General features: G+C 45.4%; 1 long non-coding RNA gene, 1 other non-coding gene and 1 pseudogene across 4 annotated transcripts; 2 read left to right on the top strand and 1 right to left on the bottom strand.

Moving 5' to 3' along the window:
* The first annotated feature begins 39,062 nt into the window (after positions 1–39,062).
* Positions 39,063–39,122, top strand: LOC112209086 (U7 small nuclear RNA). Its single transcript, XR_002943756.1, has one exon. It is a non-coding gene; the product is annotated as a U7 small nuclear RNA (small nuclear RNA).
* Positions 39,123–68,101: 28,979 nt separating this feature from the next.
* LOC104006009 (uncharacterized) lies at positions 68,102–120,378 on the top strand. 3 transcript variants are annotated; one of them, XR_010156497.1, is made up of 6 exons: positions 68,102–68,579; positions 82,717–82,810; positions 95,930–95,987; positions 102,268–102,361; positions 118,619–118,682; positions 119,143–120,378. It is a non-coding gene; the product is annotated as an uncharacterized LOC104006009 (long non-coding RNA). The 3 variants fall into 3 exon arrangements; XR_002943515.3 differs by lacking the exon at positions 95,930–95,987 and having other exon boundaries at positions 68,104–68,579; XR_008547466.2 differs by lacking the exons at positions 68,102–68,579; positions 82,717–82,810; positions 95,930–95,987 and having other exon boundaries at positions 101,660–102,361; positions 119,143–120,376.
* An 8,449-nt stretch (positions 120,379–128,827) lies between these two features.
* On the bottom strand, positions 128,828–133,841 carry LOC471161 (inositol-3-phosphate synthase 1-like; annotated as a pseudogene).
* Positions 133,842–144,179: the final 10,338 nt, after the last annotated feature.

The raw sequence follows: 144,179 nt of genomic DNA, 5'->3' as shown, positions 1-144,179 counted from the left end.
AAAGGTACTTGTCCTAAAGGAATTTAAGAGCCTTTTTTCCTGTAGCAGAAGCAAGTTGCCTCTTTCTCTCTCCAGCTCCACAGGACACAGTGGCTGCTGAGAACACCACCTGGGAAGCCACCAGTACCCTACGTGTAATGGTCTGCAAAACCGTTTCACTAGTGTGACCCTCTCAAGCAAGTACTTCACACAGAGATCACTCTCTACCCAGCAACCCAAATTTTGTCAGCTTTCACCCTCTCCTTTGCCAAAAATATCTGGCCAATTACTTAATTCTGTTTCTCTTCCTATCGAATTCCCTACTTCTATTGATTTCTGAAATTACCTGATTCTATTGATCAATTCTACTGGAAATCAACAGAATTTGGTAATTGATTGGAGATTTCCTTCCTCTTTGCCACAAGGATCTAAACTGCCATGAGGCCCTAGTAATGCTTCTCTCTCTCTTTTTAATTTTTTTTGTTTGAGACAGTGTCTTGGCCTGTGGCCCAGGCTGGAGTGCAGCGGCGCAATCTCGGCTCACTGCAACCTCCGCCTCCCGGGTTCAAGCAATTCTCATGCTTCAGCCTCCTGAGTAGCTGGGATTACAGGCACACACCAGCATACTCAGCTAAGTTTTGTATTTTTAGTACAGATGGGGTTTCACCATGTTGGCCAGTCTGGTCTTGAACTCCTGACTTCAAGTGATTCACCTGCCTCAGCCTCCCAAGTGCTGGGATTACAAGCGTGAGCCACTGCACCTGGCCTGCTTCCCCCTTAATGTTCCCTATTTTGTTTCCTTTCTCCCAGTCCTGCCTTCTCCCCTCTGCCCCTCACACTAGTATCAGCACAGCCCTGGACCAATAGCTCTCCATGCCACTCTGCTGTCTTCTGCAAACTGAATGACTTTCCCCAAAATACTATTTGGTGCCTGGACAACATAGCAAGACCCTGGCTCTACTAAAATATTTCTAAAAATTAGCCAGGTGTGGTGGCACATGCCTGTAGTCTCAGCTATTTGGGATGATCACTTGAGCCCAGGAAGTTGAGGCTTCAGTGAGCTATGATTGCAATGGAGTGAGCCTGGGCAAAGGTGTGAAACCTCATCTCTTAAAAAAAAAAAAAAAAAAAAGATGTGTTGTGGCAAAGCATTCTGTGGCTCCCTGCTCCTTCCATGGCAGATTTCGTCACATTGATGTCTTCATATAGACTCCACAAGCCACACCAAGGGGCAGACCTGTGTGCGCATTGCTCATTCCTGCCTTTATCCATTTACATATGGGGAATGCCCTTGAAGTGCCCTTCGCTTTGCCTCTGGAAATCCATCTTCTTTCAGGACTCACATCCTCCACAAAGATTTAGGGATCTTTTTCTCCTTACAGGCACACACCACCACACCCGGTTAATTTTTGTATGTTTAGTGGAGACGGGGTTTCGTCATGTTGGCCAGGCTGGTCTCCAACTCCTGACCTCAAGTGATCCACCTGCTTCAGCCTCCAAAAGTGCTGGGATTACAGGCATGAACCACCGTGCCCAGCACAAAGTTGTTTTAGCAGTGACAAATACATCAGGAGATTACAACAGAGTTATGAGATAAAGAGGCCAATGATTAGAAACTGATCAACTTTAGCCTTCACTAAGTCAGGAAACGGAAGGCTAATTCAGATCTGGGTGGTCCTTTCTGAGATAGTGACCTGTGTGCTGAGACCTGAATGACGAGAAGCAAGCCCCTTGTGGAGATTCAGGGACAGCATGTCAGGGAGGAGGGACAACAAGGGCAGACATGGAAGAAGGGCCTGGGCACACTGAAGCATGTGGCTCTAGAATGCAAATGAGGAAGCGCTGTGGCAGAGAGGCCCAAGCAAAGCCAGAGCTGATCGTACAGGGCTGTAAGGGGGCTCTCGCGGGTTCAAGTGCATTGAAGGATCTCAAGCAGACAGAGAAATCCTATCCTCTGGTTCATTCAGTTACCAGCTGACTCTGCTGCTGTGTGGAGAATGTTTGTAGGTCCAGGAGGAAGCAGGGATGCTGGCTAGGAAGGGACAGAATAGTGCCAATTGGATTCACATGGCTGTGAAAGATGAGGGTGACCAACGACCCCAGTTTGCTGGGTCTGAGGGGTTTCCTGGGACATAGGAACTTCAGTGCTAAAATGAGAAAGTCCTTGGCAAACCTGGATGGGTGGTCATACTAGGCCACCATGGGTAGAGATCAAGTCCACCTTACTCGCTGATGGATAGAAGGAAGGAAAAGAAAAAATTGACAGTGACTGATAGGAATTTAGCTTGAGCAACTGAGTGGCTGGTGGTGCCATTTACTGGGATGCAGAAAATGAGACTGGAACAGATTCAGAGAGAAAATCAAGAGTTCAACTTTCTGAGATACCCAAGGCGAGCTCCATAAATCTCTGCCAAATGGCAAAGCCACTGTTATAACCCTTGAGAGAGACCTTCTGCTCTCCCAGATCTATGGAGATCCAAAGTGAATACAAAAATAGGCAATCTAATCAACAGCAAAATTGCTCTGGGATCTCATAATTGCTGGCTAGCAGTCACAAAGGAGCCATCCTTCCCAGAAAGAGGGGGATGCATCCGTTTCCAACAGATACGATGTTAGCAAAATCCAGAAGCGAGCTGGGGGCCATGCTGACCCTGGCCTCTGCTGTCTCCTTAAAGACCCCACCCCCAGCAATTTGTGATGGATGCACATTTAATTCAAGATGGGGAGGGGAGGGCAGCAGGAGGTGTCACATCAAGTTAATGTAGGAGCATCATTCTCTGTCTCTAGCTCCACCGAGATACTCCACCCCGTGTCCAATTATTTCTCTTTCCTCTGTTGTAGAACACCTTTCTCCTTCCTCTGACCTCAGCTGCCAATGATGCCTTTGCAGCAAATGGGCTTCTAGAAGCCTTTCCCAACAGAGTTAGTCCTCTGTCCTACTAAAAGGACCACTTTCCTATCCCATGTGCGGGCCTTTCCCCCAAGACCTGCTCTTGGTAGCCATATGCTTCCCTTGGAGGGAATATCACCTCCTGCATTTCCTCCCACAAGCTCCTCCTTCTCCATTGCAGCAGCTATTCCTGCTGTCTGCAGAGAACCCTGCCCACCAGTCTAAAGTGAAGAAAAACCAGTAGGTTCCCTAGGGTGAACTGGGAGGGAAGGGAGGAGAAGCTGGACCGTCCTGTCTCTGCTTAACTGCCCGAGGCTGTTAGCATTCCTGCTTTTTCTTCCTTATGTCTGGTCCCACGTCTCCCACCCAAAAATATGTGTTCTCAGAGCAGGAGGAGGGGAGTAGTGATGCACTTGGCACCAATTATTTATTTAAATTTTATGGCCAGGCGCAGTGGCTCACGCCTATAATCCCAACACTTTGGGAGGCTGAGGCAGATGGATCACTTGAGGTCAGGAGTTTGAGACCAGCCTGGCCAACATGGGGAAACCCCGCCTCTACTAAAAATACAAAAATTAGCCAGGCGTGGTGGTGCACACCTGTAATCCCAGCTACTTGGGAGGCTGAGGCAGGAGAATTGCTTAAACCTGGGAGGCAGAGGTTGCAGTGAGCTGAGATCACACCACTGCACGCCAGCATGGGCAAAAGAGCAATACTACATCTTATTGTTATTTTGTTCATTATGAATTGTTTGCATTAACTTAGATTACTTTTTAAACATTGCATTAAGATATTATTTTTCTTGGGTGCTGAGTTTTTTGGTATCCTTTAGATTTTGTGCTCCAGGTGAGTGACTCACTCACTTCACTGTAACCTGAGTCCTTCTGGTTTGCCGGAAGTGACACATGCATAAAGAGACTGAAACCTGCAAGGTGAGACTCTTTTTCGTTTGTTTTGGAGAGACAAGGTTTTTCTGTGTTACCCAGGCTGGTCTCAAACTCCTGGCCTCAAGCCATCCTACCACCTTGACTTCCCAAAGTGCTGAAATTACAGGCATGAGCCACTGTGCCTGGCCTGGACTTCCAGTTTTATTTATTTATTTATTTGTTTATTTATTATTATTATTATTATTATTATTATTTTGAGACAGAGTTTTGCTCTCGTTGCCCAGGCTGGAGTGCAATGGTGAGATCTCGGCTCACCACAACTTCCGCCTCCCAGGTTCAAGTGATTCTTCTGCCTCAGCCTCCCGAGTAGCTGGGATTACAGGCATGCACCACCATGCCCAGCTAATTTTGTTTTTGGTTTTTTTTGTTTTTTATTTTTTGAGACAGAGTTTTGCTCCTGTTGCCCAGGCTGGAGTGCAATGGTGCAATCTCGGCTCACTGCAACCTCTGCCTCCCAGGTTCAAGCAATTCTCCTGCCTCAGCCTCCCAAGTAGCTGGGATTACGGGCACGCGCTACTGCACCCGGCTAATTTTGTATTTTTAGTAGAGACGGGGTTTCTCCATGTTGGCCAGGCTGGTCTCAAACTCCTGGCTTCATGTAATCCACCCACCTCAGCCTCCCAAAGTGCTGGGATTACAGGCGTGAGCCACCACGCCCAGCCTATTTATTTTTAGACGGAGTCTCGTTCTGTTGCCCAGGCTGGAGTACAGTGGCATGATCTCGACTGGGGTTCATATCCTATGAGAGGTCCCCAACTCCGTCCTGCAAAGTGCTCCCCTCTCCCAGTCCATGCTGGTAGAGTGTTCAGCTTGTCTCCATCCCCCCGGCCTCAACTGATTGGCCCACAAGTAGACATCTGACCTGAGTGGAACCAATGGGTTCCTGGCCTCAAACTTTGAAATCATGCTAAGAGATTTCAGTCCCATGGTGGCTGGACCAGTCAAGAAATCCTAAGGCCTTGGCCAGGTGCAATGGCTCACGCCTGTAATCCCAGCACTTTGGGAGGCCGAGGTGGGCAGATCACCTAAGGTCAGGAGTTCAAGACCAGGCTGGCCAACGTGGTAAAAACCCATCTCTACAAAAATACAAAAATTAGCCGGGCATGGTGGTGGGTGCCTATAATCCTAGCTACTCAGGAAGCTGAGGCAGGAGAATCGTTTGAACGGGTGGGCAGAGATTGCAGTGAGCCGAGTTTGCACCATTGCTCTCTACCCTGTGTGACAGAGCCAGACTCTATCTCAAAAAAAAAAAAAAAAAAAAAAAAAGAAAGAAAGAAAAGAAGAAGAAAAAGAAATTCTAAGGCCTTTTCTACTCCGGGAATGATAATAGGTTGCAGAGAGAGTTTTCAGGAAAAGAAAGAGAGAAGAGTGAAGCAGAAATATAATAAGGGCTGAAATGGGACTTGGAGACAGTCCTGTGGGCATTCCTGTCCCTGGCAAGTCCCCGGTCAGGGCCTCATGAGGTGCAGGTTTGTGTGTTTTTGGCTGCCCAGTACCCATTAGCTTCCAAAACAGGCCCCCATTTCCACTGTGAGCACTATGTCTGAATGTTTATGTTTCCCCCAAATTCATGTGTTGAAATCCTTTTAAGGTAATGGTATCAGGAGGTGAGGGCTTTGGGATTAGTGGCCTTATAAAAGAGGCTCACAGGAGCTCATTCACCCCTTCCACCATGTGAGGATACAGGGAGAAGGTACTTTCTACAAACCAGGAACTTGGTCCTAACCAGACATCAAATGTGCTGGCACCTTGATCTTGGACTTCCCAGACTCCAGAACCGTGAGAAATACATTTCTGCTGTTTGTGAGCCACCCAGCCTGTGGCATTTTTAACAGCTGCCCAAATAAACTAAAACAGTGGGTCGCCTTTCAAAGAAGGGTCATTCCAGGCCACCTTCACCATACTGAGGGGAGCCAAATTCTTTTGCCCACAGCCAGGGACTGCCACACACAGGCACGTGTCTTCAGCTGGCCTCTCCCAGGTCACAAATCCCATGCAAGTGACTGCAGTGGTGGCTGCCTGCCCATGCGATCCTGGTAAGTCTCCTGCCCACCCCTCCAGGCTGCCTTGGCTCTGCCTCAGCTGTCCTCAGCCTTCAGCCTTGTGTGCCCCCTTCTTTCTGTCTCTAAGTTCCCTATTGTTTTAGCAAAACCAGAGTTAGTTTCTCTGATTTGCCACTGAGAGGTACTGACTGATATATGCAGTTATATCAGGTGCCTCAGTTCCATGAGACAGCCCTGTATACATCCCCCAAAGTAAGCTCCAGGTGTATTTCCATCTCCTGTGGTCAAGAGTCCTGCCAGGCGTGGTGGCTCATACCTGTAATCCCAGCACTTTGGGAGGCCAAGGGGGGTGGATCACTTGACATCAGGAGTTCGAGACCAGCCTAGCCAACATGGCAAAACCCTGTTTCTACTAAAAATACAAAATTAGCCAGGCAGTAGTGGCATGTGCCTGTAATCCCAGGTACTCAGGAGGCTAAGGCGGAAGAATCGCTTGAACCCGGAGGCAAGGCCGGGCGCGGTGGCTTACACCTGTAATCCCAGCACTTTGGGAGGCAGAGGGGGGTGGATCATGAGGTCAGGAGATCAAGACCACAGTGAAACCCTGTCTCTACTAAAAATACAAAAAATTAGCTAGGCGCAGTGGTGGGCGCCTGTAGTCCCAGCTACTCGGGAGGCTGAGGCAGGAGAATGGCATGAACCCGAAAGGCGGAGCTTGCAGTGAGCTGAGATCGCGCCACTGCACTCCAGCCTGGGCGACAGAGTGAGACTCCATCTCGAAAAAAAAAAAAAAGAAAGAACCCGGAGGCAGAGGTTGCAGTGAGCCAAGGTCATGCCACCGCACTCCAGTCTGGGCAACAGAGTGAGATCCTGTCTCAAAAAAACAAAACAACCACCACCAAAAAAAAAAGAGAAAACAAAAAAAGACACAAAACTCCTTATAGGTTAGTGGTGGACTCGGACAAGTTATTTTACCTCTCTGAGCCTCTCTTTTCTTATCTGGAAAATGATGCTACTAATTCCTGCTGTGCAGAGTAATTGGACAAAACAGCAACAGCAATAATAAAGGTGATGAACAGCAAATGCCAGATTGTGCTTACTACGTTCTAGGAGCTATTCCAGGAGTCTACATCTAGTAAGAAATTCATTCCACCCTCACAACAACAACCCTTTGAAGTAAGTAATTTTTGCCTCATTTTGAAAGTTAGAAAATTAAGGAACAAAGAGGCTAAGTAATCTCCCCAAAGCCACAGAGCTAATACGTGCCAGGGTGTCTCATACATATTTTGTTGTTCAGTAAATGGTGGTTATTGTTTGTGCTCGTCAAAAGATTTGACAAACTCAAAAAGTCAATTTATGATGTAGGTTGCACCCCTTGTGTAAAGAAACAGTTGAGCTGGGTGCGGTGACTCATGCCTGTAATCCCAGCCCTTTGGGAGGTCGAGGCTGGTGGATCATTTGAGGTCAGGAGTTTGAGATCAGCCTGGCCAACATGGAGAAACCCCGTCTCTACTAAAAATACAAAAATTAGCTGGGTGTGGTGGCGGGTGCCTATAGTCCCAGCTACTCGGGAGGCTGAGGCAGGAGGATCCTTTGAGTTCAGGATTTCAAGGCTGCAGTGAGTTATGATCACACTACTGCACTCCAGCCTGGGTGACAGAGCAAGGCCCTGTCTCTAAAATAAAATAAAATAAAAACAACAAAAAATTAAATAAATAAATAAATTAAAAAGACAAACAGTGCATGTTTGCCCCACACCTGTCTGGTCTCCAGTGCTTTCTGCTCTAGTGGATGGTGTCACCATTCCTCAAGCTTCCTGAACCAGCTGTCCAAGGGTTGCCTCTGCTTCTTCCCTCACCCCAAATCCAATCAATCAATCACCAAACCCAGTCTATTCTGCCTGGATAATCCTCATCTCTCCAGTCCCTAGAGCAGACCACTGTCACCCAACTGCTGATCTCATTTCCCACATCCCCCTCCAATCCAATCCCACATCCCCCTCCAATCCAATCCCACATCACCGCCAAAATGATGCTTCTAAAGCACAAATCTGGCCACTCTTCCTAATCTTTAGTGGCTCCCCCTTGACTCCAATACAAAGCCAAACTTCTTTTGACAGTTTATGAAACTCCCTGATCTAGCCCCTGCCTACACCTCCAGCCATCAACCTTGACATTTTCCCTCTGCCGTTTAACAAAAATCTGTTGAGCTCCTAATGTGAGCCAAGCACTGGAAGAATAAGAAGGCAACATGATTTCTGCTCTTATGAGGGCTACACTGGGCTGGGTGGCTCCTTTTTACCTTCCAGATATCAACTTAAATATCAGTTCCTCAAGGCCATGCTCCTTCTTTCTTTGAGTCCCTTGGTGTGTGTCTCCAGAATGCTTTGCCCTTCTCTACCATAACTTATCCCACACTTGATTGCTGCTCAACCTCTCTCTTTGCTGCCAGAGCCATGGGGATGGGCACTGGCTCTCTTGCTCATCTCTGTGTCCCCAGCACCCAGTGTGGTGCATAGTAGACATTCAAAAAGTAGTTGAGGCCGAGTGCAGTGGCTCACACCTATAATCTCAGCAATTTGGGAGGCCGAGGCAGGCGGATCACATAAGCTCATGAGTTCGAGACCAGCCTGGGCAAAGGAGTGAAACCCCAGCTCTAAAATATATATATGCTGGATCTGGTGAGGCATACCTGTAGTCCTAGCTACTCAAGAGGTGGGAGGATGGCTTGAGCCCAGGAAGCAGAGGCTTCAAGGAGCTGAGATTGTGCCACAGCACTCCAGCCTAGAGGATAGAGCCAGCCTTTGTCTCAAAAAAAAAAAAAAAAAAAAAAAGTAATTGATGATGCCAGGTGCAGTGGCTCACTCCTGTAATCCCAGCACTTTGGGAGACCAAGGTGAGAGGATCACTTGAGGCCAGGAGTTCAATACCAGCCTTGGCAACAAAGCAAGATTCCATCTCTATTAATAAAAAATTTAAAAAATTAACCAGATGTGATGACACACACTTGTAGTCCTAGCTGCTCAGGAGGCTGGGGTGGGAGGATCGCTTGAGCCTAGGAGGTCAAGACTGCAATGAGCCCTGATTGCACCACTGCAGTCAAGCCTGGGTAACAGAACAAGACTCTGCCTCTAAAAATGAATAAATAAATATTTAAAAATACAAACACAAAGTAGTCAATGAAAGCCAGGCATGGTGGCACATGCCTGTAGTTCAGCTATTCAGGAGGTTGAGGCAGGAGTTCAAATCCTGCCTAGGCAACATAGCAAGATATAGCAAGATCCCATCTTTAATTTATATGGATATAAATATGTATATATGGCCAGGCACGGTGCCTCACGCCTGTAATCCCAGCACTTTGGGAGGCCGAGGTGGGAGAATCACCTGAGGTTGGGAGCTCAAGACCAGCCTGAGCAATTTGAAGAAACCCTGTCTCTACTAAAAATACAAAATTAGCTGGGCATGGTGGTGCATGCCTGCAATCCCAGCTACTCAGGAGACTGAGGCAGGAGAATCTCTTGAACCTGGGAGACGGAGATTGCAGTGAGCTGAGATTGCGCCATTGCACTCCAGCCTGGACAACAAGAGCAAAACTCCGTCTCAAAAAAAAAAAAAGTATATATCATATACATAATAAATAAATAATAGTTGATGAATGTATAAATATATGAATGAATAGCACAATACTTATTAAATAATCATACTTCTGGTTTTCCTCCAAGACTATATGCTTTATTTTTTAAACAGGAAAGGTCATGTCGTATTTATATTTTTCTCCCAGTAGCTGCTACATTGATGCTCAATGAGCCTTGGTTGAATGGATGGATAAGTGTGTCCCTGTGTGGAAAAATGAGAGTTAGGAAGGATGGTCAAAGCAGAAAGGCAGTGCCTTTGGAGACCAAGGTAAGTGTGGGCACCCCTGGAACTTACAATCTCATGATCTGCCTATTCTCCAGAGAGGTGTGGAGTTCCTTGGTTCTCAGTATTTGCTGAACATGGAGTCATGTGGGGCAGTTGATAAAATACCAGTTCTAAGGCCTCTCACCCAGAGATTCCAATTCAATGGGCAATGATGAGAGTTGGACACTGGATTTTTTACTTTTCTAGAGATGGAGTCTTACTCCATTGCCCAAGCTAGTCTCAAACTCCTGGACTCAAGTGATCCTCCCACCTCAGTCTCCAGAGTCACTGAGATTACAGGTACAAGCCACTGCACCTGGCTAGAAAATAGATTTTTTTTTTTTTTTTTTTTTTTTTTTTTTTTTTTTAGACAGGGCCTCACTCTGTTGCTTAGGCTAATCTTGAATTCCTGGCCTCAAGCCATCCTCCTTCCTCGGCCTCCCAAAGTTCTGGGATTACAGGCATGAGCCACTGCACCCAGCTGAGCTGAAAATGAAAAAAAAATTTTTTTTTGAGAGAGGGTCTCACTCTGTTGCCCAGGCTGGGGTATAGTGACACAACCTCAGCTCACTGCAACCTCAACCCCCTGGGCTCAGGTGATCCTCCCACCTCAGTCTCCTGAGTAGCTAGGACTACAGGTGTTCACCACCACGCCTGGCTAATTTTGTATTTTTAGTAGAGACAGCGTTTCGCCATGTTGCCCAGGCTGGTCTTGAACTCCTGGGCTCAAGCAATCCACCCTCGGCCTTCCAAAGTGCTACGATTACAGGCGTGAGCCACCGCACCTGGCCCAAAAATGGAATTAAAAAAAAATGCTTCCTGGTTAGCCTAGTCAACATAAAAAGACCCCACCTCTACTAAAAGTTAAAAAAAAAAATAGCCAGCTGTGGCGGTGCACCCCTGTAGTTCCAGTGACTTGGGAGGTGGGAGGATTGCTTGAACCCAGGAATTTGAGGCTGCAGTGAGCTATAATTGTGCCACTTCTCTCCAGCCTGGGTGACAGAAGGAGATTCCATCTAAAAAAAAAAGCTTCCTGATGATTTTAATGTGCAGCCAGAACTGGGCAGTTTTGGGGCCTCCTGGAATTTATAAGGCTTTGGTCAGATCTAGGCATGCAGATATGCAGACGGTCTGCCAGGAACTGCTGGGTATCTGCTGCAGATTGAGACTATGACATAATCAGAGGTGAAACCAAGGAAACAAACTCAAAGAAGCCAGGACCAATTCACCATCCCTTCTAGATACACACGTATTGAATGAATGAATTAATGCGTAGTCTATAATGGTACTCCAACTTTCTTCTGATTAGAAAAAAAGAGAAAGAAGGCCGAGCATGGTAGCTCTGGCCCGTAATCCTAGCACTTTGGGAGGCTGAGGCGGGCAGATCGCTTGAGGTCAGGAGTTTGAGGTCAGCCTGGCCAATATGATGAAACCCCATCTCTACTAAAAATACAAAAATTAGCCAGGTGGGGTGGCGGGCACCTGTAATCCCAGCTACTTGGGAAGCTGAGGCAAGAGAATCGCTTGAACCCGGGGACACAGAGGTTGCAGTGAGCCGAGATCACGCCACTGCACTCCAGCCTGGGTGACAGAGCGAGACTCAGTCTCAGATAAATAAATACATGAAAATTAGCTGGGTGTAGTGGCATACAGTTGTAATCCCAGCTACTCAGGACACTGAGGCAGGAGAATCACTTGAACCCAGGAGGCGGAGGTTGCAGTGAGCCGAGATCTCACCATTATACTCCAGCCTGGGCGACAGAACGAGATTCTGTATCAAAAAGTAGAAATTTGGACACAAACACAGAGGACCCTGTGAAGTCACAGGATAGTCACCTAGAAGCCAAGGAGAGAGGCTTCAGAAGAAACCGTCCCTGCCAACACCTTGATTTCAGACTTCTAGCCTGGAAATGAAAGAAAATACATTTCTGTTATTTAAGCCACATAGTATGTGGTACTATGTTTGGCAGCCCTAGCAAACTAATACACAGCTATAAATAAGACCAAGTCCCTGTCCTCCAGCACCTCTATTCATCATGCATTCATTTTGTGAGGTTGAGTGAATAATTTTTACATATCTATTGCTATCTTTCAAAGCTGTGTAATCACGTGAATTTCATCCAAAAAGCCTTCATCGAAAGAGTCTCTTGGAGGAGGTGGGGGGAGGGAGAGCATCAGGATAAAAAGCAAATGTGTGTGGGGTTTAATACCTAGGTGAGGGGTTGATAGGTACAGCAAACCATCTTGGTACACGTTCACCAATGTAACAAACCTGTACATCCTGAACATGTATATGTATCCTGGAACTTCAAATAAAATAAAATAAAATAAAATAAGAAAGAGTCTCTTAATTCTTTTTGGTTTTGTTTTGTTTTGTTTTTGAGACAGGGCCTCACTCTGTCACCCAGGCTGGAGTGCAGTGTCATGATCACAGTTCACTGCAGCCTCAACCTCCTAGGCTCAAGCGATCCTCCTGCCTTAGCCTCCCTAATAGCTGGGACTACAGGCTCACACATTATGCCAGTCTAATTTTTTAAAAATTATTTCTTTCCTTTTTTTTTTTTGAACAGAGTCTCACTCTGTCACCCAGGCTGGAGTGCAGTGGCACAATCTTGGCTCACTACAACCTCTGCCTCCCAGGTTCAAGTGATTTCCTTGCCTCAGCCTCCTGAGTAGCTGGGACTACAGGCGCGTGCTTGGCTAATTTTGTATTTTTTTAGTAGAGATGGGGTTTCACCATGTTGGTCAGGCTGGTCTTGAACTCCTGACCTCAAGTGATCCACCCACCTCAGCCTCCCAAAGCACGGGCATTGCAGGCGTGAGACACCGTGCCCGGACTGAAATATTTCTTGTAGAGATGGGGGTCTCCAGCTGGATGCAGTGGCGGACGCCTGTAATCCCAGCTACTTGAGAGGCTGAGGCAGGACAATCGCTTGAATCCGGGAGGCGGAGGTTGCAGTGAGTCGAGGTCGCACTGTTGCACTCTGCTTGGGCAACAAGGGCAAAACTCCGTCTCAAAAACAAACAAAAACACAAAAAAAAGAGAGATAGGAGTCTCACTATGTTACCCAGGCTGATCTTGAACTCCTGGACTCAAGCAATCCTTCCCCCTTGGTGACCCAAAATGCTGGGATTATAGGCATGAGCCGCCACACCCAGCCAAGTCTCTTAATTGTAAGTGGCATTTTATCATTGTGTATATTTGTACTAAAAAAAGTCTCAGTTGGATACTAGCTTGCCTTTAACACTTTTCTAATACTTGCTAAGTTCCCTTTTTAAGCAGTAGAAAGGAAGCCATAGGCTTAGAACCTTCCTTAAGAAGCAATACCTGCATAGAATGGAATAACATTGCTGTTTTATTTTTTCCATCATATGCACTTTCAGGGTTACTTCTATCTAAATACAAAGTGATAATAATATTCCATTTGTCACAGTAATAGCATGTTTTCATTTCAAATAATTTTTTAGGCAAAAAGCAAGTGATTAGGCTTTAAAAATGAATATTCAATAAATAATAGTAATGTGATTTGTGTATATGGCAAAATCATGATGATGGTATGAAAATGACAGAAAATTGGAAAATACTGAATGAGGTGATTTCTGTGCTCCCCTACTAAACAATCAGAGAAATTGCTAGCTTTGTCATTTTTATTCATGTATTCACTTATTCATTCCACTGACACTGATTAAGCCCACCCTAGCTTCCAGACATTACATTAAGCATTTTCCCACAAAATATCTATTTCAGTGCAAAAATAGATGAGAAATATACACAGAACCACCTTTGTCTTATCCATTGCTGTATCGCCAGCACCTAGCACACTGTGAAGGCACTCAAAACTTTGCCTTTGCATTATAGGGACATTTTTGAGTCAAGATTCAACCTTTATTTTTTTTTTTTAAGATAGGGTCTTGCTTTGTTGCCCTGGCTGGAGTACAATGGCACAATCATAGCTCACTGCAGCCTCGACCTCCTGGCCTCATGAAATTCTCCCTCCTTAGCTCCCCACACCAACCCCCACCCTCCACCAAATACATGGGATTACAGGGGCATACCACCATGCCTGGCTAATTTTCTTTTTCTTTTCTTTTCTTTTTTTTTTTTTGAGACAGGGTCTCACTCTGTCATCCAGCCTGGATTGCAGTTGTGTGATCACTGCTCACTGCAGCAGGCTTGAACTCCTGACCTCAAGCAATCTTCCCACGTTGGCCTCCCAAAGTGCTGGGATTATAGACATGAGACACCACACCCTGGCCAGGCCAGGGGTTTTACCATGTCGGCCAGGCTGGTCTCAAACTCCCGACCTCAAGTGATCCTCCTGCCTCGGCCTCCCAAAGTGCTGATTACAGGCATGAGACACTGTGCTTGGCCCACTTAAGCAAATTATAAACCCCCTTAGGCTCCCAATCCCATCTCGCCTCTACTTTAAAGTCTAATGTGACCTTCTCAGTGGAGAGAGACCCATTCTTCCTCAGAACTCCTGCTCATTTAGAGTTTGTATACATAACATGGAGACTCAACAGAAAGAATGATACAATTGCCTCTTCTGTTATTGCCTCCAAATGGTTTTAGCTAATTTCCTTGTGTAGACTATGAGCTCCTTGGTGACATAGAATAGCTTCCATTTTATGCGCTCTTTCACAGGGCTCCAAAAAAGTCCCCCCTTTTCTGGAGATAACCAAAATCAGTTTCTGTTGCTTGCAACGAAACTACTCCCTGACTTATCCAGCATGAACAACGGGTGGGAAAAAAAATTTTGAATTAAGTTAAATAAATGCTATTAAAGACAATTTAACAGTCACATAGGGTGCTTAAGAGATTCCCTTACATCTCAGGCAGGGCCTATTTACTTATATTTTAAATTCATTCCTCACAAGCTCAATTATGCAGTTTTTATCAAAGTTAAAAATGAATATTAGGAAAACAGCTGTGGCAGGTGCTTCTATGAGAGAAAGAGCTGATAGCCCAGCCAAAATGAAGAGAGAAAAGCCACACATGGCAGAGACAGCCAAAAATTCAACAATCACAGTGATTTGGGTAGAGGTTAAAAAAAAAATTCATGAGCTCAATAGAACTGGATGATAGCCCAGTATAATAGGCAGTGTTCATGATGGTGCCCTGAGTCATTTGGAGTAGGTTTAATTTTCTGGTATCTTCTATCTGCAGATAACATGGAACTGAATAATTCATTTTAGAAAATTTCTAACCCAAATATCTACTTAAGAAAAAAAAAGTGTGGGGCTCTGTAGAAGGTTCACACTTGAAGAAATTCATACAATCATGAATTTCTTCATTCAACAAATATTTATTGAGCACCTACCCTGGACCAGGCACTGTCTTAGGTCAAGGATAGATGGATGATCAAGACAGATGAAGTAGATGCAGTGGGACACACCTGTAGTCCCAGCTACTTGGGAGACTGAGGCAGGAGGATTGTTTGAGCTTGAGAGTTTGAGACTAGCCTGGGCAACATAATAAGACCTTGTCTCTAAAAAAAAAAGACAAATGAGATTCCTGGAGTTTATTTTATTTTATTATTTATTTATTTATTTATTTGAGACAGAGTCTTGCTCTATCACCCAGGCTGGAGTATAATGGCGTGATCTCAGCTCACTGCAAACTCCGCCTCCTGGGTTCAAGCAATTCTCCCGCCTCAGCCTCCCGAGTAGCTGGGATTACAGGCACCCGCCATCATGCTCAGCTAATTTTTGTATTTTTGTAGAGATAGGGTTTCACCATGTTAGCCAGGCTGGTCTTGAACTCCTGACCTCGGGCAATCCACTTGCCTCAGTCCCAAAGTGCTGGGATTACAGGTGTGAGCCACCTTGCCCGACCTGGAGTTTATTTTACATGGGGAAAAGACCATAATCAAAGAAACCCTTAAATAAACAGGATTATTTTATTTTCTTTATTTTTTGCAAGTTGTTTTATTTATAATACCACCTTTTAAAAGGTCACTAAAGTTAACTGGACAATAAACTAGGCAGACATTGCTTTACAAAAAAAAAAAGAAGGAAAGCTCAAAATGTCACTTATAGAGAACCCACAGTTCAGTTTTATTCACAGCAAAGAGAAAAGAAACTTTTGATCATACTAGAGGAAACTCAGCCACAGGTTTGGAATATGTACTCAAACTACACATGCAGTGAGGATGATATTCTGCTGATACAATTGATATGCTGCTGCGCTTGTCTACTGTTTGTCTGATATTGACAATTATAAACAGGGCAGTGCAACCAGTATTTGAAACTATCCTTACAGTGTGACAGTGTCAGGCACAATATTTCACGTCTCTTCACACCACTGGTTCTCTTTGGGTATCTGGGCTTCCTCCAGTAAAGTCAGTTTTGGTATCAACGGAAGCCTGTTTGTGCAAATCTCCTCAGGAGCCTTCCCCTTGATCAAATAGGCAACAGTCTTGCATGGAACATCAAGCAAACCTTTGATGTCTAAGTAGTTTGCAGCCAAAATGACTTCAAAAAGTGTTCCTGGGTCAATTTTCAGGAATTTTTGGTCCCAAGCAGGGATAGCATCTGTTCGCTTTTCTTCATTCTCATCAGCCTCTGGAGGAGGAGGAGGGTTATCCTTTTGGTTGGTGAACCACCGAATTATCTTTTAAAAAAAAATTATTATTTATTTATTTATTTATTTATTTTTGAGATGGAGTCTTGCTCTGTGACCCAGGCTGGAATGCAATGGTGCGATCTCAGCTCACTGCAACCTCCGGCTCCTGGGTTCAAGCAATCCTCCTGCCTCAGCCTCCCGAGTAGCTGGGACTACAGGCATGCTGCCACCATGCCTGGCTAATTTTTGTATTTTTAGTAGAGATGGGGTTTCACCAGCTTGGCCACACTGGTCTCGAACTCCTGATCTCATGTGATCCGTCGGCCTCAGCCTCCCAAAGTGCTGGGATTACAGGCATGAGCCACCGTGCCTAGCCTGAATGACCTTTTTAATATTGCTGCATTAACATTTGGCAGAGGAACTGGGTCATTATCTCCATCATCCATTCCCAAATTTTCCAACATGATTTTGAGAGTCACAGATTGTTTGGCAATTTCCACATCAACTTCAAATAGCTCTCCATCAGAACTCAGCAACTTAATTGAAGGTATTATGGGTGTTGGGTCTTAAGGAGACAGCCAGCTAGAGGCTAAGGAGAGCTTGAGGGCCCCAGTGGAGAAAGAGGAAAGGCAGAGGACAGGGCCTCTGCAGCGATGCAGCATCTGCTCAAACAGGATCATTTTAAATAGCAATGTGTTATACTATGTATGGAAATATATCAGCGTGATATAGTAAACAGTGCCTGGGTGGGGGGTAGATAAATTATATTGGGTGATCTGAGGAAGGACATTTAAAGTCATTCCTTTCTCCACTTTTTTCTTTTTTGAAAAAAAATTTAGGACTGGACGCTGTGGGAGGGGTGACCTGGGAGGAATGACCTTCCCAGCACTTTGGAATGCCTCCCAGCACTTTGGGAGGCCAAGATGGGCAGATTGCTTGAGCTCAGGCATTTGAGACCAGCCTGGGCAAAGCAGTGAGACACCATCTCTACCAAAAATACAAGAAATTAGCCGGGCGTGGTGGCGCATGCCTGTAATTCCAGCTACTCGGGAGGTTGAGGTGGGAGAATCACTGGAACCAGGAAGGCAGAGGTTGCAGTGAGCGAAGACTGTGCCATTGCACTCCAGCACTCCAGCTGTGTCTTTTGAGACACAGCAAGACTCTGTCTCAAAAGACAAACAAACAAACAAAAAACCTATTTTTAATTATTATGCATACATGAAGTTGTACATAGTTATGGGAACTTCCTGCATTTTTACCCTCCTAATCCCAGAGGTACCTGTTTTCAGCTGGAAGACTCTTTGCCTCAGAGAGCTATTGACAGCTTCCCTGAGCTGGAGAGAAGGAAACAAAATAACCACATCCTTTGGTCAAAGAGATATTTGAGTAAAGTTAAAAGTCCTGGCTTCTAGAAGGAAGTTTTTTTGCAGTACCTAGATCAACACATCCTGTAGCCAATCTGAAAGGCTGTCCAAACAGGACCCAGAACATAAGTCAGCAATGGGTTAAGGGCTGTCAGTGGAGAAGGCGGTTTTATTCCCCTGGTTTAGCCGTCAGGGGCTCGGCCCCCCACACGCAAGAGTTAATAACCAAACAATGACTGTCACTAATTCACGGAAGGTTTGAAGCTGTTTTAGCCCCGATGTGCTCTGTGCTCAGTCATCCAGAAGTCACCTAGGGTGGAGGCGTTTCATGGTCTGACACTTTGACACAAAGCCATGTGACAAGCAATCTCTCAGTGATTCCTCCAAGGCCAGCAACTGTCCCACCCTGGCTGCCAAGTACAATCTATGACCCCCATGCATGCCCTCCAGCTGCCGACTCTCTCAGCAAAGTTACTTCTTTGTCCATCAGAATATCTGGCATTTTCCCCTAAAGGCTGGTTATAAAACTTCCACCTGCTTCCAGCAAAAATACTCAAGCAGATTCCAATTTTGCTTCACATGCCGCAGGAATGTGAATAATCCCATTTAGGAAGATGCTTGATTAAGTTTTGAGAACCCGAATCAACTTGGTCATTCTTCAACCCCTAGAGCAGGGCTGTCAAGAGAAGAAACACTTCTACATCAACTATTGCCCAGAGAGGAGTCTTGTTAGGCTGGTTCCAAACAAAAGGAGTTCCTGTAAGAGGCAGTAATGCGATTTCCACGTACGAAGTCCCTTAGACCAGTGCAGACTCTTTGGCCCCAGTGAACGTGTGCTCCAGGAGACAGCTGGCCTCTGACAAAAACCAATGTCCCCAGTGCAGAGAGAAGAGAGAGCCTGTATCATCAGGACTATTATGTCATTCATCCTCCCAGCTGCCCAGCCTTATAGGTGGGAAGACTCAAAAACCAAATTTACTGAGCCATTACCTATATGAAAAGTGTGTTATCGACTGAGTGCAGTAGCTCATGCCTGTAATCCCAACACTTTGGGAGGCCGAGGCAGGAGGATCATTTGAGGCCAGGACTTCAAGACCAGTCTGGGCAACATAAGGAGACCCTGTTTCAATTTTTTAAAATTCTAAAGAAAAAGAAAAATATGTGATCACATCATTTAACAGGTTGGTAGCAAAGTCTCTCTCTGATCTCCCCCTATGCCAACTGCTGTGGTAGCTCCCTCCTGCAGGAAGCTATAAAAGAAGAAGGCTGGGCCAGGCACGGTGGCTCAAGCCTGTAATCCTAGCACTTTGAGAGGCCGAGGTGGGTGGATCGCCTGAGGCCAGGAGTTTGAGACCAGTCTGGCCAACATGGTGAAATCTTGTCTCTACTAAAAATACAAAATTAGCCGGGAGTGGTGGTGCACACCTAGAATCCCAGCTACTCGGGAGGTTGAGGCAGGAGAATCGCCTGAACCTGGGAGGCAGAGGTTGCGGTGAGCTGAGATCGCGCCATTGCACTCCAGCCTGGGAGACAGAGAGAGACTCCATCTCAAAAAAAAAAAAAAAAAGAAAGAAAGAAAGAAAGAAAGAAGAAGCCTGGCAGCTCTGAGAACAGGTACCTCAGTCCTTGCAGTTCCCCGTGCCTGTCTCCCAAACCTGAGCTAAGACAAGCACATGGCTTCAAGGTGGCAGAGTCCTCATCACAGCCAGGAAGAGAAGAAAAGCCCTTGCTTTAAGACCTGTGCTGGGTACCTTGAAAACTGGTATGTTTCAACAGACAAGAATTCCCTTGCTAAATTCTTTTTTGTTGTTTTTGAGACAGAGTCTTGCTCTGTCGCCCTGGCTGGTGTGCAGTGGCGCGATCTCGGCTCACTGCAACCTCCGCCTCCCGGGTTCCAGCAATTCTCCTGCCTCAGCCTCCTGAGTAGCTGGGATTGCGGGCGTGAGCCACTGCACTCGCGCCCCCCGCCCCCCTGCCCCGGCTTGCTAAATTCTATCAAAGGAGTATTTCCCCCACAAGGGTACCCGGTATGATCTCGCATATATGAATACCTAAATAGTTTCCCTCCATTACTGCAGAGGTGGAACTAAGGGGCCTATAAAGTGTGAAATGAGAAATGGTTGCTGTGTCGTTTAATGCTAATTACCACTCAGGTGATGTGGCTAAGGCTTCCACATTCTTGCAGCTCCTGAAATCAGAATCTGGTTAGCGGCTATTTTAAGACTGCATTATAAAACCTGCCCCCAAATGCTTTCTAAATAAGGAGACTGTTATGGGCTGCCACCCATCTTTCCCTTCTGTTAATCATTTCAAGGATTTATGTTGTATACACAGGGTGACTGCTAACCAATTAAATCATTAAGGACATTTTTCAATTTGAATGATTTAGTTGAACTTCAGAAGAATTCTCCTTCCCCACCATCCCCCTACATCTTTTCATTTAAGTAGCTGAATTCTTCTGTCACAGTCTATTAAAGGTATAAATAAATAAGTTACGAGTCTACTGATAAAAGCTAGGGAAACGGTTTTTATTTTTAAATAACATATTTGTGTTAGAATGATTGGCTTCATTACAGAACTAAAAACAATTGTGAACCCTAAATTTTCTCTTCCCAAGTTGTGCTGTTTTGATTGCTTCAGCGGTAGGATAACCAATCCATTCATTTTGTTCTATTTTCCAGGTTTCCAACTCTGCCATATTTATACTAAAAATCACTGGTGATTCTGCAAGACAAAAAAAAATTTAGTGACATGTAGTTCTCCCAATATCTTTGTTGAGTTACAAAATTACTAATAACATTCATAGTCTTTCCCTCCAAGCTACCTTTCTTCTTGTGTGCATATATTTGCCCAAAGTCAGAAGCTAATTATTCTTAGAATATTGTTTCGACTTTGCAAAAATAAAAATTATTGTTTCAACTCTAATACCCACTCAGCCTCCACCCAATCCAATCAATCAACAGCCCAAGTTGATCCTATCTCTGAATTAACTCTTTTTTTGTTTGTTTGTTTGTTTAACAGAGATGAGGTCTCGATATGTTGCCCAGGCTGTTCACAAACTCCTAAGCCCAAGCAATCCTCTTGCCTCAGCCTCCCTAAGTGCTGGGATTATAGCACTTAGTGAGCCGCTGTACCCAACCTGAATTAACTCTTTAACTCTTTTTTTTGCAGGGGGGGGACAGAGTCTCACTCTGTTGCCCAAGCTGAAGTGCAGTGACATATTCTCCACTCACTGCAACCTCAGCCTCCAGGGTTCAAGCGATTCTCCTTCCTCAGCCTCCTGAGTAGTTGGGACCACAGGCCTGTGCCACCAATGCCTGGCTATTTTTTGTATCTTTAATAGAGACAGGGTTTCACCGTGTTGGCCAGGCTGGTCTCGAACTCCTGACCTCAAGTGATCTGCCCTCGGCCTCCCAACGTGCTGCTGGGACTACAGGCGTGAGCCACTGCACCCAGCCCTGAATTAACTATTGAATCCACAGCCCCTCCCCAGGCCTGGTACCACTGTTGTAGCTCAGGACCTGGCTGTGTCTCACTGGAATAGTGAGTGTAATAGCCCAGTGGGTTCACCTTGACCACTGCCTAGACAGAGCCAATTTATCAGGACAGGAAGAATTGCAATAGAGAAAACAGTAAAGAGTAATTCACGCAGAGTTAGCTGTGCAGGAGACCGGAGTCTTATTATTACTCAAATCAGTCTCCCTGAGCATATGGGAATCAGAGTGTTTTTTTTTTTTTTTTTGAGATAGAGTCTCGCTCTGTCACCCAGGCTAGAGTCTCGCTCTGTCACCCAGGCTAGAGTGCAGTGGCGCGATCTCTCCGCCTCCCGGGTTCATGCCATTCTCCTGCCTCAGCCTCCCGAGTAGCTAGGACTACAGGCGCCCGCCACTGCACCCGGCTAATTTTTTGTATTTTTAGTAGAGATGGGGTTTCACCGTGGTCTTGATCTCCTGACCTCGTAATCCGTCTGCCTCGGGAATCAGAGTTTTTAAGGATAATTTGGTGAGTAGGGGGACAGCCAGTGAGTCAGGAGTGTTGATTGGTTGGGTCAGACATGAACTCACCTGGGTGAATTCCACAAGAACACAGATGGATGGGGGCCACAAGATCAGATGAGCCAATTTATGGATCTGGGTGGCCAGCTGATCCATCAAGTCCAGGGTCTGCAAAATATCTCAAGCACTGACCTCAGGCTTTATAAAGTGATGCTATCTCCAGGAGCAATTTGGGGAGGGTCAGAATCTTGTAGCCTCCAGCTGCATGACTCCTAAACCATAATTTCTAATCTTTTGACTAATTCGTTAGTCTACAAAGACACTCTAGTCCCCAGGCAAGAAAGGGGTTTGTTTTGGGAAAGGACTGTTATCGTCTTTGTTCTAAACTATAAACTGTAAGCTAAGTCTCCCAAAATTGTACCTAGGAATGAACAAGGACAGCTTGGAGGTTTAGAAGCAAGATGGAAATGGTTAGGTCAGATCTCTTTCACTATCCCAGTCATAATTTTGCAACGGCGATTTCATAAGCAGTCCCATAATTGTGCTCCCTAGTACCAGTCTGGCTGCCTCCACCCTGCTAGTGTGATGTTCTGGTCTTTTTTTTTTTTTTTTTTTTTCTTCTCTGTTTTGAGACAGGTTCTCGCTCTGTTGCCCAGGCTGGAGTGCAGTGGTTGGATCTCGGCTCACTGCAACCTCCGCCTCCCAGGTTCAAGCGATTCTCCTCAGTCTCCCCATAGCTGGGATTACAGGTGCGCACCACCACGCCCAGCTAATTTTTGTATTTTTAGTAGAGATGGGCTTTTACCATGTTGGTCAGGCTGGTCTCGAACTCCTGATCTCAGGTGATCCACCTGCCTCGGCCTCCCAAAGTGCCAGAATTATAGGCATAAGCCACTGTCCCCAGCCTGTTTTTTTGGGCTTTGACACAGGGTCTCACTCTGTCGCTTAGGCTAGAGTGCAGTGGCACGATCACAGCTCACTGCAGCCTTGACCTCTTGGGCTCAAGCAATCATCCTACCCCTCAGCCTCCTAAGTAGCTGAGACTACAGGCATGCACCACCACACCCAGCTAATTTTTGTATATTTTGTAGAGGCAGGGTTTCGCCATGTTGCCCAGGCTGGTCTTCAGCTCCTGGCTCAAGTGGTCCACCCACCCTGGCCTCTCAAAATTCTAGGATTACAGGTGTGAGCCACCACTGCACCCAGCCACGTGATGTTCTAAACACAAATCAGAACCCTGGCTCCGCGTCCACCATATATGAAGTCCATGGTCTTTAGAATGGCCCATTGAGGCCATTTCTTGCCTCCCCCAGGCCAACTTGGGGCCCCTCTCTCAGACCTTCACATATGTCCCCTGCACTGGGGATTGCACAGCATTTTAATTCTTTGCTTGCAAAATTATCTCCCTCAAGGCCGAGCACAGTGGCTCATGCCTGTAATCCCAGCACTTTGGGAGGCCGAGGCAGGCAGATCACTTGAGGCCGGGAGTTCGAGACAAGCCTGGGCAACATGGTGAAACCCTGTGACTACTAAAAAAACATACAAAAATTAGCTGGGCATGGTGGCACATGTTTGTAATCCCAGCTACTTGGGAGGTTGAGGTGGGAGGATTGCTTGAACCCGGGAGGTTGCAGTGAGCTGAGATCACACCACTGCACTCCAGCCTGGGTGACAGAGGTAGACCTCATCTCAAAAAACAAACAAAAAAACAATCTGCCTCACTAGACTATGAGCATCCTAAAGGGGGGAACTATGTTTTTCCCGGCGCCCCACACTGAGAAAATGGTTTAAAAACAAACAAACAAACAAAAAATTGCTTGTAGATAAAAAGAAAAGGCCAGGTTTGGTGGCTCACTCCTGTAATCCCAGCACTTTGGGAGGCTGAGGCAGGCGGATCACCTGAGGTCAGGAGTTCGAGACCAGCCTGGCCAACATAAGGAGGCCCTGTCTCTAAAAAAGAAAGAAAAAAAAAGAAAGAAAGAATAGAAGATGGGCAATAGGAAGCCCATTGAGCTTCACATATTGTGATAGTCCACAAAAGTGACTTGTCAGCCTGCCCACCTAACTTCTCGGCATGAAAAAGGGGATTCCAGTAGAGTGGTCATTGCTGCATCCAATCTATTTGGGGAGAGTCCCCTAGCAGCAGGCCAGCTTCGAGTATGTGTGACCTGTACCAACACACAGCATCCCACACTTAAAAAGCCCTTACATTTAATTTAACGTTCTTCTGTTACTATCTCAAAATTATTTTTTCTTTTTCTTTTTTTTTTGAGATGGAGTCTCACTCCGTTGCCCAGGCTGGAGTGTGGTGCGATCTCGGCTCACTGCAACCTCCGCCTCCTGGGTTCAAGCGATTCTTCTGCCTCAGCCTCCTGAGTAGCTGGGACTACAGGTGCATGCCCCCACAACCGGCTAATTTTTTATTTTTAGTAGAGACGGGTTGTCCAGGCTAGTCTCAAACTCCTGACCTGGGGTGATCCGCCTGCCTCGGCCTCCCAAAGTACTGGGATTACAGGCATGAGCCACCTTGCCCGGCCTCAACCACCATGCCCGGCTGAAATTCTTTGTTTTTTTTTGGTTTTTTTTTTTTTTGAGACGGAGTTTTGCTCTTGTTGCCCAGGCTGGAGTGTAATGGTGTGATCTTGGCTCACCGCAACCTCCACCTCCTGGGTTCAAGCGATTCTCCTGCCTCAGCCTCCCGAGTAGCTGGGATTACAGGCATGAGTCACCACGCCCCGTTAATTTTTTTTTTTTTTTTTTTTCAGTAGAGACGGGATTTCTCCATGTTGGTCAGGCTGGTCTCGAACTCCTGACCTCAGGTGATCCACCCACCTTGGCCTCCCAAAGTGCTAGGATTACAGGCATGAGCCACTGCGCCTGGCCCGAAATTCTTAATAAGTTATTAACAATGAGCTCACATTTTCTATCAGCACTGAGCTCTGCGAACTGTAACCGGTCTTGCCTAGTGGTTACGGAAATCAGAAGCGCTAGGGGCTCGGATCCTCCTGCTTCCTACTCCCCCTCTCATCCTCTCATGCATATATTCACCAAGCAGTCATTATCTACAGGCTGAGTGAATACTTCTAGTATTTCTATCTACTACTATTTTTCAGGGTTTATGTCATCACCTTTTCTTTTTTTTTGGAGACAGGGTCTTGCTCTGTCGCCCAGGCTGGAGTGCAGTGGTGTGATCTCGGCTCACTGCAGCCTCCGCCTCCCGGGTTCAAGCAATTCTCCTGCCTCAGCCTCCGGAGTAGCTGGGACTACAGACGCGTGCCACCATGCCCAGGTAATGTTTGTATTTTTAGTAGAAACGGGGTTTCACCAAGTTGGCCAGAATGGTCTCTATCTCTTGACCTTGTAATCTGCCCACTTCAGCCTCCCAAAGTGCTAGGATTACAGGCGTGAGCCATGGCGCCCAGCCCTATGTTATCACTACTGAATGTAATAAAATACACATTTATTTGAAAGAGTTTCTTAATTTTATGTGACATTTTATCGCTGAGTATATTTTCTACCCAAGAAAATCCTGGTTAAGTACCAGCCTGTCTCTAACACTTTTCTAACACTTGCTAAGTTCCCTTTGTAACTTAGAGGAGGCTACAGGCTGAGAACCTTCCCCAAGCAGAAATATCTGATTAGAATTGAACAGCTCCTGGTGGTACTTTTCACCTCCTGGGAGCCAGGAGTCCAGGCACACCTAAGCACTGTCACTTAGATGCTACTACCCAGGAGATGAAGAGGTGATGAGAAGCTCTCCCGGGGAGATCATGGTTGCAGTATCCCTGCTGGCCATCACCTGCAGGGCTCCTCTCCAAGGCGCCTTCTCAGCTCCTACCCATCTTCCCTACCTGCACCTTTGGGCACTCACTGATTGCCAGAGCCCCCATAGACTTCCAATAGATTCCATTTCCATTTGAGGAAGCATGAGTGGGTTGCTGCTGCTTGTCACATGGGAAAACTTTCTAAAAAGTGAAAAAAATCAAAACTGCTTTTGCTGCAGGTTCTCCTTCCTTTCACCTGTCGCCACTTGTCTAATGAGCGGTGAAGCCAGCTGGGCTTCTGGGTCGGGTGGGGACTTGGAGAACTTTTGTGTCTAGCTAAAGGATTGTAAACGCACCAATCAGCACTCTGTAAAATTGCACCAATCAGCACTCTGTGTCTAACTAAAGGAATGTAAATGCACCAATCAGCGCTCTGTAAAATGGACCAATCAGCAGGATGTGGGCGGGGCCAAATAATGGAATAAAAGCTGGCCACCCGAGCCACTGGGGTCCCTTCCATGCTGTGGAAGCTTTGTTCTTTCACTCTTCACAATAAATCTTGCTGCTGCTCAGTCTTTGGGTCTGCACCACCTTTATGAGCTGTAACACTCACTGCGAGGGTCTGCAGCTTCATTCCTGAAGTCAGCCAGACCACGAACCCACCAGGAGGAACAAACGACTCCGGACACACCACCTTTAAGAGCTGTAACACTCACTGCGAAGGTCTGCGGCTTCACTCCTGAAGTCAGCGAGACCACGAACCCACCAGAAGGAAGAAACTCTGGACACATCTGAACATCTGAAGGAACAAATTCCGGACACACCATCTTTAGGAGCTGTAACACTCACCATGAAGGTCCGCGGCTTCATTCTTGAAGTCAGCAAGATCAAGAACTCACCGGAAGGAATAAATTCCGGACACAGTAGGTAGGAGTGCATGGTGCTAGATAACACAGCTCCCTGCCTCCAGGGGGCTCAGCCAAGCTCTGCCCTAGCCCCTGGCCACATGGAGCAGGCATTTGACTCAACGTTTGGCATTTGACTCAACAGGTAGTTGTTGTTAGTTCCCCACCCTCTCTCTCTACCTGATCCACCTGGGAGTAACACCTAAAGGTTACTTTGGCCTCACCAGGTGCATAGTCTGTCCCGAACCCTTTGTGTGTGTGTGTGTGTGTGTGTGTGTGTGTGTGTATATATATATATTTTTTTTTTTTTTTGAGACAGAGTCTGGCTCTGTTGCCCAGGCTTGAGTGCAGTGGCGCTATCTTGACTCACTGCAACCTCCACCTCCCGGGTTCAAGCAGTTCTCCTGCCTCAGCCTCCCAAGTAGCTGGGATTACAGGCACCCGCCACCATGCCCAGCTAATTTTTTGTGTTTTTAGAAGAGACAGGGTTTCACCATGCTGGCCAGGCTGGTCTCGAACTCCTGACCTTGTTATCCACCCACCTCAGCCTCCTAAAGTGCTGGGATTACAGGCGTGAGCCACTGTGCCTGGCTCAGAGCCAAGCTCTTTTACCACTAAACACTACTGCCTTCCCCTGGACCATCTAGCTAGCTGTGGTCCACTGTGACCTCAGATTTCTTTCTAGATCTAATGCATTCATACCAATTCTGTGCCTGCATCCTACATGCATAAACATGCCATCTTATAATAGTGCCTACTGAATGGCATTATTTTTCACTAAGAGTCGCTCCAACTGCCCACCCCAATCTATTAAGAAGGCTGGTGGTAACAGTTCAGAGTGGGGGCAAAGGTGGAAGTTCAGGGCTGGAAGACTGGGTGTGTAGAAGCTAAAAGAGATGAACAATATGGCTTCTGTGAGAAGTACATACAGTGGATGGATCAACATTTCCTGCCTTCTCCTAGGGTGGGTCTTTCTCTACAGCAGAGGCTGGAAGGTTAAGAACCACAATTCCCAGGCTCCAGGATTCCACATGCTGATGAGATTCCATCATCCAGCAGGAAGCAACGAGGATAAGACCACCCTTCTGCTGCTTCCACTGTTTCTTGTGGCAAGGGCCATTCCTGTGGAGTCTGGCTTTCCCACGGTGGCTTCCCAAGCCAGCCAGTAACATGAGTCAGTAATTTGCTTGCTGCCTGACCTTCCACTTCTTTTTTTTCTTTTTCTTTTTTCTTTTCTTTCCTTTTTTTTTTTGTGGTGGGGGCGGGATGGAGTCTTGCTCAGCCACCCAGGTTGGAGTGCAGTGGCGCAATCTCGGCTGACTGCAACCTCCCCCACCACCCCGCCCCCCCACCCCACCCCATTCAAACGATTCTCCTGCCTCAACCTCCCGAGTAGCTGGGATTACAGGCTCACACTACCACACCCAGATAATTTTTGTATTTTTAGTGGAGACGGGATTTCACCATGTTGGCCTGGATGGTCTCCATCTCTTGACCTCGTGATCCACCCGCCTCGGCTTGTGTGGGATTACAGGCGTGAGCTGTGAGCCACTGTGCCTGGTCTTCTTTTTCTTTTCTTTTCTTTCTTTTTTTTTTTTTTTTTTTGAGACGGAGTCTCGCTCTGTCCCCCAGGCTGGAGTGCAGTGGCACTCTCTCGGCTCACTGCAACCTCCACCGCCCGGGTTCAAGCAATTCTCGTGCCACAGCCTCCCAAGTACCTGGGACTATAGGTGTGTGCCACCACGCCCGGCTAATTTTTTTGTATTTTTGGTAAAGACAGGGTTTCACCATGTTGGCCAGGCTGGTCTCTAACGCCTGACCTCAGGTGATCTGCCCACCTCGGCCTCCCAAAGTGATGGAATTAGGTGAGCCACTGTGTCTGGCATATCCTCCCCCTTCTAAAGCTCAGAGTGGTACTTTCAGCCTCCTGATTGATTCTGTAATCAATATTAATTCTCCTTCAGCCTAAACTAGCTAGCCAGCCAGAGTCGATTATGTCTGTCACTGACTCCTGACCAGTACAGCATTGAGATGAAAACTTGACCATGACTGGGGCGGGGAGGAGATTTCATTGCCAAATGCTTTATTTAAACAAAAAGCATAGAGAATAGCATGACAAGCATCTTTGTATCCACCACCAAGTTTCAAAAATAAAACTGAGGCTGGGCGAGGTGGCTCACACCTGTAATCCCAGCAATTTGGGAGGCCGAAGTGGGCGAATCACTTGAGGTCTGGAGTTCGAGACAGCCTGGCCAACATGGCAAAGCCCCCAACTCTACTAAAAATACAAAAATTAGGCTGGCATGGTGGCACCACCTGTAATCCCAGCTACTTGAAAGGCTGAGGCACGAGAATCGTTTGAACCTGGGAGGCGGAGCTTGCAGTGAGCCGAGACTGGGCCACTGCACTCCAGCCTGCATTACAGAGTGAGACTCCGTCTCAAAAACAAACAAACAAATAAATAAATAAATAACAAAAAATGACCAGGCACGATGGCTCATGCCTGTAACCCCAGCACTTTGGGAGGCCGAGGCAGGCTAATCACCTAAGGTCAGGAGTTCAAGACCATCCTGGCCAACGTAGTGAAATACTGTCTGTACTAAAAATACAAAAATTAGTCAGACATGGTGGTGGGTGCCTGTAATCCCAGCTACTGGGTAGGCTGAGGCAGGAGAATCACTTGAACCCGGGAGGTGGAAGTTGCAGTGAGCCGAGATCTCACCACTGCACTCCAGTCTGGGTGATAGAGCCAGACTCCATCTCAAAAACAAGAAAAAAAAAAAAAAGAAGGAAATAAAATTGATGGCTCTGTTTCCTCTTTACCACTTAAAACCCCTACCTCTTATTTCAAAGACCTATCATCTTGAAGTGCCTCTGTATGTGTTTACATTTTTACCTCTTATGTAGCCCATATATCCCTGACTTTGTGTGCCTCCTTCTACAACTTCCTTTTTTTCCTCAACATTATGTTTTAGAGATTTAACAATACTGATATACGGTCATTCCAGTTTATTCTTTTTTTTTTTTTTTTTTTTTTTTTTTTTTTTAAGAGACAGAATCTTGCTCTGTCACACAGCTGGCATGCAGTGCAGTGGTATGATCATAGCTCACCTCAGCCTCAACCTCCTTGGGCTCAAGCGATTCTCCTGCATCAGTCTCCTGAGTAGCTGGGAGCACAGGCATGTGACACCACGCCTGGCTTATTTTTTTATTTATTATAAAACCAGGGTCCTAGCCAGGCACAGAGGCTCACGCCTATAATCTCAGCACTTTGGGAGGCTGAGGCGGATGGATCGCCTGAGGTCAGGAGTTTGAGACCAGCCTGGCCAACATAGTGAAACCCCGTATCTACTAAAAATACAAAAAATTAGCTAGGCGTGGTGGTGAGCACCTGTAATCCCAGCTACTAGGGAGGCTGAGGCAGGAGAATTGCTTGAACCCAGGAGGTGGAGGTTGCAGTGAGCCAAGATCACACCATTGCACTCCAGCCTAGGCAACAAGAGCGAAACTCCGTCTCAAAAAAAAAAAACCCAAAAAACAGGGTCTTACTATGATGCCCAGGCTGGTCTTGAACTCCTAGGCTCAAGAGAAGCCTCAGCTTCCCAGAGTGCTAGGATTATAGGCGTGAGCTACCAAACCCAGCCCTCAGTTTATTGCCCAGGCTGGAAAGCAGTGACTCAATTATGACTGAATTGCAGCACCTTCCTGGGCTCAAGCCCACTTCCCGAATAGCTGGAACTACAGCCATGGCTGGCTAATTTTTTTTTTTTTTTTTTTTTTTTTTGTAGAGGTGGAGTTCTGCCATTTTTCCCAGGTTAGTCTCAAACTCCTGGGCTCAAAGGATCTTCCTGCCTTGGCCTCCCAAAGTGCTGAGATTATAGGTGTGAGCCACCATGCTCAGCCAGTTTATTATTTTAATCAGTTGGATGGTATTCCATGCATGAACATATTATCTGCATGGTTATATCAGTTTATTCTGCTATTGATGAAGGACATAGTTTAACTTTCTGAACTCTAACTGGGGATGGCATTTCAAATGTCTTCAGGACAGACAGATAAGAGAAATACATGAAATGCTTTACAGAGTAACAATAATGACCGGTGCCCATGGTGACCAAGGCATTCACATTTCTGTCTTAAAACTGCACTGGCTGGGCACGCCTCATCCCTGGAGCATCAGTGTCCACTGTGGTGTCCCCAGTCTCTACGCTTACGGTTGAGGCTTCTTAAGACAAAGACCCATGACAAACGGTACCAGATCACTTTCAGGAAATGAAAATAAAGTGGGTGACTGGCTTCCCATCCCAACAGCTTGTGCCTGAGTTCTGGGAAGATGGTGATGATCTCACTGACCAATCATGGAGCCGTTCTAACACCTTTGCCAGGAATTCTGGATGAAACCGGCAGCTCAGTGCAAACAATTCAGGAGTTTCTCAATAACCAGGGCTGGAGATTAGTTACTTTGTCACTCAAAGCTACTGAATCATGGAAAGTGGAGATGCATTTGCTATGGTTCAGTTCCAGTCGGCAGAACTTCCTTGGACACTGTGGGAAGAAAGATAAAAGAATGGCTTTGCAGACAAACATGCATAAATCCCAGTTCTGCCTCTTTCTTTGTTTTGTTTTTTGGATTCTTTTCTTTTTTGAGACAGAGTGTTGTTGTGTTGCCCGCGCTGGAGTGCAGTGGTGCGATCTCAGCTCACTGCAACCTCCACCTCCTGGGTTCAAGCAATTCTCCTGCCTCACCTTCCCGAACAGCTGGGATTACAGGCATGCACCACCACACCCGGCTAATATTTGTATTTTTAGAAGAGACGGGGTTTCGCAGTGTTGGCCAGGCTGGTCTGGAACTCCTGAACTCAGGTGATCCACCCGCCTCAGCCTCCTAAAGTGCTGGGATTACAGGCGTGAGCCACTGTGCCTGGCTTGTCCAAGTTCTCTGTTCCCTGACCCACTCATTCTTCCTAGTAATCCCCTCAATAGATTTCCTCTCTTCCCATCCTCCCATAGGCTATTTTACCAGGATGGTATATAAACTTCTGAACCACTGTGAGGTTGGGTAATCACTCTGCGATTCTTCCCGAATACATATTAAGATTTGTGGCTGGGAGCCGTGGCTCCCGCCTGTAATCCCAACACTTTGGGAGGCCAAAGCGGGCAGATCACTTGAGGCTAGGAGCTCGAGCCCAGCCTTGCCAACATGGTGAAACCTCATCTCTACTAAAAATACAAAAATTAGCCGGGTGTGGTGGCATGTGCCTGTAATCTCAGCTAATTGGGGGCTAAGGCAGAAGAATCACTTGAACCCAGGAGGCAGAAGTTGCAGTGAGCCAAGATCGCACCACTGCACTCCAGCCTAGGTGACAGAGTGGAAACTCTGGCTCAAAAAAAAATTAATTAATTTTAAAAAAAGATTTGTATCCCTTTTCTCCAATTAATCTATCTTTTGTGAGTTCATTTTTTTTTTCTGCAAATCTTCAAAGGGTGAAGAGGAAATTTCCTTTGGTCCCTACAAGTTCCTGCTCAAGTTATTTTCTTTTTGTTTTTTATTTATTTATTTATTTATTTATTTGAGATGGAGTCTCGCTCTGTCGCCCAGGCTGGAGTGCAGTCGTGCGATCTTGGCTCACTGCAAGCTCCGCCTCCCAGGTTCACGCCATTGTCCTGCCTCAGCCTCCCGAGCAGCTGGGACCACAGGCGCCCGCCACCACGCCCGGCTAATTTTTTGTATTTTTAGTAGAGACGGAGTTTCACTGTGTTAGCCAGGATGGTCTTGATCTGACCTCATGATCTGCCCGCTTCGGCCTCCCGAAGTGCTGGGATTACAGGCATGAGCCACTGCGCCCGGCCCTGTGCTCAAGTTATACTGAAGGCTCAGATCAACTGTGGGACTTTTTAGCTCCTCATTAGTGTATTTATTTGTTTTGCTTAAGCCAGGTTGAGTTAGGTTGTCTGTCACTTGCAGGACAGTAAGTCTTGACCAACAGTCGGCCTTAGTGTGCAGCTGTGAGGATTAATTGAGATGACATGAATTATTCCTACTATGAGCAAGATTCCTTTCCTTGTTCAGATCCAGAACTATTTTCATCTAACTCCTTTTTAATTTCATGTAATCCTAAAATCATTCTGAATTTCTAAAAACATCTGGAAACGATGACATATCAGAAACATGAAAAAATTTGAGATGCTTAGCTTAAAAAAGATTGCTTGGCAATGTCATCACTTTCTTGAAATAGTGAAGAGCCTGTCATATGGACAAGAATCAGAGTTGGAGAGCAGAATTGGGCAACCAGGTGGAAGTCAGCAGAAGATGCTTTGCTTCAACGTGAGGAAGAAGTTTTTTTTTTTGAGATGGAGTCTCACTGTTGTCACCCAGGCAGGAGTGCAATGGTGTGATCTCGGCTCACTGCAACCTCTGCCTCCTGGGTTCAAGTGATTCTCCTGCCTCAGCCTCCCAAGTAGCTGGGATTACAGGCTTGTGCCACCACGCCTGGCTAATTTTTGTATTTTTAGTAGATACGGGGTTTCACCATGTTGTCCAGGCTGGTCTCAAACACTCCTGACCTCAGGTGATCCACCCACCTCAGCCTCCCAAAGTGTTGAGATTACAGGCATGAGCCACCGCACCCAGCCAGGAAGAACTTTTTGGTCAGGAAGCTCTGGACTGCTCCTCTGGGGCAGTGGATTTCCCATCACAGGAGACCTTCAGGTGCAGAATGGACAATCACTTACTGTGATTTGTAGAGGGGATTTCAATTTCAAAGAGAGAGTTACAGGGATGGCATCCAAAGCCCTCTCAATTTTAGAATGCTATGATTCGAAATAAAGTGCCAAATATGAGGCCAGGCACAGGGGCTCACATCCATAATCCCAGCACTTTGGGAGGCTGAGGCAGGTGGACTGCTTGAGGCCAGGAGTTCAAGACCAGTCTGGGCAACATGGTGAAACCCCATCTCTACTAAAAATACAAAAATTAGCCAGGCATTGCGGCGCTCACTTGTAATCTCAGCTACCTGGGAGGCTGAGGCATGAGAATCACTTGAACCCAGGAGGCAGACGTTGCAGTGAGCCGAGATCATGCCATTGCGCTCCAGCGTGGGTGACAGAGTGAGACTCTGTCAAAAAAAAAAAAAACAAAAAACAAACAAAAAAAACTAAATACAATGACTACTTATGTTCCTAATATCTCCAATGTTTTTCTTCATGAAAAAGGTTTTCAGCCAGGTGTGGTGGCTCACACCGCCAACTTTTGGGAGGCTGAGGTGGAGGGATCACTTGAGCCTGGGAGTTCTGAGGCTGGGAGTTCAAGACCAGCCTGGGCAATATAGTGAGATCCCTATCTCTGAAAAAAAATGAAAAATTAACTGTGCATGGTGGCATGTTTTTGGACTTCCAGCTACTCGGGAGGCTGAGGCAGGAAGACAGCTTGAACCCAGGTGGTTGAGGTTGCAATGAGCTGTCATTTTGTACCACTGCACTCTAGCCTGAGGGACAGAGCTAGATCCTGTCTGAAAAGTAAAATTTAATTTAATTTACGAAAAAATTAAACTGTAATTCCAGCACTTTGGGAGGCCAAGGCAGGAGGCTCCCTTGAGGCCAGGATATTGAGACCAGCCTGGGCAACATAGCAAGATCCCATCTCTACAAATAAAAAATAAAAACCAGTAGTGGTGGCCTGCACCTGTAGTCACAGCCATGAGGGAGGCTGAGGTGGGAGGATCAGTTGAGCCCAGGAGTTCAAGACTGCAGTGAGCTATGAGGAAAGCACTGCACTCCACCCTGGACAACAGAGTAAGACCCCATTTCTAAAATAATAATAAATAAGGCCAGGCGCGGTGGCTCATGCCTGTAATCCCAGCACTTTGGGAGGCTGAGGTGGGTGGATCACGAGGTCAGGAGTTCAAGAACAGCCTGGCCAAGATGGTGAAACCCTGTCTCCACTAAAAATACAAAAATTAGCCGGGCGTGGTGACAGGCACCTGTAATCCCAGCCACTCGGGAGGCTGAGGCAGAGAATCACTTGAACCTGGGAGGTGGAGGTTGCAGTGAGCCTAGATCATGCCATTGCCCTCCAGCCTTTGTGACAGAGTGAGACTCCATCTCAAATGTAAATAAACTAATTAATTAATTAATTAAAATAAATAAACTTTTAGGCATATAGATGAAATAGTCAAATGTCTATTCATACTTTTCTTTCTTTTTTTTTTGAGACGGAGTCTCATTCTATTGCCTAGGCTGGAGGGCAGTGGCGCAATCTCAGCTCACAACAACCTCCACCTCCACCTTCAAGTGATTCCCCTGCCTCAGCCTCCTGAGTAGCTGGGATTACAGGCACCCACCACCATGCCTGGCTCATTTTTGTATTTTTAGTAGAGACAGGGTTTCACCATGTTGGCCAGGCTGGTCTCAAACTCCTGACCTCAAATGATCCGCCTTCCTCAGCCTCCCAAAGTGCTGGAATTATAGGCGTGAGCCACCGTGCCTGGCCCATACTTTTATTATATCAGTTAGTTATACAAATCTTTACATTTACTTATTACATAAAATTATGAATAGGAATTTATAATTCTAAATTCTAAATAGGAATTTAGAAAGTTTGCTTTTTCCAATTCTCTTTTTTTTTGGAGTCACGATTTCACTCCGGTTGCCCCAGCAGGAGTGCAGTGGCATGATCTCAGCTCCTGGGCACAAGCAACCTCTGTCTCCCGGGCACAAGCAATTCTCTTGCCTCAGCCTCCCAAGTAGCTGGGACTACAGGTGCATGCCACTGCATGTGGCTAAATTTATATTTTTTGTAGAGACAGGGTTTCATCGTCTTCCCCAGGCTGATCTCAAACTCCGGAGCTCAAGGGATTCGCCCGTCTTCGTCTCCCAAAGTGCTGGGATTACAGGCATGAACCACCAAGCCTGACCCTCAATTCTCTCATTTAATGAAATAACATTATTCAAGCCTTTCACATGCACTTAGACATTATTTTTTTTTTTGAGTGACTTTCGAACCATATGATATTGGAATTCTCCAATTATGTTTAACTTTTAGAGCTGTGCCCTTATAACTATTAAAAAAAGTACTCTCGGATAGACATTCCAGCATAAAAAAATACCCTTTTTGAGGGAGTCTAAAACTTTCTAGCCTGTAACCTCTCTAGTTCCATTGTAAGTGATTTTTGATCAAGTGAGTTTTCTTGAAAACTGAACTACTTACTGCAATATGGCAGAACAAGCCATACTTAGTAGCTGGTAGAATGTCTTCTAAATAAGGCAAAATACCAAACTGCAAATATAGTCTGATCCAAAATACGATGAAAATTTAGATAACTAGATGCAAAAAAAAATTGAAAAAAAAAACAGAAGTTAAACAGTCATCACTAAATTGCGGTTACCATGCATGTCACTGTTTTATTTTTCATACTTTTTTGTATTTCCAAGTTTTCTAGAATCAGCATGAGTAACTTTTATAATCAGAAAAAAAGAAACAAGTTACAAAAATAAATGCGTGAGTGGTAGTTATAGAATCTAGACCACGATTCCAGCTTCTGAGAAGTTTACAATTTGCAGTTAGACCGAGGTCACAAACTCAACCACTTCCATGTAACGTAAGTGACAGAAGTGGGCCAACTATGATATGATATGATAAATATAATATAATATAATATAATATAATATAATATAATATAATATAATATAGTAAGTACAATGGGTACTGTGGCAAATTGAGGAAATTTGTCTAAACAGGGCAGCCAATTATTGCCATGTGAAAATGTGAGGCCAGTGTTATCAAATACTCTGATATTGGACATTTAGGTAAAATTCACTCTCCTTTTTTTTTTTTTTGAGATGGAGTCTCGCTCTGTCACCCAGGCTGGAGTGCAATGGTGAGATCTCAGCACGCTGCAACCTCCACCTTCAAGGTTGAAGCGACTCTTCTGCCCCAGCCTCCCAAGTAGCTGAGACTACAGGCCCTCACCACCACACCCGGCTAATTTTTGTATTTTTTAGTAGAGACAGCGTTTCACCATGTTGGTCATGCTGGTCTCGAACTCCTGACCTCAGGTGATCCACCCACCTCAACCTCTCAAAGTGCTGGGATTACAGGCATGAGCCACGGCACCTGGCCGAGAATCTGCACTTCTAAGGAGTTTTTAGGTGATGCCAACACCATGGGCCATCAGTCACACCTTGAATCACCAGGGTTTAGAACAGAGATTCGTAGCTCCAGCTGTCCCCTAAGGTCACATAAGAGGCCACATCTAACCCTACTCCAGGTTGATTGAATCAGAGTCTGAGGTATTCCTGAGCACAAGCATTTCTACAAATCTCCCTGTGGCCTCACCCCCTGCCCCGCACCTTTTTTTTTTTTTTTAACAGTGAGGTCAAACAAAATCTATGTTCCAGTTTGCCATTGTCAGTGACCTTTAAGTTAAAGTTTCCGGTCACTCTGACTTGATACTCAAACTTCTGGCTTTTACTCCCAGACTATAGATTTTAATTGCCCTGCCCAGCCAGGCATGGTGGCTCATGCCTGTAATCCTAGCACTTTAGAAGGCTGAGGCCAGAAGATCACTTGAGGCCAGGAGTCACAGACCAGCTTGGGCAACATAGTGAGACCCCGCTTCTACAAAACACTTAAAAATGTATTATAATTGTCCTGTTCCTCTTCTTCTCCAGCCTCTCTATTAGCTTTTTTCAACATTAGTACCTAGGTCAGTATTTCCCGAAGTATATTCCAGGGAACACAAGTCCCATGAGATGCTCTGTTGAAAACAAAGGTACGCAGGGGGTTCCATGGTTCAATGTGTTTGAGAAACACTGCTTTTTATATTTCCCATCCGGAGAGCCCCAGTGTCCACTGGTGCTTTAAAATGTCTGAGAAGTCCTGCAGTTTACTAAGCAAGTAAACTTTGCGTAGTCTACTATTTTTTTTTTATTATACTTTAAGTTTTAGGGTACATGTGCACAACGGGCAGGTTTGTTACATATGTATACATGTGCCATGTTGGTGTGCTGCACCCATTAACTCGTAATTTACATTAGGTATATCTCCTAATGCCATCCCTTCCCCCTCCCCCGACCCCACAACAGGCCCCAGGGTGTGATGTTCCCCTTTATTTCCTAAGCTCACATGGCCACAGAACCCTTTGGGGGCATAACTTCTCATATATATATATATTTTTTGAGATGGAGTCTGGCTCTGTCACCCAGGCTGGAGTGCAGTGGTGCAATCTCAGTTCGCTGCAACCTCCGTCTCCCAAGTTCTCCTGGGAGGCGATTCTCCTGCCTCAGCCTCCCAAGTAGCTGGGCTTATAGGCGTGCACCACCATGCCCGGCTAATTTTTGTATTTTTAGTGGAAATGGGTTTTCTCCATTTTGGCCAGGCTGGTCTCGAACTCCTAACCTCAAGTAATCCACCTGCCTTGGCCTCCCAAAGTGCTGGGATTGCAGGTATGAGCCACCACGCCTGGCACATTTTTTTTTTTAAGATAGGGTCTTGCTCTGTTGCCCAGGCTGGAGTGCAGTGGTATGATGACAGCTCACTCTAGCCTCAAACTCTTAGGCTCAAGTGATCCTTCTGCCTCAGCTTCCTGAATAGCTAGGACTACAAATGCACATCACCATGCCCTGATAATTTTTTTATTTTTAATTATTTGTTGTAGAGACAGGGTCTTGCTCTGATGCCCAGGCTGGGTGTCAAACTCCTGGCCTCAAGTGATCCTCCCAACTCGGCCTTCCAAGGCATTGATATTCTAGGCATGAGCCACCACTCCTGGCCAGCATAGCTTCTATTAAATTGTTACTGCTGGCAGGGCAGAGTGGCTCAGGTCTGTAATCCTAAGCACTTTGGGAGGCTAAGGCAGACGGATCGCTTGAGCTGAGGAGTTTGAGACCAGCCTGGGCAACATAGTGAAACCCCATCTCTACAAAAAAATACAAAAAATTAGCCAGGTGTGGTGGCATGCGCTTGTAGTTTCAGCTACTTGGGGGTCTGAAGAGGGAGGACTGCTTGAGCCCAGGAGTTTGAGTCTGCAGTGAGCTGAGATTGTGCCACTGCATTCCAGCTTCAGTGACAAAGAGACCCTGTCTCAAAAAAACAAAAAAGGATGGGCATGGTGGCTCACACCTGTAATCCCAGCACTTTTCGGAGGCTGAGGTGGGTGGATGACATGAGGTCAGGAGTTTGAAACCAGCCTGGCCAATGTGGTGAAACCCTGTCTCTACTAAAAATACAAAAATTAGCTGGATGTGGTGGCACACACCTGTAGTTCCATCTACTTGGGAGGCTGAGGCAGGAGAATCACTTCAACCTGGATGGTGGAGGTTGCAGTGAGCCGAGATTGCACCACTGCACTCCAGCCTGGGCGACAGAGTGAGACTCCATCTCAAAACAACAACAACCACCAAAAAAAAAAAAAAAAACAGGCTGACAGGCCAGGTGTGGTGGCTGATGCCTGGAATCCCAGCACTTTGGGAGGCCGAGGCAGGCGGATCACCTGAGGTCAGGAGTTGGAGACCAGCCTGGCCAACATGGTGAAACCCTGTCTTTACTAAAAATACAAAAATTAGCTGGGTGTGGTGGCACTAGCCTGTAGTCCCAGCTACTCAGGAGGCCAGGAGGCTGAGGCAGGAGATTTGCTTGAACCCTGGAGGCAGAGGTTACAGTGAGCCGAGATCACACCACTGCACTCCAGCCTGGGTGACAGAGACAGACTCCATCTCAAAAAAAAAAAAAAAGAAACAAACAAACAAACGGTGTTATAGCTAGCTCTTTTGGAATTTATCCAGCAGGCTTTCTGGCATTTGCCAGAAAGCCCTGCCCCCAAAAAGTCAATAAAAAACCAAAAACATGTTACTGCTACAGAAGTGATAGACCATGGAACACAATTTGAGGAGCACAGATTTAGGTTACTTAAAGTTTTCTTTTTTTTTTTTTTGAGACAGGGTCTTGCTGTGTTACCCAGCCTCACTACACCCTTGACCTCCTGGGCTCCAGAAATCCTCCCATCTCAGCCTCCGAAGAAACTGGGATTATAGACATGCACTACAATGCCAGGTTAATTTTTAAATTTTTTGTAGAGACAGAGTCTCATATGTTGCCCAGATTGGTGTTGAACTCTGGGTTCAAGCAATCCTCCTGCCTCAGCCTCCCAAAGTGTTGGGATTACAGCTGTGAGCCACTGCACCTGGCCCATTTAGAGTTCTTGGTGGAAAAAATAATCTAAGCTACATGGATGTTAAGTCTATTTTCCTGAATGAGGAGATTCATGGGATGTTGCAAAGGAATGAGCAGAGATTGAGAATAAAATGCTGAAAATGTGTGTGTGTGTGTGTGTGTGTGTGTGTTTTGAGATGGAGCCTCACTCACTCACCCAGGCTGGATTGAGTGCAGTGAATGAGCCCAATCTCAGCTCGCTGCAACCTCTGCTCCTGGGTTCAACCAATTCTCCTGCCTCAGCCTCCCTAGTAGTTGGGATTACAGGTGCCCACCACCACGCCCAGGTAATTTTTATATTTTTGTAGAGACAGGATTTCACCATTGTGGTGGGAAGTCAGGGACCCTGAACGGAGGGACCGGCTGGAGCCTCAGCAGAGGAAACATAAATTGTGAAGATTTCATGGACATTTATCACTTACCTAATAATACTCTTATAATTTCTTACTCTTGTCTTACTTTAATCTCTTAATCCTATTATCTCCGTAAGCTGAGGATGTACATCACCTCAGGACCCTGTGATGATTGCGTTAACTGAACAAATTGATTGTAAAACATGTATGTTTGAACAATATGAAATCAGTGCACCTTGAAAATGAACACAATAACAGCGATTTTGGGGAACAAGGGAAGACAACCATAAGGTCTGACTGCCTGTGGGGTTGGGCAAAAAGAGCCATATTTTTCTTCTTGCAGAGAGCCTATAAATGGATGTGCAAGTAGGAGAGATATCGCTAAATTCTTTTCCTAGCAAAGAATATAATATTAAGACCCTAGGAAAAGAATTGCATTCCTGGGCGGAGGTCTATAAATGGCTGCTCTGGAAGTCTCTGTCCTATGCGGTTGAGATAAGGACTGGGATACACCCTGGTCTCCTGCAGTACCCTCAGGCTTACCAGGATTGGGGAACCCCAGCCCTGGTAAATTTGAGGTCAGACTGGTTCTCTGCTCTCGAACCCTGTTTATCAAGACAATACGTGCACAGCCGAACATAGGCCCTTATCAGGAGTTTTTGATTTTGCACTTTGCCTTGTGATCTTTGCTTTGCCCTTTGCCTTGTGATCTTTATTGACCTCAGAAGCATGTGATCTTTGTGACCTACTCCCAGTACGTACACCCCCTCCCTTTTTGAAATCCTTAAAAAAACCCTGCTGGTTTTGCGGCTCAGGTGGGCATCACAGACCTACTGATATGTGATGTCACCCGTGGAGGCCCAGCTGTAAAATTCTTCTTTTTGTACTCTTTCTCTTTATTTCTCAGCCGGCCGACACTTAGGGAAAATAGAAAGAACCTACATTGAAATATTGAGGGTGGGTTGCCCTGATACACCATGTTGGCCAGGCTGATCTCAAACTCCTGACCTCAAGCAATCCACCTGCCTCAGCCTCCCAAAGTGCTGGGATTACAGGTGTGAGCCACCATGCCAGGCCCTAATTTTTGTATTTTTAGTAGAGATGAGGTTTCACCACGTTAGCCAGGCTTATCTCGAACTCCTGACCTCAGGTGATTGGCCTGCCTCTGCCTCCCAAAGTGCTGAGATTACAGGCATGAGCCACTGTGCCCAGCCTGAAAATGTGTATTCTGATAGGTTCGTGTGACACATAGTAACCACAGGTATGGTCCTCAAAGCCAGACTTCCTGAGTTCCAAGGCCTGGCTCTGCCATTTCTTAGTTATATCACCTTGGGCAAGTCACTTAACTTTACTGTGCTCAGGTTTCTTGATATATTAAATGGAGCTAATTATAGGCCCTCCTCAAGGAGTTGTGCAAATAATAAATGAATTATGTAAAATGCAGAAAAAATCCTGGCACATTGCAGGGGCTCAATAAGCGTTAGCTATTATTATGTTCACTTATCTGCTCACCACATTTGCTAGTGCATGAATAACAATAATGGCTATAGTGATATCATTACCTATATTATATCTTCTTTTTTCTTTTTCTTTTCTTTTCTTTTTTTTTTTGAGACAGAGTCTTGCTCTGTCATCAGGCTGGAGTGCAGAGGCATGATCTCAGCTCGCTGCAACCTCTGCCTCCCAGGTTCCAGCGATTCTTCTGCCTCAGCCTCTTGAGTAACTGGGACCACAGGCGCACACCATCATGCCCAGCTAATTTTTTGTATTTTAGTAGAGATGGGGTTTCACCATGTTGGCCAGGATGGTCTCGATCTCCTGACCTTGTGATCCACCCACCTCGGCCTCCCAAAGTGCCAGGACTACAGGCACGAGCCACCATGCCCAGCCTACCTATATTATATTTTAATAGCTAACATATATTGGGAGCTTACTCTGTGTCAGGCACTATACTAAATAAATTATCTCCCCACAATAACTGTATTTGGTAAGTATTATGATTGTTCCTAATTTATATTGGGAATTGCAACTTTGGAGAGTTGATGTGACTTGCTTTAGATTAAAGGCTTAGCATCAGTAGAGCTGGGATAAAATCCTGGTGGTTGGATTTGAAAGTCCCCCTTCATAACTGTTACATTCTGCTTGCTCAAAGGCCCAAGCCTTGAAACTTTAAAACAGGAAGATTCCTTGAAGATGAGCTACAGGAATTCACTGGTGCCTCCATTTCACTGATGCAGAAAGGCCCAGGGGTTTGAATGACCCACCTGAGGTCAAATAGATGGGAGCAGAACTGGAATTAAAGGAAAGAGGGACAGAAGAGAGGGATCCAGAAGGGAGAGAGAAGGATGAGACCAAGACTTCCATATTGGCCATAAAGAGGATCAGAATATGCCTCTCCAAAATATGCCACCCCAAAATATACCTCTCCAAAATATGCCACCCCAAAATATGCCTCTTTGGCATGAAGATTATTTTGAGATGATGGCAGTTGAGAAACAGCAGACACAGGAAAAGCTCTCTACCACCCTCCTTTCTGTCTAAAAGCAGGGCATACATTTCCTATTGTGAAGGTTTCCCCCTCCCCTCTCCAATCCAGGAAGAGAAAACAACTTTTTTTTGGTTTTTTGAGACAGAGTCTCGCTCTGTCACCCAGGCTGGAGTGCAGTGGCAGGATTTTGGCCCGCTGCAACCTCCACCCTCCAGGTTGAAGAAATTCTCCTGCCTCAGCCTCCTGAGTAGCTGGGATTATAGGCGTGTACCACCACGCCCAGCTAATTTTTGTATTTTCAGTTGAGACAGGATTTTATCATGTTGGCCAGGCTGGTCTCAAACTCCTGACCTCAACTGATCCGCCCACCTTGGCCTCCCAAAGAGCTGGGACTACAGGCGTGAGCCACCTCACCCGGCCTTCTTTCCCCCATATATTTACCTTCCCAGAATTACCTTCCCTAGAAGGCCACACCCTTTTCCTTCGTCTTTTCACTTCTCTATAAATGTAACGCTCTTTGTGACTATATAAGCTCTCAGACCTAACTGCTTCTTTAGAGTTTTACTTCTTTTTCTATGAGATCCCTATGTACATGTAAAAATTAAAATATTAACATCAAATAAAATGAACATGGCTTTTTTCTGTTAATCTGTCATTTGTTTAATTTGCAGAGCCCTTGTCACTGACCTAAGAGGGTAAAACAAAATTTTTTAAATTTCTTTTTTATTTAAAAAAAAAAAGTAGCGATGAGGTTTCACTATGTTGCCCAGGCTAGTCTCAAATTCCTGAGCTCAGACAATCTGCCTGCCTCAGCCTCCCACAGTACTGGGATTACAGGCATGAGCCACCGTGCCCAGCCAAGGGTAGAAGAAAAAGTTTTTCCTCCCCTGTAGCCACATCCAATTGGAAAAGCCTATTAGCTGTCTGTGAGGATGGAGAAGAGGTAAATTGGGTCTTCAAGCCTGGAGCTCAGGTGCCAGCTTGGGCCACATCTCCTAACCTGGTTGTCTACATTGCCAAATCCGTCTCCTACCCTGGGAGCCATCTAGACACTAACCTTTCCTCACTCCTCACATTCTATGAACGCTCCAAGTCCTGCAGACCCCACCTCCACAATGCCTCTTCAGCGTATGCGCTTCTCTCCATCCCTTTGTCACTACCTACGCAGGTCTATCATCGTCTCTCCCATGGATGCCTAGACCAGCCTTCAACTTGTCTTTCTGACTTTAGGCTTGCCCCTTGCAATTCATCCTCCATACTCTAGCCAGAACAAATCTGATTCATACTCTTCTGCTTAAACACCTTCCATGAGACTTTCCTTTGCTTCAAACTGCAGGCTCACCAATGTCCTCATTGGTCCCTGCTCAGCTCCCCAATCACTTACCCTCCAGCTGCACCCCACAACTTGCAGCGTCCTGAGGGTGTCATGTTCTTTCTCTTCCCCCTGCCTTGCTATGTGCTATTTCCTCTGCCTGGAGTTCTCTCCGTTCCTCCCACTTGCTTCAGTGCACTAGTTTGCACTCACGCTTCAGGTCTTCCTCTAGAGACACCTTCCTAACCTTCACTCCTGGGTAAATGCCCTCCAAGGGTCCCCATAGCACCCTGTAGTTACCCTCATCAAAGCACTCATCATTTTGCATTATAATTGCCTTCACTCATCTGTCTCTCCTAAGGAGATTGAATGGAACAATTTGAGTGCAGGGGTGCATCTTTTTTGCCCAATGCCTGTCACATAATAGGTGGACAAGAAATCACTTATTTATTTATTTATTTATTCATTTATTTTGAGATGGAGTCTCACTCTGTCGCCCAGGCTGGAGTGCAGTGGCACAGTTTCAGCTCACTGCAACCTCCACCTCCCGGGTTCAAGTGATTCTCCCACCTCAGCCTCCCAAGTAGCTGGGATTACAGATATGCGCCACCACGCCAGGCTAATTTTTGTATTTTTCTAGAGACGGGGTTTCACCGTTTTGGCCAGGTTGGTCTCGAACTCTAGACCTCAAGTGATCTGCCCACCCCGGCCTCCCAAAGTGCTGGGATTACATGCATGAGCCACCGCACCTGGCCAGAAATCACTTTTGAATGAATTAGTGAGTGAACAGCAACTTATACTAATTTATGACCCTGCATTTTAGATTGCCATCGCGCTGACCTCACTCAGCAGCTACTATTTTTATTATCAATAGATCACATTTGTTGCGTGCATTCAGTGTGAACACCAGCTGTGTATCTAAGTCAAAATCACCTACCACCAACCTTCTCAGAATGTGCTAGCAGTAACATTTCTACCAAATGTTATGTATAGCTTTTTGGCTCATGTTATGTGGCTCCAGGAAAAAAAATCTTTCCATGTTCAAATTCTAGGCTCCCAGATTCTAGCTGGGCTACGTTATTGGTGTACACTGTCTGGTGCCAGGAAGAGGAGAAACCGGTTTGCTCATTCCCATGAGATGTATTCATGGAAAATCGACTCTGTAGCCAAGGAGACAAGGAGGATGTTGTGTCTGTCCATCTGGGGGAGTTTTAACAAAGGAACCTGAAAACCAATTCCTCTTGGCAGCTGCACCTAATGAAGCTGGGTGACCTACACTACGTCCAGATACCCTCGCGCCAGATACCCTGGTCGCTCGCTGGGAATGAGAATTTGGGTTACTGGATAAAAATATAGCACAACCAGTTAAATTTGAATTTCAGATAAACCACAGATTTTAAGTATGAAAATGCCACATGTATTGCAATGGAGCATACTTATACCAAAATAATTACTTGTCATTGTTCATCTGCAATTCAAATGTAAATTGGATGTCCTTTTCTTCTTCTTCTTCTTTTATTTTTTTTGGCTGTATGTGGCAACCCTAAATGAAGTTGAAGATTGGGATCCCAGCAGGCATTCCCAGTGCAAGCCTACCCAGGGATTATAGGCCAACCCCAGGGAATTCCAGGGCTTGGGAGGATGGATTTTAGCAGCCAGAAGGCTGTCTCCTGGCCAGAAGAGGTGGCTCACGCCTGTAATTCCAGCACTTTGGGAGGCCAAGGTGGGCAGATCACTTGAGGTCAGGAGTTCAAAACCAGAATGGCCAACATGGCAAAACCCCATCTCTACCTGGGATTACAGGTGCGTGGTGGCACACACTTGTAATACCAGCTACTTGGGAGACTGAGGCAGAAGAATCACTTGAAGCTGGGAGGTGGAGGTTGCAGTGAGTCAAGATGACACCACTGCACTCCAGCCTGGGCGACAGAACAAGATTCTGTCTTAAAAAAAAAAAAAAAAATGGCCAGGTGCAGTGGCTCACACCTGTAATCCTAGTACTTTGGGAGGGCCTAGGTGGACAGATTGCCTGAGTTCAGGAGTTTGAGACCAGCCTGGGCAACATGATAAAACCCCATCTCTACTAAAATACAAAAAATTAGCTGGGCATGGTGGTGCGTGCCTGTAGTCCCAGCTACTTGGGAGGCTGAGGCAGGAGAATCGCTTGAACCCTGGAGACAGAGGTTGCAGTGAGCCGAGATCATGCCATTGCACTCCAGGCTGGGTGGGTGACAGAGTGAGACTCTGTCTCAAAAAAAAAAAAAGAAAAAGAAAAAAAGAAGAAAAAGAGAGAAGGCTGTCTCCACTCAGAGGACTGTGTCATTTGGGGCAAGAGAAAGGAAGAGGTTTCTTGCCTCTGCTGCACATTAGAATCACCTGCATGACTTTTACAAAGTCTCAAAGCGGTCGGGCACGGTGGCTCATACCTCTAATCCCAGCACTTTGGGAGGCCAAGGTGGGTGGATCACCTGAGGTCAGGAGTTCGAAACCAGCCTGACCAACAAGGTGAAACCCAGTCTCTACTAAAAATACAAAACTTAGCCGGGCATGGTGGCAGGCACCCATAGTCCCAGCTACTTGGGAGGCTGAGGCAGAAGAATTGCTTGAACCCGGGAGGAGGAGGTTACAGTGAGCCAAGATCGTGCCACTGCACTCCAGCCTGAGCGACAGAGCAAGACTGTCTCAAAAAAAAAAAAAAAAAACCTCTCAAAGCACAGGCCACCTCTATTTCAGTTAAAACCGAATCCTTAGGGCTGGAACACAGCCTTCAGTACTTTTTTAAAGATCCCTAGAAGATTCCATCGTGTAGCCAAGGTTGAGATTTACTGATCCAGGACCACTTTCCTCCCCTCTCACAAGTCACATGCTAATCATCTTTCCCCTTCACAGAGTGTGGTAAGCTGTCATTCAACTAGCAAATACTTATGGGAGGCTGGTGACCCTGATTATTGTGGTCTGGTATCTGGTGCCAGAGAGTTGGAGTTGCAAGGCCTGAGTGCACCCATATTGTTACTAGTAGAAGATGTCCAGGTTCTCGGCATCTCGAACAAACAATTGGGCAACGGCTGGGTGTGGTGGCTCACGCCTGTAATCTCAGCACTCTGGGAGTCCGAGATGGGTGGATCACCTGAGTCAGGAGTTTGAGACCAGCTTGGCCAACATGGCGAAACCCCGTCTCTACTAAAAATACAAAAATTAGCTGGGCGTGGTGGTGTGCGCCTGTAATCCCAGCTACTCGGGAGGCTGAGGCAGGAGAATTACTCGAACCTGGGAGGCGGGGGTTGCAGTGAGCCAAGATCGCGCCACTGTACTCCAGCCCTCCAGCCTGGGCGACAGAGCAAGACTCCACCGTCTCAAAAAAAAAAAAAAAAAAGGACAAAATGCACAAACAAAGCAAGAAGCGAGGAAAGCAAAAGCAGGGATTCATTGAGAATGAAAGTACCCATCACAGTGTGGGAGCAGGCCTGAGAATAGGGGCTCAAGAGCCCCGGTTACAGAATTTTCTGGGGTTTCAATACTCTAGAGGTTTCCCATTGGTTACTTGGTGTATGCTCTGTGTAAATGAAGAGAATGAAGTGAAGTTATGGAGTCATTTGCTAGGAATGCGCCCTGTGGAAATGGAGAGGATGTTACTTGTGTGTGATCTATGTAACAGAGAAGATGAATGTGAAGTTACAAAGTATAAACGGTGTAAATGGAGAGGATGAAGAGAGGTTACAAAGCCGTTCGCATTCCTATCATTGCTGAAGTGCTTTCATTTGATTAAGCCAGAGTGGATCAGCCTTATGTTCCCTGCCTGCAGGCCCTATTCTCCTGCCACAATACTAGATATGGGTCTTCAGAAAAGAGGCCGCTTTGAGAGCCTCGGTCTCCACTTTGTCAAATAAAACCATGAACGTGGTGCTATGATGCCTGGCCAGCCCGCTTTGCAGAGCAGGATGAGGTTTAGGGTTAGGGAAAATGCAATTAGGCCACTTCAAATGTCTGGCAAGCTCTGAATCACTGTAGAAATATCCATTATTAGCATGCTGACCTTCTAGTGGGCCCACGGACAGATCTCAGACTTAGGGTTTAAGAGGAGCTAAATCTAAATCTGAATCCATATGTTAACATGATTCCAGGTAAGATGCAGGCACATTGTTTGAGAAGTTAGGATGCAAATTTGGACTCAGTGGGTCTTGAGTGGGGCTGAGAATCTGCACTTCTAAAGAGTTTTTAGATGATGCCAATGCATGGGCCACACCTTGAATCAACAGGGTTTAGAATGGCGATTCTCAGCCCCAGCTGTCCCCTAGGGTCACATAAGAGGCCACATCTAACCCCACTCCAGGTCGATTGAATCAGAATCCGAGGTGTTCCTGAGCACAAGCATTTGCACAAATCTCCCTGTGCCAGGCGTGGTGGCTCATGCCTGTAACTCCAGCACTTTGGGAGGCTGAGGCATGAGGATTGCTTGAGCCCAGGAGGTCAAGACTGCAGTGAGCTGTGATCACACCACTGAACTCCAGAGCCTGGGTGACAGAATCAGACCTTGTCTCAAAAAAATAAAAAATAAAACCAAAAATCTTCCCAAGTTCAGCTACAACATGGATAATGGAGGAACGCCCTCTTCCAGATTCCTGGAAAACTGGGCTCAAAATCTTGAAGGCAAATTCAGCTCCTCTCTTATGCACACTCCCTGGGTCTAACTGCTGTGGGGTCCCATCGATTGTCACACCACCATCTTCCTTCCATGGCTGGTGTACCATGGATACACTATCTTCCTTCCATGGCTGCTGCCCAGTCCTAAAATCGATCCCATCTGGGTGGCATCAGGCCTATAGCAGGATTTGGACAATGGCCTCGGCCTCTTGTGCTGGGAAGTGCTCCACAGTTGCCCCCCACCCCTGTCATTAGCCAGGAACTGTGCAAATCTGACAGGCAGCATCCACTCACAGCAGCTCTTGCTATTATTACTATTACAAGGAATAGTTGGCCGGGCGTGATGGATCACGCCTGTAATCCTAGCGCTTTGGGAGGCTGAGGTGGGTGGATCACGAGGTCAGGAGTTCAAGACCAGCCTGACCAACATGGTGAAACCCCATCTCTACTAAAAATAAAAAAAATTAGCTGGGCGTGGTGGCATGTGCCTGTAATCCCAGTTACTCAGGAGGCTGAGGCAGGAGAATCACTTGAACCCGGGAGGTGGAGGTTGGGGTGAGCCAAGATCGCGCTATTGCACTCCAGCCTGGGCAAGAAGAGCAAAACTCTGTCAAAACAAACAAACAAACAAAACTACAAGGAATAGTCTACAGGCTGCTTCTCCCTTCCTAAGGCCCTTCCCAGCTGCCTAACCGTCCAGTTGCAATGCACACGCTCGCCCCCCAAGCTGGCCAGGCTGAGGAATGGGCTATGTCCGCATTTCTAATGTCCTGATCCTGAGCCTCCTTCCTGCGCCTCCTCCTTCCAGAACTGCAACAAGGCAAAACCAGGGGGAGTCCTGCTCTGTGACTTCTAATTAGTGTGTGGAAAGAGTCCTTTGTGATCCACAGATGAAAGGCCACTCTCAGCATCATTACCGTGATGAGTTTCCCCATCTGTAAAATGGACTTTAATGAGGCTGCTTGTTTACGGAGCTCCTGAGATGAAAAGGGTGTGATGGACAGGATGCTGATGAGTCTTGGCTTGGGGGTCAGCCTGAGGTTCCATGAGGGGAAGGCTCCTTCCTTCGCTCACTCTGGCCCCAACGGGCCAGAAAAGAGCACTGGCCAGCTCTACGGGGACAGAGCGAGGGTGAGAATAGACACAAGGGAGGGGGTAGGGATAAGAAAAGGAGGTGATTGGTGGCCCACAAAGCTACATCTGAAAGGGAGGGAAGCCCAAGGGGGAAAGCAGAGGATTAGGCAGGTGTGTGTGTGTGTGTGTGTGTGTGTCTTTCTGTGTGTGTGTGTCTGCTTGTGTGTCTCTGTGTGTGTCTGTGTGTGTATCTGTGTGTGTGCCTCTGTGTTTCTGCATGTATGTCTGTGTGTGTGTCTGCGTCTCTGTGTGTGTTTCTGTGTGTATGTCTCTGTGTATGTCTGTATGTGTATGTCTGTGTGTCTGTGTGTGTGTTTCTGTGTGTGTGTCTCTGTGCATGTCTGTGTATGTGTCTCTGTGTGTATGCCTGTGTGTGTGTCTGTATGTGTGTGTCTCTGTGTGTGTGTCTGTGTGTGTGTGTGTGTGTGTGTGTGTGTGCCTGTGTGCATTCAACACCAAGGTGGACAGATAAGGTCCCAGTCTTGAGGTCAGGAAGAAACCATGTGTTTCTACCCCAAATTCCAAGAATTCATTAAGCCGAAGCTGAAATTAGTTATGGCTCAGATGATGTGACTGTTCCACTTTTCAGCCAGCACCCTGTGGAGCCCCTCCAAGTTTCAGATGCTGGACTAGGGAAGAGGAGGGGGAGGGATGAGGCTGGGGCACACAGCACCCCTCCCCCTTCAACCTAAACTCCGCCTGTGGACCTGTTTTCACCTTAGACTTCCTTACAAGATTTCATTGGAAGAGAAGATTTCAGTGGCTTACAAATGCTTGCAAAACACAGTCTGGGGGCAGGAAAAAAATAAAGGAAATGAAAAGGGCTCTCCCCAGTGTCAGAATAGCATACTGGTAGGGAACACAATCCTTAGGAACAGATGGCCTGGCTCTTAGCTTTGTGATCTTGGGCAAGCTGCCTCACATCTCTGTGCTGGTTCCTGAACAGTAAAGTGTGGATAAAAATAATAGCTGCTGGCCAGGCGCAGTGGCTCACACCTGTAATCCCAGCACTTTGGGAGGCCAAGATGGGCAGATCACAAGGTCAGGAGTTTGAGACCAGCCTGGCCAATACGGTGAAACTCCGTCCCTACTAAAAAATACAAAAACCAGCTGGGCGTGGTGGCAAGTGCCTGTAGTCCCAGCTACTCAGGAGGCTGAGGCAGGAGAATTGCTAGAACCCGGGAGGTGGAGGTTGCAGTGAGCCAAGATTGTGCCACTGCACTCCAGCCTGGGCAACAGAGTGAGACTCCATCTCAAAAAAAAAAATAGTAGCTGTGTTCTGGGGTTGCTGTGGTTGCTGTGAGAACTGCATGAGTTCATCCGTGTAAACTGCAGGGTGCTGTGCCTGAAACACCCGTCATTGTTACCGGGAACCTCTATCTCCCCCTGTCAAATGTGTCGGGTACAATGCCTGACACTTGCTTCCACAGATGCTTCTTTTTGTTTTATTTATTTATTTATTTTTTGAGATGGAGTCTCGCTCTGTCGCCCAGGCTGGAGTGCAGTGGCACCATCTCGGCTCACTGCAAGCTCCGCCTCCCAGGTTCACTCCATTCTCCTGCCTCAGCCTCCAGAGTAGCTGGGACTACAGGCGCCCGGCTAATTTTTTTCGTAGAGACGTATTTAGTAGAGAGTATTTTTTTAGTAGAGACGGGGTTTCACCGTGTTAGCCAGGATGGTCTCGATCTCCTGACCTCGTGATCTGCCCGCCTCAGCCTCCCAAAGTGCTGGGATTACAGGCGTGAGCCACTGAGCCCGGCCTCTTTTTATTTAAAAAAATTTTTTTTTTATAGAGACAGGATCTCACTATGTTGCCCAGGCTGGCCTCTAACTCCTGGGCTCAAGCAATTCTCCTACCTTGGCCTCCCAAAGTGTGGGGATTGCAGGTGTGAGCCACCATGCCCAACCCACAGACACTTCTTTGTGGAATCCTCTACAAATATATGCTGACCCATTGCACAGATAAGGACATCAAGGCTTGGGGAGGGAAATGGAAGAATCACAGCTGGAGCCCCAGCTTAGGTCTGCAAGCCAGGGCTTCCTGCTGCTACTCTCAGGACTAGAAGGGAGGGGCTGTTTCTCAGGCAGCTGCTGTCCCAGTACCAAGGTCGGCCCTTCACACTCTGGCCTTCTCCCCCTTGCTCTGTCCATCTGGGCAAGCAACCAGCTCACGATATGAGCTCATCAACCCCCAAACAACAGGAGCAGGAGGTCCCCGCAGTGACCAACAAAGGCTGTGACTGACCCATTGTTTAGGCGCCCTGGTAGGCACGGACGGGATTAAAGTTTCTTTAAGCTGCGCCCATTCACTCTAGGTTAGTGTTTCTCCAAAGGCAATCTGTGGATCTTCCATTTCAGAACCTTCAGGGGCTCTCATTAAAACATAGATTTCAACCCTGCACAGTGGCTCACACCTGCAATCCCACTTTGGGGGCTGAGGCAAGCAGATCACTTGAGGCCAGGAGTTTGAGACCAGCTCAGCCAACATGGCCAAACCCTGTCTCTACTAAAAATACAAAAATTAGCCAGGCGTGGTGGCATACGCCTGTAATTCCAGCTACTTGGCAGGCTGAGGCACAAGAATCACTTGAACTCTGGAGGTGGAGGTTGCAGGGAGCCGAGATCGCATGCCACTGCATTCCAGCCTGGGCAACAGAGTGAGACTCTGTCTCAAAAAATTAAATAAATAAATAAATAAAATACAGATTTCTTGGCCTCAAAAGGATTAAATTCCAACCTCTAGAGAAGAGGCCCATCTCATGGTAAATTGCTTTTGGGAAAAAAAAAAAAAAAGAAAGAAAAGGAAAGAGGCTGGGCATGGTGGCTCATGCCTGTAATCCCAGCACTTTGGGAGACCGAGATGGGTGGATCACGAGGTCAAGAGATTGAGACCATCCTGGCCAACATGGTGAAACCCCATCTCTACTAAAAATACAAAAATTAGCTGGGCATGGTGGTGCGTGCCTGTAGTCCCAGCTACTTGGGAGGCTGAGGCAGGAGAATCACTTGAACCCGGGAGGTGGAGGTTGCAGTGAGCCAAGATTGCACCACTGCACTCCAGCCTGGCAACAGAGTGAGACTCCGTCTCAAAAAAATAAGGAAAAAGAAAAAGAAGAAGCTGAGTGCGGTGGCTCCCGCCTGTAATCCCAGCTCTTTGGGAGGCCGAGGTGGGCGGATCACCTGAGGTCAGAAATTCGAGACCAACTTGGCCAACATGGTGAAACCCCATCTCTACTAATAATACAAAAATGAGCTGGGCATGGTGGCAGGCGCCTGTAATCCCAGCTACTCAGGAGGCTGAGGCAGGAGAATTGCTTGAACCCAGGAGGCGGAGGTTGCAGTGAGCTAAGATCACACCACTGCACTCCAGCCTAGGCAACAGAGTGAGACTCTATCTCAAAAAAAAAAAAGGAAAAGTAAAAATAGAGAAGAAGCCCTACTGTCTAAATGTAGCAAGCACCCAGGAGATTCTGGTCTTCCCAGGGTAGAGATCCCTGGGTTCATGTCCTGTGTGGGGTGTGTGAGGGATGGGCTTGTTCATCTGACCTTCTCCTTGCCTCTAGGCCCAGGGTTGAGCCCCCCTCCTAGAACCCTGGCTCCAGAGTAGTGAGGCCTTTTCTGGCTGAGGCCCAAACCCACCTCACATTGCAAAATCCTGCCTGGCACTAGTGGATACTCAAGCCCCAGGAAGCTGTACTGAACCGAGCTGCATTTGTCTATCCCGGGTGTGGGTCTTGCCTCCACATCTCCTGTGTGTAATTTTGCCTCTTTCTTCTATTCCCTTTTGCCATGACCTCTTCTCCAACCCTTTCTGCCCTTAGGTGCCCTTTTCCCATCTGAAAAATGCAGGGGCTGCTCTTGTACTTCTCCTAGATCCTTTCTTACAAAATATTTAAGGAGCTGAGTAACCAGTAACTGCTGTCCCTTTTGGAGATGCAGCAACCTCTCCCTGCCACACACACAGTTTCAAAGTGATTTATGGAGGGGGATGCAGGTGGCTACTGGAAGGAGTTGTGTGCGCCAAGGAGGGTTTCTATGTCTGAGCAAGAACAGCCAGAAATTGCCTTGCCGTGGACTAGACTGTGGCTCTCTTCCCTAGCAGAGGGTGCCATGACCTGGCCAAAAAAGGAAGGCTAAGGTGGGCCAGTTGAGAAGATAACTCCCAACAAAGTGAGAAGAGTGTAAGATCTAAGAGGAGGGCCTAGTGGTGTGCTCCTGTAGTCCGAGTTACTCAGGATCTGAGGCGGGAGGATCACTTGAGCCCAAGAGTTCGAGTCCAGCCAGGGCAGCATAGCAAGATCCCATCTTAAAAAAAAAAGGATCTGAGAGGAATTTGTTGAGAGATGTTTTATAAAAAGAAAACATGCAGAAGTGAGCTTCATCTGTTAATTTGTTGTAAATGTTCTGATGTAAAATGAAGGTGGAATGGGATCTAATGATACAAGTTCAACTTAGTGCAGGTATAAGCCTGTATTGAGGTATAAGCCTGTGAGATCTCATTCCTCAAGAATTGCCCCCTTAATACAGGTATAAAGGATTATACCTCTCCCAGAACCCTGGCTCCAGAGTAGTGAGACCTTTTCTGGCTGGGGCCCAAACCTACCTCATGTCACAAAACTCAGTCTGGCAAGAGTGGATTATACCTGTATTAAGGGTGTGGGTTTTTTTGTTTGTTTTTTTGTTTTTTCAAGATAGAGTCCAGCTCTGTCACCCAGGCTGGAGTGCAGTGGCGCAATCTCGGCTCACTGCAACACCTGCCTCCCAGGTTCAAGCAATTCTCCTGCCTCAGCCTCCCAAGGAGCTGGGATTACAGGGGTGCACCACCATGCCCAGCTAATTTTTTTTTTTTTGAGACGGAGTCTCGCTCTGTTGCCCAGGCTGGAGTGCAGTGGCTCGATCTCGGCTCACTCATGCTCCGCCTCCCGGGCTCACGCCATTCTCCTGCCTCAGCCTCCGGAGTAGCTGGGACTACAGGCGCCTGCCACCACGCCCAGAGAATTTTTTGTATTTTTAGTGGAGACGGGGTTTCACCGTGTTAGCCAGGATGGTCTCGATCTTCTGACCTCATGATCCACCCGCCTCAGCCTCCCAAAGTGCTGGGATTACAAGTGTGAGCCACCGTGCCCGGCCTGCTAATTTTTGTATTTTTAGTAGAGATGGGGTTTTGCCATGTTGGCCAGGCTGGTCTCGAACTCCTGACCTCAGGTGATAGGGGGTGCTTTTTGAGGAATGAGCAGGAAGCAGTGGAATGGAGTGAGGGCCTGGGCTTTGCCGTTGGATTCACCTGGGGATCAGTATAGGCCCATCACAAGCTGTGTGGCCTTAGGAAAGTTACTTCATCTCTCTGAGCCTCCATGTCCCTATTAATAAAATGATGACAATCACAACACCACATGGGTTTGTGGTGAAGACCTAATGAAGTCATAATGTAGTATGCTTGGCACAGTTGAGTAATGTAGTATGCTTGGCATAGTTGAGTGTTCCATAGTCCATGATTCCCTGTCTTCCTGGACAGCTCAAAACTGATGGTAGAAGGGGGTACAGGACTTCTAGGCAAAGTCATTGACAAAAGACAAATGCAGGTTCCAGTCTTCAGGTATGAAGAAGGAAAAGAAGACGGGTGATTATGAACAATGATGAGGCACTAAATACCTTATTAAAATACGTAATAATAAACAGCTCCAGCCTGGGCCTAGACATTTTTCCAACCAGCAGCAGCTTTAAGTCTGTTCAAATGTTCAAATTCATCCTCATTAGCAGCCTGTTTAGGAAACTATCTTTCTCTCTACCTGCTAATCTTTTTAAATCTTTTTCTTTTTTCTTCTTCTTTTTTTTTTTTTTTTTTTTGAGATGGAGTCTTGCTCTGTTGCCCAGGCTGGAGTGCAGTGGCACAATCTTGGCTCACTGCAACTTCTGCCTCCTGGGTTCAAGTGATTCTCCTGCCTCAGCCTCCTGAGTAGCTGGGATTACAGGTGCGTGCCACCACGCCTAATTTTTGTATTTTTAATAGAGTCGGGGTTTCACCATGTTGGTCAGGCTAGTCTCAAGCTCTTGACCTTGTGATCCACCTGCCTCAGCCTTCCAAAGTGCTGGGATTACAGGCGTTGAGCCACTGTGCCTGGCCTTTTTTTTTTTTTTTTTTTTTTTTTAATAGTGATGGGAGTCTCTCTGTGTTGACAAGGCTGGTCTCGAAATCCTGGCCTCAAGTGATCCTCCCATCTTGGCCTCCCAAAGTGCTGTGATAACAGGCATGAGCAACCATGCCCAGTCCCTTTTTTTTTTTGAGACAGGGTCTTGCTCTGTTGCCTAGGTTGGAGTGTAGTGGCAAGATCACCACAGCCTCAAACTCCCACACTCAAGTGTTCCTCCTACTGCAGCCTCCTGAGGAGCCAGGACTACAGGTGCATACCACCATGCCCTGCTAATTTTTGTTTTTTGTAGAGGCAGAGTCTCACTATGTTGCTCAACCTGTTTTCAAACTGCTGGGCTCAAAGAATCCTCCTGCCCTGGCCTCCCAAAGTGTTGGGATTACAGGAGTAAGCCACTGCACCTAGCCTCTACTTGCTAATTTTCTGCAGGAAAGTTCAATAATTTCACCAACGATAATATCAACCACATAGACAGCAATGATGACAGTGCCAGGACCTGGGCTGTGTGATGGATGACCACGGTCTCATTGAATCCTCTCAACCTTCTGAAGTGGTGGTGTGACTCCCAATCTCCATCTTCAGATGCCAGTGCTTGGAGGTCACCTTGCCTAAAGTCACGCAGCAGCAATGTGGCACCGCCAGGACTCGGATCCAGGCCTAATGGGGGTGGGGAGGGCTGGAGAGCACTCTCTCATGCAAACATGCCAATTTCAGAGAAATCGTCAGCAGGACAAACGTGCAGGGAAAAGGGGAGCAGGAGAGGAAGAAAGAGTCGGGAAAACTCTAAGGACTGCGTAATAAACATCCGCCTCTGAATCATCCACTCTGTCTCTGAAATTAAGAAAGGAACAACCAGCAACCAGAAAGCGGATGAGGAAGCTTTGGATTGGGGTTTGGATGGTGGTTTAATCTCTCACTGACATCCTGCTTTTTCACGTGATCCTTGTGATCTCCAAACACTTTGCAATCGGATTAAAAGCAAAACCAAACCTTGCAGGCTGGGAGAAGGTGGAGCTGGCAAGGTCAGAGGATTAAACCCAAACGCCCAGAGCAAAGTTTGACCGTGAGAGCCTGTTTGTGCAGGGTGGCTGGTGTGTGCCCGCCTGGCGGCGGCGCAAGGGCTGAAAGGGCAACGCGCCTTCGCAGACAGCATCCTCAGGTGTTAGACCCGCTGCCACAGGCCCCCAGAGTGGGAAGACGTGAGGGACAGACAGGCTGACATCAAACCTGACCACCAGGGGTGACAGCATTGACCCTGCAGTGAGCAGAAGACTCAAGTTGTCTGGAAGGAAGGGGAAGGAGTTTCTCGGGATGAAGGTGCAGGGATTAAAGAAGCCCGACTGAGCTTTCTGCAGAGGGACTCACTGCAGGGATCAGCAGTGGAGTTGGGAGGCCAGGACAGAGCCTCTCCTGATGGCTGTAGCCCAGCCGCTTGGTGCCTACACAGGCAGTCCCTCTCACCTCTCAGGTATCATAATGCCTCTTCCTCTCAGGCCACACTAAATAGGATTTATCTGCAGGGTGTCATGGCCCATGCCCTATAATCCCAATACTTTGGGTGGCCTAGGTGGGAGGATCTCTTAGCCCAGGAGTTTGAGACCAGCCCAGGCAATACGGTGAGACCTCATCTCTATGAAAAAAATAAAATAAAATGTTAGCTGGGCGTGGTGGTGCAAGGCTGAGGTGGGAGGCTCACTTGAGCCCAGGAGGTTGAGGCTGCAATGAGCCATGTTTATGCCACTACACTCTAGTCTGGGCAACACAGCAAGATCCTGTTTCAAAAATAAAATAAAGAGGCTTTTTCTTTTTTTTTCTTTAAGATAGAGTCTCGCTCTGTTGCCAGGCTACAGTACAATGGCGCCATCTCGGCTCACTGCAACCTCCGCCTCCTGCCTCCCGGGTTCAAGCAATTCTCCTGCCTCAGCCTCCCGAGTAGCTGGGACTACAGACGTGTGCCACCATGCCCAGCCTTTTTTTTTTTTTCTTTTTTTTTGTATTTTTAGTAGAGACGGGGTTTCACCATATTGGCCAGGATGGTCTCGATCTCTTGACCTCATGATCCGCCCATCTTGGCTCTCAAAGTGCCGAGATTACAGCTGTGAGCCACCGCAACTGGCCTTTAAAGAGGCTTTTTCTACTATCATGTAGAAACTGGGAGGAAAAAAATGCTGCAAGACAAGATCTCCTGCAGTTCTGGAAGCCAGAGTAGGAAGGAAGAAAGAAAAGAAAGAAGGAAGGAGGAAGGCCTTAAATTTAGAGAGAAAATCAATTAACAATTGTTTCCTACAAAGAAATTGTTCAGGCCGGCATGGTGGCTCACGCCTATAATCCCAGCACTTTGGGAGGCCAAGGTGGGCGAATCACGAGGTCAGGAGTTAGAGACCAGCCTGGCCAATATGGTGAAACCCCGTCTCTACTAAAAATACAAAAAATTAACTGGGCATGGTGGCAGGCGCCTGTAATCCCAGTTACTGAGGAGGCTGAGGCAGGAGAATCGCTTGAACCTGTGAGGCAGAGGTTGCAGTGAACTGGGATCGCGCCGCTGCACTCCCAGGCCACAATGCAAGACTCTGCCTCAAAAAAAAAAAAAAAAAGTTCGAATTTACCACAGTTTTTTTAAACTAGAAACTGCAATGGCCCTCCACATCTGTAGGTTCATCCTCAGGTTCAACCAACAACATCTGGAAAATATTTGGGAGAAAAAAATATATAACAATTTAAAATAATACAAATTAAATATGCAGTATAACAACTATTTACATTAGGCTGGGTGCGGTGGCTCACACCTATAATCCCAGCACTTTAGGAGTCCAAGGCGGGTGGATCGCTTGAGGTCAGGAGTTGGAGATCAGCCTGGGTAACAGGAAGAAACCCCGTCTCCACTAAAATTACAAAAAATTAGCCAGGCGTGATGGCACGTGCCTATAGTCCAGCTACTCAGGAGGCTGAGGGCTGAGGCATGAGAATTGCTTGAACCCTGGGGGGTGGAGGTTGCAGTGCCATTGCACTCCAGCCTGGGTGATAGAACAATACTTGGTCTCAAAAAAAAAAACAAAAAAACTATTTACATTGTATTAGGTATTATAGGTAATCTAGTGATGATTTAAAGTATATCAGAGTAGCTGGGCATGGTAGCTCATGCCTATAATCTTAGCATCTCAGGAAGCAGGAGGATGGCTTGGACCTAGGAGTTCAAAGCTGTGGTGAGCTGTAATCGTGCCACTGCACTCACTCAGCCTGGGCGACAGAACAGACCCTATCTCTAAAAGAAAGAAAGTATACAGGAGAAAGTGCATGGGTTATATGCAAATACTATGCCATTTTATACCAGAGAACCGAGCAGGATTTTGGTATCTTCAGGGGGTCCTGGAACCAATTCTGCTCCATTTAAGCATTTGTTTGGAGATCCTTAGCTACACTGCAGCAGTGCAAATGGGCACAGAAACTTAAAATTCAAGGCATTTGGTCATCCACAAAAGACTGCTGAATTCCCAGACCAGCATAACAATAGTGTAGGTCACTGGGGAGGGGAAACAGCTCATGATTATGTAAACCATGGAAATTTTGTTTCAGGAAAAATCAAAGAGAGTTCTACTTAATATACTGGAAGACGAACTTGGAGAACTCACACACACACACACACACACACACACACACACACGCATATCCCAAACCCCCAGGGTGGATGGAGCAAGAATATAAAGGTGACAGAAAAACAGAGATCCACGATGAGTTGTCTATGCATCCTAAAAATCCTTTCCCCCTTGGGAACAACTGCCTTTCTGCAAAACAACCCTCAGAGCCACTGACAGAGGCTGAGAGCAACACATAATTGCAGAATGAGCACTGAATTTGGAGTCAGACAGCCCTCAGGTATAAACTCCAAATTCCACGTCAGCCTCACTCCCACCCTAATTTGACCTCGTGCAAGTGCCCTAACCTAAGTTGGTGGTTTTTTGTTTGTTTTTGTTTTTCTGAGACAGATTCTCCTCGCTCCGTCACCTAGGCTAAGTGCAGTGGCACCATCTCAGCTCACTGTAACCTCTGCCTCCTGGATCCAAGCAGTTCTCCTGCCTCAACCTCCCAAGTAGCTGAGACTACAGGTGTGCACCACCACCCTGGCTAATTTTTGTACTTTTTGTAGAGATAGGGTTTCACCATGTTTCCCAGGCTGGTCTCGAACTCCTGGCCTCATGTGATCCACCCACCTCAGCCTCCTACAGTGTTGGAATTACAGGCATGAGCCACTGCACCCAGCCACAGATTCACGTCCTTAACTTAAACGCAGAGTTCACAGAATTGTAAGGGGGAAAAGATATTTAAATATTTACTGAGAGCACAACGGTGCACACCTGTAGTCTCAACTACTTAGGATTTGAAGCGGGAGGCTCACTTGAACCCAGGTGTTCCAGGCCAGCTTGGGCAGGCAACATAGTGAGACCCTGTCTCTAAAAAACAAAACAAAGTATTTCCTGAGCACCAAGCCCTGTTTTAAGCAATGGGGACATACAGTAAACAAAACAAAAGTCTGCCTTCATGGAGTTTGTAACTGAGAGGGCAAGATGAACACTAAACACACACAGAAGTCAAAGCAGAGTGTATCCGATGGTGGTGAGAAGGGAGTGGGGAGAGTCAGGGAGGCTGCTGTTTTATTTAGGGCGGTCCGGGGAGGCTCATGTTAAGAAGACGTGAGGCAGGGCTGGGCGCAGTGGTTCACGCCTGTAATCCCAGCACTTCGGGAGGCCAAGGCGGGCGGATCACAAGGTCAAGAAATCGAAACCATCCTGGCCAACATGGTGAAACCCCGTCTCTACTAAAATACAAAAATTAGCTGGGCGTGGTGACACAGGCCTGTAGTCCCAGCTACTCAGGAGGCTGAGGCAGGAGATTCGCTTGAACCCAGGAGGCGGAGGTTGCAGTGAGCCAAGATCGTACCGCCGCACTCCAGCCTGGGTGACAGAGCAAGACTCTTGTCTCAAAAAAAAAAAAAAAACACACCAGGTGTAGTGGCTCATGCCTGTAATCCCAGCACTTTGGGAGGCCAAGGCAGGCAGATCACCTGAGGTCAGGAGTTCGAGCCCAGCCTGGCCAGCATGGTAAAACTCTGTCTGTACTAAAAAATAAAAAAGACATGAGGCAGTCATGCAAATATCTAGGGGAAAAGGATTCCTGGCAGAAGGAACAGCAAAAGCAGAGCCCCTGAGGCAGGGACTTTTTGTGGATTTCACGTCACGAGGAGACCAGTGTAGCAAGCAGGGGTGAAGAGGTGCTCAAATAGGAGGATGCAGGAAATATCTGGTTTTCACCCGGAATGAGCTGGAAAGCCACGGAAACGCTATAGTTGGCTTCTATTTGAAAGGTTTGCTTAGTCTGCTGTGAGAGAGGTTGGAAGGATCAAGGGCCTGAAAAGAGAGACCAATTAGAGGCTACTGAAATAGTCCAGGCAGGAGATAATGGCTGTTTCAGTGTGACAATGGGGCGGAAGGACGGAGATGTGAATGGGAGAGGGGCACGTTTTGAAGGTAGGTTCAGCAGGATTTGTTGGAGTCTTAGCTGTTGGTATGAGAGAAAAGGGTCATTGATAACTGCAGTGTATTTGGCCAGAGCACCTAGAAGGATGGAGCTGCCACTAACTGAAATGAGCAAAACCACAGGAAGACTAGGTTGGCAGAGAAGAAAACAAGAGTTCAGTTTGAGCTAAGTTTGAGAAGTCTATTGGATATACTGGTCTATTGGTTTGGATGTGCTCACCCAGGGACTAGGTACAGAGGGAGAAGAGAAGAGTTCAAGGACTCTGGGCTTAGACATCAAGGAGACCAGGAGAAGCAAAGAAGACCAGAAGGAGTGGTCAGTGGGGTAGGAGACAACACCAGGTCCCCAGTGAGTCTGTGCCATGGGTTGGCAAGTTGGCCCATTAAGGGGCACATAGTAAATATTTTTGGCTTTGTGGACTATGTGGTCTCTGTTGCCACCTCTCAACGCTGCCATTATAGTGCAAAAGCAGCCATAGACAATATGGAAGTGAATGGACACGGTTGTTCCAGTAAAGCTTTACTGGATTTGGCCTGCAGGCTGTAGTTGTTCAAACCTTGTTGAATCCACATGGTGCCCATGAGCTGTGCAATGAGGAGAAAGAATGGTAGCCATGGTGCTCTGGAAGCCAAGTGGACAAAGTGTTGCAAAGGGGAGTGATCAGTGGTATCAAATGTGGCTGACAGTTTGAGTCAGATGAAGAAAGAGAAGCAGCCATTGACTATGGGAACACAGAGATCACAGATGGCCTCAGCAGGAGCACTTTTCCTGGAGTGGTAAGAACAAAAGCCTGATGAGAGTGAGCTCTAAATTGTAAGCATGGGCATGAGCAGAAACAACTCTTTCGAAGAGTTTTTTAGGACTCGTTCAGTCGTGGAAACTGAGCATTTTTCCATTGTTTCGAGTAACTCGTGCGTCTTGTATTTGCAAGAAAAAACAGCCCTTAGGATCTAGAGTTAAATTAGAAGCCATTAAAATATGGTTAAGAGGCTGGGCACGGTGGCTCACGCCTGTAATCCTAGCACTTTGGGAGCCCAAGGCAGGCGGATAACTTGAGGTCAGCACTTCAAGACCAGCCTGGCCAACATGGTGAAACCCCTCGTCTCTACCAAAATTACAAAAATTAGCCAGGCGTGGTGGCGGGTGCCTGTAATCTCAGCTACTTGGGAGGCTGAGACAGGAGAATCTTTTGAACCCAGGAGGAGGAGGTTGCAGTGAGCGGAGATCGTACCACTGCACTCCAGCCTGGGTGACAGAGTGAGATTCCTTCTCTTTTTGTTTTTTAATTTTTTTTTTTTCAGACAGAGTCTTGCTCTGTCGCCTAGGCTGGTGTGCAGTGGCATGATCTTGGCTCACTGCAGCCTTGAGATTCCTTCTCAAAAATAAAATAAAATAAATAAATAAATATAAGGTTAAGATTTGATGGTGTGGTCCCAGGCATTATTTAGATGGGCCACTGTATTGCAGATCCCAAACACCCAATGCCTATTTATTTGTATGTTGCCCTGTGATAAAAAGTCTTTTTTTTTTTGAGACAGGGTCTCACTCTGTCACCCAGGCTGGAGTACAGTGGCACGATCTTGACTTACTGCAACCTCTTCCTCCCAGGTTCAAGCGATCCCGCCACCTCAGCCTCCCAAATAGCTGGGATTTACAGGTGCGCACCACACCTGGCTAATTTTTGTATTTTTAGTAAAGATGGAGTTTCACCATGTTGTCCAGGCTGGTCTCAAACTCCTGACCTCAAAGTGACCGGCCCGCTTCGGCCTCCCCAACTGCTGGGATTATAGGCGTGAACCACTGTGCCCAGCCTGAAAAAATCTTGAGACAAGTGTCTGCATCATGGTTAGAGGAAGTCCCTGCCTGGCCAAAATATTCCATTCTGAACTCAGACAGTAGCCTGCACATTCCTGCTGTCTACACAGCCAAGCAAGTTTTTCATTAACTGGGGTGAGTTATTGGCATGAGGATCCATCCACTGAAAAAGCCAAAATTTATGCCATACTTTGTTTCCCAGAGAGCCCAAACTATTTCATGTAAATTACCTCATTGATCTCCAAAGCCCTTGTGTGAGATTTAGAATTATTACTTTTTTTTCACCTTGACACCCAGTCTGTAGGGGGGCAATAAATATTACATTCTGCTGTTCATGATGCAGGACTGAGGACCATGCCAGTGAACTTCGAATTGTGGCTTTCGCATCTGAGCAGAGCCCTGGCGCGGGGAGCTGAGTAGGAGAGGACTGGTCTCACAGACCGCCCTGGGCATGTGTCCTGGGCACACTCAACCTCAGATCTTGCCTGCTTGTGGGACCACATGTGGCATCCTATGACCCTGCTTTCTTCTGTACACCCCTTGCCAACCACAAATGGATTGGGAATGGGGCCCGTCCCCAGTAGCCCGTGTCTATGTCTGGCATAGCATGATGAGCTGGGGCCAATCCTCTGCCTCTCTCGGGAAAGAGTCCCCCATCAGACACAAGGAGATGAGAGGAGCAGACACACAGAGAGCCCCCATCACATTGATGGTGCAACCCTAAGGTGAAAATCCATGAATTTCTGGATGCAAGAGGTCCCTGGTGCTAGCTTGGATGCAGATGCCCTATAACTATGCTTTCAGGGAGTCTACGTCCTCTTGCACTTCCTGCTCCTATCTTTCCATGAGATTCTGTCCTTATGATCATCACACACACACAGCCCTGGGACCAGCATTCTTTCTTTTTGAGGGAATTCCAGGAGAACTTTATTCCTTGTAACCAAGCACTTAGCTCCAACTCAGATGAAGCTGACCCACATCTACCAAGGCTTGGGAGCACCAAACAGCAAACTATTCAAGCAGCCTCTTGCTCTTGAAGTTCTGTCTGCTTAAAAACAGGCAGTAGTTGGAAGGGGCGAAAGAGTGCCACAGCAAGGTGGGTATTTTGGTGAGCAGGCACCCGGGGGCCTTCCTCTCTGGTTTGTTTTTCTTTCTTTTCTTTTTTTAAGAGATAGGGTTGGCAGGTGCTGTGGCTCACACTTATAATCCCAACACTTTGGGAGGCCAAGGTAGGAGGATTGCTTGAGCTCAGGAGTTCGAGGCCAAGCACGGGTGGCTCACGCCTATAATCCCAGCACTTTGGGAGTTCGAGGTGGGAGGATCAGTTAAGGTCAGGAGCTCGAGACCAGCCTGGCCAACGTGGTGAAACCCTATTTCTACTAAAAATAAAAATAAAATAAAATAAATTAGCTGGGTGTGGTTGTGGGCACTTGTAACCCCAGCTATTTGTGAGACTGAGGCAGGAGAATCACTTGAACCTGGGAGGCGGAGGTTGCGGTAAGCCAAGATCCCACCACTACACTCCAGCCTGGATGACAGAGCGAGATTCCATCTTAAAAACAAACAGACAAGGGCCGGATGTAGTGGCTCACGCCTGTAATCCCAGCACTTCGGGAGGCTGAAGCAGGCGGATCACCTGAGGTCAGGAGTTCAAGACTAGCCTGGCCAACATGGCAAAAACCCGTCTCTACTAAAAACACACGAAAATTTAGCCAGGCATAGTGGGGGGCACCTGTAATCCCAACTACTCGGGAGGTTGAAGCAGGAGAATCTCTCAAACCTGGGAGGCAGAGGTTGCAGTGAGCCGAGATTGCGACATTGTACTCCAGTCTGGGCGACAAGAGCAAAACTCCATCGCAAAAAACCAAAAACAAACAAACAAACAAAACCTCTGATGAAAGGAGTTTGAGACCAGCCTGGACAACACAGTGAGACCCCAACTCTACAAAAAAATAAAATTAGCTGGATGTAGCAGTGCACGCCTGCAGTCCCAGTTACTTGAGAGGCTGAGGTGGGAGAATCTCTTGAGCCCAGGAGGTTGAGGCTGCAGTGAGCAATGATTGTGCCACTATACTCCAGCCTGGGTGGCAAAGCGAGATGTTGTCCAGGCTGGAGTACAGTGGTACCATCATGGCTCACTGTAACCTCAAACTCCTGAGCTTAAGCAATCTTCACACGTCCCAAGTAACTGGGACCACAGGCACATGCCACCATGCCTTGCTCCTGGTTTGTTTTTCTTCTTCCAAAAGTTCTGTATTATTCTAGGTCATCTCTGTTGTGTAGACCCAGAGACCCACCCTGCCCTAGCTCATCATTTGTTCATTTATTCAACATTCACTGGACACCCACTATGAGCCCAACACCCTAGGCACTGAGGCTACAGGAGTAAATAAGTCAGACCCAATCTCTGCCCTTCAGGGCTACAGTGTAAAAAGAGAAACAGACGATTAAACAAGCAAGTGCATTATGATGTCTTGTGGCCTCAGAGAGGAAACTGTGGGTAGAGGAAACCCCAGGGCAGGCAAAGCAACTTCTTGTCTTGAGGAAGTCATGGGGGCTTCCTGGAGAAAGTGGCCCCTAAGCTGAGGCTTGACAGGGAATTGGGGTTACTCAAGGAGGAGGCAGAAGGGTGTTGGAGGCAATGGAAGCCACACAACTGAGCAAAGGCCAGGCCAGGTCAAGGTCCCTGGAGCAATCGGATTAAAATGAGACACAATCCAGGGTCCCAAAATGCCCCAGTGGGAGAGGGGACAGCACATGCTCCCAAGTTCCTGTCTTACTCGTAAAATTTTTTATTCTAAATGAAGCTTAGGATCCAGTCAGTCCACCTCGGAGAAGACCTGCATTTCCATCCTGAGCCCAGAGAATAGGGCTGGAAACCAAAGCAAACCGAAAGCAGCTCATTCATAGGACCCCAGCTGACCACATCCACAGCAGAGAAAGGGGGGCTGCGGCCCATAGACTCGGGGCTATGCCTGCTGCCAGCACAGGAGAAAACACACCAGGGGCTGGAGACCCCAGGGGTCCCCCAGAAGAGGGGTGATGGTGTATTTCCCTAAGAGTTTTTTCTCCACCATATTTCCTGGATGTATCTCTGGGGTTGATTCCACACATCTCGCCAGCCCAGAATGGGGAGATCTGGCCTTTATGTGTCAAAGGATCTATGTAGCAATGGGGTTCAGCTTCTGCTCTGCATGGCTTTAGGGATTGCCAGCACGTGCTCCCCTTTTTCATCCCATCACAGTGAGCTACGATTATGTTTGGAGCAAGCCAAAAAAATTGCATTCCAGCCTGAGCCACAGAGTGAGACCCTGTCTTCAAAACAAACAACCAAACAAAAAATAGAGAGAGAGAGACAGGGTCTTACTATGTTGGCCAGGCTGGTCTGGAAGTCCTAAGCTCGTGCCTTGGCCTCCCGAAGTGTTGGGATTACAGGCATGAGCCACTATGCCTGGCCCCATCTCTATTAAAAAAAAAAAAAAAAAAAAAAAAGAGTGAAACAGGCTGGGTCTGCATTAGAAACATCTGAAGTTCATACCATAGGTTAGTGAGATGAAGACAGACCAGGTTCCATCCTAGGCTATAGGTCACAGAACTCAACTTACGTCCAATAAATGATCACTGTGTGCCAGGTAGTTACTATCATTATTATTCCCTTTTATGGATGATGAAACAAAGGCCCAGAGAGGTCAAGTGACTTGCCCAAAGTCTCACAGCTAGGAAATGTAGAAGCTGAGATATGGATTCTGGTAATCTGCTACTAGAAGTCAAGGGTTAGAGGTCAGAACTGCATCTGTTTAAGTCCAGCTGGGAAATCTGATACACACACCTGGTAAGTGGGTTTTAAGGATGACATGCATCTTAAATAGCTCTTCATGGGTGCTCTTCAGGCAGCTGAGGCTCTGAAGAAAAGTTAGCAGCTGGAATTGCAAATGTTTGTTGAATGAATTAATGACTGAACCAGGGTTATGTGGGGCCTCATCTTCCTTTCCACCTTCTTCCCTTGGCTTCTCTCTTAAAGGATTTTATCGTCCAAGACACTTCTTACCTCACTTGTCCACTCTGATAGCCAGTTCTTCCCCTCTCTGACCTCTCCCGTAATTCCCAGCCTCACTGGGACTCTGGGTTAAAGTTGTGGCTCTGCCACTCACTAGTTCTGTGACTTGGTGCAGTTTCTTTTCCTTTTTTTTTTTTTTTTTTTTTGAGATGGAGTTTTGCTTTTGTTGCCCAGGCTAGAGTGCAATGGCACAATCTCGGCTCACTACAACCTCTGCCTCCCAGGTACAAGCAATTTTCCTGACTCAGCCTCCCATGTAGATGGGATTACAGGTGTGTGCCACAACGCCTGGCTAATTTTTTTTTTTTTAAGACGGAGTCTCGCTCTGTCATCCAGGCTGGAGGCTGGATCGTGCAATGGCACGATCTTGGCTCATTGCACCCTCTGCCTCCTGGATTCAAGTGATTCTCCTGCCACAGCCTCCTGAGTAGCTGGGATTACAGGTGCCCGCCACCATGCCCAGCTAATTTTTGTATTTTTAGCAGAGACAGGGTTTCACCATGTTGATCAGGATGGTCTCGAACTCTTGACCTCAGGTGATCCAACTGCCTTGGCCTCCGAAAGTGCTGGGATTATAGGCATGAGCCACCATGCCCAGCCAGAGTTGGTGCAGTTTCTTAAGTCCTCTGAGTCTCTACTTTCTGGACTGCTAAAAAGAAGTCGATGGCCCTATCCTCTTAGACCAGTGGATCAAATAGAATAACGCAGAACATTGCTTGACAGCATGACTGTGCCCAGCTCATAGGAGGTATTTGCTCCCCTCCTCTTTAGCTTTCAAGCATAATAAACCTTTGGACTTTCCCTCTATCACTCCATCCATTCAAAGATAATTTCTTGTTTCAATATATCCTGAAGGCATATGTTTCTTTGGTCTCGGCTGAGAACCAATTTTTTTTTTGTTTTTTTTTGAGACAGAGTCTCGCTCTGTTGCCCAAGCTGGAGTTTAGTGGTGCGATCTTGACTCACTGCAACCTCTGCCTCCTGGGTTCAAGCAATTCTCCCGCCTCAGCCTCCTGAGTAGCTGGGATTACAGGCGAGTGCCACCACACCCAGCTGATTTTTGTATTTTTAGTAGAGATGGGGTTTCACTATGTTGGCTAGGCTGGTCTTGAACTCCTGACCTCATGATCCACCCCCCTCGGCTTCCCAAAGTGCTGGGATTACAGGCATGAGCCACCGCTCCTGGCCTGGCTGAGAACCAATTCTAAGCCACCACACAGAGTTGCAAAACCATAAAACAATTAGCAATAACTCTGCTATCAAACAGTTAATTACCAGGGAGTGTAAATACGTGCTCAAGGCTCCAACTTACAGACTAATAGGAGTTTTGAAGCCTGCCGTTTTTTGAAGGCTTATACAAAATAGTTTCCTGCAAACTCAAGTGGCTGGGAAGCCCAGCTGAAGGTTACTTCTACCCCAAGGCCACGTCAGCAGAAAGTGGCCAACAGGACTTGGGCCTGAAAAAGCTCAGACTGAATTTTAGGAGTGACATCTGAAACTGCTGGTTTCTCACAAGGAATAAAAGCTGTCTGGGAAGCTGGAGAAGCAGCTTGCTGTCTGGAGCAGGGACTTGCAAATGGGTAAGTAGATATCTGAGGAGATTAAGAGCCCAGTGTCAGCCGGGTGCAGTGGGTCACTCCTGTAATCCCAGCACTTTGGGAGGCCAAGGTAGGCAGATCACTTGAGGTCAGGAATTCAAGACTAGCCTGGCCAACCTGGTGAAACCCTGTCTCTACTAAAAACATAAAAAGATTAGCTGGGTGTGGTTGGTGGCACGTGACTATAGTCCCAGCTTTTTGAGAGGCTCAGGCAGGAGAATTGCTTGAACCCAGGAGGGGGATGCAATGAGCCAAGACTGTGTCACTGCACTCCAGCCTGGGCGACAGAGTAATACTCTGTCTCAAAAAAAAAGAGTGAGTACAATATTGATTGGGGTGGTCTTCAGGCATGGAGCTCAGATGTTCTGTTTTTCAAACTGTGGCCCAACACATGACCACGGTAGAAGTCAACAAGTCTGAGTTCTTGGAACTGTCTTAACATGCTGACTGGTTGGATTGCAGGGCCTTTGGTTCTTCATTTCTCTGCCAACTAAGATTTTCCAGATCATCAGTAGGAATACTGGAAGCACCCTCTTTCCTGCTTTGACTGAGATAAGTCACCAAGGAATCTTTGGATTTCCCCAACATGAAACATTTTAATCAAACCTGAAGAGAAATCGAGATGTTTGAGAGATTAAAAGAGGACTTAAGATGACTTGGTTCCGTTCAATTTCTCTTAAGGGTCAACTCTTAATCATAAAGCAAATATGTTGGTATTTTGTAATATATTAGTCTTACGTAATTTCTCCAGACTTCCAACCTTTAAGAAGAAGGATTGAATATAAATTAAATGGTTTCTATTTACTCTAACTCAATAATACAGAGTTTGACTAGAAAGTAATCAAAGTGACTTTTAGAATAAACACTCCAGGCTGGGCGCGGTGGCTCACGCCTGTAATCCCAGCACTTTGGGAGGCTGAGGCAGGCAGATCACCTGAGGTCAGGAATTTGAGACCAGCCTGGCCAACATGGTGAGACCCAGTCTCTACTAAAAATACAAAAATTAGCCAGGTGTGGTGGCACTTGCCTGTAATCCCAGCTACTCAGGAGGCTGAGGCAGGGGAATCGCTTGAACCCAGGAGGCGGAGGTTGCAGTGAGCCGAGATGGTGCCACACTCCAACCTGGGTGACAGAGCGAGACTCCATCTCCAAAAAAAAAAAGAATAAACACTTCAAAACTCTCATAATAGAGCAAGTAATGGCTTTGGAGTGGATACCTTCAGAGCATATGTACCAATCTGGAAAGTTGTTATAGCTCAAAACACATTCTGCAGCCCCCTCCATCAAGATTGCCTTCAAGGCTAATTTACAACACACAAGTGAAAATCTACTTTTGAGTCCACATAGAGTTATGTGGCTTGTCTACTCTATATTAATCCCCAGATTTGGCCACAGATGGTTTGTGTCTATTTCTAAAAATCAAATCTACCTCCAAAGGACGAAGATTTATCATTCCCCCAAAGACATACGGAAATTTAAAAATGCAATGCAGGCTCTGAAGGTAATTCTCAAGCACCGTTGCTAAAGTGTGAATAATAGAAGCATTGTTTGAAAGCCAAGGTTTCCCAGGTGGTGATTTTGAAGACTACATACCTCATTTGTATGCACTGGGTCACAAAATGCCAGACCTAGAAGAGGCCTTGAAGACAGGAGCAGGGACAAGGGGGACAGGATCCTTAGACTTTGTGTCCCAGGTCCCTCACTCTCCTCATCCTCATCCCAGTCTTGCATCAACATTTTCTAGCACAATTTAAGCTGCCTCCCTCCACCCCATCCCATTCATGGCTTTGTTAAGAGCATCAGTCATGTTATTTTACATCACATCTCATGAATGTGGTTCTAAACAATGATAATAGGAGTTAAAAGAGAAAACCAGCTTGAGGCCGGGCACGGTGGCTCACGCCTGTAATCCCAGCACTTTGGGAGGCCAAGGCAGGCGGATCACGAGGTCAGGAGATCAAGACCATCCTGGCTAACACGGTGAAACCCCGTCTCTAGTAAAAATACAAAACATTAGCCGAGCAAGGTGGCAGGCGCCTGTAGTCCCAGCTACTCGGGAGGCTGAGGCAGGAGAATGGCGTGAATCCCCAGGTGGCAGAGCCTGCAGTGAGCCGAGATCATGCCACTGCACTTCAACCTGGGCGACAGCGAGACTCCGTCTCAAAAAAAAAAAAAAAACCAGCTTGAGGCTTATGTTGGATTTAGTGCCTTCCACAGCCTAGTAAGATGCTCAATAATGTTGATAAAATGAACTGGACTTGAGATGTGATACTAGGAAATATATTTTAGCTATGGAATATATCATCACTGTTATCAGTGCCAGTGTTCACCACTGCATTGCAGACTGTGGTGGGAATTACAAATGCCGTGCTATTAAACCACCTCAGATAGATGTCTGTTGAATTTTTTTAAAGCTTCAACTACTTCTGGTATTGATTTTCCCGAATAAGGGGCTATTATCAAGAACTGTAAAGTACTCTGTTCAGTAGATAACCATTAAAATCCAATCCCTGCCAAGTCACAGAGAGAAGAGATGGGAAAATGTGCTTTGTCAGAGGCTGGCGGAAGTCAGCTGCAGGAAGAATTTGGGGGCAAACCTTAGGAAGAGCTCAAGTTATCAAAAGCAAAATCGCCAGCCTCATGCAACAGTGAATTGGCCATCCTAGAGTATTCCAATAGAGGTCAGATGACCCCTCTTTGGGAGATGGTGTCTATAGAGGGGCTTCTACAATAAGTTACAGAGCTCTTTGGTCCCCCTCAGAGGTTGAGTTTTTAGGATTCTATAACATGGATTGCAAGATAAGAATCTATATAATAGAGACATCAACAGATTCCTTGACTAAATCATTATCCTCTTTTATTCTGTTTTGATAGAACAATTTTTCTTTAGCTTCTTTCTTTCCTTCCTTCCTTCTTTTTTTTTTTTTTTTTTTTTTTTTGAGACAGGGTCTTGCTCTGTTGTCCAGGCTGGAGTGCAGTGGCACAATCTTGGTTCACTGCAACCTCTGCCTCCCAGGTTCAAGCAATTCTCATGCCTCAGCCCCCCAAGTAGCTAAACTGCAGACACATGCCACCAATCCCAGCTAATTTTTGAATATTTTGTAGAGATGGGGTTTCACCAATTGGCCAGGCTGGTCTCGAACTCCTGACCTCAGGTGATCTGCCTGCCTTGGCCTCCCACAGTGTTGGGATTACAGGCATAAGCCACTGCACCCGGTAGCTTTTTTTTCAATCAAAACTCTAATCCCGTTCACTAAAAGGAATCTTTCTGATTAGCCAAGTGAGGTATTGACTTCATACCCACTTCCCAAGTCAATCAGAACAGTCTTTGCCTTTTCATCAGGATTTCTAAACAGCAATAGACATTCATAGGGAAGGAAATGAGCATCTTGCTAAATCTTCACAAATACTCTGATAAGCAAAAATTCAGGTCCATGTTATACAAACAAGGAAACTGTGGGTGAGGGAGGTCTCAAGATCTCACAGCTTGCAAAAGCTAGAGTGGGCACTCCTGTGCAGGTCAGCATGGTTCCAGAACACATGCTCTTTCCGTTATACCAGGATGTCCCCTGTGTCCACATGTGTGTATAAACACTGCACTGAGTCACCCAATCCACGTATTGTTATTTCAGTTTTTAGATGCATCGACACTCTTCACAATATGATTCTTTTTTATTTTTTATTTTTTTGAGACAGAATTTCGCCCCTGTTGCCCAGGCTGAAGTGCAATGGTGTAATCTCAGCTCACTGCAACCTCCTCTTCTCAGGTTCGATTGATTCTCCTGCCTCAGCCTCCCGAGTAGCTGGGATTACAGGCATGCGCCACCATGCCCAGTTAATTTTTGTATTTTTAGTAGAGACGGGGTTTCACCTTGCTGATCAGGCTGGTCTGAAACTGCTGACCTCATGTGATCCACCCGTCTCAGTCTCCCAAAGTGGTGGGATTACAGGCATGAGCCACTGAGCCGGGCACACGATACGATTCTATGTTAGCCATGAAAGGTCATCTAGTGGTAGCATTGTGCCGAGCACGGCCCTGGGAGCTTACTGTAACAAACTCGTGGTTCCCTAGCAGTAGGTACTGTTGTCATCTCCATTTCTGAGATTAAAAACAGGCTGGGCCAGGCGCGGTGGCTCACGCCTGTAATCCTAGCACTTTGGGAGGCCAAGGCAGGTGGATCGACTGAGCTCAGGAGTTTGACACCAGCCTGGGCAACATGGTGAAACCCCATCTCTACTAAAATACGAAAAATTTGCCAGGCGTGCCAGCATGCGCCTGTAATCCCAGCTGCTTGGGAGGCTGAGACAGGAGAATTGCTTGAACCTGGGAGGCGGAGGTTGCTGTGAGCCGAGATCTTGCCACTGCACTCCAGCCTGGGTGACAGAGCGAGATTCCATCTAAAAAAACAAAAACAACAACAACAAAAAAACCTGAGGCTTAGGGAGTTTAAGTGGCTTGTACAAGTCACATGGCTAGTAAGTAGTAAAAAGAGGGTTTGAGCCAGGTACAATGGCTCACACCTGTAATCTCAACACTTTGGGCGGCCAAGGCGGGAGACTGCTTGAACCCAGGCTGTGTTAGTGCCACTGCACTCCAGGCTGGGTGACAGGGCAAGAGCCTGTCTCAAACAAAACAAAACAAAAAGAGGGTTTGAACCCAGACTTTCTGTCAATCGGTATCCTTATCCGCCTTAACCACTAAACTATACTGCCTCTACCCTACTTGAGGAGGAAGAGTCATTTTACATTTTAATAAAGCATCTGCAGATAGTGTCATATTCATAGCAGGAAATTAATAAATATGGTATTAATTGGTAACGGGGGGGAGACAATCAAGGAAGGGAGGAAATAACAAATTACTAGGTGGGCAGGTAGTCAGAATGGTCTGGTGGATTGTCAGAGATCAAAGATGTTTGGCCGGGCATGGTAGCTCACACCTGTAATCCCAGCACTTTGGGAGGCCGAGGCAGGCAGATCACCTGAGGTCAGGAGTTCAAGACCAGCCTGGCCAACATAGTGAAACCCTGTCCTACTAAAAATATAAAAATTAACCGGGCGTGGTGGCACACACCTGTAATCCCAGCTACTGGGGAGGCTGAGGCAAGATAATTGCTTGAACCTGGGAGGCCAAGGTTGCAGTGAGCCGACATCACGCCCTTGTACTCCAGCCTGGTGATAAGAGCCAAACGCCGTTTCAGAACAAACAAACAAACAAACAAAAAACCAACTGCAGGGTCAAAAGCCTTTGAGAAAAAGCTGTGATTATCCAAATGTAGTGTTGCCTTCTTGTTCCAGAAAACTGAACTGAGGGGCTGGAAAGAGGGAAGAGCTCCTGGGCACCCTTTCAGATCTGAAAAACTGGCCCTGCCTGTTTGATCTAATGCTTTTGAAGGGTTAAATCAGCTCCTTTGGCTCTCCAAGCATTCATTCAACAACAATAAAAAAACTTTTTTGAGATGAGGTCTTGCTCTCTCGTTCAGGCTGGAGTTTAGTGGCGTCGTCACGGCTCACCGCAGCCTCAACCTACTGGGCTCAAGTGATCCTCCCACCACAGCCTCCCAAAGTGCTGGAATTACAGGCATGCACCACCACGTCCAGACATTCAACAAATATTTACTGAGAGATAACTCCATGCCAGGCACTGGGAACAAGCAAAGGCCCAAATACAGCTCCTGCCTCATGGAGCTTACATCAGAGGAGTCATGAGTAGAATATGATACTTCGGGTGAGGCTAATTGCTATGAAGGTAAACAAAACCATAGCAAGAGTAACAGGAGAGGAGTGCATTTTAAATAGAGTACTCAGGCCAGGTGCTGTGGCTCATGCCTGTAATCCTAGCACTTTGGGAGGTCAAGGCAGAGAGATCACTTGAGGTCACGAAACCAGCCTGGGCAACATGGCGAAATCATGCTGGCACGTGCCTGTTGTTCCAGCTACTAAAGAGGCTGAGGCAAGACAATCGCTTGAGGCCAGGAACAGTGGCTCACGCTTGTAATCCCAGCACTTTGGGAGGCCAAGGCAGGCAAATCACGAGATCAGAAGTTTGAGACCAGCCTGGCCAACATGGTGAAACCCCATCTCTACTAAAAATACAAAAATTAGCTGGGTGTGATGGCGCATGCCTGTAATCCCAGCTACTCAGGAGACTGAGGCAGGAGAATCACTTGAACCCAGGAGGTGGAGGATGCAGTGAGCCGAGATCGCGCCACTGCACCACTGCACTCCAGCCCAGGTGACAGAGTGAGACTCCATCTCAAAAAAAAAAAAAAAGAGACAGAGAAACACATCATTAGGCAATTTCATCATTGTGTGATCATCCTAGAGTGTACTTTCACAAACCTAGATGGCGTAGCCTGCTACACACCTAGGATATATGGTACAGCTACAAACCTGTACAGCATGTGACTGTACTGAATAGTTTAGGCAACTGTAACACAATAAGAAGTATTTATGAATCTAAACATAGGCAATTGTAACACAATGGGAAGTATTTGTGTATCTAAACATAGAAAAGGTACCATGAAAATACAGTATTATAATCTTATGGCACCACAATCATATATGCAGTCCATTGTTGACTGAGATGTTGTTATGTAGCACATGACTGTATATATTCCACTTACTTGGAAAATTGTAATATATATATATTTTCACTTAACTTAAAACATATATATTTTATATATACTTTTATTTGAAAAATATGTGTCTATTTCACTTACTTGAAAAGACATCAAATGAAGCAATTAAGAACTTAAGGCCAGGTGTGGTGGCTCATGCCCGTAATCCCAGCACTTGGGAGGCCAAGGCAGGTGGATCACCTGAGGTCAGAAGTTCAAGACCAGCCTAGTCAACATAGTGAAATCCTGTTACTACTAAAAATACAAAAATTAGCCTGGCATGGTGGTACACACATGTAGTCTCAGCTACTTGGGAGGCTGAGGCAGGAGAATTGCTTGAACCCAGAAGCTGGAGGTTGCAGTGAGCCACGATCATGCCACTGCACTCCAGCCTGGGCGACAGAGCAAGACTCAGTCTCAAAAAACAAATTAAAAAAAGAAAAGAATTTAGGCTGGGCGCAGTGGCTCACACCTGTAATCCCAGCACTTTGGGAGGCCAAGGCGGGTGGATCACGAGGTCAGGAGATCAAGACCATCCTGGCTAACGCTGTGAAACCCCGTCTCTACTAAAAATACAAAAAAAAATTTAGCCGGGCTTGGTGGCAGGTGCCTGTAGTCCCGGCTACTCGGGAGGCTGAGGGAGGAGAATGGAGTGAGTGAACCCAGGAGGTGGAGCTTGCAGTGAGCTGAGATCGCGCCACTGCACTCCAGCCTGGGTGACAGAGCGAGACTCCGTCTCAGTAAATAAATAAATAAATAAATAAATAAATAAATAAATAAATAAAATTTAAAAATAAAATAAATTTAAAAATAAAATTAAAAAATAAAAGAATTTAACAACTGGGTTCTTGAGTCAGGCATCCAACCTTTGGCCTGAATCCTTTCTACTCTCTCTCTGTGTGGCTTGGGTAGAAACATATTCCTTTATTTTTATTTTATCTTTTTTTTTTTTACCTGCCACCTATTCTTTGCAGAAACATATTTCTTTAACACTCCATTTTTGAGTTTGTAAAATAGAACTAACAAGAGTGCTGGTTGGGTGCGGTGGCTCATGCCTGTAATCCCAGCACTTTGGGAGGCCGAGGCGGGAGGATCACTTGAGGTCAACAGTTCGAGACCAGCCTGGCCAACATGGCAAAACCCTGTCTCTACTAAAAATACAAAAATTAGCCTGGTGTGGTGGCAGGCACCTGTAATCCCAGCTACTCAGGAGGCTGAGGGAGAAGAATCACTTGAATATGGGAGGTGGAGGCTGCAGTGAGCTGAAATCATGCCACTGTACTCTAGCCTGGGTGACAGAGCCAGACTCTGTCTTAAAAAAAAAAAGTGCCTATGGAATGAGGTTATAAGGTTGCTTGAGCATGCATAGAATAGCTGCTCAATAAATGGTAGCTACTACATTATTATTACTATTATTAATATTAAATATCAACTCTCTGTCCAACATTTTGCATGTATTACCTCTATTCATTACCAAGAACCATAGAAGGTAAATATTATTATCCTCAAATACAGATGGAAAAAAATCCCTCAGCTGGAAAGGTTGAGGAACTTGCCCAAGGGGAAGGGACAGCTCTCAGGAAAATCTTTCAACGGTCCTAGGTTCCCATGACCACACCCACCGTGACTTTGCCTTCTCCAGTGAGCATATGTAACAACCCGTGACTTCCACGGTCTTTTCTTGCCCGCACACACACTGCATTAAGACTCTCTCTTTGTTTAGAAATCACTCTCCTTGATTTGCACTCCGTATCAGGGTTCTTTCTCTGTTTAGAAATCACTCTGCTTTGATTTGTTTGTTTCTATTAAAGAACTGGAAAACCCTTGTCCTTGATGTCTGAATGGCATAAGAGTTGTGACTGTATGGCCCCACGGCATCACAATTTCTGCCCCATGATCATAATAAAAGGAGTTGGGACCTCTGCCCTGTCAGAGCAGTAACCCATTGGGTCTTGGCAGGAGGGCCGGGTCCCACTGTGTCCTCATCCCAGACATCGAGAGTAATGGAGGTGGAAGGTGCCTCAATAGGAAGGATGAAAGCAGCAGAACTGCTATTTGGGTACGAGAACGAATAAAAAACAAGGGAAACCCCTTTTTTTTTTGTTTTTTGAGACAGCACCTTGCTCTGCCGCCTAGGCTGGAGTGCAGTGGCGTGATCTTGGCTTACTGCAGCCTCCACCTCCTGAGTTCAAGCGATTCTCCTGGCTCCACCTCCGGAGTAGCTTGGATTACAGGCGCAGCCACCACTCCTGGCTAATTTTTGTATTTTTAGTAGAGACAACGTTTCACCATGTTGGCCAGGCTGGTGTTGAACTCCTGACCTCAAGCGATCCACCCGCCTCAGCCTCCCAAAGTGTTGGGATTACAGGGGTGAGCCACCACGCCCGGCGTGAAACCCTTTCTCTATCCTTTGGGGCCATCTCCTTGAAATGAAAGGAATTAAAGAAGGGTGTGGCCCCAAGGGGAGAGAACCCCGGTTTGACAGAGCCTGGAGTGTCAAGGCTCTACCATTATGACACATGGAGTCAGGACACCAGGTCCGGGTTCTTGGGCCTCTTAGAACCACACTTCACTGCCACTTAATCTTGAAATTCTGGAATAGTCTCCTGCAAAAGATGAGCCACGTTCAAACAACAATTTGAACCCAACCCAAGCTCTTGTATACTCTTAACTACTACGAGATCAATAACTTTCGCAATTCTCTCATTCTAAACATGGAACAATTTGCTCACTGGACAAACAGCCATTCATCTGTTCCTTCATTCACTCAGTAAATATGCATAAGATCGTATGATGTGCCAGGCACAGTTCTCAGTGCGGGGACTATAGCAGTGGACACCACAGACAGAAATCCCTGCCCCATAGGGCCCATGTGCTGTCAGGACTAGACCAACAATAATAAATACACAAATAAGTAAGTTATATTGGATACTGGAGATAACAAGAGATAAGAATTGAAAAGGAGAGAGAGAGAAAATAGGTGGAGTGAAGCCAGGCATGGCAGCACATGCCTGTTGTCCCAGCTACTACTAGAAAGGCTGAGGTGAGAGAATTGCTGGAGGCCAGGAGTTCAAGACAAGCCTGGGCAAGTAGCAAGATCCCATCTCTATTTTTTTTTTTTGGAGGAAGAGTCTTGCTCTATAGCCCAGACTGTTGTAAAGTGGTGTGATCTTGGCTCACTGCAACCTCCGCCCCCTGGGCTCAAGTGATTCTCCTGCCTCAGCCTCCTGAGTAGCTGGGATTACAGGTGTGCACCACCGCGCCCAGGTAATTTTTGTATTTTTAGTAGAGATGGGGTTTCAGCATGTTGGCCAGGCTGGTCTTGAACTCCTAACCTCAGGTGATCCACCCACCTCGGCCTCCCAAAGTGCTAGGATTATAGGCGTGAGCCACCACGCCCGGTCACCTGTCTCTATTTTTTAGAATATGGGGGATGAAAGGGATTGAGGATACAGGTAGGGAGTGGTAGCTGATGTTTTCAGGAGGGAAGTTGGGATTGGCCACTTGGAGAGGGAATATTTAGATCTGGAGACTGTAAGGGAGTTAGCGTGTGCACACCAGGCAAAAGAACTCAAGTAGGCTTACAATAAATGGGCATGTGACTCACGTTTTGTAAGTCTGATCCTACTTTTCCACCATGTTACATAATAACTGAAGATATATATTCCCAAAGAGGGAGAAATGATTCAAAGAGTAATAAAATAGAAATCATCATTGATGCAGGGAATATGGGAACATATGTTTTAAAGCTAAGTGACAGCATTTAACTAAAATCTAAACCACCATTCTTAATCAGTCCCTCCTGGAAATGCCTTGCTAAAGAGATTTGCACACAGTAGCAGCTGAGGAGGCATTCAAAGCTAAATGCTCTTCTTGCAGGAAGAACTTGGGGCTTGCTTTTCTTTTGCAAAAGGAACTTTTCAGAAGTGTCTTGCAGCTGCCTCCCTCTGCCAAACACTGAAAAGGACACAACCTCTCACCCATGGTTCCCCTGGCTGAGTCTAAACCATGGGCACACAGTCAGGCAAATCCAAACTGAGGAACACTGTGAAAAACAATTGGCCTGAACTCTTCAAAAATGTTAATGTCATAAAAGATGTAGATAGACAGACAGATAGATAGATAGATAGATAGATAGATAGATAGATAGATAGGCTGGGAGAGCTGTTCAAGAATAAAGGAAGCTAAAATGACATAACAACAAAATACAAGGCCTGATCCTTCATTGGATATGCTGAATTAATGTTTTTCTTCAAAAACCTAAACAGCTATAAAAGACATCATTGGGACAACTGGAGAAAAGTGATTATGGGGCCGGGCGCGGTGGCTCACGCCTGTAATCCCAGCACTTTGGGAGGCCGAGGCGGGCGGATCACGAGGTCAGGAGATCGAGACCATCCTGGCTAACACGGTGAAACCTTGTCTCTACTAAAAATACAAAAAATTAGCCGGGCGTGGTAGCGGGCGCCTGTAGTCCAAGTTACTCGGGAGGCTGAGGCAGGAGAATGGAGTGAACCCGGGAGGCAGGGCTTGCAGTGAGCCGAGATCGCGCCACTGCCCTCCAGCCTGGGTGACAGAGCGAGACTCCGTCTCAAAAAAAAAAAAAAAGAAAGAAAGAAAGAAAAGAAAAGTGATTATGGATTATATGTTATTTTTATTTATTTATTTATTTATTTATTTATTTATTTATTTATTTATTGAGACAGAGTCTCGCTCTGCGCTCTGTCTCCAGGCTGGAGTGCAGAGGCATGATCTCAGCTCACTGCAGTCGCCACCTCCCAGGTTTAAGCGATCTCAAGCCCCAGCCTCCCAAGTAGTTGGAATTACAGGAGCTCGCCACCATGCCCGGCTAAATTTTGTTTTTTTAGTAGAGACATTTCACCATGTTGTCCAGGCTGACTTGAACTCCTGGCCTCAAGGGATCCGCCCACCTTGGCTTCCCAAAGTGCCACTATATGTTAAATAATAGCATCTAATGATTACTAAATTTACTGAGTAACAGTTTTATTGTGTTTCTGAGGGAGAATGCTTCTGTTGTTAGGAGATGCGTGCTGAAGTGTTTAGGGAGATAGTCTTATGATTTCTGCAAGTAACTCTCAAAAGGTTCAGCAAAAGCAAACAAACATAAATAAACAAGAGTGTATACATATACAAAGAGAAAGAGAGAGAAGAAATGTGGCAAAAGTGTTAACAGTTGGTAAATTTAGGAGAAGAGTATATAGAGGCATTCATTGTCCTATTCTTGCAATTTATTTGAAGATGTAAACTTCTCATTTAAATTTTTTGAGACAGGATCTCTCTCTGTTGTCTATGGCTGAAGTGCAGCGGCACTATCATAACTCACTGCAGCCTCAAACTCCTGGGCTCAAGCCATCCTCCTGCCTCAGCCTCCTGAGTAGCTGGGACCAAAGGCTTATGCCATTTTTCTTTTAAAGTTGGGGAGAAAGAATCCTTCAACCAGTCTTCACTCTGTCTAGACATCCTTGCAGTGGTTTTTCTCACTGTATGACTTTATTGCTGCCTTATATCCATTTTTTTTTTCCTTTTTGAGATGGAGTTTCGCTGTGTCACCCAGGCTGGAGTGCAATGGCATAATCTCGGCTCACTACAACTTCCGCCTCCCAGGTTGTAGTGATTCTCCCACCTCAGCCTCCTGAGTAGCTGGGATCACAGGCACACACCACCATACTTAGCTAATTTTTGTGTTTTTTATTAGAGATGGGGTTTCACCATGTTGGCCAGGCTGGTCTTGAACTCCTGACCTCAAGTGAACCACTTGTCTCGGCCTTCCAAAGTGCTGGGATTACAGGTGTGAGTCACTGCACCTGGACTGCTTTATATCCTTTTTGCAATAAGGAGTGTAGGGTGTAAATAATTTAAAAACAGCAGCTTCTTTCCAGACACTTTAATTTTATTTATTCTATTTTGTTTTATTTTATTTTATTTGGTATTGCCAGACATTTTTAGTAGGGAACATATGATTAAAAAAATATATAGCCACCTTGCCATTTAAAAGTAAAAATACCTACTGTAAAAAAGACACAGCTACAGGACAGGCACAGTGGCTCACGCCTGTAATCCCAGCACTTTGGGAGGCTGAGGCGGGTGGATCACTTGAAGTCAGGAGTTCAAGACCAGCCTGGCCAACATGGCGAAACCCAGTCTCTACTAAAAATACAAAATTAGCTGGGCCTGGTGGCACATGCCTGTAATCCCAGCTACTCGGGAGGCTGAGGCAGGAGAATCGCTTGAACCCGGGAGGTGGAGGCTGCAGTGAGCCAAGATCATGCCGCTTCATCCAGCCTGGGCAACAGACTGAGACTCTGCCAAAAAAAAAAAAAAAGATACAACTACAGAGGCAAAAATCAGGACAGGGGCTGCCAAGGATTGGGATGGGGAAGAGATTGACTACAAAGGGGCATGAGGGAACTTTAGGGGGAATGATGAAATATTATCTATGTAGTATCTATCGTAATTGTGGTGATAGTGGTACAGCTTACATTTGTTAAAACTTTAGATGTGTGTACCTAAGAAATGCAAATTTTACTGTGGCAAGTTATATCTCAGTAAACCCGACTTAAACACACACACACACACACACACAATAACAACAACAACAACAACAACAACTGTTTTTCAACAAGTTGAGATGAGTCTGTATTAGAAACTTGTTCTAGGCCGGGTACAGTGGCTCACACTCGTAATCCCAGAACTTTGGGAGATGGAGGTGGGAGCATTGCTTGAGGCTAGGAGTTGGAGACCAGCCTGGGAAACACAGTGAGACCCCATCTCTAAAAAAATTAAGAAATTAGCCAGGCATGGTTCTAGCTACTCAGGAGGCTGGGATCGCTTGAACCCAAGGAGTCTAAGGCTTCAGTGAGCTGTGATTGTGCCACTGCACTCCAGCCTGGGTAACAGAGTGAGATTCCGTTGCTTAAGGAAAAAACAGAAACAAAAACAAACAAAAAAATATGTTCTAAACGAAGCCTTAGAATTGGCACTCTCCTTAAAAGGCAGAGGAGAGAAGATAGAAGTTTATAACAGCAAAAGCATTTTCTGAATGTTTGAAAAATGCACACAGCATAAGCTGTTCATTGTCTGGGGTTGTTTGGAAGTCTAAATTAATAGATTAAACCTCAACTCTCTGCAGCAGGCAGGAGGCACTTTCAGGTCCCTATCGTAACTTCAACGGGACTCCATTGGTCAGGTTAAGACCCTTTAGGGATCTGCTGTATGGAAGAAAAGGAACAGTTTTATTTACCAAATCAATATGTTGGTGTGCAAATGAGGGCCACTGGGGTGGTGAAAAACAGATTACTCTCAGAAAGATCAAAAATTTCATCTGCAACATCTTTTGGACCATTAGGCATTGCACACTTATAGAACAGGCTGGATTCAAGTCCACCCCTCCTCCCCCAGGGCTAGACATGTAGAATACTCAAGCCAGTAACTTATGGTCAATGCCTTTGTTCAAAGCCGGAACGTTTGGTTCTGCATTGCAGGAACAGTGAAGAGAGACAGCATCTCCTTCCTCTGAAGATTCTGTTCAGAATGGATAAAGGTTCAGCATCCTCCCTGGATGGGGCAGCTTAGCAGGTGAGTTCCTGACATTTCTGAGTAGACATGGGACTCCTCCATCCTCCAGTCCTCTACAGAAACTGCACACCAACTTCACTGGTCAGAGAGGCAGGCACCACACCCCAGCCCTTTGCATCCAGGTGACAAACAGCCAGCACTTCTTCTAGGTGGGTTGAAGTGTTTCCAATAGTGTGGAAGGTGAACAGCACCAAGGATTAGTGTCTAGGCTCCGGACTCAGTGTCTGGATTTGATTCCACCATCTTGGGCCCTTAAGCAAGCCAGTATCCCTACACTTGCCTGCATTTTGCCATCTGTAAAATGGCAATGATAATACTAACAGCAAATGCTTGCATGTATCTTCTTCCTATCAGACACAGTTCTGAGCACTTTCCACATACCAGCCAGAGAATCCTCACACAGCAGTAGTTGAAGTCAGTAGCATTATTCTCCTCCTCCTCCCCTCCTCTCAGTGAGGAATAAATAAATTCATACCATGAAGGGCTTGGAAATAGTTCAGGGCCCAAAACACTCAATAAGTTTAAGCTATTATTGAGATGGTTTCAAAGGTCACATGGATAAGCATTTTTAGGTCCAGAGATGTGCATTTATAAAAATAAATGCAGGCCACGCGTGGTGGCTCATGCCTATAATCCCAGCATTTTGGGAGGCCGAGGTGGGCAGATCACCTGAGGTCGGTCAGGAGTTCAAGACCAGCCTGGCCAATGCAGCAAAACCCCATCTCTGCTAAAAATACAAAAAATTAGCCAGGTGTGGTGGGCACACCTGTAATTCCAGCTACTTGGGAGGCTGAGGCATGAGAATCGCTTGAACCTGGGAGACCAAGGTTGCAGTGAGCCGAGATCGTGCAACTGTGTTCCAGCCTGGGCGACAGAGCAAGATGCCGTCTCAAAAAAGAAAAATTAAAATAAAATAAAGAGAGTCAGCAAAAATTACAAAGGTGGAATGCAAATGCCCAAACATGGAAAATACTGCTCTAGACCCAGAACAGCCAAAATAGTGCCTGCTTTTATTTACGTATTTATTATTTATTTATTTATTTTAGAGACAGGGTCTCTCTCTGTTACCCAGGCTGGAGTGCAGTGGGGCCAATGATAGTTCACTGCAGCCTCAATTCCTGGGCTCAAGTGATCCTCCCACCTCGGCCTCCCAAAATACTGGAATTACAAGTGTGAGCAGCCACCCTGCCCAGCCAGTGCCTGCTTTTAGTGGCTGTCTTCCCTCCTCTCCTCCCTTACAAATGTCCACCTCTCTGTGGTCCAGCAGGCAAGAAAGAAGTCAACTGAGTTTCTTCCAGAGAAATTATAGAAAGAAAGAAAGAGAAAGAAAGAAAGAAAGAAAGAAAGAAAGAAAGAAAGAAAGAAAGAAAGAAAGAAAGAAAGGAGAGAGAGAAAGAAAAGTTGACTGAGACATGGCCCATTCCCTCCCTGGGACCAGCCTCTTCTTTCCAGCTCAAGGGTCAAGACAGTGTCCCCAGAAAGAAGCAAAGGCTGTGTTTTCCACACTCTTATCTAGAGGTGAGCTGGCAGAAGCTCCTCCCAGACTGCATCTATCAGACAGGGAGACAATAACTGCTTGGGTGAGGAACAAAGAGAGGAGACACCAACTGTCCCCACTAATGACAGAAGATGTGGCAGCCTGAAGCCCTAATATTGGCTGTGGCCCTTTAAGATCCCTCCCCACTTAACTGTAACACCCCCCTTCTCCAGGAAACTGGCAAGGACCCTTGGCGCTGTTGGCCAGGGCTCTTGGAGACGGCCGGGACGGGGTTGGCAGGACTGCCTACACTGCTTTGAAAATATTTAACAATAGGTAACTTTGGCATTTCGAGAAGGTCTTGGATCACAGGAGTTGTGGAGGCCCTGGGAGATGTAGAAGAGACATGGTGAAAGATTTTGTTTTGCCCGGAAGGAAAACATGTGGATGTCTCAGTCAGCTCAGACTTCTATTTGGCTGATGGGGAAGTCAGGGAGAGCTTGAGTGTTCACAGAATGCCACCTCTACCTTGTAGCTGCCACGCGGAATCGTTCAATCTCTCATCTGACATCACCTTCACAGATTCAGTTTCATTCGCAAGGAAAACACTGACCAAAAAAAAAAAAAAAAAAAAAAAAAACAGAAGTAACTTTCCTTTAAAGGGCTCCAAACCTCCTGCTACCAAAAACTAGAATTCTTGGTCTCTCTGGTTTACTGTCCCCCCAACCCAAGCTTTGTCCCCCCCTCCCAGACATCCACATGCTTTCCTTGAGGTCAGGAGTGATCCTCCCACCTCAGCCCCCTGAGTAGCTGGGACTACAGGCGATGCCACCATGCCTGACTAATTTTTAAAAATTTTTTGTAGAGATGGGGTTTCATCATATAGCCCAGGCTGGTCTTGAACTCCTGAGCTCAAGTGACCTGCCTACTTCTGACTCCCAAAGGCTTGAGATTACAGGCGTGAGCCACCACACATGGCCTAGTTTTATTATTTAATTTTTTTTTTAAGAATAGGGATTTGCTGTGTTGCCCAACCTGGTCTCTAATTCCTGGCTTCAAGTGATTTTTCTGCCTTGGCCTTCCAAAGTGCTAGGATTATAGGCATGAGCCACCACACCTGGCCCCAGTTAAATTTGAATTTCACATACACAGGAAATGATATTTTATTTTATTTTATTTTTAATTTGTTTTATTTTGAGACAGTCTCACTCTGTCGCCCAAGCTGGAGTGCAATGGTGCAGTCTCGGCTCACTGACTGCAACCTCCGCCTCCTGGGTTCAAGCAATTCACCTGCCTCAGTCTCCAGAGTACCTGGGACTACAGGCATGCTCCACCAACCCCGGCTAATTTTTGTATTTTTTGTAGAGACAGGGTTTTACCACGTTGGCCAGGCTGGTCTTGAATTCCTGACCTCAAGTGATCCACCCACCTCAGTCTGCCAAAGTGCTGGGAGTACAGGTGTGAGCTACCGCTCCCAGCCAAGGAATGATAGTATAAATATGTACATCCATTCAAGGGAATAAAAGTCAGGTTAGCAAAGATGAGTCATAAAATAATGTTATTACAGTTTTGTGATCACTCAGGAAACAAGTAATATAAGCATAAAACATTATGAATTTACTATACTATTATTATTTTATTTTTATTGATATCAATTGAATCTTAGTAGACTAAAATGATACAGGTATTAACCAAAGACATGAATAAACATAGAGTGTGAGATGTTAGAGACCGCAATACACATAGGTTATGTTGCAGTGCAGCACTAAGAATGAATGTCTGTGTGTAGTATATATTAATTCTTTTCCCCATATGATTTTCTAAAGCTGGAGGGATTAAAAATAGGTCTATGAGGCCGGGCGTGGTGGCTCACGCCTGTAATCCCAGCACTTTGGGAGCCCAAGGCGGGGAGATCACTTGAGGTCAGGAGTTCGAGACCAGCCTGGCTAACATGGTGAAACCCCATCTCTATTAACAATACAAAAAATTAGCAGGATGTGGTGGCACCAGCCTGTAGTCCCAGCTACTCAGGAGAATCATTTAAACCTGAGGCAGGAGAATCATTTAAACCTGGGAGACGGAGGTTGCAATGAGCTAAGATTGCACCACTGCACTCCAGCCTGGGCAACAGAGCAAGACTCCATCTCAAAAAGAAAAAAAAAGAAATTTGCCTTTTCTCTCTGAGCACTTTCAGAATTTTCTTTTTCAACAACAACAACAACAAAAATAGCATACCAAGGATAGGAATAATTGAAGAAATGTGCAAGATGTATGCAAAGAACATTGTAAAATCTTACCGAAGGTCACCAAAGACTTGAACTTGTATTTTCTCTCAATCCTCATCACAGTGCTTCAAGGTGGATATCATTTTATCTTTCTGCACTCAGAAAGATTAAATAAATTGCTCAAGTCCACAGAGCAGCAAAGCTGCAATTTAAACCAGATTTTCACATTTGTGCTCCGTATGGTAACTCCTGCTAGCCCCAAGGAACTGATATAAGTTAATGAAGTAACCAAATGTGACTTTATTACTTTATTACTTTATTATTTACTTAATTATTATTACTTTATGTCAAGATTATTCCTACACGCACATGCTGGCTCACAAATTATAGGTTTCTCCTTGGTTGTAAAAATCGCATGAGTCATATTTGTGGCAAGAATCATGTAACAGTGCAAGGAAATTTTGAGATTTTTGGAGTAGATGTTCCTCAGATTCTGAAATGCTCAGGTGAGATAAGGATGTGCCTCCGGGCCCTTGCACTTGCTGTTCCCTCTATCTGGAAAGCACTTCCCCAGATACTGGCATAACTACCTTCCTCATTCCTTCAAATCTTTGCTTAGATATTTCCATCACAAAGAGTTCTTTCTTGGCCACCCTACTTATAATTACAACCTCTCCTGGCTTTATTTTTTCTCACAGTACTTATCACTATCTAGTGTATGTATAATTTACATTTTTATTTTGTTTACTGTCTCCTCCTCATCCTCTACCCACCCCTCTGCCCCCCCAAAAAATGTTAGCTCCAGGATAGAAGCAGAATTTTGTCTTTTTGTTTTGCCATCAGCTCTAAGAACAGTGCCCTATACAGAGTTGGTACTCAGTACTTGTTGAATGAATGTATGAGCAAATGAAACCAGAGGAACACAGCATATACACCACTCAAAGGAAGCCCTGCACTAGCAAATTATGAACTTGACTCCAAGGTCATCTCAAGATGGCAGGAGAGAGGAACAGAAACAGAGAGGAACACAGAACTGACTGGCTGTGAATATACGTTCGTTCTACTGTATCTGTTTTTGCATTTTCTATAGACAATTCATGATTTAGATGTCCCTTTGTGACTTGCTTCTGTTATTTATATTCTGATTGCAGGATTTATCCATGTTTTCATGTGCAGCTGTAAAATCTTGTTATTACTCTAGCTGTATGGGAACCATTGCAGGAATAATATACAATTTATTTATCCATTCTACTATTTTGGACATTTGGGTTGATTCTTCTTTGGGGCTATTTTGATCCATGCTGGTGTGACCACTTTGTCAAGTTTCAGGGGCACATGAGTAAGAATTTCTCTAGAAGGACAGGCATTTCTTCTATTTTGCCAAATAATATCAAACTGTTACCTAAAGTGGTTGTGCTAATTAACACTCCCACCAGCAGTGTATGGGAGTCACCATTGCTCCACATCTTAGCCAACACTTGTTATTATCAGACTTTTTTTTTTTTTTTTGAGATAGAGTCTTGCTCTGTGGCTCAGGCTGGAGTGCAGTGATACAATCTTGTCTCACTGAAACCTCCACCTCCCAGGTTCAAGCAATTCTCCTTCAGCCTCCCAAGTAGTTGGGATTACAGGTATGCACCACCATGCCTGGTTAATTTTTGTATTTTTAGTAGAGATGGGGTTTCACCATGTTGGCCAGGCTGGTCTTGAACTCCTGACCTCAAGTGATCTGCCCACCTCAGCCTCCCAAAGTGCTGAGATTACAGGTATGAGCCACTGTACCTGGCCTATCAGATTCTTTAATTTTGCCCTTCTGGTGAGAGTAAAATGGTGTCTCCCTGTGGTTTTATTTTTATTTTCCCTGATTATAAATGAGATTGACAATCTCTTTATAAGATCAATTTGTGCTTTTTACATTTATTTATTTATTTATTTAGAGACGGAGTTTCACTCTTGTTGCTCAGACTGGAGTGCAGTGGTGCGATCTTGGCTCACTGCAAACTCTGCCTCCCCGGTTCAAGCGATTCTCCTACCTCAGCCTCCCGAGTAGCTGAGATTACAGGCACCCACTGCCACGCCAGGTTAATTTTTGTATTTTTACAAAATACAAAATATATAATACATAATACAGAAGGGGTTTCACCATGTCAGCCAGGCTGGTTTCAAACTCCAGACCTCAGGTGATCTGCCCACCTCAGCCTCCCAAAGTGCTGGGATTATAGGCGTGAGCCACAGTACCCAGACTACTTTCTTTTTTTTTTTTTTTTGAGACAGAGCCTTGCTCTGTTGCCCAGGCTGGAGTGCAATGGCATGATCTCGGCTCACTGCAACCTCCTCCTCCAGGATTCAAGTGATTCTCCTGCCTCAGCTTCCCAAGTAGCTGGGATTATAGGCATGCGCCACCACGCTCGACTAATTTTTGTATTTTTAGTAGAGACGAGGTTTCACCATGCTGGCCAGGCTGGTCTCAAACTCCCGACCTCAGGCAATCTGCCCGCCTCGGCCTCCCAAAGTGCTGGGATTACAGGCGTGAGCCACCATGCCCAGCCTACTTTCTTTTTTTTAATTTAATATTATCATACACTGTTTGCACGCAGCCATCTGTATTTTCTTTATTCATATGCATTAGTAAAGGAATAAGAATGTAAGTAAATACAAAATAATTTAAATTCTAGCCGGGCATGGTAGTCTATATTAATAATACAAAAAATTAGCCAGCCGTGGTGACACGTTTGTAATCCCAGCTACTCAAGAGGCTGAGGCAGGAGAATCGCTTGAACCTGGGAGGCAGAGGTTGCAGTGAGCTGAGATCACGCCACTGCACACCAGCCTGGGTAACAGAGTGAGACTCCATATCAAAAAATAATAATAATAATTTTAATTCAACTTTGGGATAGTCACTGTTTTGCCTCCATACTTCCCTTTTGAAATCAATTCTGCTTAATCAGTCATTAAATCTAATTTAGAATCAAAGACTTGGCCAGGCATGGTGGCTCATGCGTATAATTCCAGCACTTTGAGAGGCCAAGGTGGGCGGATCGCTTGAGCCCAGGAGTTCGAGACCAGCCTGGGCAACATGGTAAAACCCCATCTCTACAAAAAAATACAAAAATTAGCTGGGCATGGTGACACATGCCTGTGGTCCCAGCTACTTGAGAGGCTGCGGTAGGAGGATGGCTTGAACCCGGCAGGCAGAGGTTACAGTGAGCGAAAGTCATGCCACTGCACTCCAGCCTGGGTGACAGAGCAAGACTCTGTCTCAAAAAAAAAAAAAGAAAGAAAGAAAGAAAAAAAGAATCACAGACTTTAAAAGTGGAAATTGTGATATCGTAATAGCTAATATTTGTTGAGTGTTTATTATGTGCTAGTTATTGTGCTTTACATACAAAGGAATGAAAAACTTGTATTTAAAATGACAACTTCCTTCTAAGGACAGGGAGTCTCTTATCTGGAAAGTTCACTGAGCACCTTGGCTCAATTACGAAAAGTGAGTGCAGAAGGAAATTTGGTGCTCAAAGCTAGAGAAAGCCGAACCACTCTGCCTCATGAAATGAGAAGAATGTGGAGTTCTAGGGTAAACACAGAGAGAAGGAATGAGGAGGAGAGAGGAGAGGAAACATGGGAGGTGGGGTGGGGGGTTTCAGTCAATATGGTGATGGATGGATCTCAAGGTGCTGAAATGATCAAGGGATCCTTCAATTTTCAGTACAACGTCTTGCACTGTATCTGTAACACAATGCACAGAGCCCTATGAAGGTGGCTTATGTTTTGGTGATTTTTTTTTTTTTTGTAAAATTTTTCCACATGGGCTGGGTGCGGTGGCTCATGCCTATAATCATAGCACTTTGAGAGGCCGAGGCGGGTGGATCACCTGAGGTCAGGAGTTCGAGATTAGCCTGGCCAATATGGCGAAACCCTGTCTCTACTGAAAATACAAAAATTAGTCGGGTGTGGTGGTTCATGCCTATAATCTCAGCTACTGAACCGAGATTGCGCCACTGAACTCCAGCCTGGGTGACAGAGTGAGACTCCGTCTCAAAAAAACAAAAATTCCCACATGGGGAAACACATTATGGGAGAGGACCAGCATGTTGTTTTGTGTGTTTTGTTTTTGTTTTTTCTTATTTGTTTTTGAGACAGAGTTTCGCTCTTGTCTCCCAGGCTGGAGTGCAACGGTGTGATCTCGGCCCACTGCAACCTCCGCCTCCTGGGTTCAAGCGATTCTCCTGCCTCAGGCTCCAATGTTGCTGGGATTACAGGCGGGCACCACCATACCCAGCTAATTTTTTTGGTGTTTTTAGTAGAAATGGGGTTTCACCATGTTGGCCAGGCTGGTCTCCAACTCCTGACATCAGGTGATCACTGGCCTCAGCCTCCCTAGGTGCTGGGATTACAGGCGTGAGCCACCATGCCCAGCCCAGCATGTTTAAGACATAGAGGCAATACTTAAACAGAATTAATTCACCACATGCAGAAACTCAAACCCAAGATGAGCAGAAGGTAAGCCCTACCACCTCCCCACTCACTGCATGAAGGCTGGGGTTGAAGAACATTTTATCTAAAATTAAGGGAGTAGCAAGACCCCAGCTGATCTCTAAGTAACATTTCCATTATCTGCTTTCTTTAATCTTCACAACAATCCTATTAGGTAGATATTAACATTACTCCTAAACACAGTTAAGGATCTCAAGGCTCAAAAGGGGCAAGTAATGTCCTATACAAAAAAATGGAATCACTGATTACTGAACTTCTAATTAATTTTGCAGATGGGGAGACTCTTCCATTTTCATCACATAGAAATGCTAGATAAAATTTAAACCCTTTGTCCCAGTTTTTAAATACCTGGCCAATTCTGAAAATAAGAAAAGAATATCCCCCAGACTTCAGGGCAGGGAGCAGGAGCTAAAAAGAAATAGTCCATGAGGGTATTAGAGCTAGATAAATACTGCAGAGACTGATGATTAACAAATGCTCAGAACCTCTCAGCCTATGAGAGGTGGGGAGCTGGAACTGACCACCCCCTCACCCCAGCATAAATCTGAGCACCAAGAAACAGCCAACAGAAGTCCTTTTATTAGCCAGAAACACAGCAAGAAAGTTGACCATCTTCCAAAGTATGAGAATCAAGCTGGGCATGGTGGCCCATGCCTGTAATCCCAACACTTCGGGAGGCCGAGGCAGGTTTGCTTAAGTCCAGTTGTTCAAGACCAGCCTGGGCAATATAGTAAGACCACATCTCTACTAAAAATTTAAAAAGTGAACCTAGCGTGGTAGTTCATGCTGGTTGTCCCAGCTACTCAGGAGGCTGAGGCAGGAGGATCACTTAAGTCTGGGAGGTTGAGACTGCAGTGAGCTATGATCACACCACTGCACTCCAGCCTGGGTGACACAGTGAAACCCTGTCTCAAGAAAAAAAAAAAAGAGAATCACTTGAAAGAAAGCAGAACATCCACCTGCATCATACACAAACCTGTGGTCTTAATCCATGCTACCAATCAGTCAAAAGAACCCATTCCGAGAAACAAACATAAAGCTGGTCAGGCGGGTGGCTCCCACTTGTAACCCCAGCACTTTGGGAGGCAGAGGCAGGAAGATCGCTTGAGCCCAGAGGTCCAGGCTGCAGTGAGCCGTGACAGCACCACTGCATTCCAGCTGGGGCAAAAGAGTGAGACTCTGTCTCAAAAACAAAAAACAAAACAAAACAAAACAAAAACCCAACAAAACAAAACAAAAAAACTGGTCTGGATCGATAAGGTCTGGAATAAGCACACGCATTTCACAGAAAATCACTGCCTGCAAAGATAAACTCATGGTAAAAAAAAAAAAAATTACTAAGTTCATGAAGTAAATAACTGCTGTAAGAGAAAATTAGTATGCACAGCAAATGCAACAGAATTTAGAACCAAGAACTATACATATAAAGCCATCTCAAAGAGACCTTAAAATCATATATTCAAGCAGGCAATAATACACAGGAATAAAATGCATGAAAGAAAGAAACAAAAGAAAATGAAAGAATACAACACAAAACTAGGATTGGGGGGGACTGTGAAATTTTTAAAAAAATTCAACTGAGCTAGAAATAAAATGAGAGTCATTAAAAATAAAACTTCAACGAACATATTATACAATACACTAAAGAAGTAACTCATAAACTAAAAGGTAGATTTGAGGAAATCACACAAAATGCAGCTCATAAAGAGGTGAAAAGTATGAAAGCAGTCAGGAAACAGTTCATACAGAAGGAACAGATTCAGCATATATTTACTAGGAGTCCTACAGGGCCGATAGAGACGAGAGGAGGGAGGTAGTATCAGGCATACATGCCAAATCATTATGCAGGAGTGAGCAGAAAGAAATATTTCAGACACAAAAGGTTAGGGAATTTTACTGCAAACAATTCCTTATTAAGAGAAATAACAAAGATGATATCTCAGCAAGTAAGAAACCAAACCTATAAGGAAGGTGTATAACGCAAAAAGCCAATGATGAGTCAGGAATTGATTAAAAAGTTGATAAATCTAAACAATATTCGCTGTAAAATTATGATAACTAACAATAATGAAGAGCAACTGGGAGGATTTATTTTTATTTTGTAAGTGAAACTAAAATATTGCCCAACAATATTACGGAAGATGGGAGGAGGTTTTAGGAGTAAAAGCATGCAAAGTTCCTTGTATTGTTTGAGGAAATAATAGAGATTTTCATTAGCTCTAAACCTGCAATCATGCATGCTAATAATTAACCACCAATGAAAATAAATCAAATGTTTAACTTCTAAACAAGAGAAGAGGAAAGAGTGGATGAAGAAGCAAAGAAAAAGCATGGTACACATTATAGGCAGTGGCTCACGCCTGTAATCCCAACACTTTGGGAGGCCCAGGCAGGCAGATGACATGAGGCTAGGAGTTTGAGACCAGCCTGGCCAACATGGTGAAACCCTGTCTCTACTGAAAATACAAAAATTCGCCGGTCATGGTGGCACACGCCTGTAATCCCAGCTACTCGGGAGGCTGAGGCAGGAGAATTGCTTGAACCCGAAGGGGAGGTTGCAGTGAGTCAAGATCACACCACTGCACTCCAGCCTGGGCAACAGAGTGAGACCCTGTTTCAAAAAAAAAAATACTATAAAAAAAAGCTAAATAAGTAAAAACAAGCCCAAACATACCAGGAATCATAAGAAATATGAATGACTATAGAGAAATTCTCATACATATTCCCCCCAAAAAATATGCCAAGATGTGCATTACAGCATTGTTTTTAACAGGAAAAAAATTAGAAACAGTCCAAATTTATCAGCCTTAGGGCACTAGATAAATGCATCTTGACATATTTATAATTTGAAACTCTCTAGAGGGGTTAAAAGTGAATAAAATTTATTTATATATGAAATTTGGGGGTTTTGTTTGTTTGTTTGAGACAAGGTGTCACTCTGTGACCCAGGATGGGAATAATTATGGGATCACGGCTCACTGCCGCCTGGACCTCCTGGGCTCAAGGGATGCTCCTGCCTCAGTCTCCTGAGTAGCTGGAACCACAGGTGTGCACCACCACACCCAGCTAATGTGTTATTTACTGTAGAGACAGGGCCTCACTATGTTGCCCAGGCTAGTATTGAACTCCTGGGCTCAAGCAATCCTCCTGCCTCAGCCTCCCAAAGTGCTGAGATTACAGGTGTGAGCCACTGTGTCAGCCTGACATTTGTTCTTATATATCAAACCTGGGAGGTTTGATAAATATATATATAGAGATAGGGCCCGAAATTATAACAACTGAAAAAAAGCCAAGTTGCAGAGTTTTGTATATATATGTAGTATTTTATATATATAACATATACTATATATTATATAATTAAGAATATAATATATATTATTATGTTATGTACTTGTATTACATATAATATAGCATAATATTATAATATAGCATATATTCTATATTTATATTTTATAATAAAAATTATATGCTATATTATATATTATATTTTACATATTATAGTATATTATATATTCATGTTTTTATAGTTTATTATGAGCAATATATAGCTTTTTGAATATGTAAACAAATGGCATTATATTATATATAATATAGGATATATTTATATTAATAGTATATTAGTATAGTATATTAATAATATATTAATATCTATAGTATGTGGCATTATACTATAAGTAATATATTATTCTATTGGTAATTATATTACTAATATGTCATATTAGTATAATAATATATTTTGTTATTATACTAATAATAGCATAATTATATATTATAGGTTGGGCATGGTGGCTGAGGTCTGTAATCCCAGCACTTTGGGAGGCTGAGGCAGGCAGATCACCTGAGGTCAGCAGTTTGAGACCAGCCTGGCCACCATGGCGAAACCCCGTCTCTACTGAAAATACAAAAAAATTAGCCGGGCATGGTGGTGTGCTCCTGTAATCCCAGCTACTCGGGAGGCTGCAGCAGGACAATCCCTTGAACCCAGGAGAGGGAGGTTGCGGTCAGCTGAGAGAGCGCCACTGCACTCCAACCTGGGGGACAGGGCGAGACTCCATCTAAAAAAAAAAAAGTTTTATATTATAATATAATTATATTAGTACTATTATATTCATAATATATTCTAATATATTACTATATTATATATAGTATAATGCCATATACTATAGATAATAATATATTAATAATTATATATAGTATAATGCAATTTGTTTAAATATTCAAAGAATGCTATATGTTGTTCATAAATAAACTATAAAGACATGGATGAGAAGGATACAGAAGCTTCTGGAATGGGGAAAGAGAGGTTCAGTTGTATCTTTTTTTTCTTTTTTGAGACGGAGTCTCGCTCTTTCACCCAGGCTGGAGTGCAGTAGTGCGATCTTGGCTCACTGCAACCTCTGCCTCCCAGGTTCAAACAATTCTCCTGCCTCACCCTCCTGAGTAGCTGGGATTACAGGCACCTACCACCATGGCCAGCTAATTTTTGTATTTTTAGTAGAGATGGGGTTTCACCATGTTGCGCCGGGCTGGTCTTGAACTTCTGACCCCAGTTGATCCCCCTGCCTTAGCCTCCCAAGATGCTGGGATTACAGGCGTGATCCACAGCGCCTAGCCATTCAATTTTATCTTTAATGCATTACTTCTTTAAAAATGTCTGAAACAAAGACATCAAAAAATTAACAATATGTTCATTTCTGTTGGTACTTTATCATACTCTGTACTTTTCTGGATGTTTATGTCGTAATAAAAATGCATTCATGACTCAAAATATTATAGAGCTGGAATGTTTAATAAATTAAATTTACATTAACATTTGAATTAAATTAAAATTTTAGTTTCAAAGTGGCTCTAGCCACTTTTCTTTCTTTCTCTTTCTTTCTTTCATCCTTTCTTTTTCTTCTTCTTTTTTTTTTTTTTTAATAGATACAGGGTCTCGCCATGAGCCACAGCACCTGGCCACTTCTCATTTTTAATGCTGTAGGTAGGTATTAGTGATAGCAATATGCAAAATGTAGACCAAATGAGCCCTGAGCATGCAGCATAGATATAGACCCCTACGGGAACTTGGTTAAATGATATTATTCTGTCATTTTATGTTTTATCAAATTACTTGCAGTTCCTAGAAGGCTCATGTCCAATTAATTGAGATTTTCCTACAGCATTTCAGCTGATAACAGCCACAGTAATTTAAAACTGGTAATAATGATAGGGTTGTTCCAGTTACTATATATTTGATTCCCAAACTGTTCCAATTCCACCCAGTGACTTGCCAAGGTATAAATCTGGTAAAATTAACACAAAGGAAGACATTTTTCAGATTTTCTCATTTACTAAAGTAAGGGCTATAAACAGTTGTCTGGCCATTATTTCACTAGGAATTTCAACATTAACAACAACAACAACAAACATGCATTACAAAAGCATTGAGAAGGTTGGAAAACCCAGCACTGGCTTTAGGTAGGGAGAGATTTGAGACTTTGCCCTCAGACCACAGAATTACTGCAGGCCATTAATTTCTTTCCATTTGGGCTTTAATTGGTTTTCTCCCTGGCACAAATTATCCTGAATCTCCTCTAACTGTCTAATCAAGGCCGAGCTGTGAAGTACAGCAAAGCAAAGTGAACTTTGTTCTATATGGAGACAACTCCCAAAACATAGCAGTTTTATCAGCCATCATCAGGTTAGCACATGGAAAATTCCTGGGGCTACGGAAAGCTTTGGGGGATATAAAACTATTGATCATATCCTCCTAAGTAGCAAGTCAATTTCAATACTATGATTCCATGAATGGGTGAGATATATTTATTCATTCGTTTGGCAGTTATATTTCTGAGCACCTACTAGGTATCAGGCACAGTCCTAAGAGATACAGTGATGTAGACAGACACGGCCCCTGGCCTTATGTTGCTGATACTCCACATGGAAGAGCTGTCATCCTGGCCTGTGGTACAAGGTAATATATAAGTGAATCCTAGCCAACCAAAAATGCTAAGTGCTTTGCAGCTTGATGAATGGTGGAGTCAGGTTCTCTTTGTAAATAGAACTGGGGTCTTTGTAAAAGGTGAAGCTGAATTTTTTCCAAAATTCCAGTCACTGGAAGTGTTAGCGAAGAAAATCTCACTCTTTGAGCCATACCTATGTTTTTCTTTTTTAATTTTTAAAGTATTCTTTTTTTTTTTTTTCTTGAGACAGGGTCTCCTCTGTCACCTAGGCTGGAGTGCAGTGGTGCCATCACAGCTCACTGCAGCCTCATCCTCCCCGGCACAAGCAATCCTCCCACCTCAGCCTCTCGAGTAGTTGAGACTACAGGGGCACACCACCACACCTGGTTAATTTCTTATTTTTTTGTAGAGACAGGGGTCTGCGCTATGTTGCCCAGGTTGGTCTCAAACTCATGGATGCAAGCGACCCTCCCACCTTGGCCTCCCAAAGTGCTGGGGTTACAGGTATGAGCGACCATGCCCGGCCATCCATGGTTTTTATTAAACACTCAAATCTCCCTAATTCTACCAGAATAAATATGCAGTCACCACCTTACAGACTTTCTGAGGAAGACCCAAATTGTAACAGAGGGATCGAATTAAAAGAAGAAATGAGATGTTCCCGTGTGGTTTAAGGCCAAAGATAATGCATAAGGAGTAGAAGAGAGGAAAGCACAGTGATTGTGCGTCCCTTTGGAGCGGAAGCTAACCTTCATTGAGCATTTTCTTGGTTTCACGGACCATTTATCCATCATTCATTGAATTCTCCCAACAACCCTGCAAAGTAGACACTCTCATCCCTATTTTACCACTGAAGTAAATGAAGTTCAGGTTGGGAGCAGTGGCTCACACTTGTAATCCCAACAATTCAGGAGGCTGGGGCCGGAGAATTCCTCCAGCTTAGGAGTTTGAGACCAGGGCAACATAGGGAGACCCTGCTTCTGTTAAATTTAAAAAAAAGAAAGAAAGAAAAGGAAGTTCTGAGAGGGGGTGCCTCTCCAAGGCCACAAACTAAGGAGTCAAGAGCAGAACCCATGCATGCAGCTTCACCTTGGTGACTTTGAACTCACCTGCTCTGACTTATAGATACGCATAACCTCTATGACCCCTGCCAGTGTCTCTGAGTCAATGAGTGCATCCTGTCGCTCAGCCTGAAGTCAGATGGAAATCAGGAGAGACAGTTAAGCTGCTGATAATTAAGGGGTTAGAAGTGTAAATCAAAATGAGCATTGTTTTATGAGTCTCTTTTTATTACTTTCAAGTTTTATTCACCTGATAAGGTAAAAAGAGAATAAAAACAATCAAGAAGGCGAGTCCTTCAATACCCAGGTTACTGCAGCATTTTTTTCTCATTGTGTTTTGTGGACAGATTAAGCATTAAATTATAAAACTAATCTGTTCAGATATCAGGAATAGTGTCAACTTTGATAAAGATTCACTCACTCTGAAGATTACTTTCAAAATGACCTGATCTGACTCAATGAATAATTTAACAATTGATTTTCTGGCAGAAACACTAAAGAATGAAAGACAAGGCCTCCTAAGATCATCTTGGGAGGAAAAATGTCCTTTTCGCTGAGACCTTTATTTCACCTTTAGTTTGCCTGCGATTGACTTTGACGGGAAGATTCCACCATTAGTTCCTGATGGACCAGAGATTTATAGCTTTTCAAATAGATGCTATTTTTCTTGATGCAAAGATATATATCGAGGGAAGGGTTGCTTATCATGTGCCTGAACCTGGGTCAGGCACTAGGGATGCAGAAACCAGCAGTGTGCATGGGTCCTTACCCTGGCAGAACTTAAGGTCTGGTGGCAGAGGCAGCAGACAGACAGAGACTCAGATGCAGTGTGAGCAACACTCTGGAAACCTAGAGGAGGTACTCTTCCTTCATACTCAGGGACACTCCTCAGATAAGTGCAGGAAGCACAGGAAGTGCAAAGGCCAGAGGGAAAGAGAACCATGGCGCCTGCAGGGAGCTGCATGCATCTGAGCAATATTTGGGTGGAAGTTTACCGGAAGCCACAAAGGAGCAGTCAGATGTTCTCACTGTAAGTGCAACAGCCACAGATACCAACCAATACAGGAATGTGTTATTGCATTAACGGTGAAAATACTACAGGAGCCGTTGTCATCAGAAAATTTCATAATTTTCTAAATTATTGAACAACCCTCAGGTAAGTTCTCAATCTATGAAAGTATAATCGGCGTTCAATTTGTGCAGTATTTGCTTTTCTAGAAAATTCAGTATATAGTGCGTATAAAAACTGTAAAAGGCAGGGCACGGTTGCTCATGCCTGTAATCCCAGCATTCTGGGAGGCCGAGGCAGGTGGATCACGTGAAGTCAGGAGTTTGAGACCAGCCTGGCCAACATGGCCAAACCCCATCTCTACTAAAAATACAAAAATTAGCCAGGCCTGGTGACTCGCACCTGTGATCCCAGCTACTCAGGAGGCTGAGGTGCCAGAATCGCTTGAACTCGAGAGGCAGAGGTTGCAGTGTGAGCTAAGATTGCGCCACTGCACTCCAGCCTGAGAGACAGAGTAACATTCTATCTCAAAAAGAAAAAAGAGAAAAGAAAAGAAAAAAAACTGTGCAAAAAGTACTTTCAGTATGTAAAAATAGATTAATGTTCTAGAAACAGATTATATATATATATATATATATATTTACTTATTTATTTATTTTTTGGACAGAGTCTCAATCTGTCGCCCAGGCTGGAGTGCAGTGGCACGATTTCAGCTCATTGCAACCTCCGCCTCCCAGGCTCAAGTGATTCTCCTGCCTCAGCCTCCTGAGTAGCTGGGATTACAGACGTGCACCACCACACCCAGCTAATTTTAATTTTTAGTAAAGACAGAGTTTCACCATGTTGGCCTGGCTGGTCTTGAACTGCTGACCTCAGGTGATCCCCCTGCCTCATCCTCCCAAGGTGCTGGGATTACAGGCATAAGCCATGGCAACCAGCCTAGATACAGATAATTATATCCTCATTCACCTATGTATGGAATGTCCGATCAGATGTTCAAAGGTCATGCAAGATTCAGGAGAATTTTTTTTTTTTTTTTTTTTTTTTAGACAGAGTCTCACTCTGTAGTCCAGGCTGCAGTGCAATGGTGCAATCTCAACTCAAACCTCTGCCTCCCCGGTTCAAGTGATTCTCCTGCCTCAGCCTCCTGAGTAGCTGGGATTACAGACACCCGCCATCCTGCCTGGCTAATTTTCATACTTTTGTAGAGATGGGGTTTCACTATGTTGGCCAGGCTGCTCTTGAACTCCTGACCTCAGGTGATCCACCTGCCTCGACCTCCCAAAGTGCTGGGATTACAGGTGTGAGCCACTGCACCTGGACAATTCTTTCATGTGTTGAGTTGTTCTGTGTGTTTGAGGATGCCTGGTATCACAGTTCCCCATACACTAAATGCCTCAGTGCCTCACAAACCACAAGACACCCCCAGGGAGTGGAGCCATCGTTGTTGGCTGAGGTTAGTGTTCCTGGTCTCTGTGCCCACTCTTCCCCATGGGAGAAGGAGTGACTTTTGATTGGTGAGTTTGGGAGAACCTCATCTCTTCTGTATAAATGGCTGGGAATTCCAGTTCTGCCCAGGACTGATGGGAGAGTTAACTCTAGGAAAGATAGCAAACCCATTAGGCTAATGATGTAAAGACATTCTCTACGCAGCTTTGTCAATAATAAAGCTGACATTTTTCGCTCTCCATCTGCCTCCTCTCATTTTTCAAATGCTTGAAAGAAGCATTGAAGAAAGAAAAGAGCATTTGTTTATTGCCCCTCCACACACAGCACATTTGGAGAAAAGGATAGTCATTGTTAGGCCAGGAGGGTTGGGGCCATCCAGGATGCATGAGTGGAGTGAGGCGTAAAGACTCACATAGAACCTCATCACATAGGCTGTGGCTTCTCAGAGGCCCAGGATTCTGGAGAGGAGCTCTTGGGGATTCTGGGAGAGGAGATAAGAGGAGGGAAAGTGCCACCCATGATTTCAACCATAGCAACTGTGGTTTTCTGTGTTTTATATTGGGTTCAAATATACACAAAATCTCATTTGTTTAAAAAAAAAAAAAAGGTTCCACTGCAAAAAGAAAAAAAGAAAATGTTTGGCAACATCTGAGCTGAAGAGTTGGCAGAGAAAAGAAGAGCCCAGGAAGAGTGATAAGGAAGTGCCAAAAATGCAAGAGGAAAGAGGAATATTTGCAGACCAGGAAGCTGAGGAATGGAACTTTTCAAGAGGCAGAAAGTGGCTGAAGGTTGGGTAACACCATAGGGAGGTCAGGGAAGAGGAGGGCAGAAGAGCGACCACAGCGTTTATTGACATTGTGATCTTGGCAGGAACAGGCTCAGGGCAGTGTCAAGGGCCAACCCTAAATGGCAGGGGATTAAGAGGTAAGTAAAGAAGTGAGGAAGTTGAGACCATTTGGACTTCACTGTAAAGAAGATGATGGAGACCTGGCACAGGGGCTCATGCTTGTAATCCCAGCACTATAGGAGGCCGAGGCGGGCGGATCACCTGAGGTCAGGAGTTGGAGACCAGCCTGACCAACATGGAGAAACCCTGTCTCTACTAAAAGTATGAAAATTAGCTAGGCACGGTGGTGGGCACCTGTAATCCCAGGAGGCTGAGGCAGGAGAATCGCTGAACCGGGGCGGGTGGGGGTGACAGAGTTTGCAGTGAGCTGAGATTGCACCACTTCACTCCAGCCTGGGTGAAAGAGCAAAACTTCATCTCGAAAAAGGAAAAAAAGAGGAAGAAGATGATGGACCCTGGATGGTATTAGTTTCTCCAGTGCCTACTGGTTGTCAAAAAGGTCCATGCACAAAGGAAATTAAGTCGCTGCAATGTGCTGGACAACAGAGTATTATTCATGGTAGAAACAGAGAAATCCTTTTTCAAATGTGGTCGAAATAGGAGAAGCAAGGGGTCTGGGAGGAGTAAAACAGCACATCTTTGCCTGCTTTTCTGAAAGGACTGGTTGTAACCATTTTGTTGTTGTTGTTGTTTCATATTGAAGAGAGCATTAATCTTTCTAGGAAGTCTGTAGTTCAGATGGGAGCTGCAGTTAACAATGCCCCCTCTGTTGCTAACACGTTAATGAATGTTGAATCAGCAGGAGAGAAATGACTTCTCCTCCCCCATATTCCATGTCCTGCTGATAGCAAGGACATAAATGCTGCTGACTGGCTGCCTAATGGCCCATGGAAGTCACTGAGGTGACATGGTTGTGCTGGAGACCTCAAAAGGGCTTCTTCCTTCATTCTCAGACCCAGAGGAAAGCACTGGGAGGAATGAGAAAGTAGCGACTAGACAAAAATGAAAACTCTTTAAGAAGCATTGCTGAAGTTACAGGGGAAAAAGGTAAGAGTCTTAATGGTCATTTTTCTAAGTGCAGCTCTGAAATTGAAATGATGTTTGACCACTCCCACACAAAAACATGGTGAAGAGTGAGATGTGCTTGCATGGCCTTCTGAACTCCACTGGGCAGAAGACCTAACGAGACATGTTAGACCACTGGAAGGAACAAAGGCCTGTGTTCTTCTTCTGGCTCTAGTTCTGAGCTCGTAAGCCACTCTGTTTTCCACCAGTTGCATTCTCTGTGTCTTCATCCACTCATCAACAAAGCCAAATTACAGGCCACCGTGTGGATAATTCAGTCAAGCCTGCCATGTTGCTCAACCAACAGAAGAGAGGAGATTCAAAAGTCAGATGGGAAAGGTGCTTCATGCACTTAAGTTTAATCTCTTAACAACCCGGACAGGCATTATTACCCATTTTACAGATGGTAAAACAGGCCAAGAGAAACAAGTCACTGGCATAAAGTCCCTCAGCTGGTAAGTGACAGAGCTGAGTCAAAAGCCCAGATATGTCTAGCTGTAAATAGTATAAAATGAATGAGTGATAATTGAGTGAATGATAAAAATAAGGAATTAAACTTATAATATGTTTTAGAGATTTTAAGTCTTATTAGGGACTTTTTTTTTTGTTTTCTTTTTTGAGACGGAATCTCACACTGTCGCCAGGCTGGAGTGCAGTGGTGCGGTACCTCTATTCACTGCAATCTCCACCTCCTGGGTTTAAGCGATTCTCCTGCCACAGCCTCTGGAGTAGCTGGGATTACAGGCTCAGGCCACCATTCCCAGCTAATTCTTTTTTTTTTTTTTTTTTTTGAGACGGAATCTTGTTTTGTTGCCCAGGCTGGAGTGCAGTGGTGCAATCATGGCTCTCTGCAACCTCTGCCTCCCTGCTTCAGCCTCCCGAGTAGCTGGGACTACAGGTGTGTGCCACCATGCCCGGCTAATTTTTTGTATTTTTAGTAGAGATGGGGTTTCACCATGTTGGCCAGGCTGGTCTTGAACCCCCGGCCTCAAGTGATCCACTTGCCTCAGCCACCCAGAGTGCTGGGATTATAGGCGTGAGCCACCGCTCCTGGCCTAATCAGGGACTTTTGTTTCTTTCCCTGTTTACTTTCAGAATCACTTCTTTGCCCATAAACAACTGTGAGTCAGACAGTCCTGTCAGTGGTCAGAGATTCAGTACTCAACAAGTGATAAGTAGGCAAGCTCTGGCATCTCCTTCCTGTGGCACAAAAATCTGCGCAAGATTTATGAATCTTAAATGTCCACAAACCATGGAAAATATTAAGTGGAAAGCAGATAACACTATTTTGTTGTTAAACACATTTTGATATATCCACAAAATGGAATGCAACCATTAAAAAACATGATGTTAAAGAGTTACGAATGGTTTATTATACTGTAAAGTGGGAAAAAATGTGTGTGGACATTATTAATAATAATTGACATTGGGAGATGAGATCGTGGAGAATTTTTTTCTTCTTTTCTGTATTTTCTTGTGTTTCCAAAATTTTCTTTAATTAGTATTCACGGTTTTTATGATTGAAAATATGGGCTGGACGTGGTGGCTCATGCCTATAATCCAAGCACTTTGAGAGGCCAAGAGGGGCGGATCACTTGAGTCCAAACCTAATGACAACTCCACTTTTCAGGGAAATGCAAATTAAAATTGTTCTGAGATGATCACTACACATTCACCAGAATGGCTAAAATTTTAGAGCCTGACAGTCGCAAGTAGGAGGAAGGAAGTGGAACCAGGTAACAGTCAAGCACTGCAGATGGCAAGGGTCCAGTGGGTGACTGGTAAAACTATTTGGCATTATCTACTGAAAACAAATGCCTGTCCAACACCTGGCAAATCCACTCCTAGGTATAAATTCAAGAGATATAAACACATATATCTACAAAAATATGTGTACATGAATGATTATAAGCAGCTTTAAAATTGAAAGTAATTAGTAGCCAAAACCAGGAAGCAGCTCAATGGCCATCAAGAGGAGAATGAATATTGTGGTCTGTCCATACAATAGAACACCACAGAACAACAACAACAACAACAAAAGAACAAATGACTGTTACACAGAATGACAGGAATGGGCCGGGCAGTGGCTCATGCCTGTAATTTCAGCACCTTGGGAGGCTGAGGCCAGAGGATTGATTAAGGCCAGGAGTTCGAGACCAGCCTGGGCAACATGGTGAAACCCCATCTCTACAAAAAATATAAAAATTAGCCCAACATGATGGCAGGCAACTGTGGTCCCTGCTAGTTGGGAGGCTGAGGTGTGAGGTTCACCTGAGCCCAGGAAGTTGAGGCTGTAGCGAGCCTCGATTATGCTACTGCAATCCCGCCTGGGCAACCGAGCAAGATTCTGACTCAAAAAAAGAATGACAGGAATGAATCACACAGAGTGTTGAGTGAAATAAGCCCACACAAGAGAATAATACACAGTGTGCATGATTCAGGAGTGTGATAAAGACAGCTCATACTAGCTCATGAGAACAAATTATTACATACATTTTTCGGAATTTTGCAATCCAATCATTAAATACATGCTTTATTTAAATTAAATTATAAACTTACAACTAAATAAATTGCATATAAAGGTAGTAAACTCAAAACCCTTCACTTCCTAATTATTTTACCACATTTTTACTCTTGTCTATGCAATTGAGATTATTTGCATCTATTCTATCTATTTGGTGGAAAAATATATATAATTGTGTTGTACTGTACGTATATTTCCAATACCATGTTCAATAATCACACCTTGATTGCTTCAAATCAGCAGTGGCAATTGCTAGAAAATTTGACAAAGGAGCGCCGGGAGCTGTGGCTTACACCTGTAATCCCAGCACTTTGGGACGCCGAGGTGGGGGGATCATGAGGTCAGGAGATCGAGACCATCCTGGCTAACACGGTGAAACCCCGTCTCTACTAAAAATACAAAAAATTAGCCGGGCGTGGTGGCGGACGCCTGTAGTCCCAGCTACTCGGGAGGCTGAGGCAGGAGAATGGCGTGAACCCGGGAGGCGGAGTTTGCAGTGAGCCGAGATCGCGCCACTGCACTCCAGCCTGGGCGACAGAGCAAGACTCCGTCTCAAAAAAAAAAAAAAGAAAAATTGACAAAGGTACAGATCAGGGCTCCTTCTCTTCCTCTTCTTCCTCCTCCTCCTCTTCTTCCTTCTTCTTCTTCTCCTTTTTCTTCTTCCTCCTTTGCTTCTTCTTATTTTCCTTCTTCCTGTTCTTCTTCTTCTGCTTCTTCTTTTTGTTTTGAGAGCTGGTTGTCAGACATGTATCAGTACACCACTGCTATGATTACATTTGTATGAAACTCACATATGGGGGTTAGTAGGCAGAAAGGAGATTACCTGGGGTGGTGCTGGGGGCTCCTTCCCAGGATGAGGCAGCAGGAACCTTACAGAGTGATGGTAATATTATTCTACATTTTGATCATGGTGGTGATTCCATGGGTATAAACATCTGTATGCACTTTCTCCAGGTGATACCTCAATTTTTAAAATAATCTTTTTAAAACATGGGGTCTTGCTATATTGTCCAGGCTGGTCCCCCAACTCCTCAGCTCAAGTGATCCTCCTGCCTTGGCCTCCCAAAGCGCTGAGATTACAGGTATGAGCCACTGTGGCAGGCTAAAATAAATTTAAAAAAATTTTCAAAAGTTATCCTGAAAAGAGCTCCCTCTGTAGGAAGGTGAGAGGTCTGGCATCCCCACAAAATTTCATGTTCCATCTTCATGGGGCAGCTGATTTACAAGGGACCCTGGAAGGAGAAAGAGTCCTTTGTAACTATTTCCTGTGACTAGACCATGAGCTTGGAGGACAGGACCTGCATTGGCTTAAACTTTATAACTGGCCAATAGTCCCCCTCAGTGCAGATAATAATGACGGCTAATGCTAACGCGTTTTATTGAGAACTGTTCTGAGTGCTTTGTATGAGTTAATTCAATCTCCTTAAAATGTGAGAGTATTTTATGATTCCATTTTTCAGATTAAGACAACTGAGGTTAAGGGCCTGACTCCAGATCACACAGCAAGGGAGATGGCAAAATCAAGATTTCAACCCAGGAAACCTGCCTCCCATGCCTATGTTAATCACTACACCCTTCCCACAATAAATAATCAAATAAGCTATTAAGTTGTTAATTAATTTGCAGTGGATAACATGGTGTGGCCCCCACTTCTGGGTCTTCTGACTTATATCTGTGAAAGACAGATGAAGGTTCAAACACTTGGGCTCAGTCACCTGCATTCCTACCCTTACCTACGTGGCAGGTGTATTGCAGGACTTGTCTGATCTGAAGTTAAACGAAGGGGCAGTAGATATAAGTGACTGTAAAAGACCCAAAGGAAGAGACCCGAATGGCAGTTTTGGGTGCAGTTTGGTTGAATGTGCCAAGGGAGGCCCTCTGTTCCATCAGGGAAGTGGAAGCCCAAACAGAACACATCACAGCGCATTATCGCTGAACTCACCAGTTGAGTCCCACACCCGCAAGGAAAATATCGAAGTCTAAATATGTAGCCCCATTGCCCCTGGAAATTAATTAGCCTAAGCCCACCCTGTCTGAGCATCTGATTCTCCTTGCACACAAATAAATCTGCAGCAGGACCCGGGCACCATGAAATCCACTCTGAAATCACCTCCTAATTAGTTTGGGATGATTGATGGAATCAGTAAGCCAGACCTTGGATTTGCTTTAGGATCACAGAGCCCTTGCTTTTATGGGTGAGAAGACTGACATGCAGAGAGGAGCTGTCTAAAGGGGGGGTCCTCATGAAATAGATAAGAGACCTTGGTCTCCAGACCCACCCATTTAGCTGGTGCACTGTCCAATGAGCATGGTGCCAAAAAGTGCTGCTCCAGTATCTAAGATCATGCCCTTGGAGTTATGACCATGGCCTCCACCAAAGCCCCATGCCACCATGACTGCTCCATCTCAGCAATGGTATCTGTTGAGTGCCAACAAAATCTGGGAAAGCAAACCAGAGCCAGTCTCCGGGTGCAGATGGTGGCAGGGCTATGCAGTGTGTGAGGGAAGATTGCAGGGATCTACTCCTGGAGCTGGGGCCAGGGCTCAAGGGAGGACAGGGCAGAGCCCAGTTGGATCCTGGCAGGGTGAAAGTTCCATATCCCCTTAGCCTTCCTCCAAACCTGCATGCAACCTCTTCTCTTTTGGACGCTGTCTCCTCTCTCCTCTCCTCCCCTCTCCTTCCCTTTCCTCCCCTCCCTTCCCCTCCCTTCTTCTCTCCTCTCTTTCTTTTCTCCTTGCTCTTATTTTCCCTGTTTCCTCATGAGACAGCAGAAATAAATCAGAATGCTACAGCGCAAACAGGTTCTGGAGTTACATATACCTGCCTGAGACCCTGACCAGCTTACTCACAGGCCCTAAGTGTTCCTTATCTGTCAAATGGGGAGGCTCGTGGGATTATTAAAGGGTTTGGAAGAGACAAACGTATATATACATGCATGCATTGCTTTTTAAAAAATGTGATAAACTCACCAAGAAAAATAATAACAAAGTCTCCTTTATCATCTCCATCCTCATCCTTCTCCCACCCCCAGAAAAAGAGGTTATGCTTTCAATTCAGAAATGTTGCCCCTGGACCCAATTCAAGGACTCTGGATTTTTAGGGCCCTTGATCTCTCAGTCTTTACATAAGATGGTCCCTCGGCCTGGAACTACTTTCTCCCTCCCCTTCTTCATCTGGCTAATTCCTACTGACACATTTGACACATTAAGACTCAAGAGTCTTTTCTTCCCGGAAGCCATCCGTTATCAAGAAATCCTCCCCATTCCGGAGTCCCTGAGCTGACCTCTTTCTAATCATACCTGTAAGCCTGGGGACACAGACACATCACTGAGAGTTTCTGCTTGGCGATCCCTTTCTCAATTGTCATTTGATGGGGGACATGAGACCTTCATTAACCACAGTATCCACAGGTCTAGCAGGGCACTGGCACAGAGTGGGTGCTGTGGACGAATATCGCGGGGCCCAAAACAGGGCTATGAAATGTACGAATTCACTCTGAAGTGTTAGTGCTTAAGATTGCCTTTCCTAGTGACCGTGCTTACAGCAGGATGAAGGAAAGGCAACACAGAAGGATAATCTGCTAGTGGTAAAATTTCTGGTACTAGTGGAAGATAGATAAGCACAAAGATGGGGGTCTTTGCTAAAGCCCTTGAGATAAGAGACACAACTTTTCCACCTGGAAGGAAACTAAGCAGCCATCAGACTTATTTATTTATTTATTGAGATAATCATCTCAATAAATACATTCAATAAATATATTTTGTTTATCCATTTATTTATTGAGACAGAGTCTTGCTCTGTCACCCAGGCTGGAGTGCAGTGGAACAATCTCGGCTCACTGCAACCTCTGCCTCTGGGGTTCAAGCGATTCTCCAGCCTCAGCCTCCCGAGTAGCTGGAGTTACAGGCATGCACCACCACACATGGCTAATTTTTGTATTTTTAGTAGAGACAGGGTTTCGCCATGTTGGCCAGGTTGGTCTCCAACTCCTGACTTCAGGTGAACCTCCCACCTCGGCCTCCCTAAGTGCTGAGATTACAGGCGTGAGCCATCGCGCCCGGCCAGATTTCAGTTGTTTTTCAGCTGTGCTCTGTGGATTTCCTAGATTCCTGGAAAGTATGGGGAGTGGGAAGGGCGGTTCCAGATTCCCCTCCCCCAAGTCTAGAAACGAAACTCTGCTACTATCTGAGCTTGAGTGCAAGATTTTCCATTCTGGGCTTGTGTGAGAGATTCTGTTTGAAGAAAGAGTTCTGTTAATGGAAAAACCAAAATATATATATTTTTTGTTTGTTTGTTTGTTTGTTTTTTAGACGGAGTCTCGCTCTGTCGCCCAGGCTGGAATGCAGTGGCGCGATCTCGGCTCACTGCAAGCTCTGCCTCCCGGGTTCAGGCCATTCTCCTGCCTCAGCCTCCGAGTAGCTGGGACTACAGGCGCCCGCCACCACTCCCGGCTAATTTTTTGTATTTTTAGTAGAGAGGGGGTTTCACTGTGTTAGCCAGGATGGTCTCCATCTCCTGACCTCGTGATCCGCCCGCCTCGGCCTCCCAAAGTGCTGGGATTACAGGCGTGAGCCACCGCGCCCTGCCTTCTGTAAAATATTTTAAAGTGGTTTGTTCTGAGCCAATAGGAGTGACCAAAGCCTGGGAAAACACAAACCCAAGAAGCCTCGAATGAGGGGTCCCGAGGCGGTTAGGACACAATTCTGTTTTACACATTTTAGGGAAGTTTAAGTTATAGAAAAAGTCATAAAAAATCAATACATAGAAATTAGGTCGGGTACAGTGGCTCACGCCTGTAATCCCAACACTTTGGGAGGCCGAGGCAGCAGGATGACTCGAGCCCAGGAGTTTGAGACCAGCCTGGGCAACGTAGTAAGACCTGCCTCTATAAAAAATTTAAAAATAGTCAGGTGTGGTGACATGTATCTATAGTTCCAGCTGCTCAAGAGGCTGAGGCAGGAGGATTGCTTGAGCCCAGAAAGTAGAGACTGCAGTAAGCCATGATCACATCACTGCACTCCAGCCTGGGCAACAGAGCAAGACCCTATCTCAAAAAATGAAAGAGAAAAGAAAAAAAAAAAAAACACATGGGGGTTATACACTGGTTTGGCCCAAAAAGTCAGAATATCTTGGGGCTTACAGGTTATAGGAGTTTTGTTTGTTTGTTCGTTTGTTTGTTTTTTTAATAGAGGCAAGGTGTCGTTGTTGCCCAGGCTGGTCTCAAACTCCTGAGATTAAATGATCCTCCTGCCTTGGCCTCCCAAAGTGCTGGGATTATAGACATGAACCACCACACCTGGCCTAGAAATTCTTTAATGTGCGATTGGTTGAAGCTTTGTCTAAAAATATGGAGTCTGTAGAAAGGAATGTTTTAAGTTAAGATAAAGAAGTCTCTTGCCTAATACACTGTGTCAGAATGACCTGTAGGCATGGTAAGAGTGTATGACTCCACTCTTGTCTGGCATGGCCTTAGGTCCTGTTTATAATTTGGTATTTTGTCATCATAGTCTGTTTTGTTAATCATATGATCTCTATTTTAACATAATGTTGATTAAGTGCCTACACTCCTAAAGGGAGGGGATGTAACAAAGGTTTCTTTGACCTGCCTTCCTGTCATGACTGGGAATTAAGTTTTTAAGATTTTTTAATTTTTTTTTTTTTTTTTTTTTTGAGACAGAGTCTTGCTCTTTCGCCCAGGCTGGAGTGCAAGTGGTGTGATCTCAGCTCACTGCAACCTCCACCTACCGGGTTCAGGCGATCCTTCCGCCTCAGCCTCCCGAGTAGCTGGGACTATAGGGTGTGTGCCATCATGCCCAGCTAACTTGTATTTTTAGTAGAGACAGGGTTTCATCGTGTTGGCCAGGCTGGCCTAGAACTCCTGACCTCAGGTGATCTGACCACCTTGGCCTCCCAAAGTGCTGGAATTATAGGCATGAGCCACTGCACCTGGCTAGGTTTTTAAGATTTTTCTGGCCGGGCACGGTGGCTCACACCTGTAATCCCTGCACTTTGGGAGGCTGAGGCAGGTGGATCATGAGGTCAGTAGATCGAGACCCTCCTGGCTAACATGGTGAAACCCTGTTTCTACTAAAAATACAAAAATTAGCTGGGCATGGTGGTGCGTGCCTGTAGTCCCAGCTACTTGGGAGGCTGAGGCAGGAGAATCGCTTGAACCCGGGAGGCGGAGGTTGCAGTGAGCCAAGAGGGCTCCACTGCACTCCAGCCTGGGTGAGAGAGTGAGACTCCATCTCAAAAAAAAAGAAAAGAAAAGAAAAGAAAAGGAAAAAGAAAAAACAATTTTTTTCTAGGGTCCTCTTGGCTAAGAGGGGGTCCGTTCAGTTGGTGAGGGCTTAGGATTTTATTTCGAGTTTACAGTTTTATTGCAAAAAAAAAAAAAATCAACCTTGTCCAACTCACCTGTTTTATAGTTGAGTATGCCAGTAGCCCAAAATGACACAGTAGATGCCCGGATCTTTCCCTTTTCCCACCAGTGCTTATTTCACTACCTGCATGGGTCTCCAAAACACATTGCACTCAGCAGGCTGCCCGCAGGCAGGAAGGGCTCCTGGCATACCCCACACCTCCAGGGCAGTCTTCTGGCCATAAGCCTCCCGGGTCCCTTTCCAAAGTCATCCTCCCTTAAAGAGGAGGGGCAAGTTGATAGGGCAAAACCATCTGATCTTACTGTTCTCTTATTTATGTATTTATTTGAGACGAAGTGTCGCTCTGTTGCCCAGGCTGGCGTGCAGCTCACTGAGTAGCTGGGATTACAGGCGCCTATCATCACACTCGGCTAATTTTTGTAATTTTTGGTAGAGATGGGATTTCACCATGTTGGCCAGGCTGGTCTCCAACTCCTAAACTCAAGTGATCTGCCCTCCTTGGCCTCCCGAAGTGCTGGGATTACAGGCGTGAGCCATCACGCCTGGCACTGTTCTCTTTTTTAGATGACAAAACTGGGGCACAGGTTCTGTAGCTCATCCTTAGTGAAACCCAGGTCTTCCTGACTCCACTATCACACAAGGCTGAGTGTTCGCCGGGTAATGTGGACACTGTGTGTTGAAGGAGCTCAGAGAAGGCTGTTTGGGCTGGAGCTGAGGAGGAGAGAGGGATGGCCAGATGAGGGTTGGGGAGCAGATTCCCAGGCCCATTGAAAGTGAGAGAAAACACCATGGCCTACTAGGCGCGGTGGCTCACCCCTGTAATCCCAGCGCTTTGGGAGGCCGAGGCAGGCGGATCATTTGAGGTCAGGAATTCCAGACCAGCCCTCTGGCCAACATGGTGAAACCCAAACTCTACTGAAAATGCAAAAAATTAGCTGGGTGTGGTGGCAGGCACCTATAATCCCAGCTACTCGGAGGCTGAGGCACGAGAATCACTTGAACCCGGGAGGCAGAGGTTGCTGTGAGCCGAGATCGTGCCACTGCCCTCCAGCCTGGGTGACAAAGCGAGAGACTCAAAACAAACAAATAAACAAACAAACAAACAAATAAAAAAACCACCATGGCCAAGGGTGAGCTTCAGAATTACAGCTGCTGCTTCCTGAACCTCTGGGGAAAAAAAAAAGTTTCAGTCATCACTGTTTCAGTGTTCCTCCTGCTAAGACCATTTGGAATAATTCTCTCTGTAAATGTTAAGGTCCTTCCGGGTGCTTATATCAAATTAAATATTGCCTACTGACTCAGGCCTGCCTGCCACAGAGCCAAAGAAGCAACGCAAATAAAAGGCACACAGGGCTCTATCATCCTGGGGGATGTTTTCTTTATTTGTATCTTCTGGAAACCAGCTGACCGAAGACAATAGTCCTTTAAGGATTTACCAGCAACTAGGGCTGTAAATTACCATAGGTGCCTCCTGAAAGCCCAAGACAAAACCCTCCCCAGGGAGAAAATAAACAAGAGCTATTTCTTTTTATGTGAATCCTGACTCTTCAAGTGCCCTTTCCTTCTAATAAGATTTTTTGCATTTTTCTCCAGGCCTCCAGTTTGTCTGCATTATTGTTAAATGTGGGAAATACAGTCCTGTGAGCTGAGCTCAAGTCAGGAGCCAACTGAAGTGTGTGAGATGCCCTCAAAAGAAATAATAGTAACAGCTAGTGCTCTTGTAAATACTTTACCTGAGAGAATGTATTTAATGCACAGGAGAACTCCATGGGGTGAATGCTGTCCTCATAATCCTCATTTTAGGGTGAAGGAGACGGAGGCACAGACAGGTTGAACCACTTTGTTCAAAGGCAGAAAGTGTGTGAGGAGCAGAGCAAGCTTCAAACTCAGGCAGTCGGGATCCCAAGCCATAATCCAAACTACCATGCTCCACAGTCTTTTTTATTATTCTTATTATTTTGAGGCAGGGTCTCATTCTGTCACCCAGGCTGGGGTGCAGTGGTGCAATCACGGCTCACTGCAGCCTCGACCTCCTGGGCTCAAGCCATCCTCCCACCTCATTTTTGTTGTTGTTTTTTTTTTGAGGTCTCACTATGTCTCCCAGGCTGGTCTCAAACTCCTGGGCTCAAGCAATCTGCCTGCCTTGGCCTCCCAAAGTGCTAGGATTACAGGTATCAGCCACCGTGCCTGGTCCGCCCCGTAGTCTTTTTTTTTTTCCTTTTGAGACAGAGCCTCACTCTGTCACCCACGCTGAAGTACAGTGGTGCGATCTCAGTTCACTGCAACCTCTGCCTCCTGGGTTCAAGCGATCCTCCCACCTCAGCCTCCCAAGTAAGTAGCTGGAGTTTCAAGAGGTGCGCCACCACACCCGGCTAATTTTTGTATTTTTAGTACAGACGGGGTTTCACCATGTTGGTGAACAGGCTGGTCTCAAACTCCTGACCTCAAGTGATCCGGCCACCTTAGCCCCCCCCAGAGTGCTGGGATTATAAGTGTGAGCTACTGTGCCCAGTCCACCCCACAGTCTTACGCGCTTAGTACAACTGCAGGTCAGGGTGCTCCTGCTGGAGCAAAGCAGAATCCACAGGATAGTGAGATGACTGGGACCTTGTCCAATTTCATTGAGAAGGGTGAGTAATCATTCCTTTGGACTGGGACCAGTATCGATTGGAAGGCTGACTCTGACATTTACTAGTGGTATGACCTTGAGCAAGCTGCTTTCTCTCTGAGACTTCCTTTCCTAATGAGTGAAATGGAGGTGTCAGTATCCCCGTCTGTGGGGCCCTTGCTGAGGATGAAAGCATGAGCACACTGTAAGCAGCCAGCTGCTGTGGATTCCTCCCCTGTCCTCTTGTGCCCACCCCACTCCTAGCCTTTATTAAACTAAAAGCTGCTTCCTTGAAACCTGCACCTTTTGACACTGCTTAGATCCTATATTCGTTTGCTAGGACTGCTGTGACAAAGGACAACCAACTGGGTGGCTTAAACAACAGAAATGCATCGTCTCAGTTCTGGAGGCTAAAAGTTCAAAATCAAGGTGTTAGCAGGGTTGGTTCCTTCTGAGGACTGTGAAGGAGAATCTGTTCCAGGCCTTTCTCCCAGTTTCTGGTAACCTCAGACACTCTTTGTAGATGACATTCCTTTTCCCTGTGGCTTCGTAGCATCTTCCCTCTATCTTGACTGTCTTATCTGTCTCAGTATCTGAACTTCCCCCCTTTATGAGGGCACTAGTCATATTAGATTAGGACCCCCTTTAGTGACCTCATCTGAATCATCGGCAAGACCCTATTTCAAATTAGATCACATTTACAGGCAGTGGGGAGTTAGGACTTCAATATCTTTTTTTTTTTTTTTCTTGAGACAGGGTTTCATTCTGTTACCCACGCTGGAGTGCAGTGGCATGATCTTGATTCACTGCAACCTCTGACTTCTGGGCTCAAGCAATCCTCCACCTCGGTCTCCTGAGTAGCTGGGACCACAGGCATGTGCCACCACACCCGGCTAATTTTTTGTATTTTTGGTAGAGACGGTGCTTCACCATGTTGGGCAGGCTGGTCTGACCTCAAGTGATCCACCTGCCTCAGGCTCCCAAAGTGCTGGGATTACAGGCATGAGCCACTGCGCCTAGCCCAGGACTTCGACATCTTGTTGGGGTACACGATTTGACCCACAGCATGCCTCACGAATTATGCCAAAGAAGTCACCTTCCTGCTCCAAACCTCAGTACTTGGAACACCTGGACACAGCTATTATGTCTCCTGTTAGTCTCCCCATTCCATTTCTGGAGAGATCTTTCTTATGGTCAGACTTCTAGAGGATCTCCTTTTAAATGCCAGTCCCAGGCCACAACAGGTTTCTCCATAGGCAGCCCATCCACCAGGAACATGAGGAATCTACCACTTTCCAAGAAAGAAAAACTTTTGTTCAATTAATGCAGGCAATCAAGCTGGTTTCCCCAGCCTACCCATGCAGTTGAATTTTTGAACTTGGGTACAAGAGTTTACATTTAAGGCTAGGTGCAGTGGCTTATGCCTGTAATCCCAGCACTTTGGGAGGCCGAGGCGGGCAGATCACTTGAGGCCAGGAGTTTGAGACCAGCCTGGCCAACATGGCGAAACCCCATCTCTACTAAAAATACAAAAATTAGCTGGGTGTAGTGGCTGTGCCTGTAATCCCAGCCATGCAGGAGGCTGAGGCAGGAGAATCACTTGAACCCGGGAGGCAGAGGTTGCAGTGAGCCAAGATTGCGCCACTGCACTCCAGCCTGGGCAGCAGAGCGAGACCTTGTCTCAAAAAAAAAAAAAAAAAAAAAAGAAAAAGAAAGAGTTTGCATTTAAAATTGATTGGTTAAAATAGAATCTAATGATCCCAAAGAGTTTTTGTTTTGTTTTGTTTTGTTATTGTTTTTGTTTTTTAATTGAGACAGAGTATCACTCTGTTGCCCAGGCTGGAGTGCAATGGCATGATCTTGGCTACCCAGATCCTCCATCTCCTGGGTTCAAGCGATTCTCCTGCCTCAGCTTCCCAAGTAGCTGGGATTACAGGAGCCTGCCACCATGCCCAGCTAATTTTTTGAATTTTTAGTAGAGACCAGGTTTCGCCATGTTGGTCAGGCTGGTCTCAAACTCTTGACCTCAGGTGATTCACCTGCCTCGGCCTCCCAGAGTGCTGGAATTATAGGTGTGAGCCACCGCAACCAGCCCCAAAGAGTTTTGAATCTGCATTTCATCATCTGTTATGTCCCCCATCCCTCTCAATGTTTTTTAATCTGAGTGTCAAATCAGTATACCTTTCCTGCCCTCCTCTTGTTGTGACCAAGCGAGTTACAGAGAAATACCACACTTTGAGACAGAGTAGAGAGTCCTTTATTAGCCAGCGACCGAGAGGCAGCTAATGCTCAAAATTCTTGGCCCCGAGGAAGGGACTAGTTTTGTTTCTATACTGTGGTCTAAATAGGGGAGTGGGGATTTTAGCTGAAGCAATTTTTACAGAAGCAGAACTGGCAAAAAGTTAAAAAATTAATTGGTTACAAATGCAGTTACAAAAAAATAAACAGTTCCAGGTGCAGGGGCTTAAACTATCACAAAGAGATAAATGCAGGGGTTTTGGGTGCCATCCACCGCGCGCATCCCCAGGAGCTGCTGGTGCAGTTTGCCTCAATATCTTATCAGTAGGTGCATTCCTGGACGTGCTTTGAGTCAGTTTACACTAGTTATGCCTTAAGGGAGGGAGGTGAAAGGGGGCTGCAGGCGAAGAAACTAAAATGGAGTCTGTCCGGCTCTCTCTCTGCTAGGAGAGAGTCACTCAGGTTAAAACAAGGTAGGGTATCACACTCTTTAAGTCATCAAGAAGAATATTGGGAGTATGCAACCCCTCAAAGAGGGTGACATCTCTCCAAGGGGGCAAAAAACCTTTTACTCTTTTTATATAGAAAGCACAGATATGCATACGGTCCATAAGCAGATTGAAGGTGTATCATCTGTGGTGTTAAAATTTCATAAGGGGGGTGGGTATTCAGGAAAAACAATAAGGGTCCTCAGGGGAATGATAATTTTTTAAAGTTTGAGAAACAGTAGTCTAGAGGATAAAGCTCTGGACAAATATCACATGAGTCTGCTGGACATCTCCCCAGAGCTGCCAGACCCCTCAAATGACATGGCTCTAGCTGCAGCAGGGCCTTCTGGCTCCATAGGGCCAGCTGACCATTTTCAGATAGGTAGGGATGCAGGAATGTTTTTTTTGTTTTGTTCTCCTCCCTTCCCCTCTCCTCTCCTCTCCTCTCCTCTCCTTTTCTTTTCTTTTCTTTTGTTTTCTTTTCTTTTCTTTTCTTGAGATGGAGTCTTGCTCTGTCGCCCAGGCTGGAGTGTGGTGGTGCAATCTTGGTTCACTGCAACCTGTGCTTCCTGGGTTTAAGCAATTCTCGTGCCTCAGCCTCCCAAGTAGCTGGGACTACAGGTGCACACCACCCACAACTGGCTAATTTTTGTATTTTTGGTAGAGATGAGGTTTCACAATGTTGGCCAGGCTGGCAGAAATGTTTTCATATACACTAAGACATTGTGCAACGATGCCTTCTTCAACAACTAAGAGGGCACAAGGATCAATGATCAATTCACTCAAGCTCTAAAGGGGCATTAAATCATTATCGATTCATTCATGCATTCATTCATTCACTAAATTTGAGTGTTCTAGGAGCTGGGGATACAACAATGAACAAAATAGATTTGTTTTAAAAGGTCTCCACTTTCATGGAGCTTACAGTCTAGAAAAGGTTGAGATGTGGGGAAGACAGACAATAAAGAAACAAACAAAAACTAAATTGTATTGTCAGATGGAGATGAAGTGCCAGGAAGAAAAAAAAAGCCTCTTAAGAGCTGTGGTCTGAGGGGTTTTTAGGAGGTAAAACCATTCTGTATGACACAGTAGTGACAGATACATGTCATATTGCATTTGTCAAGACCCACAGAGCCATGCAACATAAAGAGTGAACCTCGTGTAAACTATGAGCTGTAGTTAATCATGTATCAGTATTGGTTCATTAAGTGTAACAAATGTACCACATTAATGGAAGATGTTAATAATGGAAGAAACGGTTAGGAGCTGCAGGGGAGGTGGGGAGGGCATGTTGAACTCTGTACTATCTGCTCAATTATTCTGTAAATCTAATACTGTACTACATAAATAAAGTCTAGTAACTTTTTTAATGCCAGAGTCTGAGCCCATGCAAAAAAAAAAAAAAAAAAATCCACAGAGAAAAGAAAGGGCACCACCGGTAGGTTTGAAATCAAAAAATTTGGCAAGAAGAGAGTTGAAAGGGGTGTGTGTATGAGTGAAATTGACTTTGGCCAGGTGAAATGAATCCGTGTGCCAATAGGAGTCAGGTGAAATAGTGCAACTAGGAAGAAACGAGAGGAAATTGATTCCAAGAGATGCTGCGGAACAATGAGAGCAGAAGAGCTCAAAGAAGCAGCGCATAGCAGTTTTGAAAAGAGCTTTAATGATAAAATATAGAAGCCACAACTGCACAAGGAGGAGAAAAGAAAGAAGTCAAGCTGTGATCAATTTTAAAGGGAAGTTCTGTGCTAGAAACAAGGGTGATGGTAATCATGCACATAGAATAATTTAGGAATTAGGAGTGGAGAGGAAATTACATGCCATTTTTATCTTTCTCTCAGACACGATTTCCAGCTTATAATTAATTAGAATTAGTTTTCTGAGTTTTCCCAGCTATACCAAACTGTGAGAAATAATAATGAAGAAAAGGAACATTTCATTATACCTAGATTAATTCATCACAGGAGTCTAAACAGCTGACAAATTTTTCATTGCAGGGACTTGAAAGGCCACATGCTTGCAACAACAGAAGACTTGTAAGGAAAGGAATCAGACCTACGGGTAAGCTAAAGGCAGGAGTGACTTCATCAATCCATAAGCAGCACAACTGAACATTGAGTCTCTGTGCCCTACGTATCCCAGAAAAGCTCTAGGGACTGTCAGTTACACACAAGGGGCACAATCCTGCCCCTGCCCTCAGGGGGATTATAGTCTTATTGGAAAGACTAGACTTGCTCACCTGAAATACAGAGAATAAAGGTGAATAAAATAGTATTTCACTCAACAGATAGAAGAGAGTGAGTGCTATGGACTGCAGGTGTGTGTCCCCTGCAAATTTGTATGTTAAAGCCCTAGTCCCCACTGTGATCATATTTGGAGCTGAGGCCTTTGGGAGGTAATTAATGTCAGGTGAGGGAAGAGGGTTAGCGCCCTCATGATGGAATTAGTGCCTTTGTAAGGAGATGAAGGGACTAGTGCATTCTCTCTCTCTCTTTCTCTCTCTCTGTCTCTGCCATGTTAGGATACAGCAAGGTGTCTTTCCACAAACTAAGAAGAGAAACCTCTCCAGGAACCCCATCAGTTGGCACCTTGATCTTGGACTTTTCAGTCTTCAGAACTGTGAGGAAATGTCTGTTGCTGAAACCATCCAGTCCATGGTGTTTTTGCTGCAGCAGCCCAAACTATAGCTCAAAATAAAAAGGGAAGTCAGATTATGTGGGCTAAACTATGCTTCTACTTTCTCTCCAACAAGAGAAAGTGAGCAAAGAATGGGGACTTCAGGAGGTTAGGACTACTGCAGCGACTATGGTCCTTTGGTCAAGGAACCCAAGGACGACATTGAGATAGAGATACCAACCAGATCAGCAGTTCTTAAATGAGAGAGGCAACCTCACAATAGACTTCTCCTATCCCTGCTGTTAGCCAAGTCTTCCCTTCTGCCCAGAGAGCTCTCAGCCTTCTCTGTGTTCTACACAACCTTTAAAACCAAGTTCAAGTTCCAACTCTTCGGCAAAGCCTAACATTGATCTCATCTTTCTCAGAATTCCATCGATACACATGATGTATACAATTTGCTTACTATCCTCATATGAAACGTGGTGTGACAGGCAGCATTGAATTTGCAGTAATATCTGGATTCCACTAGAGAGTCACTTCTCACTAGCTATGTTAACCAGAGTGGATTATTTAGCATCCCGAAGCCTCAGTTTCCTGATTTGCAAAATAGGAAAAATGAGAGGATTCAAAGCCTCTATCCTGAGGACATAGAGCAATGGGAACTCGCATATATTATTGGTTGGGTGTAAATTGATCCAAGCCCTTTGAAAACCATTTGCTAGTGTCTCCTAAAGTTAAATCTATGCCTATTCTATGAGCGAGCAATTCCACTCCTAGGTATATAACCAATAGAAATGAGCGCTTAAGGCTGAGCGCAGTGGCTCACACCTGTAATCCCAGCACTTTGGGAGGCTGAGGCAGCAGATCACCTGAGGTCGGGAGTTTGAGACCAGCCTGACCAACATGGAGAAACCCAGTCTCTACTAAAAATACAAAATTAGCCAGGTGTGGTGGCACATATCTGTAATCCCAGCTACTCGGGGGGCTGAAGCAGGAGAATCGCTTGAACTCGGGAGGCGGAGGTTGTGGTGAGCTGAGATCATGCCATTGCACTTCAGCCTGGGCAACAAGAGCAAGACTCCGTCTCAAAAAAATAAAAAGAAAGAAAGGAAAGAAAGAAAGAAGAAGGAAGGAAGGAAAGAAAGAAAGAAAGAAAGAAAGAAAGAAAGAAAGAAAGAAAGAAAGAAAGAAAAGAAAAGAAAGAAAAAAGAAAGAAAGAAAGAAATGAGTGCTTAACAAAGGTGCCAAGAACATACATTGGGCAAAGGACAGTCTCTTCAATATGTGGTGCTGGAAAAACTGGATATTCCTATACAGAAGAATGAAACTAGACCCCTATCTCTCACCATATACAAAAATCAAATCAAAATAGATTAAAATGGATTAAAGACTTAATTTAAACCTAAGACCTCAAACTATGAAGGTACTACAAGAAAACATTGGGCACATCAAGTTAAAAAGCTTATGCACAGTAAAGGGAACAATCAACAAAGTGAAGAGACAACCCACAAAATGGGAGAAAATATTTGCAAACTATCCATCTGACAAGGAACTAGAATATATAAGAAGCTCAAACAATTCTATAGGAAAAAAATCTAATAATATGATTTTAAAATGGGCAAAAGATCTGAATAGACATTTCTGAAAAGAAGTCATACAAATGGCAAACAGGCATATGAAAAAATGCTCAACATCATTGATCATCAGATAAATGAAAATCAAAACTACAGTGAGGTACCACCTCCAGTTAAAATGGCTTTTATGCAAAAGACAGGCAGTAACAAATGCTGGGGAGGATGTGGAGAAAGGGGAACCCTTGTACACTGTTGGTGGGAATGTCAGTTAGTACAACCACTATGGAGAACAGTTTGGAGGTTCCTCAAAAAACTAAAACTAGAACTACCTTATGATCCAGAAATCTCACTGCTAGGTATGTGCCAAAGAGAAAGAAAATCAGTGTATCAAAGAGATACCTGCACTCCCATGTTTATTTTAGCACTGTTCACAACAAGCAAGATTTGGAAGCAACCTGTGTCCATCAATAAACAAGTGGATAAAGAAAATGTGGTATGTATACACAAATGAGTACTATTCAACCATATGAAAGAATGACATCCTGTCATTTGCAACAACATGGATGGAACTGGAGGTCATTATGTTAAGTGAAATAAACCAGACAAAAAAGGGCAAATTTCATATGTTCTCACTTATTTGTGGGAGCCAAAAATGAAAACAAGTGAACTCATGGAGATAGAGAATAGAAGGATGGGTGCCAGAGGCTGGGAAGGGTAGTCAGGGATGAGGAGTGGGGATGGTTAATGGGTACAAAACTATAATTAGATAGAATGAATAAGGTCTAGTAGTTGATAGCACAACACGGTGACAGAGTCAACAACAATTTATTGCACATTTTAAAATAACTACTTGGGTGCAGTGGCTTATGCCTGTAATCCCAGCACCTTGGGAGGCAGAGGTGGGTGGATCATTTGAGCTCAGGAGTTTGAGACCAGCCTGGGCAACATAGTGAGATCTCATCTCAGCTAATTTTTAAATTTTTTTGTAGAGCTGAGGTCTCACCATGTTGTCCAGGGTGGTCTTGAGCTCCTGGGCTCAAGTGATCCTCCCGCCTTGGCCTCCCAAAGTGCTAGGATTACAGGTTTAAGTCACTGCGACTGGCCTATTTCAACCTTAAAAAGTAAATAAAAAGGGAAAAGAGCATCTGGCCTTAGCCAGAATGTGGATCCTCAAAATATGTACCCATGATGGCCAAAGGGGAGGGGTGGCCAGGGTTGGGAGAGGAGTGGGGAGCTGCCTGCCTGGCTCCTTCAAGTCCCAGCAGCATGGAGTCGGAAGCCACCCTCCCACCTCCACCCCTAACCTTGATATGGTGCTGGATCTTGGGAATGCAAAGATTCATATGACACGTTTCCTTCCCATGAGGAGCTCACAGTTGTCCACGGTGGCTGATTCAACCTTAAAAGGTCCATAGAATCCCGATACTCCCCACTGCCTGACACCCATTGTCATTCTCCAGGTTTGTTCAGCAGCCTCCTACCTAGTCTCCCAGTCTTGGGGAGCCACTGCATTGCCGCCACTGACTTGCTGCAAAATGCATGTAACCACATTGCCTCCTGCTTCAAGCCTCCTTTGCTTCCTCCCACCAAGTTCGAACTGCTCAGGATGGCACAGGCTGGCTCCCAGCCGCTGTGCCTGCCCCGCTTCCCTCTGCTCTCCTCCCAGCCCCGAGTAACCCCTCTTTATCTCCACGCCTCTCTCCACAACATTCAGCCCCTGCATCTCCCTCTTATCCTCCTGGGCCTTTGGCCTCTTTTCCAGCCTCCCAAACACCCTGGGAGACATCTCCCTGACCAACGGGCCTATCACTTGAATCACTGGAGGGAGGCCAGACACCATGGGAGGCTCCTCTCAAGTTGTTTAAAAAACTTTCAGGCTGGGGGTGGTGGCTCATGTCTGTAATTCCAGCACTTTGGGAGGCCAAGGTGGGTGGATCACGAGGTCAGGAGTTCGAGACCAGCCTGGACAACATGATGAAACCCCCATCTCCACCAAAAATACAAAAATTAGCCGGGCCTGGTGGTGCATGCCTATAACCTCCACTACTTAAGAGGTTGAGGCAGGAGAATTGCTTGAACCCGGAGGCGGAGGTTGCAGTGAGCCGAGATCACACCACTGCACTCTAGCCTGGGTGACAAAGCAAGACTAAATTCTCAGAAAACAAAAACAAAAACAAAAAACTGTCATTGTTTTTCTTCTGCTTTTTCTAAAATACATGCACATATTTTAGATTATTCAGAGGTCAAAAGAAGAAACCAAAAGTCACATTTCACCATCCAGATATCACAACTGTTAACGATGAGGTAACCAGAATGGCAATGACAATGACCCAGGGTCACTGTCTCTTGGCTGTAGTTTCTTATGGCCACCTTAAGACGACAGTTGTCCACTCTTTTTCTCTATGCTGTTTCAAAAAAGGGGATTATACTGAACATTGTTTTTTGTAAATTCCTTCTCTCCCAAATGTATACATAGTAGTTGTTTGGTTCAAGGGCAGAAGAGTGTGTAGCAGATGTTCAATCCAGCCAGATCTAGAAACTCAAGCCATTAAAAAATACAGCTAGCAGCAAATCATGCAAGAAAATATGTTTCAAGGGCACTTCAAGAACAATGAGTACTTTCTCAAGACAGACAGACAGAGAGAGGAAGAGGAGGTCAGATTCATTAAGGTTTTCGGGCCGGGCTTGGTGGCACACGCCTGTAGTCCCAGCTACTCCAGAGGCTGAGGCAAGAGAATCACTTGAACCTGGGAGGTGGAGGCTTCAGTGAGCCAAGATCCCGCCACTGCACTCCAGCCTGGTTGGCAGAGCAAAACTCTGTCTTAAAAAAAAAAAAGAAAAGAAAAGAAAAAAGAAAATATTTGAATAAGTATGTTACAATGTCACATAAGTATATTTAAAATTTTTTGAACTGAAGTAATTAATTGATGTGTTAATGTGTAACATTAGGAATAATGTTTTCAGCTGGGCATGGTAGCTTACGCCTGTAATCCCAGCACTCTGGGAGACCGAGACGGGCAGATCATTTGAGGCCAGGAGTTCAAGACCAGCCTGGCCAACTGGTGAAACCCCGTCTCTACTAAAAATACAAAAATTAGACAGGTGTGGTGGCAGGTGCCTGTAATCCCAGCTACTCGGGCAGCTGAGGCAGCAGAACCGCCTGACCTGGGAGGCAGAGGCTGCAGTGGGCAGAGATCACGCCACTGCATACTGCTCTGCAGCCTGAGCCACAGAGTGAGACTCCATCTCCAAAAAAACAAAAAGAAAGGGAAAAAAAGAAGTGATGTTTTCGCCCTACATGTGAACTACAATAATGATATCTTATGTAATGCAATGATTAATGTGAAATGTAGTTTAGCAAAACAGTAAACTGTTCATAGAAAAATATTATAAATGCTTCATTTTTTAAATTAAAATTAAAAATTCAGGCCGGGTGTGGTGCACTTTGGGAGGCCGAGGTGGGCAGCTCACAAGGTCAGTAGTTCGAGACCAGCCTGGCCAACATGGTGAAACCCCGTCTCTACTAAAAATACAAAAATTAGCAGGGTATGGTGGCACGCGCCTGTAATCCTAGCTACTCAGGAGGCTGAGGCAGGAGAATTGCTTGAACCCAGGAAATGGAGGTTGCAGTGACCCGAAATCACACCACTGCACTCCAGCCTAGGGGACAGAGCGAGACTCTGTCTCAGAAAAAAAAAAAAAAAAATTCAGTTCTGCAGTCTCACTAGCCTCATTTTTTTTCTTTTCTTTTTTTTTTTTTGAGACGGACTTTCACTCTGTCCACATTAGCCTCATTTCAAGTGCTCAGTAGCCACCTGTGCCTCTAGTTCCTCTACTGACTGATTATAAATCTGGGTTATGCAGTCCTCTGAACATCAGGCTAAGAAATTTAATTTTTTTTTAATTTTTATTTTATAGAGACGGTGTTTTGCCATGTTGCCAGGCTAGTCGTGACAGGCTAAAGAATTTGACCTGTATCTTTGGCAAAGGAGGCAGTCACGCAGGTCGGCAGAGGGTGCCAGAAGGAATTCCTGTTTGGGAAGCTTGAATGGCATTAACTTAGCTGTCCACAGGGTCAGGGAGAGCCCAGAGACCAGTCAGGAACAGGGGCAGAAATCTGGACTTGGGTTTACAAGGGTTACACAAAAATGCAGGGAGCACAGAGGAGAAGATGCATTTAGAGGGCCAGAGAGGGAAGAATCATCAGGTCTTGGGAGATTCGATGGTAAAGGACAAAAAGAAAAGAGAGAAAGTTTTGCAGTGTGAGTCACTGGAGAAGAGCGAGGGTCCTGGACCTTCAGCTTGAAGTTCAGTTTCATTTGGTGCTATTCAACTCAATATTTGTTTTTCATGTCTGCTCCATGCTGGCCCTGTGTTGGTTTGTGGGGTACAGAGTGGTGAACCTCAAGCACTCAGCTGAGAGGGAATGAGCACGATGGTTATCCTGACTCTAGGAACTCAGTTCTTGAAGCCAGTCCTGAAGGAATAAAGACTACAGAGTAAAATCCTAAATTTTTTTTTTTTTTTTTTTTTTTTTTTGAGACAGGTTCTTGCTCTATCACCCAGGCCGGAGTGCAGTGGCACAATCTCGCCTCACTGCAACCTCCGCCTCCTGGGTTAAAGCCACCATCCCTGGCTAATTGTTTTGTATTTTTAGTACAAATGGGGTTTCACCATGTTGGCCAGGCTAGTTTCGAACTCCTGACCACAAGTGATCTGCCCACCTCAGCCTCCCAAAGTGCCAGGACTACAGGCGTGAGCCACCGCACCCGGCCTATTCAAATCTTTTCTGCAGGCCGGGCGAAACAAAACAAAACAAAACAAAAAACAAATATTTTCTGCAGACAGTAAGAGGTAGATCGAAATACTGGTTTTAATTATAATGCAATTAAATTTGTTTAGCTTAAAAAAAGTATGGGCAAATTTAAAAGTTTTAAGCAAAGGCATTCTACTGATGCAGAATTGAGTGGAGATGCAGAAACTAGCACCTGAAGAGTAAAGCCAAAAAAAGATGACGAAAGGTAATTGCAATTTGCTGCAGCAAATTGGTGTTTTTTTTTTTTTTTTTTTTGTGAGAGAAAAAAATCTTTTTAAAATAATAAAGTGGCCGGGTGTGGTGGCTCACTCCTGTAATCTCAGCACTTTGGGAGGCTAAGGAGGGTGGATCTCGAGGTCAGGAGTTTGAGACCAGCCTGACCAACATGGAGAAACCCCATCTCTACTAAAAATACAAAATTAGCTGGGCTTGGTGACACATGCCTGTAATCCTAGCTTACTCGGGAGGCTGAGGCAGGAGAATTGCTTGAACCCGGGAGGCGGAGGTTGCGGTGAGCTGAAATGGTGCCATTGCACTCCAGCCTGGGCAAGAAGAGCAAAGCTCCGTCTCAAAATAAATAAATTAATTAAATAAAATAATAAAGTGGACAATATTAAGAGACATTTTCAGCATATGCATAGTGGATTTGATAAGAAGTTTCCTCTCAATAGTAAAAAAAAAGAATCAACAAAATTAGTTACCTAAAAACAGAGTTAACATTAAACAAAAATTTGTTGAGTGTTTTAAACATTCGACAAAAATTTGTTGAGTATTTAATTTTTCTCCTATGTGAGAAGATATCAAGCAATAATGTTTATTTTATTTGAGACAGGTTCTCATCCTGTCCAGCACCCAGGCTGGAGTGCAGTGGTACAATCTCAGCTCACAGCAGCCTCTTCCTACCTGGGCTCAGGTGATCCTCCCACTTCAGCCTCAAGTATAATAGCTGGAACTAAAGGCATGTGCCAACATACCCAGCTATTTTTTTTCTTTCTTTTCTTTTTTTTTTAGACATGAAGTCTTGCCATGTTGCCCAGGCTGGTCTCAAACTCCTGAGTCAAGGTATCTGCCCGCCTCAACTTCCCAAAGTGCTGGGATTAGAGGAGTGAGCCACTGCGCCAGGTCATCAATAATGTTTAATTTTAAAATAATTGTTAAACAAATCTAAACAGGATCTGTGCTTATAAACTTAGCCAGCTATAAAAAGACTGGAATTCTTTCACAAAAGAAAAACACTTTAAAATATATTTATTTACTTATTATAGACAGGATCTCACTGTTGCCCAGACTGGACTTGAAGTTCCAGGCTCAAGTGATCCTCCCCATCTCAGTCTCTCAAGTAGCTGGGACGACAGGCACGTGCCACAGTACTCAGTTGAAAAACACTTTTAGGTGAAGAAATGGTAAAATAAATTATTTTTTAACAATGGAAATATTGTTAGAAAATTCTGAGGAAAAGATTTTAAAAGATACTTCACAAAAAGAGAAAGCTCTTCAATTGAGCCCTCAAATAATTGTCCATAAAATATGAAGACTTTTCTAACAATAGCAAAGACCAATCAATAATCTTGAAAAATCACAAGTACTTTAGCTTTAGATGAGTCATTTGATATAATAGACACTGCCCAATTAATACTTTGGGTACTTTGTCTCAAAGGACTTCAAATTTATGAAGAAATGTCAATTCATAGCCTAAAAGAAACTTAACACGCAGCATGGATATTTTTAAATCTTTTATAACTGTCAAAGAAGAATTCCAGCCAGATAAGAAAAAAATTAGTTTCTTTCACCACAAATGGTAGTTCCATTATGCTGAATCAAAAATTTGGATTTATTAGAATTTTCAAATAAGAGACTAATATTTTCCTTATTGCTTAGCCCATTAGGTGATACATTTTGAAAATAGTTGTGCTTAGTTTTCTGCAGCCGACTCTGTGAAAAGCATCATAGATTAATATTGTTCATTGTATTCATTCAAATGCTATGAATCGTCTTCAGCTTAAGAAACAGTTGAAACAAATAGGAGATGACAGATTTAATGATCTTGTGGTCTTTGTCAATGCTCTTTGAGTCACGGAAGAGCTTTACAAAGGGTTACTGTATTTTTAACTCCAATTCAAGATTTTCTTTAAACAAAGGGAAGCTTGGCAAATTATCCCATAATAAAAGACAAAAAATGGCAGCATGATTTATGTTCTCTCATCAAAATTACACTGCATATCTGGCCAGGTGCAGTGGCTCATGCCTGTAATTCCAACATTTTGGGAGGCTGAGGGAGGCAGATGGTTGGAGCTCAGGAGTTTGAGACCAGCCGGGGCAACATAGTGAATCCCTGTTTCTATCAAAAATACAAAAAATTAGCCAGGTGTGGTGGTGCATGCCTGTAATCCCAGCTACTCAGGAGGCTGAGATGGAGGATCACTTGAGCCCGGGAGGTGGAGATTGCAGTGAGCCCAGGTCGTTCCACTGCACTGCAGCCTGGGAGACAGAGCAAGACCCTATCTCAAAAAAATGAAAGAAAAAAAGAAAAGAAAGAAAAAATTACACTGCACATGGATGAATGGATGAGCTAAATTTGAAACTCCAAGGTAAGGAAAAGCTTATTTGTTACATAGCTAGACATTTAATTAATGTTGAAACTGAAACTTAAAATACAAATCAATACAATGATTTTATACTTTTTTCTAAATGAAATTAATAGGCAAGTTATTTTCATTTAATTGAAACATGTTATGTAAGTTAAGCTGCAAAGACAGAAAAAAATGTGAAGGACATGATTATCATTGATAAATTTTGAGTTATTTTTCAATTATGTAGTATGCTTCAGATTTGACTCGAGTTGGTGAATTTACTTAACTTGAACAGATATAGTTTTGAAACTGATATACTTTTGCTCCAAAGTCAAATCCTTCTAGAAAGGATGAACAAGTTTTGTCAATATGAATGCAAATATTAAGGAAAAATTGTTTTTGGTATTTTTTTGGTTAGTGGAAAATATTTAAGTATATCTGGAACCTCTTAGTGATGAGTCTACTTTTTCAACTATAAATGTAATGAAATGTAATACAGATGAAGTATTTCCAATAAAAATTTTGCATTGAATCGAGATGTACTGTAAGTAAAAACTAAACACTAAATTTCCAAGACTTAACATGAAAAAAGTACATAAAATATTAATTAATATTTATATTAAGCACATGTTGAAATGATAATATTTTGGATGTGTTAGGTTAATTTCACTTATTCTTTTAATATGGATACTAATTTTTTTTTTTTTTTGAGACAGAGTCTCGCTCTGTTGCCCAGGCTGGAGTGCAGTGGTGTGATCTCGGTTCACTGCAACCTCTGCCTCCTGGGTTCAAGGAATTCTTCTACCTCAGCCTCCTGAGTAGCTGGGATTACAAGCACCTGCCATCACACTCGGCTAATTTTTGTATTTTTAGTAGAGACAGGGTTTCGCCATTTGGCCAGGCTGGTCTCGAACTCCTGACCTCAGGTGATCCGCCCACCTCGGCCTCCCAAAGTGCTGGGATTACAGGCATGAGCCACCGCACCCGGCCAGATACTAAAATTTTTTCAACACACATGTAACTCACATTATGCTTGTATTGGACAGCTCTGATAGAGAATATAACAGCCGTGATAATAAGACAAAAGTGCAAGACCTTTGCCTTGTTCATTGTTATATTTTCAGAGCCAAAAACTAGTGCCTGGCACATTCTAGGTGCTCAGAAAATAACAACTAAATAAATTAATCTACTTGTGCCTCAGTAGTATAAGGAAGGGTCAGTAGCAGGAAATCGAAACCACTCCAATTATTTTAAGCAGAGAGGGATTTCAAATAGGAAATTAAGAATTTACAAACAGGTGGGCATGGTGGCTTATGCCTGTAATCCCAGCACTTTGGGAGGTCAAGGCCAGCAGATCACTTGAGGCCAGGAGTTCCAGACCACCCTAGTCAACATGGTGAAACCCCATCACTACTAAAAATACAAAAATTAGCCGGGCATGGTGCAGGCACCTGTAGTCCCAGCTACTCAGGAGGCTGAGGCAGGAGAATCTCTTGAACCGAGGAGTCAGACATTGCAGTGAGCTGAGATTGCACCACTGCACTGCAGCCTGGGCAACAGAGCGAGACTCCGTTTCCAAAAAAAAAAAAAAAGAATTTACAAATATCACTGGAAGGGCTGGGGCAGTGGACTCTAGACCAGGCCCCAGGACCAGCCTACCAGGGACGCTGCCACCACTAGGAAGGCAGGACTGCTGAAGCTGCTGGCTTCAGGAACACACCTCTTCAGCTGCTAAAACTCTGAGTATTAGATTTAGAGCCACATCACACCTGAGAGATCCAATCCAACAAAAAATAGATGAGCCTCACCCTGCCTCTCGACTCCCAAGAAGCTGATGCCCAGACAATGAAACGTGTTCCAGAAAAACCAGCAATGATATACTACTCATGGCACCATGCACGTGCCTTCCAATTCTCAAGCAAGTGTATCTGATTTATAAAACCAAAATCACACCCAAAAGCAACTACAAAGAAGCCTCTCCCACCTTCACATTTCCTTCACTGGGTAAACTCAGATTAAACATCCCTTCCTCCAGGAAGCCTTCCCTGACTTCCCCAAGACTATGTTAAGTTGGCATTCCATGTGCTTTATCTACATGTTTTATCAAATTTATTTATTCTAATGATAGGCCATTAGCTGCATGAGATGGGGCTGTGTCTGCTTATTCTCCGTTGTATCCTCCCCACCTAGTGGTAGATGATAAATTCACATGAGTTGAATGAATTAATGAACATGAGCACAAAGATTTTTTTTTCTTTTTTGAGGCAGAGTCTTGCTCTGTTGCCCAGGCGGGAGTGCAGTGGCATGACCTCGGCTCACTGCAACCTCCACCTCCCGGGTTCAAGCGATTCTCCTGCCTCAGCCTCCCAAGTAGCTGGGATTATAGGCATGCGCCACCATGCCCAGATAATTTTTGTATTTTTAATAGAGACGGGGTTTCATCATGTTGGCCAGGCTGGTCTCGAACTCCTGACCTCAAGTGATCTGCCTGCCTCGGCCTCCCAAAGTGTTGGGATTACAGGCGTGAGCCGCCGCACCCGACCGCGAAGAGCTAATTTTTTTTTTTTTTTTTTGAGAGTGGCACCGGCTTTACTGTCTTTGTGGGGGCCTGGAAAGGTTGGGTCCTGGGGGCCAGCAAGGAAAGGCCGGGAAGCTGTGTGACCAGGGCCTCAGGTGGTGTGCATCTGGGGTTCCTCCACTTGTGGGTGTCCATTGGTATCACTGGTACAGCCATTGGTGGCAGCGGGTACCGGTCCTTTCTTGTTCGACACAGGGCAGGCGGCAGCCACGGGCCCGACTCACTTGAGGCCAGGCACTGGGAGCTCCATCTTGTGCACCAGGACCACGTGGTTCTGTGGCGGAAGCCCCACACAGGCCCTGTGGATGTTCTCGATGCAGCTGAGCTGGCGGAAAAGCGCACTGACCACCGGGCTGCCCGGCGGCACCAGCGGCGCCTTGAAGAGATGCTAAGCAGGGACAGCATGGGGTGGAAGGTCTGTGGCTCGGTGTTGTCATTGGTGCAGAAGCTCACGCAGTGGCACAGCTCGGTCAGCAGCGCCAGGTCCAGGATGATAGGGGCGGCCAGCAGCGAGTCCTCGCACGTGTTGTGCAGTACCAGCGTGTTGGTTACGCCCAGCATCAGCTCCAAGGTAGACTCATCCAGCGCGCGCTTGGGGTCACCCGCGTACGGCATGTACTTGATGACCACGCAGAGGTCAGGCTCCTCGCCAGGCGCGTAGAGCACTGGGTGTCTTTGCGCCATGTCGTCCACTACGTTGCTCTTGGACACCGCCTCAGAGGGAACAGCGATGGCGCCGACAGGTTCTGCCGGTCGTTGTTCCCCAGGTGGTTATAATTCACAGTCGACTTGGTCTTGAGGCCATAGCCGATGAGGAAGTCCACGAGCACGGACTTGACTTTGGTCTGGCCTGACTTGAAGTCATCTCCGCCCACGTAAACCTGGCGCTGCCACGCGAGCTCAAGGGCTCCGGGCACCAGAGTGTTCTGTGGGGACCCAGAGGAAGGCACAGCCCTCCAGGATGCTGGCCACGGCGAAGAGCGTGGAGGGCGACACCTTCAGACCAAGCTCGATGGTGCGCAGCAGGGTCTCGGCCGTGTTGTTGAGACCTGGGATCACCTCACAGAAGCGCTCCATGTTCGCCGTTCACAGCGCTATGACTTTGTCCAGCCCTGCGCTAGACCGGAAGTCATCGGATGTCCCGGCGGATCTGCTCTAGCTGCTGCGCGCGCGTGTCCGGGATGAGGCTGTCCGCGCGCGCGTTCTGGTTGGCCGCGATGAACTGTGGGATGTATGCCAAAGGCCGGGGCTGCAGGGCCTCCATGTGCGGCCACAGTTGCTCCTGCAGCCCTCAATCAGCACCTTCGCGAGCCGCATCGCCTCGGCCAGGTTCGGCGACAAGATGTCCCAGCCATCGAACACGAGGTCGTTGGGCGCCACCATGGGCAGCAGCCGCGGAAGGGCGCGAACACCTCCTGGCCCTTGGCGCCCAAGACCGGGCTCACGGTGCCCACCTGAGACAGTGAACCGTAGTAGTTGGCCCCCTTGCGACCCCTGCGCGTGGGCCAGCACCGCGGCGGTGAGCGTGGAACCGTTGTTCCCACCGCAGGCGACAAGCATGACCCGTAGCCTGGGCACATGCGGGCCGGGCGGGCCGGAAGGTGAAGTGCGTGGACTTGAGGTGCACCTCGAGGACGCCGCCCTTGCTTCTGACGCGCGTTGTCTGGTACTTGTACTGAGCCTCGATGGCCTCGAGGCCATAGACCACGTCCCGGCTCTGGACCAAGAATTGGACGGCGGCCTCCATCGCGGCAGTCGGCGCGGAGTCGGCTCAGGCAGCGGCGGTGGACAGCGCACTAAATTCTTTACCTAAGATTATCTTTCACTTTTAACAACCCTTTGAGTTAGACGGTATCCCCTTCATGTGATGCATGAGAAAACTGAGACTCAGAGTGTGACATGCCCAAGGACATCCAGGTGAAAGAGGACTTCGAACTTGGCTCTGTCTGATTCCAAAGCATGTGTGGTAACCACAGCACTATGTTGCCTGGGTTCAGGACCTGGACTTGACACTTGTCCTGGGACAAGTTGCTAATCTTTCTATGCCTTAGTTTTCTCATCTAAAAAATGAAGAGAGGGTAATAATGATGAATGAGTCAATGCCAAGGAGTTTCATCAGCTGTGAAACTGTTCAAGTACCACTGTTTGCACGACCCCGGTTCACTTCCAGGTCCCTCACGTGGGCCTGCGTGACTTCTAAAGAAGACCTGAGACCACCCCGGGCAGCATAGTGAGACCCTGTCTTTACAAAAATAACAATTAGCTGGGCGTGGTGCCTGTAGTCCCAGTTACTCAGGAGGCTGAGGTAGGAGGTTGATGCTGCAATGCTGAGACTGCAACATTGCACTCCAACTTGGGTGACAATGAGACCCTGTCTCAAAAAAAAAAAAAAAAAATCAAACACCCAACGTCCTTACAAGCCACCCTGGTACCTTCACTCAGATTTATTATGTTCATAGCACTTCCCACTACTGCCTTGATCATTCCTTTAATTTTTTTCTATATTGTTTTTCTCTCCTACTATAGAAGAAAAGCCCTGTGAGAGCAGGGGCTTCGTTTTTTTCACCAAAGTCTCCTAGCACCTCCAATAGTACCTTGCATAGAGAAAGCTTTGGAAAGACAAATTTGCCTAATGAATAAATGAGTGATTTACATATTATTACGTCTATATGATGTATCAAAGTGTTAAAACCTGTCATAAGAGGAATGTAGAAAATGTGGTATGTTCATATAATGGAGTAGTACTCAGCCATGAAAAAGGAACAGCTGATGCACACACAAGGAGACTGAGGCTCAAAACATGTTGAGCAAAAGAAGCCAGGCACAAAAGAGTACTCACTACATGAGTCCACCCATGACATGCCAAGGATAGGCAAGAATCAGTCTTCGTATCAGGAATCAGAACAGTGGTCAGTCACCTCTGGGGTTGGGACCTGGCTGGACGGGGCATGAGAAAACTTTCTGTAGTGATGAAACTATTTTATCTTGATTGGAATTTAAGACACACAGATTTATATGTTTGCCAAAACTCACCAAATTTGTACATTTCAGATCTGTGCATTTCCATGTTACGTATATTTTTCTTCAAATTAAAAAAAAAAAAAACCAGCTGGGCACGGTGGCTCACGCCTGTAAACCCAGCACTTTGGGAGGCCGAAGTGGGTGGCTCAGTTGGGGTCAGGAGTGCAAGACCAGCCTGGCCAACATGGTGAAACCCTGTATCTACTAAAAATACAAAAATTAGCTGGGCATGGTGGTGGGCACCTGTAATTCCAGCTACTCAGGAGGCTGAGGCAAGAGAATCGCTTTAACTCAGGAGGCAGAGGTTGCAGTGAGCCAAGATTGCGCCAGTGCACTCCAGCCTGGCTGACAGAGTGAGACTCCATCTCAAAAAAAAAAAAAAAAAAGAAAAAAAAACCAAACAACCCTATTCTTGAAACAAAATGAACAGCTTCTTCAAATCAAATAATTTTGAATGAAATTGCAGTTTGATTTAGTTCCAGTTAAGAGGGTATTTTGAAATTCTAGGTTCGTTTGTTTTAGAATTTCTACCTCAGGAGGCTATTGCCACAGTCCTGAGCACATGGGCTTTAATTTGTTTTGTTTTTGAGACAGGGTCTTGCTCTGTCACCCAGGCTGGAGTGCAGTGGTGTGATCTTGGCTCACTGCAGCCTCTACCTCCTGGGCTCAGGCAATCCTCCCACCTTAGCCTCCCGAGTAGCTGGGACCAAAGGCACACACCACCACCCCTAGCTAATTTTTTGTAGAGATGGGGTTTCACCACATTGCCCAGGCTGATCTCAAACTCCTGGGCTCAACCCATCCTCCCGCCTCAGCCTTCCAAAGTGCTGGGATTACAGGCGTGAGCCACCACACTCGGCCTTGTTTTTTTGACAGGGTCTCACTCTGTCACCCAGGCTGGCAATGATCATGGCTCACTGCAGCCTCAACCTCCTAGGCTCAAGTAATCCTCCCACCTTGGCCCTCTCAAAGTGCTGGGATTACAGGCATGAGCCACGGTGCCAGGCCCACGCAGGCTTTAGAGTCAGCCAGACCTGAGTCCAAACCCTACTGTGTCACTTACTGGCTGCATCATCTTGGGCACCTTCTTAACCTCTCTGAGCCTCAGTTTCCTCATTTGTAAAATGGAAATAATAACAGTGGTTACCTTTCAGGGTTTATCATGAGAACTAAGTACATGCAAATCACTGAGCAGTGCCTGGCACATAAAAGGGTTGCATAGATGTTATACATTTACTAAGCAAATACTTTAATAAGTAGATCCCATAGCACAGGTGATTAATTTAACAAGACGATTTGATGTGACTGGGTGATTTAATTAACTAGAGGCTAAATGGATTTTCCTGAATCACTAATCCAGGAACACAGCCTCTCTGGTTTGCTGAAATGTAGCCATGCCTGTGGTAATTTCTGGAAATATTGCTTATTCATAAAGGGACTTTCTCAGTACAGTGTGTGGAGAAGCCTAGAACTGAGGTAGAGAAGGAAAGCCAAAGGGCTATATTGTCTTCGATTATTCAAAAAACTGGTCTGCAAATTAAGGATTAAGTTTATTCTGTGGTTCCCTGAGGGGTGGAATTAAATCCAATAGGAGAAAATGACAGGGAACAGATTTCTACTCAGAATAAGGAAGGACGTTTTGTCCATCAGAGCTTTCAAAAAAAAGGGTGGGGGGAGGCTCTCTCTGAAAGTAATGAGCCTCCTGTCACTGGAGGTGACCAACCCTAGGCTGCATGAGCCCTTGGCATGAGCCCTGAAGTCCTATGTCTGTGTAGTGTTTTAGAGCTTCATATACATGCATGAGCTCGAAAGGAAGTTTATTGTCCTTATCCCCTTTTTACAGATGAAGAAATTGAGGTTTTGGGGAATATGCCCCTTGCCAGGTGTCACACAGGAGGGAGGTGGCACCACCAGGATGGGACCTCAGGTCTTTTAACTTCAACACAGGTGCTCGGTCCACTCAGGCAGGCCCCAGTGAGAGCGGTTATTCACCAATCCTGGCTCATCACTGGGTCACTGGGAATGCTTGGGGAACTTTTTTTTTTTTTTGAGATGTGTCTTACTCCGTCACCCAGGCTGGAGTGCAGTGGTGCCATCTCGGCTGACTGCAACCTCCGCCTCCCAGGTTCAAGTGATTCTCCTGCCTCAGTCTCCTGACTAGCTGGGATTACAGGCACGCACCACCACGCCTGGCTAATTTTTGTATTTTTAGTAGAGGTGGGGTCTCACCATGTTGGCCACGCTGGTCCCAAACTCAAGTGATCTGCCTGTCTCAGCCTCCCAAAGTGCTGGGATTACAGGCGGGAGCCACCTCGCCTGGCCTCCATTTCTTAAGCTAAGTGGAACACAGGATGATGTGGTGACTCAGCCCCTCCACTGTTTTATATGACTGAGCTAATTCACTATAGGAAATTTTAAGGCTTCTCATTGATGCTGTAAGCAACTAGGTTTGGGATCCATTAGGTGATCTCTAGGGTCTTTCTCAACCCTCAAATTTTCTGACTTAAACAGCTGGAATGTAGGGGCAATTTCTGTAGCTCTACTGTAATTAGACCTGGTTCCCGCTGGGTTTACTAGTCACAGTTGTCAACGCAGCACCCACGAGCCCACTCCCTGGCACAGAGTCAGAGATTTCGCTGTTGATCCAGACATTCAGCCAGCCCTGATGAAACCAGCTGCTCTTAGCAGTTCCAGGGCCATCATCACCTCTCTGGCTGCTGGAGCATCTGAGAGCATCCTGCAAAGTTTCTGGGTTGGCCCCATGTCAAGAAGAGCAGCTGCTGGCAGCAGGGGACTCGGTCAGTGTGTGTCCTACAAACCTCTTTAGGTAATTCTGCTTTAATCTGCTGCTCTCACATTTGGTTACAAGGATGACTGGTTTCACAGCACAGACTGACATGCAGCTGTCCCCACCGGCCACTGTCTCCAGGAGTTAAGCTCTGCAGGAGTTGCTTAAGCACAGGGTGGCAGGTGCAAGGTAAGAGGCAGAGCCCGTGCAGCCTCCATCCTTAGGAATGACTGAGTAGGACTGGCCAGGAGCTTGGGACTCCCGGCCCCACATTCAGCCTGACCTGATTACTGTTTACAAGCAGAGAAGCCAAGAGGTTTGTGTAGAAATGAGAGTGTGCATAATCCAAGCGTGGAAGAATCCACCCACCCACAGTCCTCCAAGCTTTACAGAGCATCTCAAGAATCAGAATACCCAGGGACATAGTATGTTCCTATCATTGCTTAAGCCAGCAGTTTCCAAAGTGGGGGTGAATGCACCCCAGACATCACAAGACAATTCATGAAGGTGAAGGGACATAACAGAACCTCTATAATCTTGATCTCTTTTTGTTTGTTTGTGCTTTTTTTGTTTTTTTGTTTGTTTGTTTTGAGACAGGGTCTTACTCTGTCACCCAGGCTGGAGTGCAGTGGCACGATCTTGGCTCACTGCAACCTCCTCCTCCTGGGTTCAAGCAATTCTCCTGCCTCAGCCTCCCGAGTAGCTGGGATTACAGGCACATGCCACCATGCCTGGCTAATTTTTTTGTATTTTTTTGGTGGAGATGGGGTTTCACCATGTTAGCCAGGCAGGTCTTGAACTCCTGGCCTCAAGTGATCCACCTGTCTCAGCCCCCCCAAAGGGCTGGGATTACCGCCTATCTTAATCTTAAATTTATAATTTTAAAGTATTTTATAAGGTACCTATTTTGCTGCACAATAATCATCATAATGTAATGTCAATGAGTTTTTATTCTATGTCAGGCAACATTCTAATAGCTTACATATATCATTTCATTGAACCCCCACAACTCTATGAAGTAGGTATTATTAATTCTACTTTCCAGGCACAGAAAGGTCAAGCTATCCCTCTAAGATCACATAGTAGACAGGTGGCAGAACTGGGATTCGAACTCCATGGTCTGGCTGGAAAGTTTACATTCATAACTACTACTCTATTCTGTCTGTCATATGTAAGTATAATTTTCACATTTTAAGCAAATATATATTGGGGTTTCATGTTCAAGTTGTTCATTGTGGTTGGTTTTGTTTTTGTTTTTTTGTTTGGTTTATTGAAGAAGGTGTTCAGAAGAAAACAAACAAACAAAAAACAATGTTTGGAGAATATTGGCAAGTTGAGATAAAATTAAACTATGTTGGCCAGGCGCAGTGCCTCACGCCTGTAATCCCAGCACTTTGGGAGGTTGAGGCAGGTGGATCCAGAGGTCAAGAGATTGAAATGGCCAACATGGTGAAACCCCGTCTCTACTAAAAATACAAAAATTAGCTGGGCATGGTGGTGCACACCTGTAGTCCCAGCTACTTGGGAGGCTGAGACAGGAGAATCGCTTGAACCGGGGAGGCGGAGGTTGCAGTGAGCCGAGATCAGGCCACTTCAGTCCAGTTTGGGTGACAAAACGAGACTGCATCTCAAACAACAACAACAAAAAGCTATATTCATTCCATGAAGATTTCTGGAGAAGGAAGAATAGTGGTCAGGTTCTTCTTAGAGTGCCATTATGAACTCAAGAGCTACTAGACTTGTGCCTCCAAAGACCAATCATTTGTATGCCCCCATCAAAATGCTTGCCATGCTTTCCAACACTTTTGTCTAATTCATATTTTTGTTTAATTCAACTTACATTTTAAAACATAAATTATGAATTTTTGAAATAAGCACTGCATTACCACTATAAATGGAAACGAGTATCCCTTGCAGAGAGGCCACCATCTCATTAGAAAGAATTATAAAAATTCTACTCTAAAGGTCCTGATTTTGAAAAAATAATAGCTAATACACACACACTCACAAACACAGACATACACAAACACACACACACACACATATAGTGCCAGGTACTGTTCCAAGTATTAGAAATATACTGAGCTTATCAATAACCATACTGGGTAGGCATTAACATTGCCCTATTTTACAGATGAGGAACAGGGACTTTCAAAAATTTGCATGAGTTCACACTGCTAGTGAGGCAGAGGTAGGATTTCAACCCAGGCAGCAGAATCAATGTGGTGCCCACAACATACACGGCGACAATGTAGCCCACAGCACTTAGTGCACTGAGAGAGAGTTGGGAGGGGAGTGTCCTCCTAACCTCAACCCAGTGACAGAACCTTCACCTGACCTTGCACAGAGCTCAGGGCACCTGTAGCTGGGCCTCCATGGACCAGCCTCACTCCCTATGGCTGAGCATCTGGGAAGTCTCTTCACTCCTCCCCTTCAATGGTGGGTCAGAAGTGGCTGAACTTCCCTCTAACACAAGGACCTGACATGAGCTTGCAGTAAGAATATGGTCTGGCTCATTTTAGAAGAGATTCTTCCAAGATGGCGGCCTACAGCCAGAGAGGACCCTGGTGGTAAGAGGCTGTGATGTGAACCATTGGAGGTAGAAACTGAGGCTATGTCAGGAGCAGCCAGGGGCAAGAGAAACACTGCCTGACATTCTGGAGTTGCTGTTGAACACCCCTAGCAAGGGAGTCTCCAGAAAACCCATATAAGTGCCCACAAGAGAGAGCCAGCTCCACAAACCTCCCAGGTCTGCAAAGCATGGGGTCAGATTATTCTAGTACCAGCCAAATAAGAACTCTCTATCCCTTACCTCTCTTCCTTCCTCCTGCTTCCAGCCCCAAAGGAAGAGAGGTTTAAAGAGACAAGCTGGCCACTACTACTCTCCTTTCTAGACCAGAGGTCTGAAGACAGAGATATGACTGAAAAGGACCACAAGGCTTTTTATTACCAAAAATTGCCAGAAATGTCATGCCTTTGTTTTCATATAGGGGAAGGAAAATCCCCACAGACACTTTAGAATGGACTTTCATGATTATATGCAAAGAATCATGAATGTTTCATTTCTAACAATATTTTCTCCACCATATCCTGAGGCCGTAGGAATTCATGGAGCTAGACTCATGGAAATTGCAACACTTGGAAATAGACTGAAAGATAGTGGATGAGAATACACCCCTCTCTCTGGCCCTCTGCATTATGATATTTCTGACATACACCATGATTCAGGAAACGATCTGACAGATGGGCCAAGTGGGGCACTAGTGACAATCAATATACCAGCTACCTAGTACCCAAGCTGTTTCTTTCTTAATTTTTGGATTAAGAGTAAATAGAATGTCTAACACTTCCTGGACCCCAATATAACATCCATGAACCTTATTTTGAAAATTCACTGGTGAACTCTTAGAGGTTCTTAAGCAAAAGAGAAATATGATAAAATTTGGGCTTTAGCTTGCCCTTGGAGACTTGGAAACTAGGAGCAGGAAGGCATAGAAGGAGCTGATGGGGGAGAGAAAGGGATCATGGCAGAGGAGATGGACAGAGTTTGCTAACTCTGATTCAGATGCTCAAGGGGCTCTGAGAGGGAGGCTCACTGACAAGCAGTCACCCTTTCCAGAACATCCTAAATAACAGTGACTGCCCCTCTCACAGAAACACAGGACAGTCTACATCCATGAGTCAGAAGGCTGGGCTTGGTGACTCACACCTGTAATTCCAGTAATTTGGGAGGCCAAGGTAGAAGAATCACTTGAGCCCAGTAGTTTAAGAGCAGCCTGCACAACACAGTGAGATCCCACCTCTACAAAAACTTTTAAAAAATTAACCAGGCATGGTGATGTGTGTCTGTAGTCCCAGCTACTCAGAGGATGAGGTGGAAGGATCAGTTGAACCCGCGAGGTGGAGGCGGCAGTGAGCTGTGATTGTGCCACTGTACACAGCGGCACTGTACACAGCCTTGGTGGTGGAGTAAGACCTAATCTAAAAAAAAAAAAAAGAAAGAAAGAAAAGAAAAGAAAAAGAGGGGGACAGAAAAGGAAATAGCAGAGCAGGTCAAGCCAGTCAAGCCAAGCCTGACCTGGCCTACCTACAGCACAATCAGATAAGTCAGAGGGTTTACCCACACTCCGTTCTTTCTCCCTGTCACAAGCAAATGAGAAAGGGGAAGGGCGGGGGCATGCTAGGATTGACGAATGGGGCAACCAAGCCCAGCTCTCCACTGGCTGGAAATTAGGGCCACCCCAGGAAACTCAAAAGCCAAGGAAGAAGGCAGAAGAAAAAGCTAAGGAGGAAGATTGCTCCTCAAGAGTTCATGAGAAGGAAGGCATGTGACAGCTTTGTGACCCATTCTCCATCTTCACTTCAGGACCTTTCTACTGAAAAGACCCTTTCAGACAATCTGTCCAGAAACAAACACATCAAAAGCACAAAGAATAAGTGAAGTGACTTTAGGAGATGAGGAATCATGCTAGTTCCCGGAGAGATAAATGGTGGCAGGTGTGGGAGCCAGCTTAGGTCCATGTTGGAACCTTAACTCACTTCCGAGCCATGAGATTTGGGCAGGGTGCTTAAATTCTCCAGTTTTTAGTGTCTTCTTCTGAACAATGGTGTCGATCACCACTGCCTCAGAGACTTGATTTACAGATGAAATGAGGGCCGGGTGCAGTGTTTCATGCATGTAATCCCAGCAGTTTGGGAGGCCAAGGCAGGTGGATCACCTGAGGCCAGGAGTTCGAGACCAGCCTGACTAACATGATGAGACTCCATTTCTACTAAAAATACGAAAAATTAGCCAGGTGTGGAGGCGCATGTCTGTAATCCCAGCTACTCAGGAGGCTGAGGCAAGATAATTGCTTGAACTTGGGAGTTGGAGGTTTCAGTAAGCCGAGATTGTGCCATTTTGCACTCCAGCTTGGGCAACAAGAGCAAAACTCCATCTCAAAAAAAGAAAGGAAGGAAGGAAGGAAGGAAGGAAGGAGAAAGAAAGAAAGAAGGAAGGAAGGAAGGAAGGAAGGAAGGAAGGAAGGAAGGAAGGAAGGAAGGAAGGAAATGAAATGAGATGATACAAGTGATAGGTCCAGCACAGGATCTCATGCACAAGAGGTTATCAAGGACTTAAATATTATTTTCCAGGGTCCACAATATGTTACAAATATTTTCTTCTCATCTGTCACTTGTCTTTATATTTTGTTTATATGCTTATCTGTCATACAGAAGTTTTGTTTTTTGTTATTACTATTTTTTTTTTAATTAGAGACAGGTTCTTGCTCTGTTACCCAGGCTGGAGTGCAGTGATGTAATCATAGCTTGTTGCAACCTTGAACTCCTGTACTCAAATGATCTTCCTGCATCAGCTTCCCAAGTAGGTGGGACTACAGGCACATGTCACCATGCCTAAGTTTTTAACTTTCAGGTAGAGATGGTGTCTCGCTATGTTGTCCAGGCTGGTCTCAAACTCCTGGGCTCAAGTGATCCTCCTGTCTCAGCCTCCCAAAGTGCTGGGATTATAGGCATGAGCCACTGTGCCTCGCCAAGTTAATGTAGATTCATACTTTTTTGGATTGCTAAGATTTTTAATCAGGTATTGGTATTAAATTTAATTAAATACCTTGTCAACATTTATTCAGATGATCATATTTTTTTTCTCCATAAATCTATTGCTGGAAAAGATGGCAACAGATTCATTTCTTCCTCCCTTCCTTCCTTCCTCCCTCCCTCCCTCCCCCTTTCTTCCTTTCTTTCTTTCTTTCTTTCTTTTTTCTCTTTCTTTTTTCTCTCTTTCTTTCTCTCTTTCTTTCTTTCTCTCTCTCTCTTTCTTTCTTTTTTTCCTCCTTTCTTTCCTTTCTTTCTTTTTTTTCCAGACAGTCTTGCTCTGTTGCCCAGGCTGTAGTGCAGTGGTGTGATCTCAGCTCACTGCAACCTCCACCTCCTGGGGTCAAGCAATTCTTGTGCCTCAGCCTCCCAACTTGCTAGGATTACAGGTGCATGCCACCATGCCCAGTTAATTTTTGTATTTTTTTTTTTTTAGTAGAGTTTGGGTTTTGCCATATTGCCCAGGCTGGTCTCAAACTCCTGGGCTTAAGCAATCTGCCTGCCTTGGCCTCCCAAAGTACTGGGATTACAGGCGTGAGCCATGGCACCCAGCCTGTTAATGTCTTATTTAGGCTATTTGCATTTCTGCTCATAAATATATTGGCCTATCATTTTTTTCCCCTCTTCTTTTGCTTTTGTGTGCTCATCATCCTGTTTTATTACATTGGCAAGTAATGCTAGCCAAGTCAAATGAGCTGGGAAGTTTCCCATCTTTCTCTATGCTCTAAATACAATTTATAAAGTGTATGGAAAAGCTTAGAGGTTTTATATAGTTTGACTCAAAAATAGTCTGGCCTGCTATCTTTGTCTCAAGCTAGATGGAGCAAGCAGGAGAAAATATTTTAAAATACCCTTTAGATTTATTTTAGGGTTATTCGACTATTCAGGTTTTTTATTTCTTCCTGAGTTAATTTAAAAATTTTCCTTGGCCGGGCACAGAGCCTCTCACCTGTAAACCCAGCACTTTGGGAGGCCGAGGTGGGTGGATCACTTGAGGTCAGCAGTTCGAGACCAGCCTGGCCAACATGGCAAAACCCCATCTCTACTAAAAATACAAAAATTAGCCAGGTATGGTGGCACACTCCTGTGGTCCCAGCTACTCAGGAGGCTGAGGCACGAGAATCACTTGGACCTGGGAGGTGGAGGTTGCAGTGAGCCGAGATTGCACCACTGCACTCCAGCCTGGGTGATAGAGTGAGACTCTGTCTCAAAACACATTTTTTTTCCCCTGAAAAATCACCCATTTCATCTTTTTTATAGAACAAAGTTTTACTGAAATATAATTCACATACCATGCAGTTCATCCATTTGAAGTGTGTATAGTTTAATGATTTTTAGAATATTCACAGAGTTATGAAAGAATCCATTTTAGAACAGCTGCATCATCCCGAGAGGAAATCCATAGCTGTCAACAGACACTCTCGTTTCTCCTCCATTTCCTCCACTCCTGTTCCTAGGCAACTACTGATCTACCAGTATATGTAAAAAAAAAAAAAGCATGTCATCTGCAAGTAGAGATAGTTTTATTTCTTCCTCTCCAGGCTACATTTCTTTTATTTCTTTTTGTAGCCTAATTGCAGTACAATGTTGAATAAAAGTGGCAAAGGTGGACATGTTTATTTTGTTCCTATCTTAGGAGGAAAGCCTCCAGTCTTTCACCATTATGTATGATGTTTGCCATTGGTCTTTCATAGATGTCCTTTATCAGGTTGAGAAAGTTCCCTTCTATTCCTGGTTTATTGAGTGTTTTTATCATGAAAGATGTTGGATTGTGTCAGAAGTTTTGTCTGCATCTATTGAGATGATCATGTAATTTTTTTCCTTTATTCTATTAGTCTAGTATATTATCTTGATTGCTTTTTATATGTCAAACCAACCTTGCATGTCTGAGATAAATCTCATTTAGTCATGGTGTATAATCCTTTTTCTTTCTTTTCTTTCTTTTTTTTTTGAGATGGAGTCTTGCCCCATTGCCCAGGCTGGAGTGCAGTGGCATGATCTTG

Source organism: Pan troglodytes, chromosome 3 (assembly GCF_028858775.2).
Source record: "Pan troglodytes isolate AG18354 chromosome 3, NHGRI_mPanTro3-v2.0_pri, whole genome shotgun sequence".
Lineage (NCBI taxonomy): Eukaryota > Metazoa > Chordata > Mammalia > Primates > Hominidae > Pan > Pan troglodytes.
Note: the sequence above shows the minus strand (reverse complement) of the source record. Positions and strands in the feature narration are given on the sequence as shown.